Source organism: Sebastes umbrosus, chromosome 18, assembly GCF_015220745.1.
Source record: "Sebastes umbrosus isolate fSebUmb1 chromosome 18, fSebUmb1.pri, whole genome shotgun sequence".
Taxonomy (NCBI): domain Eukaryota; kingdom Metazoa; phylum Chordata; class Actinopteri; order Perciformes; family Sebastidae; genus Sebastes; species Sebastes umbrosus.
In genome coordinates, this window is record NC_051286.1 from 3393641 (window position 1) to 3526927 (window position 133287).

The 133287-nt window shown below is 44.0% G+C and overlaps 20 protein-coding genes and 1 long non-coding RNA gene across 36 annotated transcripts in view; 12 read left to right on the forward strand and 9 right to left on the reverse strand.

Annotated features, from left to right (window-relative positions):
• Positions 1–2613, forward strand: part of myh6 (myosin, heavy chain 6, cardiac muscle, alpha) — a 7268-nt gene extending 4655 nt beyond the window's left edge. Inside the window, exons 1-2 of the mRNA XM_037751614.1 lie at positions 1–1494; positions 2444–2613. The exon at positions 1–1494 is cut by the window's left edge and continues 4655 nt beyond it. Coding sequence (XP_037607542.1) covers positions 1–1467 — 1467 coding nt within the window. The 3' untranslated portion in view covers positions 1468–1494; positions 2444–2613. The remainder of the gene's footprint in view (positions 1495–2443) is intronic.
• A 4089-nt stretch (positions 2614–6702) lies between these two features.
• On the reverse strand, positions 6703–9226 carry LOC119477003 (complement C1q subcomponent subunit B-like). Its single transcript, XM_037750752.1, has 3 exons — positions 8969–9226; positions 7243–7380; positions 6703–7160 (listed from the first exon to the last, which is right to left on the reverse strand). The coding sequence occupies exons 1-3, from the start codon at positions 9159–9161 to the stop codon at positions 6889–6891; spliced, it is 603 nt and encodes a 200-aa protein (XP_037606680.1). The 5' UTR covers positions 9162–9226; the 3' UTR covers positions 6703–6888.
• Positions 9227–11074: 1848 nt separating this feature from the next.
• On the reverse strand, positions 11075–19574 carry zbtb1 (zinc finger and BTB domain containing 1). The gene is made up of 2 exons (XM_037750751.1): positions 19437–19574; positions 11075–16262 (listed from the first exon to the last, which is right to left on the reverse strand). Exon 2 carries the CDS (start codon positions 16256–16258, stop codon positions 14186–14188), a length of 2073 nt encoding a protein of 690 aa, XP_037606679.1. The 5' UTR covers positions 16259–16262; positions 19437–19574; the 3' UTR covers positions 11075–14185.
• A 2597-nt stretch (positions 19575–22171) lies between these two features.
• zbtb25 (zinc finger and BTB domain containing 25) lies at positions 22172–26112 on the forward strand. Of its 4 annotated transcripts, none has more exons than XM_037751692.1 (3): positions 22172–22301; positions 23167–23348; positions 23464–26112. In XM_037751692.1, exons 2-3 carry the CDS (start codon positions 23176–23178, stop codon positions 24644–24646), a joined length of 1356 nt encoding a protein of 451 aa, XP_037607620.1. In that variant the 5' UTR covers positions 22172–22301; positions 23167–23175; the 3' UTR covers positions 24647–26112. The 4 variants fall into 4 exon arrangements, with proteins under 4 accessions (XP_037607620.1, XP_037607621.1, XP_037607622.1 ...); XM_037751693.1 differs by having other exon boundaries at positions 22279–22412; XM_037751694.1 differs by having other exon boundaries at positions 22281–22402.
• A 5321-nt stretch (positions 26113–31433) lies between these two features.
• On the reverse strand, positions 31434–36473 carry mthfd1a (methylenetetrahydrofolate dehydrogenase (NADP+ dependent) 1a, methenyltetrahydrofolate cyclohydrolase, formyltetrahydrofolate synthetase). Of its 6 annotated transcripts, none has more exons than XM_037749857.1 (12): positions 36427–36473; positions 35798–35900; positions 35239–35323; positions 34856–34915; positions 34536–34589; positions 34292–34428; positions 33975–34075; positions 33601–33737; positions 33396–33507; positions 33091–33218; positions 32609–32683; positions 31434–32497 (listed from the first exon to the last, which is right to left on the reverse strand). In XM_037749857.1, exons 2-11 carry the CDS (start codon positions 35896–35898, stop codon positions 32630–32632), a joined length of 969 nt encoding a protein of 322 aa, XP_037605785.1. In that variant the 5' UTR covers positions 35899–35900; positions 36427–36473; the 3' UTR covers positions 31434–32497; positions 32609–32629. The 6 variants fall into 6 exon arrangements, with proteins under 6 accessions (XP_037605785.1, XP_037605784.1, XP_037605780.1 ...); XM_037749856.1 differs by having other exon boundaries at positions 32584–32683; XM_037749852.1 differs by having other exon boundaries at positions 31434–32465; positions 36427–36472.
• Positions 36474–38387: 1914 nt separating this feature from the next.
• Positions 38388–43647, reverse strand: gpr132b (G protein-coupled receptor 132b). Its single transcript, XM_037750090.1, has 2 exons — positions 43175–43647; positions 38388–39537 (listed from the first exon to the last, which is right to left on the reverse strand). Exon 2 carries the CDS (start codon positions 39502–39504, stop codon positions 38422–38424), a length of 1083 nt encoding a protein of 360 aa, XP_037606018.1. The 5' UTR covers positions 39505–39537; positions 43175–43647; the 3' UTR covers positions 38388–38421.
• A 560-nt stretch (positions 43648–44207) lies between these two features.
• vipas39 (VPS33B interacting protein, apical-basolateral polarity regulator, spe-39 homolog) lies at positions 44208–49871 on the reverse strand. The gene is made up of 19 exons (XM_037751601.1): positions 49763–49871; positions 48590–48682; positions 48397–48502; positions 48156–48293; positions 47982–48020; positions 47533–47597; positions 47366–47422; positions 47087–47179; positions 46946–46979; positions 46602–46704; positions 46467–46494; positions 46255–46328; positions 46025–46100; positions 45747–45881; positions 45254–45295; positions 44995–45171; positions 44796–44885; positions 44589–44693; positions 44208–44498 (listed from the first exon to the last, which is right to left on the reverse strand). The coding sequence occupies exons 2-19, from the start codon at positions 48680–48682 to the stop codon at positions 44478–44480; spliced, it is 1476 nt and encodes a 491-aa protein (XP_037607529.1). The 5' UTR covers positions 49763–49871; the 3' UTR covers positions 44208–44477.
• Positions 49872–50400: 529 nt separating this feature from the next.
• On the forward strand, positions 50401–54646 carry LOC119476593 (activator of 90 kDa heat shock protein ATPase homolog 1-like). Its single transcript, XM_037749982.1, has 9 exons — positions 50401–50691; positions 52466–52656; positions 52916–52998; positions 53091–53208; positions 53289–53383; positions 53468–53629; positions 53753–53854; positions 53940–53991; positions 54072–54646. Exons 1-9 carry the CDS (start codon positions 50612–50614, stop codon positions 54227–54229), a joined length of 1041 nt encoding a protein of 346 aa, XP_037605910.1. The 5' UTR covers positions 50401–50611; the 3' UTR covers positions 54230–54646.
• Positions 54647–54745: 99 nt separating this feature from the next.
• Positions 54746–77960, reverse strand: brf1b (BRF1 RNA polymerase III transcription initiation factor subunit b). The gene is made up of 19 exons (XM_037749978.1): positions 77725–77960; positions 76417–76625; positions 65625–65705; positions 65355–65528; positions 65210–65241; positions 65044–65116; positions 59088–59237; positions 58780–58873; positions 58035–58161; positions 57901–57940; positions 57457–57552; positions 57068–57379; positions 56909–56970; positions 56724–56805; positions 56587–56639; positions 56050–56339; positions 55907–55958; positions 55552–55756; positions 54746–55295 (listed from the first exon to the last, which is right to left on the reverse strand). Exons 2-19 carry the CDS (start codon positions 76598–76600, stop codon positions 55258–55260), a joined length of 2145 nt encoding a protein of 714 aa, XP_037605906.1. The 5' UTR covers positions 76601–76625; positions 77725–77960; the 3' UTR covers positions 54746–55257.
• On the forward strand, positions 59926–64359 carry btbd6b (BTB (POZ) domain containing 6b). Its single transcript, XM_037749979.1, has 5 exons — positions 59926–60103; positions 61275–61546; positions 62118–62208; positions 62309–62427; positions 63124–64359. Exons 2-5 carry the CDS (start codon positions 61356–61358, stop codon positions 64154–64156), a joined length of 1434 nt encoding a protein of 477 aa, XP_037605907.1. The 5' UTR covers positions 59926–60103; positions 61275–61355; the 3' UTR covers positions 64157–64359.
• LOC119476588 lies at positions 65977–75274 on the forward strand. 3 transcript variants are annotated; one of them, XM_037749974.1, is made up of 20 exons: positions 65977–66146; positions 66310–66368; positions 67212–67304; positions 67425–67552; positions 67645–67785; positions 67875–67952; positions 68436–68606; positions 68688–68784; positions 68879–69102; positions 69266–69431; positions 69821–70029; positions 70384–70501; positions 70576–70784; positions 70997–71114; positions 71433–71602; positions 72127–72224; positions 72375–72490; positions 72561–74222; positions 74313–74675; positions 75182–75274. In XM_037749974.1, exons 1-20 carry the CDS (start codon positions 66121–66123, stop codon positions 75196–75198), a joined length of 4263 nt encoding a protein of 1420 aa, XP_037605902.1. In that variant the 5' UTR covers positions 65977–66120; the 3' UTR covers positions 75199–75274. The 3 variants fall into 3 exon arrangements, with proteins under 3 accessions (XP_037605902.1, XP_037605903.1, XP_037605905.1); XM_037749975.1 differs by having other exon boundaries at positions 65978–66146; positions 72564–74222; XM_037749977.1 differs by having other exon boundaries at positions 66028–66174.
• On the forward strand, positions 77753–81602 carry xrcc3 (X-ray repair complementing defective repair in Chinese hamster cells 3). Its single transcript, XM_037749981.1, has 8 exons — positions 77753–77793; positions 78292–78368; positions 79601–79738; positions 79824–80036; positions 80391–80545; positions 80637–80849; positions 80940–80977; positions 81262–81602. Exons 2-8 carry the CDS (start codon positions 78314–78316, stop codon positions 81527–81529), a joined length of 1080 nt encoding a protein of 359 aa, XP_037605909.1. The 5' UTR covers positions 77753–77793; positions 78292–78313; the 3' UTR covers positions 81530–81602.
• Positions 81603–82245: 643 nt separating this feature from the next.
• Positions 82246–86876, forward strand: serpina10a (serpin peptidase inhibitor, clade A (alpha-1 antiproteinase, antitrypsin), member 10a). The gene is made up of 6 exons (XM_037749980.1): positions 82246–82399; positions 83854–84150; positions 84231–84524; positions 84880–85153; positions 85302–85449; positions 85620–86876. Exons 2-6 carry the CDS (start codon positions 83868–83870, stop codon positions 85797–85799), a joined length of 1179 nt encoding a protein of 392 aa, XP_037605908.1. The 5' UTR covers positions 82246–82399; positions 83854–83867; the 3' UTR covers positions 85800–86876.
• A 703-nt stretch (positions 86877–87579) lies between these two features.
• ppp4r4 (protein phosphatase 4, regulatory subunit 4) lies at positions 87580–100173 on the reverse strand. 3 transcript variants are annotated; one of them, XM_037751238.1, is made up of 26 exons: positions 99323–100173; positions 98936–99124; positions 96448–96521; positions 95478–95580; positions 95176–95323; positions 94768–94841; positions 94358–94464; positions 93839–93946; positions 93632–93753; positions 93415–93537; positions 92956–93095; positions 92747–92866; positions 92440–92517; positions 92101–92184; positions 91454–91627; positions 91258–91363; positions 90928–91075; positions 90690–90834; positions 90209–90247; positions 90032–90103; positions 89890–89953; positions 89695–89772; positions 89499–89589; positions 89188–89249; positions 88598–89102; positions 87580–87869 (listed from the first exon to the last, which is right to left on the reverse strand). In XM_037751238.1, exons 2-26 carry the CDS (start codon positions 99044–99046, stop codon positions 87824–87826), a joined length of 2922 nt encoding a protein of 973 aa, XP_037607166.1. In that variant the 5' UTR covers positions 99047–99124; positions 99323–100173; the 3' UTR covers positions 87580–87823. The 3 variants fall into 3 exon arrangements, with proteins under 3 accessions (XP_037607166.1, XP_037607167.1, XP_037607165.1); XM_037751239.1 differs by having other exon boundaries at positions 89890–89947; positions 98936–100173; XM_037751237.1 differs by having other exon boundaries at positions 98936–100173.
• LOC119477261 lies at positions 97111–98670 on the forward strand. The gene is made up of 3 exons (XR_005204217.1): positions 97111–97329; positions 97622–97661; positions 98436–98670. It is a non-coding gene; the product is annotated as an uncharacterized LOC119477261 (long non-coding RNA).
• A 1353-nt stretch (positions 100174–101526) lies between the features above and the next one.
• LOC119477260 (ankyrin repeat and SOCS box protein 2-like) lies at positions 101527–107349 on the forward strand. Of its 2 annotated transcripts, XM_037751241.1 has the most exons (10): positions 101527–101688; positions 102328–102442; positions 102580–102934; positions 104152–104321; positions 104417–104572; positions 104705–104950; positions 105093–105264; positions 105520–106090; positions 106168–106321; positions 107012–107349. In XM_037751241.1, exons 3-10 carry the CDS (start codon positions 102597–102599, stop codon positions 107161–107163), a joined length of 1959 nt encoding a protein of 652 aa, XP_037607169.1. In that variant the 5' UTR covers positions 101527–101688; positions 102328–102442; positions 102580–102596; the 3' UTR covers positions 107164–107349. The 2 variants fall into 2 exon arrangements, with proteins under 2 accessions (XP_037607169.1, XP_037607168.1); XM_037751240.1 differs by lacking the exon at positions 102328–102442 and having other exon boundaries at positions 101528–101688.
• A 766-nt stretch (positions 107350–108115) lies between these two features.
• On the forward strand, positions 108116–116486 carry asb2a.1 (ankyrin repeat and SOCS box containing 2a, tandem duplicate 1). 2 transcript variants are annotated; one of them, XM_037751347.1, is made up of 10 exons: positions 108116–108266; positions 108932–109192; positions 110987–111097; positions 111282–111451; positions 111545–111700; positions 111791–112036; positions 112815–112986; positions 113304–113874; positions 115250–115403; positions 115621–116486. In XM_037751347.1, the coding sequence occupies exons 2-10, from the start codon at positions 108939–108941 to the stop codon at positions 115758–115760; spliced, it is 1974 nt and encodes a 657-aa protein (XP_037607275.1). In that variant the 5' UTR covers positions 108116–108266; positions 108932–108938; the 3' UTR covers positions 115761–116486. The 2 variants fall into 2 exon arrangements, with proteins under 2 accessions (XP_037607275.1, XP_037607274.1); XM_037751346.1 differs by having other exon boundaries at positions 108141–108266; positions 108904–109192.
• A 1180-nt stretch (positions 116487–117666) lies between these two features.
• On the reverse strand, positions 117667–122185 carry LOC119477389 (E3 ubiquitin-protein ligase TRIM50-like). The gene is made up of 10 exons (XM_037751466.1): positions 122169–122185; positions 121246–121491; positions 120887–121013; positions 120589–120759; positions 119904–119999; positions 119492–119722; positions 119377–119399; positions 119121–119251; positions 118849–119030; positions 117667–118768 (listed from the first exon to the last, which is right to left on the reverse strand). Exons 1-10 carry the CDS (start codon positions 122183–122185, stop codon positions 118343–118345), a joined length of 1650 nt encoding a protein of 549 aa, XP_037607394.1. The 3' UTR covers positions 117667–118342.
• Positions 122186–122490: 305 nt separating this feature from the next.
• Positions 122491–125190, forward strand: tmem251 (transmembrane protein 251). Of its 2 annotated transcripts, XR_005204213.1 has the most exons (3): positions 122491–122648; positions 124138–124599; positions 124686–125190. XR_005204213.1 is itself a non-coding variant. In XM_037751224.1 (2 exons), the coding sequence occupies exon 2, from the start codon at positions 124146–124148 to the stop codon at positions 124530–124532; it is 387 nt and encodes a 128-aa protein (XP_037607152.1). In that variant the 5' UTR covers positions 122491–122648; positions 124138–124145; the 3' UTR covers positions 124533–125190. The 2 variants fall into 2 exon arrangements, 1 of the variants encoding a protein (XP_037607152.1); XM_037751224.1 differs by having other exon boundaries at positions 124138–125190.
• Positions 125191–125744: 554 nt separating this feature from the next.
• si:dkeyp-55f12.3 (uncharacterized protein LOC568418 homolog) lies at positions 125745–127940 on the reverse strand. The gene is made up of 2 exons (XM_037751225.1): positions 127734–127940; positions 125745–126170 (listed from the first exon to the last, which is right to left on the reverse strand). Exons 1-2 carry the CDS (start codon positions 127909–127911, stop codon positions 126064–126066), a joined length of 285 nt encoding a protein of 94 aa, XP_037607153.1. The 5' UTR covers positions 127912–127940; the 3' UTR covers positions 125745–126063.
• A 423-nt stretch (positions 127941–128363) lies between these two features.
• ubr7 (ubiquitin protein ligase E3 component n-recognin 7) overlaps positions 128364–133287 on the forward strand; it is a 5302-nt gene continuing 378 nt past the window's right edge. Inside the window, exons 1-11 of the mRNA XM_037751691.1 lie at positions 128364–128525; positions 129485–129606; positions 130247–130380; positions 130743–130803; positions 131100–131195; positions 131366–131419; positions 131576–131681; positions 131798–131877; positions 132158–132322; positions 132471–132636; positions 132916–132977. Coding sequence (XP_037607619.1) covers positions 129490–129606; positions 130247–130380; positions 130743–130803; positions 131100–131195; positions 131366–131419; positions 131576–131681; positions 131798–131877; positions 132158–132322; positions 132471–132636; positions 132916–132977 — 1041 coding nt within the window. The 5' untranslated portion in view covers positions 128364–128525; positions 129485–129489. The remainder of the gene's footprint in view (positions 128526–129484; positions 129607–130246; positions 130381–130742; positions 130804–131099; positions 131196–131365; positions 131420–131575; positions 131682–131797; positions 131878–132157; positions 132323–132470; positions 132637–132915; positions 132978–133287) is intronic.

Here is a 133287-nt window from a genome sequence, read left to right on the forward strand (position 1 = left end):
GCCTTTGACAAAATCATGGCAGAATGGAAGCAAAAGTTTGAGGAGTCGCAGTGTGAGCTGGAGGCCTCTCAGAAGGAAGCTCGGTCTCTGAGCACTGAACTCTTCAAACTGAGGAACGCCTATGAGGAGTCTCTGGATCAACTTGAGACGATGAAGAGAGAGAACAAGAACCTCCAAGAGGAGATCTCTGACCTCACCGACCAGCTGGGGGAGGGCGGCAGGAGCGCTCATGAACTGGAGAAGATCCGGAAGCAGCTCGAGCAAGAAAAGGCCGAGCTCCAGTCGGCACTTGAGGAGGCAGAAGGTTCCCTGGAGCACGAAGAGAGCAAGATCCTCCGAGCCCAGCTGGAGTTCAACCAAGTGAAGGCCGACATGGAGCGCAAGGTGGCAGAGAAAGACGAAGAAACAGAGCAGGCAAAGAGGAACTACCAGCGGATGCTTGAGTCGCTTCAGTCCTCTCTGGATTCTGAAACCAGGAGCCGCAATGAGGCCCTGAGAGTCAAGAAGAAGATGGAAGGTGACCTCAACGAGATGGAGATCCAACTCAGCCAAGCCAACAGGCAGGCAGCTGACGCCACGAAACAGCTCAAGAGCCTCCAGGCGTTCCTGAAGGACTCTCAGCTGCAGCTGGATGATGCACAGCATGGCAACGATGACCTAAAAGAGAACATCGCTCTTCTGGAACGCCGAAACAACCTGATCCAGGCCGAGCTGGAGGAACTGAGGGCTGCCCTTGAGCAGACGGAAAGAAGTCGGAAACTGGCCGAACAGGAGCTGACTGACGCTACAGAGCGCATGCAACTCCTGCACTCCCAGAACACCTGCCTGATCAACCAGAAGAAGAAGCAAGAAGCAGACCTGATGCACCTGCAGAACGAGGTGGAGGAAGCCGTACAGGAGAACCGCAATGCTGAGGAGAAGGCAAAGAAGGCAATCACAGATGCGGCCATGATGGCCGAGGAGCTGAAGAAGGAGCAGGACACCAGCGCCCATCTGGAGCGCATGAAGAAGAACATGGAGCAGACCATCAAAGACCTGCAGCACCGCCTGGACGAAGCCGAGCAGATCGCCATGAAGGGCGGCAAGAAGCAGCTCCAGAAACTAGAGGCTCACATCAAAGAGCTGGAGAACGAGCTGGAGGCGGAGCAGAGGAGGGGAACGGAGTCCATTAAGGGGGTTCGCAAGTACGAACGCCGCATCAAGGAGCTCACCTACCAGACCGAGGAAGACCGCAAGAACATGGCCCGCCTCCAGGACCTGGTGGACAAGCTGCAGCTGAAGGTGAAGTCCTACAAACACGCAGCCGAGGAGGCAGAGGAGGGAGCAAACACCAACATGGCCAAACTCCGCAAGCTACAGCACGAGCTGGAGGAGGCCGAGGAGAGGGCCGACATCGCCGAGTCACAGGTGAACAAGCTGAGGGCGAAGACCAGAGACGGATCCTCTAAGAAGGGCCTGGATGAGTGAGGAGATCCCAGAGAATCAGCAGTACAGGTGTGTGGAACCAAGTATTCACTCTGACATGAAACTTAGTACTTACTTAATGAAAAACATAATGCTTAAAGTCCCATATCGTGCTCATTTTCAGGTTCATACTTGTATTTTGTGTTTCTACTAGAACATGTTTACATGCTGTAATGTTAAAAAAAAAACTTTATTTTCCTCATACTGTCTGCCTGAATATACCTGTATTTACCCTCTGTCTGAAACGCTCCGTTTTAGTGCATTTCAACGGAATTACGTTGCTAGGCAACAGCTTGGTCCATGTTTACTTCCTGTCAACTGATGTTATTACACTGCAACAGGAAATAAACTGGGACACATTTAGAATGTTTATGTTTAAAAACGTGTCTAAATATTGTATATTTGTGACATCACAAATGGACAGAAATCCTAACGGCTTGTTTCAAAAGCGCAATTTCTGAATACAGGTTGTGAGTATTTCTCCGTATATTGGGCGTTTTGATAGTTTAACAGTATTTTTAAAGCACTTAAACCTGTTTTATAATATAAAACACATGAAAATCTCACTTTTTACAATATGGGACCTTTAAAGTCCACTTACTGGCTTTTATTGGAGCCCTCAAACGCATCTCATGGTCTTCAACGGATGCTCAGTTGGTTGTCCATTATAATCTCACCCTAACTGACCCATTAACGGAGCAAACCATGTGAGAAGAGGTTGAAAGCTCAAGTAGTAAGTAGACCTTGAGTTCAAATGTTTCTCTGAGTTATTACCCAGCAGTTATGGGTTAGATTCTTACTGTCGTTTCTCACAGTTATTACCCAGCAGCAAAAATAGAGTTGAGAATATTGAATCCAAATTGTTGTTTTGTCTACTTCACTATGAGTTTTCTTTTATTAATGCAGCTCTAAGTTATGTGTTTATGTTTCATGAGTTATGTCTCTCCTCATTGAGTTAATAGTTTGTTTTGATTGGCAGGTGTTCCTGTACCTGGGCGACTGGAGATATCGAAGTGGAACCACAAAAGAAGCTGAAGAAGAAGAAGAGATGGTTATTTTATCAGCATATACAGTAGAACAGCCCAGTCGCACAGCAGTTAGTGAAATAGTCACGAAATGTTATGTATTGATTTGTGCACATAGACACAAGTTTAACATTTTTTTCATGATGGTCAGCATGAAATAAATTCGTATGTAATCCATTGAAATTTCTTATAAAAACCTCCCTGAATCATGACATCAGCTACCAGGTTACATCTGTGTAGACAATAAGTCACAATGGTGAGATTTGTGTCTGATCAGAAGCGTCTTTTATTAGTTTTCCGATGAAGAGCAGCCGCTCCTCAAGCCTACAAAGGGCCCTATTTTAACCATTATATGCTATTTTAGCATATTATTATTAAATAATATTTATAATAAAGTAATTTTAGATACATTTTAAGGTAAATATTGGGGTAATTTGGCAGTGTCCATGTAACATCCACACCTATAAACCTAGATTTTGTAATAGCATTAACATTTTAAGTGGTAAAATTACTGAACATGGGATTTCACATTTATCCTCGAGTGTTTCCTACATTAATTTAGGTGATTTAAGCCTTTTAACAGAACATGACTGTCCCACATTAGGAAATAAAGATTTGTCTGAGACAACTCCGCACTAATATGTCTACCATTTCTTTTATTAGTGTGATATATGCATTTTCTTTTTTTGGTTTGATTAGGACACATCCTGGGGATTTCAGAGTGCTACTGGGTATGGATTTATTGTATTGGCTTCATATCGCAATATATTCTAGAAGTCTGAAATACAAAAAAATGTCCCACATTAAGCTAATTCACCCTACATCTAATATAACTGCAGTAAAATAAAACATAATTAAACATGATTAGATCTAATATTCTAATTAAATAATATAATTAAATAATATATATATATATATTAAATATATATTATATGTTATTATATATATTATATTTATATTATATATTATTATTATTATATATATCATAATTATTATTATTAAATTATATTATTTAATTGTATATAAATATATATATATATATATATAATGTATAAATCTAATTTATAGGGAGCAGTTTTAACATCGGTGTATTAAATGTATTTGACAAACAACTGTTTTCCAGCTTCCTGAGCATGTCAAAATAAAAGCAATGTTTATGATTATTATTAAGTTTGGCAACAAACAATCATCCACAAAGAATAATCATTTCAGACAAAAGTCATGTTTTTATACGGAAGTCTGAAAATGCAGCAATAAAATCATCTTATTTTACATTTCTAAACAAAATACTTTTATTGTGAAGCTTCCGGTCCGGGTTAACTCGGGGTAACTTGATGCAGCTCGGTCCGGACTATAAACCGCTGGAGGACTCCAGCTGTGAGTCCAGATTAGTGATGTGTAGGTCGCGAACGAGCCGGTTCAAAGAGCCGGCTCTTTTAAGTGAACGATAAGAGCCGAACTAATCAGGTGATGACGGACAAGGATCAGACCATCAAGTAGTGAGGGGCAGCGCGCTGACGGTCTACAGGTACAGAGCAGGAGGAAGAGGAGGAGAGAAAGAGAGAGAGGATTGCGGTTCGCGAATAGCAGACAAGATGAGTGACAGTCGGACATGAAGCAGCATGTAAAATAATGGTATTCTGGAAATGATTACTTATTATTATTATTATAGTGAAAATATGTGAAAAATATTAGATAAATATCCAAAATTATTTGTAAAATATGTGAAAAATGTCTGAAAATTATGTGATAAACGTTAGAAAAATATCCAAAAATTATCTGTAAAATATGTGAATAAACTAGTGAAAAATGTCAGAAAAATATTAGAAAAATGTCCAAAAAGTATTTGTAAAATATGTGAAAAAAAATAATGAAAAATATTTGAAAAATATCCCAAATTATTTGTAAAATATGTTGAAGAAATAATGAAAAATGTCAGAAAAATGATCTGTAAAATATGTGAAATAGCAGAATAGCAGACGAGATGAGTGACAGTCGGAAACGAAGCAGCATGTAAAATTATGATATTCTGGAAATTATAAGGTTTAGTATAATTATATTGAATAATTTAAGTGATATATGTGCACACATACTAATCATAGGTCAAAACAGCTAAAGCTAAATTTGGCTGAATTATACAAGGCAGAAGTGGTACAACGAGTTTGGGAGCCGAAAGAGCCGGCTCTTCTTGGTGAGCTGAGCCAAAAGATCTGGATCACTAAAAAGAGCCGGAATTCCCATCACTAATCCAGATGAGGATGAGGATGAGGAGGACCTGGAGGACCTGGAGGACCTGAGGACCTGGAGGACCTGGAGGACCTGGAGGACCTGAGGACCTGGAGGACCTGGAGGACCTGGAGGCTGACAGACAGACAGACTGATCACCGGCCGGAGCATCATCACCATGCGGGACCCTCGGAGCTGGACGCCCGGACTGGGCCCTGCTGAGCGGGGCAGAGCAGCCACCTACACCGGGGACAGGAAAGCCCGGCTGGTGGCCCGGGACAGCAAGAAGTGGGTCAGACTGGCCACCGTGCTGGTCTACGTCCTGTCCGTGTCCCTGGCGGCCGTCATCCTGGCGGTCTACTACAGCCTCATCTGGAGACCCACAGCTGGACCCGGAGCGACCCGGACCGACCCAGACCAACCTGGACCGACTCGGACCGACCAGGACCGACCAGGACCGACTCGGACCGACTCGGACGGGCCAGGACCGACCCGGACCAGGACTGGGATAAATGAACCTGGTAGACCTCCTAGAAGTGACGGTTCTGTTCATATTAATAACTTTGTTGATGACTTAATTAGCACAGGCAGTCATAATGATAATGGATCTGATACTCACGGTACCGGGTCACCGGGAGACTCTCATCCCGGGACCACCACCGACGGTCCAGTTCTCTCGGTCCCCTCCACTGGACCGGACCCCCCTCAGGGCTTCATGAGCACCGCTGAGCCGCCCGCTGTGACCGCAGAGGATCCGTCCAACCTGCCCACACACCGGCCCGCGGACCCCTCTGGGTCCGGGTCAGAAGACCTCAGTACCGGGTTATTACCGGAATACTGGTGACTCTTTCAACATTAAATGTGACTTTATATATAATAGTGTGGATTATATTATATATATTATATCACATGTTTGGCTTCATTGTGTTTCTGTGTTATCACTACTGTTTGATTTATTATCTGTTTATTCATTAACTCCTTATTAACTGTTGTTTGTTCAGTATTTAGTATCAGACCAGAACCAGAACTTTAGAGGTCCTGATTCCTCACCTCAATGATGAGCACGGTTATGAATCTGTATTATTAATCTGTATTATTAATATTAATTATTAATCTGTATTAATATTAATTATTAATATGTATTGTTAATATAAATTATTAATCAGTATTATTAATCTGTATTATTAATATTAATTATTAATATTATTGTTAATATTAATTATTAATCAGTATTATTAATCTGTATTATTAATATTAATTATTAATATTTATTGTTAATATTAATTATGAATATGTATTATTAATATAAATTATTAATATGAATTATTAATCTGTATTATTTATTTTTATTTATTTGACCTTTATTTAACCAGGTAAAATCAATTGAGAACCAATTCTCATTTACAATGATGACCTGGCCAAGAGGCAGCAACAAAGACACAGTCCACACAAGCGACACAAACAGCACAGATACAGTATGACAAACATACAGCATGCCAAGACAGGACATGAGAAAATGGCTAAAAACAGCATAGGTAAATAAATAGGTCAGAAATTAATAAACACTATGTACAAAAAAAGGTGGATTACTGGATGTTCTTTGTAAAATTGTAATGGAAGAGAGAGAGAGAGTGAGGGCCGGTCAGCAGGTACAGCAGTCAACTATGACTTGTTGCAGCTTTTGTTTGAACATGTTGAGAGAGGTGAGAGCTCTGAGTTTGAGCGTGTTTTTTAGTGAGTTCGTCATTTGCAGCGGCAAAATGAAAGGAATTATGACCAAAGACAGTACGGACTTTTGGAACTTTTGGAATTATAACTATGTATTATTAATCAGAAACTTCATCAGAAACACGAAAAAAAGAACTTTGTGTCGATGTACAGGAATCAAATAGATTACATTTTGTAACTATTTCACGAACTGCCGTGAGACGGCGTTGAAACATCTTAAAGTCACAATGAACAGAAAAATGACAAAGAATAAATGCGTTTTAATTTTCTTTTATTTTGACATAAAACAGTGTCAAACTGCCTCTGGGGTGCTTTTGGTTCACTTTTATATTTTCATTGAGTGTTTCAGCCGAACATCTGGATCTGGTTTTGTGGGTTCTGGACCTCGATCTGGATGCCCGTCTCAACCGGCGTGTCGGTCTCCACCGGCGTGTCGGTCTCAAACCTACATGGGGGAGACGAGGAAGCCGCTGAAGGTGCTGAGGTTACTCTGGTCGAAGATGGTGTTCTCGGCCCAGAGGGTGATGGAGAGCCGGTCCCCGACCTCCAGGACCAGCGGCATGCCGTTGGAGGCGCTGCCGTGGACGCCCCTGGTGTCGAAGACGGCGAACATGTTCTCGCTGTTCTTTATCAGCGCTGCGTTCATGGACCCCGAGCTTCCAACGCAGCCGGTGAAGCGGATGTAGTAGAGTCCCTTTACGGGGGCGGTGAAGACGCCTGCGGGCACAGAGTCAGCGTCAGCAGGGAGTGTCGGTGTGTGGTGACCTGAACCTGAACCTGGACAGGTGAGGAGTCCTACCTGTGTTTGGGTCGTAGGCGTTGCCGATGTTGGTCGTCACCTTCTCGAACAGCAGCGTGGTGTCGGTGGTAAAAGGCCCCTGATGGGTCCAGTCGGAAGTGGTGACGAGTGAGGCCGAGAACGCCACCTGAGATTCAGCTGAAGGAACACAGACGCAAGGTTTCACTAAATACAGTACGCTGAAACCCATACTATCCCGCGCTAACCTACGCTAACCCATACTATCCCGCGCTAACCTACGCTAACCCATACTATCCCGCGCTAACCTACGCTAACCCATACTATCTCACGCTACCTACGCTCTGAACGGTCTCTCACTCTATTAATACTACGTCAGCTGCTCCGACCGTCGAATAACGGCGCAGGTGGGTTTACATTGGAGTTAGTTGAAAGCCCGGTCCGTCACATACTGTTGTTAAAGGGCGCCTCCGTGCGTCGGTTTTTCCGATACCGAGGGGCGCTGACCAAACGGTGGTATCTGACGAGTTCGGTGTGAGAACCGGTCGGTGGTAACACAGTTCGCCCCGCTCAGAGGCTGTCTTTACCACAATAACACTACTTTAGGAGCAACGGTTTACACTCTGCAGCTCACGTTGCTTTCAGGTAATGTAAAAATGTAAATGGTGTTTGGTTTGTCCTTTCTGGGCTACTGTAGAAACATGGCGGACTCTGTGAAAAGGACCAGCTCCCTATGTCGATACGAAGGACTCATTCTATCCATCCATCCATCCATCCATCTTCAACCGCTTATCCGGGATCGGGTCGCGGGGGCAACAGCTCCAGCAGGGGACCCCAAACTTCCCTTTCCCGGGCCACATTAACCAGCTCTGACTGGGGGATCCCGAGGCGTTCCCAGGCCAGAGTAGAGATATAATCTCTCCACCTAGTCCTGGGTCTTCCCCGTGGTCTCCTCCCAGCTGGTCGTGCCTGGAACACCTCCCAAGGGAGGCGCCCAGGAGGCATCCGTGCTAGATGCCCGAACCACCTCAACTGGCTCCTTTCGACGCAAAGGAGCAGCGGCTCTACTCCGAGTCCCTCACGGATGACTGAGCTTCTTACCCTATCTCTGAGGGAGACGCCAGCCACCCTCCTGAGGAAACCCATTTCGGCCGCTTGCACCCGCGACCTCGTTCTTTCGGTCATGACCCAACCCTCATGACCATAGGTGAGAGTAGGAACGAAGATTGAACGGTAGATCGAGAGCTTTGCCTTCCGGCTCAGCTCTCTTTTCGTCACAACGGTGCGGTAAAGCGAATGCAATACCGCCCCTGCTGCTCCGATTCTCCGACCAATCTCACGTTCCATCGTCCCCTCACTCGCGAACAAGACCCCGAGATACTTAAACTCCTTCACTTGGGGTAAGGACTCATTCCCTACCCGGAGTAGGCAATCCATCGGTTTCCTGCTGAGAACCATGGCCTCAGATTTAGAGGTGCTGATTCATTCATTCTAAGTTAACGAAAACATGATTCTTAGTTTCAGCTGATGGTACACTAATGAAAACATAGCTATGAATATTATATTCCATTTCTGATAATAGATCCCTAAAATGTGCTTTGCATGCAGATAAAACATTACAACGAGACGTAAATCTATATGAACATCCATAACAACACGTTAAACAGCACCAGCACAACTTCAACTGGCAGAAAGTGTCTCAGTGGACAGCTGGACCCTCTGGAACAAAGACTGCTGCTGTAGTTCAGCTCTGATAAAGAGTCATCACCTCGGTTTGCTCCACACTCTGCCTCCAGTTTCTCCACTCTGGCCGTCAGCTGCTGCACCAGGACTCTCACATCTTCTGGGGTTTGTTCAGGATTTAGACCGTCTCCCTCTTCGGGAGTGGGTTGGTTAACACCAGGCTGAGCCCAGACTCCGCCGCAGACCACCACCAGGACCAGAAACCAGCTGGACAACATCTCAACTGGAGGACGGAGAGGAAACACTGTGGAGCTGAAACACAAACAGGTTATTAATGAACGCTCCCGTCTGACCCGTCCGCTATAAATACAGACGATTGTTTGATCAACAAATCTCCTTGGACTTTAAACTTGACAAACTTTATGTGTTCTCTAAAAAACACTGAATTATTAACCAGAGAAACTTTCCTCTATAAACTGTTTTCTCTGATGAAGGATTAGTGTCACCTGAAACCAACTTCTATTATTCAGTAATCCATCAGACGTTAACCTGAACGACCTCCTTCACACCAGTAAACAAACTAAATCTATAGAGCGAAGGACTCTTCTTCACATCCTCACACACTTTCAGCTTCATGTTTGATCTCCGATCAAAAGTTAATTGTTTTTAACGAATGAAGTGTCGTCAACCAGAAGCAGGTCGCTCCATCAGCTTAACGAGGTTCCCGGCTGATTGCGGCTCGGCTCGTTTTAATCCCGTCAGAGGAGGATTGGATCGTACCTCTCTGCTTTATTGATTTTTATTTTGAACCCAACAGTCCCTGTAAGAGTTCATCTGTGGTCTGTCGGCGGCGGCGATACAGAAGCATTAATCTGAACGGTTGTTGGTCTGAATCCCTTCACCGAACCAACCCATGTTACTCCTGATGAGCATCAAGCAACGAACTTCAACCGTTGCCGTGGTAATCGACTTCTAAATTAGTATTAAAATGCTTAATTCTTTTTATTATTTTTTTAAAATATAAGTATGTAGTAATAATGTATATGTCCCAAATAGTTCATGAAATAAGGAATAATCCCACAACATTATTCACATTCAACATTAATTATTATTAGTTATTATCAGACGAGTCGATAAATAAATAAATACCTGTGACTACCGAAGAGTCATTTGTCCCGGAAGTGAATGTTGGTTGTAACCGCTCACACGGACGACTAAAGACGGGCGTTAGTGGGTGAGTTTGTCCAGAGGGGAAGGAGCTATACTGATAGCTGTTAAACTGAAGTGGTCGTCATGGAGAGGAAATTAAAACCCACAGCTGCCTTGAAGGAAAACGAATTCAGGTAGAGTCCCTGTAAAACAAAGCACAAACACTCAGAACAGCAATAATAATAATAGTTGTATAATAATAACAATAATCGTACAATAACAACAATATTAATAATAGTCGTATAATAATAACAATAATAACGATAGTATAATAATAATAATCATACAATAATAGTATAATATTAATAATAGTAGTAGTAAGATAATGATAGTTGTACAATAATAATCGTACAATAACAATATTAATAATAGTTGTATAATAATAACAATAATAATAGTATAATAATAGTAGTAGTAAGATAATAATAATAATAGTTGTACAACAAAAATCATACAATAACAATATTAATAATAGTCGTATAATAATAGTATAATAATAATAGTAATGATAGTTGTACAATAATAATAATGGTACAATAACAAAAATATTAATAGTCGTATAATAATGACAATAATAATATAATAATAATAGTATTATATTAATAATGATAGTTGTACAATAATAATCGTACAATAATAATATTAATACCAATCGTATAATCATAACAATAATAATAATAGTAGTAGTATGATAATAGTTGTACAATAATAATCGTACAATAACAACTATATTAATAATAGTTGTATAATAATAATAATAGTCAAAAAATAAATAATAATTGTACAATAATAATAGCATAATAATAATAGTAGTAGTATGATAATAATGATAGTTGTACAATAATAATATTAACAATCGTATTATAATAATAATAATAATAATAATAATAGTTCAATAATAATAATAATACAATAATTATAGGATAATAATAATAATAATAATAATAATAATAATAATACTGTAAGAAAACAGCCACAGACATTTCTTCACAAACATAAATTCACTTGGTTTATTAAGAGCTTCAGAAAGGCTTCAGGTGTTCAAACTGAACATTAGTGAGAAAAGCTTCAGAGTCGGGATGCACCATGATATACTGTATATACCAGGCCTAATAAATTAACGATGATTGATGATGATGGGAAGTTTATATTATTATGTATTATTCCCATGATTAAGTTATAGCCGGTGAATTATCGGCTGATTATATGACACCCGATTGCTTTCAATGACTTAACAAGTGCAGCATCTAAACACTCTGATACAGGAGGTCTTAGTTTGTGATCCGTCAACAAACGCATAGAAGAAGAAGAAGAATACAAAATGTGAAATTATCGGTTATCGTATCAGCTGAAAAACATCCACATGGTGCATCCCTACTTCAGAGCAACTAAACCAGCTGAACACATGAAGAAGACGCTGCTTCAGAACAACATCTGAACACAAACAGCTGATGAAGTGATGACATCATTTAAGGTGACGTTGTTTTATACCTTTAAAAAGGAACATTTCATTTTCCACAAAGCTCCAGAGCCTCAAAATCTACAAGACATCTCATTAAGCTTCTGGCTCCAGAGCAGCAAAACAGACTGAAGAGGAGACAGCCGGTGATTCAGGTTAAACAGCCTGGTTTAGAAGAAGGTTTCCTTGTGCTATTAGTCCCGCCCCCTCCTCCACTGTGATTGGACGGCTGGGTAAAAAGTGAACGTGACGAGAGCAGCGTTTTACCCGAAGTTGGTTCAACTCTTGGCGACCAGAAAAAAGTCCAAACATGCACGCTGCTGGATGAAAAACAGAAAGCGTGAATACGGCGGCGGTGGCGGTTCCCGTGATATTGTAATAATGCGGATACTGTGACAGCCCGAGTTACTGCTCACCCTAAACTGGTTTGGTCCAGAACTTTTAACTGGTTCAGGCGTATTTTGAAATGGTTTTGAAATGTCTGGTTTGGTTCTACTCTTGTCTGCTGCATCCATCTAGTTAAGGGTCACTCTAAACTGGTTTGGTTCAGGTTCGGTTCTGAGCATAACGTGGTCTTGCGTGGCCCACATAATAACACAAAGACTCATAAGGCATCAGATGAGGTCGGTTTGCTGTGATCTGAATCAGTGGATGAGTTGGTCGACTTGTTGTTTGGTTTCTTTTCACACAGAAAAAGTTCAACAGGAACCAAAATGCATTCGGTCATGTGAGAACGTCCTCTCTTCTCATTGGTTAGATGTGTCTGTCAACACAGGAAGTAGGGATGCACCGATACCAGTATCGGATCCGATACTTTATTCCGCCGTCTTAAGTCCCGAGTCAGACCTTCATTCATTCACTCACCCACATCCCAGCATGCAAAGCGCACTACGGAAGCCGTTTAGCTCAAACCTGCAGAGTTCGCCTCGTAGTTTTGGGTCAGACTGAGATCGGTTCCCACAACAAACCGGACTGACACCACTTCCTCTAACGGGTCTGTGTGGTTGTTTCGGTCGACTCAAATCTGCCGAGACAAATCGTACCAAGGAGGAAAACCAACCGGGCTAAATAACGCAGGTCAACACAGTCCGGTTCCAATGAGCTGACCACATCTAGTGTTTGAATAAGGGGGGCGGCCTCACTTCCCCCAACATGCATCACTGTGAAGAAGACAGGGAGGAAAAAAGACGGACTGCCACTAGTGTGCACTACCGTTCCAGTAAAGGCACCAATCACAGAGCACATTGGACGTAAAGCCGAACTATAACTGAAGGAAAGAGGAAGGAGAGTTTGAATCAGGGTGGAGTCAAACTCACCAAACAAACGATCAGGAATCAGAGCTGTGCTCACTAACTACAACATGGAAAACTCAGAGACTTTAGTATTCTGGGAAACAAGCTAGAAAACGTTCCAACGCTCTGAAGCGCTGACAGACACGTCACTCCAAGAAGAAGCTGAACTGGGCGTCCGCCTCCAAAAGTTTCCTCCGTCAAATTTGTACTTCTTAAGATAACCGAAGACACCCTGTTAACATTTGAAATTGGGTGCTGACACTTCGTCAGTTTCTCAATCGTACTCGGGCACCTTGGCGGAGGTCTGCGCTCTCCGAGTGCCATCCTAGTTTAATGTATGTGTTCATTATAATGAAGGTGTCTGTACACTTTAATTATCAGCAGATATCAACCCACCAGTCCACAAATGGACTCTCCCAAACATTGATTGGCTCTAAGGTGGCAGACTTAATGCTCCAAACGCCTTAAGAAGTTAAAAATGGACGTGTTAACGGGGTATTTTCTGGCGTCTTAAGCAGTACAAGTTTGACATTTATTTCAGACTCTGAAGGTGTGGACATCCTCAAACAAACAGAAGCAACAGATGATTGGTTCCCTGAGGACGCACCAGTTTGGATTCTCTTGGAGTTGGCGGTCGGTCCTACCGTGCGTTCACACTGTGAGCAACACAATCATGAACCCAACAGGTTTTCTAGACCGGCCTGTTGACCCGTGGTCCGGAGATGAGTCCAAAAACAGGGAAATAAACATCACAGTCTCTTAAATCTGATCGACTTTGGTACATTCTAGTGCTAAAACCATTAACAGATTAGTTACTCACAGAACTCCTACAATGAGAGAATCTCAAGTTTTATTTCTTTGGGTTTTTGGGACAGCTTAAAGCAGCTAAAGATGTTCATCCTGTATTTAACACCCCAGCTTCTTTATAAATATTAATATTAATATACATCTAGTTAGCTATTTAGCTGGTTAGCTGAGACCGCAGCTTGATCGTTTCCCGCTTAATGTGATTGTTTCAACAACAGATTCTGACTTTTATCAGGTGACAGAAAGAAACCTCCTGATTGTAAGCTGTGAAAATGTAACACACGTGTGCTTAAAGTCTTTTTTATCAAAGTAGAAAGCTGCAGACTGCTGCACAGCCGCCGTCCGAGTCATAACAGAGCGACCGATCATCAGCCCCGCTGCTCGCAGTGTGAACGCCCGTTTAGGTTATGCATATACTTTAAAAGTGCAGATTAAAAAGGTGTCTTTTTGGTGTTCAAGTGCATACATTTGTTCTCACATTTATGGCTTTTTTTAGTAACAATAGTATAAATGCAGAGGAGGTTCTGGAGCGCTCCTATAGTCTCTTGGTGTGCTTGGAGTTATAGTGGCTCCTCATGTCTTTTCGGAGGCGAAACTTCTCGCCACAGACGCCGCAGATGTACAGGTGGACGTCCATGTGTTTCTCCAGCTGTTCTCCGCCGGGGAAGATCTGGAAACACACCTGGCAGATGGTTTCCCCGGCCGACAGGTGGGAGATCATGTGCCGGACGTGGTCGTGTTTGAGGAAGGTTCCCTGGTCGCAGACCGGGCACACGTAGCGCGCCATGCCTTTGTGCATGTCGGTGTGCAGCCTGAGCTGGCGCTCCCGCAGGAACTGCTTCCCGCAGGTCTGACAGGTGAACTGCTTCTCCTTGGTGTGGACGGTGTAGTGCTCCCGCAGGTGGCAGCGCTGATAGAAGCCTTTGCCGCAGATGCTGCAGAAGTGTTTGCGGCGGTGATCTGGTTCGCCGCCCTCCTCCAGCAGCACGGGGCGGAAAAGCTCCTGGTCGTGGCAGGACAAGGCGTGCTCCAGCGCCAAGCTCTCGTTCTGGAACAGCATGCCGCAGTGAGGGCAGGCCAGGTCGGCCGCCTCCAGCAGGCCCTCCTCCATCCCCTGCGGCTCCTCCAGCAGGGAGGCTTCGTCCTCCCCGTGGGAGTCCGAGTCGCCGCCTTGGGATTCGCCACAGCGCTCTGCGTGCTCCTGGAGCTGGCGGCCTTTAATCAGCACCTGGCCACACCTCCCACAGGCACATATATGACCCATGTGGCTGGACAGGTAGTGGGCCGACTTGTCCTCCTCCGTTAACGGAGCGCCACACAGTTCACACGGGGCACAGTCGGCGTCCTGCTTCTCGTCTTTGACCTTACGAAGCTTCGCCGGGATTCCTGAATCTTCACCGCCGGACATGTGGCCTTCAAAAGGTTCACTGCTGTTATCCATACCGGAGACGCCGGGCTCTGGTTCGCGGTCCGATCCAGTTTTCTCCCTCCGCAAGTCTTTACGTGTGGCGTCACTGAAACGTGCTCTACATTCTCTGGTGGCGTGCTCACCGACCCGGACCACCTCTATCTCGGGGAATGTGCCTTCTTCTGGTTCTGTCTTGATGGAGATGCTCCTGGTGGACCCAGGCTCACCGTCTGTCCCGGCTGCCACCGACCTGATGGTGAGGTCAGAGTCGGCCTTGGCTTCGGGCCAGTCGTCCTCGCCTTTACAGACGACCCTGTGCTCCTCTATGCTCTCAGAGGCGGAGCTCTCAGCTTTACTGGAGTCATTGTCCCCTTCGGCGCTACCTCTCGGCTGATGGAAGGCCTTCCGGTTGGTGCATGTCAGGATGTGTTCGATTAAAAGCTTCTCGCAGCTGAAGACGAAGCCGCAGTCGTCGCAGGTGTAGGTACGGCCGAACCGAGGACGGTCTTTGAGAGCCGAACTCCTGCCGCTGGGCCTCTTTCTCAAGTCACACGGCTGATCGCCTATTCCGTCCACCAGCTGCGGTGCCACTATCAGAGGAGCGGTCACCACCTCGTCTGCCACCGCCACCGCAACCGCCACCGCCGCTCTGCTGACGGTCGCTGGAACAGCTGGGCGCCCAGCGGTGCTGTTGACAGCTTTTGGTAATGGCTCTGCTTCCGTTGCAGCGGGCCTCTGCTGCTCGTACATGCGGACTCCAAACATCATTTTCCCGTTGGTGGGGCCGGTGGAGGAGCTGGACGAGGAGGAGGCGGAGGAGGACGGCGTGAGGTTGGAGCTCCTGAGGTCCCTGAGATCCTCCAACGAGTCAGGGATGTAGTACATCTGCAGGTACGCCATGGAGGCCTTGAGCTCCTCAAACTCGTAGCTCCCCACGACGATGCGTCCGAGGTACATGAGCTGCAGGATGAGGTCAAAGCACTCGGCGCTGATCTGCATGTTGCTGAGGTCCAGACGCCCCGCCCCCTGCTGGTCCCGGATGAACATCATCCTGAAGTAGGAGCTGCAGGCCGCCAGGACGGCCTTGTGCGCCCTGAAGTAGATGTCCCCGATGGCGATGAGGCAGTCGCACAGGAAGCCCCACTCCCGCTGGTTGTTGAGCTGCTGGAGGACATGATCGCTGTGGCTGGGCCTCGCCATCGCCCTGCAGACAACACAGGAAGGCAAGAGCGGAGAAATTAAACGGCTGCATTCTTCCTCTGTGGTCGCAGAGGATTTCATAACGTTTGGCTGGTTGCTCAGCGAGGCAGGACCAGCGATGACTCAACATCAGACTGGAATAATTAAGACATCTGACTCCACTCATTAAGCTCCTGTTTCAACCTTTTCTTTTCACACAATGGATTATTATCATTATTATTATTATTATCACGCTGTTATACTCTTCGTCTTTCACCCAATCAGATTAGAGCTTTTCTGAGTGGACGAGTCCAAAGACTCATCCTGCTTTTACTAACGGTTAAGATCAGTTTACATTTGTTTTTATCATTTTACTTGTTAGTTTTAACATTCACAACACAAATATTAGATTATAATCTCGGTCACTGCAAATTAAATATGAAACTATACTGTGATGAACGAGTGTAGGGGTGTAACGGTAAGTGTTTACAACGATACGATACGCATCACTTTCCATGGTTCCGATACGATTCAAGGCTGATATTTGGTTCATTTAGAGCGATACGATACAACGACTTAAAATCAATACATTATTTATGGGTATAAACAAGTAAACAAAAGGATTAATGGCAAAAACATACACCTTTTATTTGAAAATAATAAAAAGTGCAACTTTAGAAACCGCTGCTTTAGCTCTCAAGATACAAGGCAGAGCAATATCTAACAAAACATAAAATAAACCAACTTCTATTCTAGTTCAATGAACACCTGCTTTGTTTGTTCTCATTGTCAATATAGAGTATAAAGTTTATATTGCTCCAGTGGAGCAATAATATTTAACAATGGCGTCTCAGTATGTGCTGGAAAGATTGTAGTGGATGTAAAAACATTCTGCAGAGTGAGTACTTTTACTTTTCATACCATGAGTACATTTAGCAGATAATACATTCTTTCACTTTATGCAGAACTTTTACCGTAGTGTTTTTACAGTGTGTATTTCTACTTTTACTGCAGTAAATGATCTGAATACTTTTCCCACATTGAGTGTTTTACTATTATACATTAAGGGGATTAAAAACTGTTATGTGTAAAGTAACTAAAGCTATCAGATAAAAGTAATGGAGTAAAAATAACAATATTTACATCTGACATGTAGTGGAGGAGAAATAGAAAGTAGCAGAAAAGTATAAAGATAAAGTATCAGAACATTGAATACTTGAGTAAAGTACCTTGAATTTGTAAGTACAGTACTTCAGCAAATGCACTTAGTTACATTCTGAGGAGTGAGTACTTTTACTTTTCATACTATGAGTATATTTAACTGATAATACATACTTTTACTGGAGTATTTTTACAGTGTGTATTAGTACTTTTACTGCAGTAAATGATCTGAATACTTTTCCCACATTGAGTGTTTTACTATTATACATTAAGGGGATTAAAAACTGTCATGTGTAAAGTAACTAAAGCTGTCAGATAAAAGTAATGGAGTAAAAATAACAATATTTACATCTGACATGTAGTGGAGGAGAAATAGAAAGTGGCAGAACATGGAAATACTTGAGTAAAGTACCTTGAATTTGTACTTAAGTTAATGTACTTAGTTACATTCTGCAGAGTGAGTACTTTTACTTTCCATACCATGAGTACATCAAGCTGATAATACATACTTTCACTGCAGTAAAGGGTCTTCTACCTCTGATAACCAGAGATACTTAAAGATATACACATTTACAGAACACTCCTCAGTTGGATGTTTATAATGAGTGATGAGGTTCTGCCTGTAGAACCAGACTCTGTTGTATAAAGCTCTTAATCACAGACTCTTCCAGGCTCAGTGAGCTGGTTCTCTGTAGCCGAGCAGCAGCAGCTCTGAGCGGCTCTCTGATCACCGTCCGGCCCCTCAGACCCGCAGGATGCGGGGGAGACATTCACCGAGAACCAGAGACCCTGAGAGAACCGAGGAAGGACCCTGAAGAAGGAGACAGGCCGCGGTAGAAGAGAGAGAGAAGAGAGAAGGGAGAGAAGGGAGAGAAGGGAGAGAAGGGAGAGGCCGACCGCACGAGCAGCTAAAATGGAGATTACAGCGGTTAGCTCCGAGGTTAGCTACATCAAGCTAACAGCTGTTAGCAGCGACCAGACCGGAAGTAGGGCTCCAAAATAAAAGAGGATAGAACTAAACAAAGAATAAAATAGACAAAAAAAAGAGTTTTTATATGGACTCATTAGTGGGGCACAAGCTAAAATACATTTAAATGTGTTAAAATTAACCAGTAAATAAAGTCTGTCTTGTAATGTGAAGCTTTTGTAAATGGTTAAACAGCTATTGCCATTTGTTTACATTTTATTTATTACATCTACCTATTTTACAAGTGCAATTACCTGTTTACATTACATCTATTTTACCTATTTTATTCCGTTAGTGTAGTACTTCTGTTTATATTTATTTATTACATCTACCTATTTTACAAGTGCAATTACCCCTGTTTACATTACATCTATTTTTATATTTTATACTTCTAGTGTAACACTTCTGTTTATATTTATTTATTACATCTACTTTACCTGTTTTATTTGCTTTATAACTGTGTGTGTTTTACCTGTTATATGTTTTACCTGCCTTGTTTAGTCTTATCAAGTATTTGTTTTAAAGCACTGACCAGAAGTGGCAAACTGTGAATCTCGTTGTATTTAATACAATGACAATAAAGCTTTCTATTCTAGATTTACACAATTAAAACAAATCAGCACCATATTGATTTTCTATCTCTATAATTAATCAATTCTATAATTAGTTATAATAAATAATCATATTATAATATGTCATTATTATTATTATTTATTTATTTTCATTTAATGTTCTTTTTTTTTAATCTGCCGTTTTTGACAATTTTGATCTTGAAGTCTGTTCCTGAATAAAAACATAAATATACAAATGAAATCTTTATGTTCAGAGGTTTTTATGATAGTGTAAAGCTTTTGTAGATGGTTAAACAGCTATTGTTTTTAACTAGGCCTTTTATTGTGAAAGCCTAAACCGGATGTGTTTGTTGTGCGTCGTGCTAACTTGTCGGTGCTCACTGATATCTCTTCCCGCAAACAGTCCCGCCACCCCCGCACTGCCACCCCGCATTCTAGCTAGCACCAGTTTTCCCAGCCAGGCGGCTCCGCGGGCCGGGCAGAAACCCCGTCGACTCACCGTGGAGACCGGAGGCCGGCGAGGAGCTGCTGCTGCTGTCTGCGGCGGGTCGGTGTGTTTGTCCCCGGGAGGTTCCGGAGGAGGAAGGTTCCGCTCCGGAGGTCTGCTGATGTTTGTGTTGAGACGAAGAGAAGCTGCTTCTTCTTCTTCTTCTTCTTCTCCTGCAGGATGAAAGAACTTCCGCACAGACTGCCGCTCCGTCAAGCTGCGGACGCACTGAAGGCACCAGAAGACGACAAAATAAAAGACTTCCGGTCAAAATGCTGGCCTTCAAAATAAAACGTAATGCAGAACAGCCTGCTGTAAATGAATTGATCAGGTGTTAATGTGATGTAAAGACTTACAGGTCTCTATTATGACTGTTTATTTCATAACTAAAACAAATAGAATTATTATAAATAAAGATTATTTTTTCTCTTCAGCTCAGCTTTTCTCCATTTTAACAACAATTTCTTCAACTTGCGGTAATATTTTTTTCACGTTATAATATATTTTTCATGTTATAATGATATATTCTTACATGTTATAATAACAATATATATCCATGTTATATATTTTTCTGTTATAATAAAAAAATATATATTATAATAATATATTTTTCATGTTATGATAATATTTTTTAATGTTATTTTTTTTCCATATTATAATAGTATTTTTTCTTGTTATATTCTTTCATGTTAGAATAATTTATTTTTTCATTTTACGATAATATTTTATTTTCTCGTTAGTACTACATATGAAATTAATCATGACATTTAATACTACATATTAAAATTCTGGTTATAACACAATGCAGAACAGCCTCCTGTAAATTAATTGATCAGGTGTTAATGTAATGTAAAAACATACAGGTCTCTGTTATGACTGTTTATTTCATGATGATGAATAATGATGAGCACGGATGTGTATAATATAGAGACACAGAGGAGGAACCAGTGAAGCGGTCTCACTCTGAGCGGATACAGTTAACTAATATGACTATTTATTTCATAACTAAAACAAATAGAATTATTATAAAGATTTTTCTCTCCAGCTCAATTTGAACAACAAATTTTTCACGTTGTTGTAATAATATCTTTTCATGTTATAATAACATTTTTCATGTTATAATATATTTTTCATGTTATATATTTTCCATATTGTTATAGTATTTTTACTTTTATACTATATATCATATTATAATAATATATGTTTATGATATATTTGCATGTTATATATTTGTCCTTTTTCAATTTTTTCCTGTTATAATAGTAGATTTTTCATATTCTAACATTTTATTCATGTTTTAATCATTCATTCATTCATTTTTTCATGTTATCATTATATATCTTTTATATTTTAATAATATATTCTTTTGATGTTTTAATAATATTTTCTCATGGTAAAATAATATATTTTCATGTTATATATTTTTTCTGTTATAATTACATATTTTTCGTGTTATAATGATATACTTTTTTCATGTTATAATTAAATATTTGTTTGATGTTATAATCTTATAGTTTCATGTTATATATTTTTCGATGTTATATTTTTTGTCATGTTATAATAATATATTTTCATGTTATATATTTGTCCATATTATAATCATATTTTACAATAATATTTTATTTTCTCGTTACTACTACATATGAAATTAATCTTTGAACTTTTTTCTGGTTATAACAGCATATTGTTTTATCTTATGTTAAACTCTCTCGTCGTTCGTCAATAAAACAGTTTCTGTCTCGTTATTTAACAAGTTGTTTTATGTTTATTTCATAAAGTCTGTCTGTGTTCACATTATTTTGTCCAGTGCTGAATGTAACCTTCAGAGATTAATCAATCAGTGAGTGTTAATAGGTTATTAATTTAATAGGTTTCCCCTCAGCATGCACTGGGGCAGCAGGTGCATGAAAACTTGTTGATATTCAGTATAAACAAGAATAAAGCTGTTTTACTGTCTTATTTTATATTAATATTAGGTTTGTTAAGTTTCTTTGTACCGAGAATGTTATTATTGGGGACGTTTATGAATGTTTTTTTCTGTTGTTTCAAAATGAACAAAAAAACAATAAATATATTATATTGGAAAAATAAAAATAAATAAATAAAGCTGCTTGTTAAAGATTGTTATTATAATAAAACATTTCTGTATTTATTGGATTTAAATGGTTTAAAACGGGGCAATAAGTCTGTTATTGATTATTGATTACATGTTGGTGGGTGACACATGGATTTTTTCCTGTTATATATATTTTTTTCATGTAATATATTTTCCTTTTACAACATATTTTCAGGTTATAATAATGTTTTTCATTTTACAATAATATTTTATCGTTATTACTACATATGAAATTAATCTTTGAACTTTTTCTGGTTATAACAGCATATTGTTTTATCTTATGTTAAACTCGCTCGTCGTTCGTCAATAAAACAGTTTCTGTCTCGTTATTTAGTTGTTTTATGTTTATTTCATGAAGTCTGTCTGTGTTCACATTATTTTGTCCAGTGCCTTCAGAGATTAATCAATCAGTGAGTGTTTATTGGTTATTAATTTAATAGGTTTCCTCCCAGCATGCACTGGGGCAGCAGGTGCATGACAACTTGTTGATATTCAGTAATAACAAAAACAAAGCTGCTTGTTTTTTATCATTATTATAATAAAACATTTCTGTATTTATTTGATTTAAATGCTTTAAAAACGTGTCAATAAGTTATTGATTATTGATTACATGTTGCATGGATGTGTGAAGAGACAGATCACGTGACCAGCCCCTTTGACCCCCTCCTCTCGCGAGATGTGACGCGGCTTTTCGCGAGATCATCTGCAGCAACAAATCGGCTCCAGAAGCTGAAAGACTGAAGATCTGCAACGTTTCTGCGGTAAGACGCCGATTAACGGCCGGCGGGCACGGCGCGCGTGCACGACACAGACCAGACAGAGGGTGTGTGCGGGGCTGGACGGGCGTGCGCACGCGCCTGCGGTGCGTGTAGGTGAATGGTTGGACGTGCGTGTTGCTGAATGTGAATGAGAGCTGGAGGAGGAGAGGATGGAGGAGGCTGCAGACACGTGCACGCGCGACGCCACGTGCACGCGCGGAGCTGGAGCTTGTATTGTTGTTTGTCCGGTTTCCGGTTTGTTTGGATAAGCGCGCGTGCGTGTGTGCGCGCGTGCGTGTGTGCGTGTCTCAGGTGACCTTCACTGAGGTCAGAGGTCAGGTGCTCACCTGGAGACACCTGTGAGGTCACTAACATGGTGACACACCTGCTGCTACTGTAATGCAACACCTGCTTATTTATTCAGTTAATCATATTTATTGATTGTGTTTTAGTGGTTTTATTGATCAGTGGAGCTTTGAGTATGTTTTATTATGTTTTATATTGTCTGTGTCACCGTCACCATGGATACCGTGTCTTTTTCCTGCAAACCAAATCTACCTTTGGGAACAAATAAAGTAACGTCAACCTGAAAGATGCTTATAATAATAATTATTATTATTATTATTATTAAAATCTATTGTCATATTCTACCTAAATGGCCTGTGTTGAACAATAAAATATTATAAATATAATAAACGTTTTCAGTCCAAAATGGCGGCAGCGACTCTTTGATGAAACGAGAGATTGAACTGATTTTATCATCTGCAGTTTCAATTAACTCACTTTTAATTTCTGGTTCCGTTGTGGATGAATTCAGTAACCATGACGACGTGTGTGTGTGTGTGTGTGTGTGTGTGTGTGTGTGCAGCGGAGGGTCATGGAGGTGTCCTCTCACAGCCTCTTCCTGCTGCAGCAGCTCAATGTTCAGAGAGAGTTCGGCTTCCTGTGTGACTGCACTGTCGCCATCGGAAACGTCTACTTCAAAGCCCACCGCGCCGTGCTCGCCGCCTTCTCCAACTACTTCAAGATGATCTTCATCCACCAGTCCAGGTCAGGAGACGGGGGGGTGGGTGCTGCTGGTTGTAGTCTGTAGCGTCCTGTTGGCGCTGCGCCTGCTCGGGAGGAAGTTGACGGTGTTGTCCTCGCTGTCTCTGTCTGTCCTCAGTGAGTGTATAAAGATCCAGCCCACCGACATCCAGCCGGACGTCTTCAGCTACCTGCTGCACATCATGTACACCGGAATGTGTCCCAAGCAGCCGGTGGACCAGAGCCGCCTGCAGGACGGCATCAAGTTCCTTCACGCCTACCAGCTGTGCCGGAAACCCGGCGAGGGCGCCGCAGACGCCGCTGCCGACATGGTCCGCATGTCCAACCTTTACGGTATCCAGATCTCCTCCCAGCTGGCCAACAAGGACGCCGCCGGAGGCCCCAAGACCACGGCGGTGTCCCGCGGCGCCCCTGAGGACGGACGCTCCTCTGGCCGGGGCGGGCGCTCCCACTCTCAGCTGTCCCTCGCCGTCGGACTGGAGGGGATCCCGTCAGACCGCCAGGCCTCGGGGCTACGCAACGTCTGCTCCGTGGCGTCCGGAGACGACTCGGACATCTCGAATCGCATCAAGCAGGAGCGGGTAGAGGAGGAGGAGGGTGAGGACGGCGAGGGCGAGGAGGGTCTGGGGGCGGGGTCTCCGTCTCAGGGGAGCAGTCCCAGTCAGAGTCTCCTGTTCAAAGACCGAGGCCTGGTCCTGCTGTGTCCCCGCTGTGGAGAGCGCTGCTCGTCTCCGGAGGACCTGCGGGAGCACCTGTTCAGCCACGCCCTCGACCCCACCCGCCTGATGGAGGGGCTGTCGCAGGGCGGCGAGCTGGACGCCGGCGTGGAGGAGGGTCCGGCGGGGGCTCAGGAGCAGCTGGACGCAGGCTGTCTGGAGGAGGCGCTGAGACAGAGCCAGGCGCTCGCCAACCAGCTGGCCGCCGAGCTGAGGAGGAGCAGGGGGGGCGGAGGGGCGAGTAGCCCGACGCCCGCCGTCCTGCACTCTCGGAAACGTAAGATCGCCTGCGCCGTCTGCAGCCTGCGCTTCTCCCACAAGAGCCAGCTGCAGGAGCACATGTACACCCACACGGGCAAGCCGTCCCGCTACCACCGCTACAACCGCCTCTGCAGCCAGCTCTTCCAGGCCTCCGCCCACTTCTGCGAGGGCGCCGCGGAGCCCGGGGGAGTGGGCGGGGCCTCGTCCGGCGCCGCCGCGCTCTCCGAGGAGGTCAACAGGGACACTCAGGACAACGGCAGCTCCTGCTACTCCCTGGACTCTGAGATCTCCCAGGAGAGCGTGGACGGCGTACCTGTGGAGTGATGTCATCAGGTGTTCTCTCGGTGTTGTCGTCTCCGTCTCTGCTGCGGTCTGCTGGTCCCTTACCTGTGCAGGTGTGTGTGGCAATCATCATCGGACGGTTCAGTTCAATCACTTCAGAATCGATCAACGGCAAATCTATCAGCAACACATCTCTGTTCCATGTGAATATTTTCTGTTTTTCTACAATAATTAACTGAAACAACAAAACGAGACATTTGAAGTCGTCGACAAGACGATTAATCAAGAAAACAATCAGCTGATTAATCAATAGACCTCTTTTCCTGTTAGTGAACATGATGACGTAGTTTGTGGGCGGAGCGTTAAGTGGAGGCAGAATAATTCTCTGAACAACCGTAGCCAACAGTCTTTCCTTTGTTTTGCCTCCAACTAACACTGTGACCTCATCATGACCTCATCATGACCTCATCATGACCTCATCATGACGTCGACACTAAAAGGGGTCTTTAATGATTATTCTCCACCCGAACCGTTCAGATTAACATCTCGTCGTTTGTTTCTGTTGAATCCTGATCTTCCACACTCACCAGCGGACAGTGAACGCCTCGCTGACGGAGCGTGTGACTGCGAGGACGCCGCAGAGCGAGGAGAGGATGCGTCGAAATGTTCCTTCAGTGTAAAGCTAATCAGTCAGTGTGTCGGACTCTGAAGAAGTTTTATTGTGAAAAGACGCAGCAGTGCCTTCCTGTGGTGGTTTGATGGTCGTTTGTGTCGTTTCCATCAGTAAATTAAAGCTTCATGACAATCTGACGAGTAGAAAGAACTCATTAACAAAGTTTACCAGCTTTTTGTAGCCGATGTTTTCACCAACTGTTCCTTTTTCTAGAACCGTGAAGAACCCTCCAACTGTAAACTTAAAGGACCACACCACTGTTTACTTTACAATAGTTCACCTTTTAGAATACGTCTAAACAAAGGAGGGAAATCAGTGTTCTGTAGGAAACACACCTGAACAGGTAAAGCACAAGAAGGTGTTACTTTATTTTAAGGGGGTACCAACGGGAGAACAAACAGCGTTGTGGTCCTTTAACTTGAAATCCTCTGCTGGCGTCACATGACCAGCGCTCGTTGTTAGGGCATAAAGATGTGTTTTGAGTTTGGATTTAAAGACGTCCACACATTCAGACTGTCTGATGTCCGTAGGGAGGTTATTCAAGATGTTATCGATTACTGATTGGTGACGTCATCTTCATTCTGTGTTTCACTGTAAAACAAATCAAAACAGGAAGTTTGTGTTGTTTTGTAAATAGACGTCTGTTTTTTTCATTGATGCAACAATAAAGTCTTTTTTCCACCAGTCAGGTGACAGAACTGTTGATAAAGGAACTGATTTAAACTTCCTGCAAAGAAAAAGACATTTAATATAAATCTGCAATTAACAATCTTTTCACTGTTGATGGAATTATTAAAAAAGATTTCTGCTATTCTGAAGTTTTTTGTTTAATATTCAAATTATTTGAAACAAAAAATTTAAATAATTAAGGACAATAAAATTAATTCCTATAAGTTAAAAAAAAATCCTTCAGTGTCATGAAACAACAGAAAACATCTGAAAGAGAACAGTAAAGTCAAACAGACACAAATAATATGTATAAACGGGACATATATATAAAGAAAGTAAAGAAAGAAAAAAGTAGAAAAGAGAAAAAGGCAAATGAGAAAAAAGTACAAAATAATACAAAAATGTTTAATCAAAAATTTAAAATAAAATAAAAAGATAATTCCTGTCATATTTATTTCAAAGCAAACTAATAATAATAATAGTGTGATTTTGTGACCTCTGCCAGGTTCAATGGGCCTTCCTGGCAAAAAAAATAAAATAAATAGATAATATTTTTCAGACTGTAACTTTGAAACAATTCCTGGTAAAATTCATAATTGATTATTTTTCCTGATTGACTAAATATGAATATGTTAAATGAGCAGCTTTAATTCACAGTATACCTCCGGGACACACCAACAAGAAAAATAAGAAATGTCTTGATGTTTGTAAAACTCACATTACTCCTCTTCAGACATCTTTCTCTCATTGGTCTTCAAAGAAAACAGTAACAGCTGAAATGTTCCTGTTGATGATCAGGAAGTTCAGCTGCTTCCTGTTTCTGTCTGCAGCAGCAGATTCTGTCCAGCAGGCGTCAGCAGAGAGCTGAGCAGCGAGCTGCCCAGAGGCATTCTGGGAAACTGAGTATCCACACTGACAACTGACATCCTTGTCTATCTATCTATCTATCAATCTATCTATCTATCTATCTATCTATCTACCTACAAAATGTACAAAATCAACAGAAAGGAACGCGTCACATCAAATAAGTGTGGCGACTAGTTGTTACTGCTGCTGCATATACATAATAGCCTACATTATAATATACATTATATACAGTATATGCACACACACACACACACACATATATATAGAGAGAGTATATATATATATATATATATATATATACACACACACAATTTAAATTTCACACGATTTTATTCATTTATTTTGACTTCATTCTGACATGATTGTGACTTTTCTTAAAAATAAAAAATTATTTTTGTATTTTTTATTATTATTAATTTAAATAATTTTCATATAACAACTTTTTCCTTAAATTATTACGAATTATTTAAATATTTTTTTTCTCTTTGTGGTTGTTTTTTGTGTCAAAAACAACCACAAAGAGACAAAAAACTATTACAAATAGTAACAAGTTCTGTAACTAAGTACTTACGCTGTAGAGTGTAGTAGTAGTAGTAGTAGTAAAGTAATTACTTTTTCAATGTGTTATTGATTACTTGACTTTCTACAGTTTGTTCCAGATGCTTCATTTTCAGACACTTACACATTTATTCTTTATTATTTTTACAGGTCACATGTTTTATTTGTCTTGTTGGATGTGACACTTTAATAAAGTTCTGTTTCACCATCCTGTTAGTTCCTGTTGATCAGTTATCAGTTATTGATCTGCTGCGGCTGACTCTGTGCTCTCTGATGTCATCACATGTCGTCTATTTTTAAAGGTGTGAAGAAGAACCTCGGCAGCTTTTGTTTCTATAGCGATGGAGGGTAAAAATACATCGATCGGTCCCTAAGCAACTACAGATCGACCAATCAGATCACCGGACAGGTGAGAACACCAAGAAACACACAATCACCTTTGGACATGTCTGTCTTCATGTCCTTCATTGTCATACATATACACATCGTGGTTGTTTTTTCTCTTTGTAGTTGTGTTTTGTCTCTTTGTGCTTGTTTTTTATCTCTTTGTAGTTGTTTCTTGTGACTTTGTGGTTGTTTTTTGTCTGTTTGTGGTTGTATTTTGTCCCTTTGAGGTAGTTTTTTTGTGTCTTTGTGGTTGCGTTTTTTATTTCTTTGTAGTTGTTTTTTGTCTCTTTGTAGTTCTGTTTTGTCTCTATGTGTTTTTTTGTCTCTTTGTAGTTGTGTTATGTCTCTTCGTGGTTGTAATCTGTCTCTTTGTGGTTGTTTTTTGTCTCTTTGTAGTTCAGTTTTGTCTCTTTGTGGTTGTATTTTGTCTTTCTGTGGTCGTTTGATTGACTTGAAGAAATGTTATCAGTGACTTGTGTTGTGTAACTTTGGTAGTAATCTTTCCATGCAGATGTCACTACAGTAATTCTCTTGTTCTGCGTCTCTCGTGTTTTTAAGCGTTACATGTTTGAGTTCTTCCTCTAATGATCCAACAGTCTAAAGATAGAACGTGTTGCACGGATATCAAATCTTGTAGAAACTCATTATGGGAAATAAAACCAAATCTTGTTTCCTGTTCTTCTCTCCCCCGGGGACATCACCCCCCCCCCCCTCCACCCTCCCCCGCCCTCCCCCGCCACTCCCATCACCAATTTCTGTAAAACAAGACGCCAATCAGTGCGGTTGCCATGGAAACTGGGGCGGTACAGCAGCGGAGGAGAGAGCGATCAGCTCAGTGTTTCTTCTTCTCTCTCAGAGAAACACATCTGATCAGCAAACAGGAAGAAGATCCACATTCAGGTGAGATTTGATCTGTTACTCAACCTTTAACCAATCAGCTTAGAGCAGCTGTCTGATGACATCATTAATAATCAGTGTTACAGGTTTACGAAAACAGTCTTACAGCTCATTTGTTACTTTATTAAAAGATTCATTTGTGAGAATCTGAGTCTGAGTATTTCACAAATCCTGCATAACTTTCAATTTAACCTCAATAGAAATAAGTTAGACGTCTTCTAGAAATGTAACTTTGTGCTTTTTCCTGGAAACACAAATAAACGTATTTTATTATGATCATGATGTCATAGAGAGCAGAAACAGTCCAGATCTGTAAACATCAGGTTTTGTCGAGCTTGTGTGTTTAATATCGGCTCCATCTGTCATAAATCAACATCTGCTCTTTGTCCTGCAGGTTCCAGGTGTTTGATGGAAGTTTAAAAAACATTTAGCGTCACCGTGGAGACGAACCATGGCGACGCAGGACGGAAAGGACGTCCAGCGAGCGGAGAAAATCGTTTTAAAGAGGAAGCTGACGTGTCCTCCGAGGCTGCTGCTGGGAAAAAACAGGACCAGGAGTGAGGGCGAGGACCGACCCGAGGCTCGGACCAACAAGATGGAAAACTCCGGTGGAGACGAATCCTCGCCGAAACACTCGGCTGAGCTGACAGAAACTGCCAACATGGACGGAGTAAATGTTGAGAACGCCAGGGGGTGCTGTGAGGCCGCCGAGGAGGACGATGACATCACAAACAGAAGGCGAAACAGATGCAAGTGGTGGAGAAGATTCTCACCTGCTGTTGTTTGTAACAGGAAGCAGAAGAAGGACGTCGACAAAGGTTCGGCGAAGCAGCAAAGTGGCGTTCCGGTTCCACCAGAGGGGGCGCTGCAGGAAACAGACACTGAAGGGAAGAGGAGGTTTAACGTGAGGACGTGGCCGACGTTCAAAAGGTTCCTGACTTCGTCCGGCGCTCAACGAACTCACAAGCACAGGAGAGATGGCGATGGCGAGCACTCGCTGACCTTTCGGAAAAAAGTGCACTCGTTTTTCACCAAAGGACGAAAAAGCAGATCATCCGGTGTCGCTCTGGAGAACATGGAGGACGAGATGAGGAGTGAGGAGGCCCCGTGGTCATCTGAAGCTCAGGTAGACGAACCTACCGACGTCCACAGCGACGGGACTGCGGGGGGTCCTGAGGTCGTCACGGTGACGGTTGAGGAACGAGCTGCAGAGAGTCCAGATGGAACTCAAGTCAGCGTCACAGAAGAGGACGTGACGGACGCTGGCGGGTCCGAGACGATCCAGACCGACACCAACAAGGTTCCTGATCCTCCAGAGGTCTTCATCGACCAGCTCTCACAGTCCCTTCAGCCGTCCACTAACGGACCCTCCATCCGGATCGAGCTGTTTCCCCCAGACGACGATGAAGACGAGGAGGAAGAGGAGTGTTTCTCCTCAGAGAACCAGAACCACCACCCCCACCTCCTCCTCCTCGTCGGCTTCGATCACAGCGAGCGGCAGCTGGCTCAGACGGCTCGCTCTCTGGTCCGAGCCGCCATGAACGCCGCCGTGGATCAGCTGACCAGAGAACAGCTGAGCGACGCAGACTGCGTCCACAGAGAGCCGCCGGGCTGCAGAGATCACGCCTGAAGACGAGGAACGCGACGAAGAACTTCAATCAACAAGGGAAAACTAAAATAGAAGACCAGATGACGCTACTTCCTGTCACAGACTGTAAGTTACAGGCTCACCTGTTCACCTTCGAGGACGGATCCTAAACAAGACCACGACGCCTCATATGGACTCTACCAAAGAGCGCCATTTGTTGTTTGATGACATCACTATGACATCATCAGATGACATCATACTACAGTTATCAGACAGGCTTCTTCAGCAAATGGAAGTTGTTCAGTTGTCTTGACTTATAATATCCGTCTCCACGACAACAAGACAAGACTGTGTGATACGATCAAAAGCTCCAGACCAGCTGCTCAGTGGACCCTCTGTTTCTAAGTAAGAGGACCTTTAGGCTGAAGAAAACTCTCAAAAACTCTCCGGAGTCATGAAAAGAAAATAGTCCTTGAATCATTCATAAAGATATTTATTACTACTGAAATGTATTTATTAACATACTGTATTTAACAACTAATTTATATGAATTAATATTCCTGATGTAATTTGTGTAAATAGTTTGTTTTCTGTAGTTTCTTCTTATAACTATAGACGACCTTCCTGTTAGTAAACATGATGAGGTGTTTTGGGGGCGGAGCGTTAAGTGGAGGCAGATTAACTCTCTGAACTCGTTAGTTAACGCTGGCTAACAAGTACTGTTGGCTTGTTTATTTAACAATGGCTGAAGAAAATACTAGTTTCTCTCAACATGTGCCGTCACTCACTCTCCAGGATCACCAGTGTTAGTTGAGAACGTTTCTCTGATATTGTAGCTCGCTAGAGCCTCGAATCACAGTTTGTCATCTCAGATGTCTGTGATATCTGGATTCTGGCGCCCAACATCACAGCAAGATGACATTTTAGATGTGTAACTTTAGCCCACTGCTAGTGTTAGCCTCCAGTCTTTCCTTTGTTTTGCCTCCAGCTAACACCGTGACCTCATCATGACGTCGGCTCTAAAAGGGTCGATTTAATCGCACTTTAGTTGAAATGTTGTAAAATCATTGTGTACCATCTGCAGTGTTTTAATATTAATATGATTAATATGTTCCTCACCTGCCACTCAAACATGTTTTAGTTTGTTTAAAAAGAGAAAGTCGTTAAACTCAAATCAAAAGCATGAAAACTTTGAGTGTTTGCATAAAATATATTTTAATTATTATGATACAAATATATTCTGAGTGTTTAAACATCTTCATAAAACCATTTTACATCCTTCAGAATCACAAGCAGTTGATAACAGATGGAGCTGTATTGATAACACTGATTGATGAATGAAACATGAAGTTATTAAAGAAATAAATGAAACGTGACAGAGAATATTCACACTCCTCCGCCGTCTCGCAGTTATTTCAGGAATCAATTAAAACGACGGTCACACTCGTCAATCAACTTAATTAGTGACTCAAGCGCTGATGACGTCACACAGCTGTCAATCAAACGCCTGATTATCTCCCAACAGCAGAGGAAGACGACACGACGAAATGTTTTTAGTTTGACATTAACATATAATAAACTTTATTTGTAGAGCACCACGTTATAAAGAGATTTACACAATTACAACAAATCAGCACCATATAGATTTTATATCTCTATAATCAATCAATTCTATAATTAGTTATAATAATAGAGATCAATAATATGTTCACTTCAATCTACTTTTTTCTGCTGGTTGTTTTTTCAGCAGATTTTTCAGAGAATGTTTTAATACTGGTGACGGTTTTATGAGTGAAATATTACTGATTATTGGAATTATTTAATTAATTTATTATTATTATTATTATTAATAATTTATTTCTTTTCATTTAATGTTCTTTTTTTAATCTGCTGTTTTTGACCTTTTGAACTTGAAGTCTGTTCCCTGAATAAAAACATAAATATACAAATTAAATCTTTATGTTCGGATGTTTGAAGAAGCTCAAACTTTATTGATCGTCAGGACTGTAAACAGGAAACCAAATAAACTAATAAACTCTAAAAAAAATTACTATTCTTTATATCAGATTAATGATCCATTAATGATTTGAAACACTGATTGAGTCAATAATCAATACATTGATCACATTATTTGATCAGTTCCTGTTGACTCCAGCAGGAGACGTCTCTGCTGCTGTTGCCATGACGACGGCCTCAGTCAGTCCAGTTTAAAGGTCGAAGAGCTGCGAGAGCACAGTGTTACCCTGAAGTCAGACTGACAGGTGGACACATACAAATAACATCAAGACATTTACACCCGTCTAACTGTTCACACCTGTCTACCTGTCTGCCTGTTCTTACCTGTCTACCTGTTCACGCCTTTTACCTTCAGAGTTCCTGCAGAGTTTCACCTCCTCAGCTGGTTCTTCAGGAGGAACCGCTGAGCGCTCTGCACCGTGTTCTGAAACAAAAACAACATGTTGTCATTACATGCATTAAAACAAACCTACAGATGTTTATATACCAGATGTTTCATCTGTAAAGAACCAGAGAACCCTGTTGGAACACTGAGTTCTGATTGGACGAATGTCGACTAATCAGTTGTTAACCTCAGAGGGAACAGAAAGATCTGCAGGACACGATAATTAGAACTTAATGAGTCTCACATTTAATTAAAGCCTTAAGACACAGAGTGAAGAATAAATATATAAATATGTTTGTTGTGTTAAATGTAGAAATTAAAAAAGAATTAAGAATTAAATAATAATTATAAAAATAAATAGAAAAGAAAATTGAAAATTAAAAAAATCACTTAATTCAAACTAAATTAAAATAAAAATGAAGTAAAAATAAAATGAACTGAATTACCTCCATGAGCATGGCCACTGTCATCGGCCCCACCCCTCCTGGAACAGGTGTGATGAATCCCGCTCTCTGATTGGCTGAGGCGTAGTGGACGTCTCCGACGACCCGTTTACCACTCGCCTTCGTCTCATCTGACAGAGAGGATGACTCAGAGGTCAAAGGTCACACACAAATAAACCTGCTTCTACCCGTCAGGTATCACGACACGTTCGCACTCCCAACTCGCCAAATACCGCTGCTTGGTCAGCAGCACAAAGATGTAGTAGATGTACATTAGCTGTAGTATCAGATGTAGTGTCAGTGTGTACCTGGTATGTGGTTGATTCCACAGTCGATGACCACAGCTCCCTCCTTCACCCACTCTCCTCTCACCATCTCCGCTCGGCCCATCCCCACCACCAGGATATCAGCCCGGCCCACCTGCAGTCAGACAGGAAACGCATCATTAGTCAGACAGGAAACGCAGCATCAGTCAGACATAATCATCCTCAGTATCCAGGTGAGCGACGTCACCTGTTCAGGTAGGTCCGGGGTCTTTGAGTGACAGGTGGTCACAGTGGCGTGGTTCCACAGCAGCAGGTCATGCATTGGTGCTCCAACGATCTTACTGCGACCAATCACAACCGCGTGTTTCCCCATCACAGACACGCCTACAGCGGAACAGGGAGTCACAGGTGAGGCATATGTGTGTACGTGACATCATCTCAGAGCATGTGACATCATCTCAGAGAACGATTATTGTGGATGGTCATCAGATATAATGATATTCTGGGGAAGTGAATGATGTCAAGATGTGTTTCATGTATCACTGAGTGATGAAGAAGAGGAGGAGGAAGAGTTTTGAAGTTTTTTAGTGTCAATCATGTTAAAGGGTTAAATGAACTGACCTGTCTGTCTGATGAGCTCCATGCAGCCGTTGGGGGTGCAGGGGATGAAACAGTCTTTCAGATCACCTCGAGACAACTTCCCTGCATTAATACAGCTCAGACTACACACACACACACACACACACACACACACACACACACATATATATAGATAGATATATATGTATAAAGTTAGAGCAGCTGATCAGGATCAGAGAGGAAACAAATTTAAATTCACAGAAAACACAAACTAGAAACCACCGAAGGAAAACTCTCCAGGATCTGAAGAGAAAATAAGAAGACAAACGTCCTGTCGGGGACTTCCTGTGGACACTCACCCGTCCACGTCTTTCTCTGGAGAGACGGCATTGGTGATGAGTTCAGTGTCCATGGAGTTCACAGAGTCCAGAGGAAGCTGGACGATCAGACCGTGGACAGACGAGTTCTCATTGATGGACAGGATTCTCTGCAGGACCTGCAGGAACACAGGAGACAGGAAGCTGTCAGGTGGACGTTGATGGGTGGATTTTGTCGGGTGGACGTTAACAGGTGGACGTTGTGAGGTGGAGGTGTATCACTGACCTCCTCCTGTGTTGCTGTCTTCGGCAGTCTCAGGTGTTTCGCATCGATTCCAATCTGCAGATGAGAAACTGAAAATGTTATTAAAGCTATGATCAAACTTTAATAAAACTAAATTATCATTATTATTATTATTATTAATGTTATTATTATTATTATTATTATTATTAATGTTGTTATTATTATTATTATTATTATTATTAATGTTGTTGTTATTATTATTATTATTAATGTTATTATTATTATTATTATTATTATTATTATTATCAGCCTGTTTTCATTTTATGCTCACGTCTCATTGAAATGTGTGCGTTGTGTCTCACCTGGGCTGCAGCCTTCAGTTTGGTGCTGATGTACAGATTAGAGTCGTCTCTGTCTCCAACCTGAAACACACCAACACCTGAAACATCAGCATCTGTTCAACTACTGCACCAGAGTACACGTTTGAGGTACTTGTACTTTACTTGAGTACTTCCATTTTCGTACTTTGTACATTTTGTACTAACAGCAGTGCTGAACTGGGACCTGTGAGAGTACCTGGGCCTCCACAGCTGAACCTGCTTGATCCTGATTGACTCTGAGAGGAGGAGCAGCTGCAGTAAACACAGACCACTTCAGACCACTTCAGACCAGTTTCACTCTGAGTCCAGGTCCTGAGCTGCTCCTCTAACAGCAGGACTCTCTAAACTCACATTATAACACTCACCTGGAGGACCACCAGACCAGGTCTGAACCCGGAGAACCGACTCGACATCTTCTCCACCTCAATCTGCAGCCGCTCCCTCACCAACCTGCACACACAGAACCAGGATCAGTTCTCTCTCTCACACAGAACCAGGATCAGTTCTCTCACACAGAACCAGGATCAGTTCTCTCACACAGAACCAGGATCAGTTCTCTCTCACACAGAACCAGGATCAGTTCTCTCACAGAACCAGGATCAGTTCTCTCACACAGAACCAGGATCAGTTCTCTCATACAGATCCAGGATCAGTTCTCTCTCACACACAGACCCAGGATCAGTTCTCTCTCTCACACAGATCCAGGATCAGTTCTCTCATACAGAACCAGGATCAGTTCTCTCTCACACAGATCCAGGATCAGTTCTCTCTTAAAGACCCATGATCAGTTCTCTCTCACACAGATCCAGGATCAGTTCTCTCTTAAAGACCCATGATCAGTTCTCTCTCACACAGATCCAGGATCAGTTCTCTCATACAGATCCAGGATCAGTTCTCTCTTAAAGACCCAAGGTCAGTTCTCACTTGGACGTTTTGTTTCCGGAGACGACAGTTGCCATGGAGCGCCTGCCTCCTTGGCAACCGGAGACCCGGAGACGCAGCGAGAGGGCGGCCAAGGATAACATAACTGAGAGAGAGAGACAGTTAGAGAGAGCATCAGTAAACATACCGTACAGCTGGAAACTTTAACAACAGAACTGTTCCTTTAATATGTTTCGTTATTTACTTTATTATTTCCTCTGCAGAGATTTGAAGGACGAGGTGATTACAAAGCAGCGGTCAGATAAATGTAGAGGAGCAGTAAAAGTCTGTCAACATCTGTACAGACATAAAGCGCCACGTCAGCACTTTCTCCACATGAAGTATAAATAACTCAAATAAAGTTTATGCAAAGAGTCCCTGTTCACTGGGAGAAGAGACAAACGGACTTCTGACCACGTTAATGATTAAAAACACTTCAAGTGAAACTTTCAGACTGCAGCTGCACACAAAACACAAGTCGTCTCTTCACCACGGTAACAAAACAACAGCCTTGAAAGCTTCCCATGATGCATCTGTGCAGCTGCAGACACACGTGAGGACGTGTTTAATAATGTCAGATTGTATATGTAATGTGTGAGAGAGAGAGAGCTGCAGGAGTAACGGTCACTTACCTGACAGACGAGCAGAGAGTGAGTGTGTCTGTTTGTTCTGTTATTCCTGAGTGTGGGCGTCTCTCTGAGTAGTTTGACCTATGGAGGCTCAATAGTGACAAAACTACTCAGAAAACATTATTGATGACCACAGAGTTATTTATTGACAGTTAAACACAAAGATAAGATGTGCAGTAAAATACAGGGAGACGTCTGACACCCTCTCAGATCTAAAGACAATGTGTCTTCAGTCTCAGAGTTTTAAGTCACAGACTTTATTATTTTTGCAAAGACGGGAGATGGACTCTGGACCAGTCCTCCAATGAGCATCAGATCAGCAGACTCTGTCACAACTTTTAAATCCCGTCTTAAAGGGACTGTTTGTAACTTTTTAAGCGTATAAATGTGCCGGGTCGGGACAACATGCACGCTCGCGTGTGGCCGCTGTACTCTGCTCCTCTCCGTGCTCGCCTTCACACCGCACGCGTTCTTGCGTACTCGCTCCACCTCTAGACGTGAACTCGCGCTACCTCCACACTGCAGGAGAGTTAGTTTAGCTCTGAGAATATCTAGTGAATGGAAGTTTGTGCAGAAATAACTGCTGCAGCTCCTCCAGACCAACAGAGGTTTCCCGAAACGTTGTCATCTCGTTACCGACCGGGTGCCGGTGTCTTCCTTCTCACTCCGGCTGCAGGCGGAGACGATAACGTTACTCGCTGCGGAGCCCCGCTGCCTCAGCCTGCGCTGAAGCAGGAAAAGCCATCACTAGGATCAGCAGTGATTCATGGAGAGACCTTCGTCTGGTCAGCTAACATTACTGCCAAGCAGCTGAAATATAGAGTGATATTGTGGTTTTAGCTGACGTGTGTCGCCTCACTGTTTTGAGCGATGCTCGTTCATGTCTATGTAGAGCGAGCACAAGCTTGAACCCGACGCTGACTTTCGTTGACTTAACGGCCACAGGTGTCGCTGTTAACAAGCATTTCTGAAAGTTACAAACAGTCCCTTTAAAAAACACTTTTATAGAACGGCTTTTCAATCAGCTGAATTATAGTCTTCTGTATGCTTGTGTGCTGATGTGTATATGTGTGTATATGTGTGTATATGTTACTGTATGAATATGTAAATGCTTGTTTCTTTATTTTCCCATTCTATTGTTTTTTATTTAATTATTTATGTTTCAGTGTATTCTGTTGTACAGGATGTGAATTTCCTTGGAAAGCACTTTGTGCTTGAAAAGTGCTCTACAAATAAAATTATTATTATTATCTCGCCGGGTCACTATTTACAGACTACATCTAGACTCCTTTAGAGATGATGTCACTTCCTGTTCCTGGTGGAAATTTACAAGACGAAAAAATGTTGAGAAAGACGTTTCCGGTTATTATGCTAAAGCTAGTCCAGCAGGGACCAGTAGAGTCCAGCAGCAGAGACCAGTAGAGTCCAATAGAGTCCAGCAGGGTCCAGTAGAGTCCAGCAGGGACCGGTAAAGTCCAGCAGGGACCAGTAGAGTTCAGTAGAGGCCAGCAGAGGCCAGCAAAGTCCAGCAGGGTCCAGTAGAGTCCAGTAGAGTCCAGTAGAGGCCAGCAGAGGCCAGCAAAGTCCAGCAGGGTCCAGTAGAGTCCAGCAGAGACCAGCAGAGTCCAGCAGGGACCTGTACAGTCCAACAGCATAGACCAGCAGAGTCCAGCAGCATAGACCAGTAGAGTCCAGCAGAGACCAGCAGAGTCCAGCAAGGACCAGTAGAGTCCAACAGCAGAGACCAGCAGAGTCCAGCAGGGACCAGAGTCCAGCATGGACCAGTAGAGTCCAGCAGCATAGACCAGCAGAGTCCAGCAGGGACCAGTAGAGTCCAGCAGCAGAGACCAGCAGAGTCCAGCAGGGACCAGTAGAGTCCAGCAGCAGAGACCAGCAGGGACCAGCAGAGTCCAGCAGGGACCAGTAGAGTCCAGCAGCAGAGACCAGCAGGGACCAGAGTCCAGCAGGGACCAGTAGAGTCCAGCGGAGGTGGGCCTTTCAGGTCCCTGGTGGTTTTCCTCCGTGGGGTCTCTCGGTCTCGGTCACCACATTCAGCTCTGAGGAGCTCCTGATGGGCTGGATCCGGTTCTGGCTGCTGTCGGATCGTGGTCTCCGGTGCGCTCGGTCACAGACCTGCGTGAGGCCTCGGCTCAGCTCTTTGCGGATGTTGTCGCTGGACAGGACGTAGAGGATGGGGTTGACGGCGCTGTTGACGGTGGACAGACCCAGCGAGATGGTGTAGGGCGTGTACATGGTCCTCTCGAACAGACAGGTGCCGTCCTCCGGCTGGAAGTGGTAGATGACGGCCCGGACCAGCAGGATGATGTGGTACGGGGCGAAGCAGACCAGGAACAGCGCCACCACCGCCACCGCCAGCCAGCGAACGCGCTCCTTCTGTTCCCGCCACAGCCCCGTGCTGCGCTGCACGTTGGCGAGGATGCTGCGGTTCGTCACCACCAGCACCAGCAGCGGGATCAGGAAGCCCACGACAAAGCGGGCGTAGTTGAAGCCCGTCACCGTGGCGTTGCTTTGACTCGGCTCAAAGCAGCGGCGGTTGCCCTCGGCGGCGTCGCCCTCCCTCATGGTGAAGACGGGGACGTGACCCAAGGCGACCACCAGCAGGATGGCGACTGCGATGAGGGCGGCGATGCGCTGCCGGCGGAGGCCGCGGGACTCCACGCTGTAGACCACGGCAACGTATCGGTCGCAGGAGATGCAGCAGAGCAGGAAGATGCTGATGTACATGTTGTTGAAGAAGATGTAGCCCGTTACCTTGCAGGCGACCGAGCTCCACGGCCACCAGTGACCTTTGCTGACGTAGTGCGTCCACAGCGGCAGAGTGCCCAGGTAGGTGAGGTCACAAAACGACAGGCTCAACAGGTACACGCCCAGCACGTTCTTCCTGCACACCTGCAGCCAGGTGAGGTAGACGGTCAGCAGGTTAGCCGGCAGTCCGACAGCCAGCACCACGCAGTACAGCAGCACGAGCGGCAGACGACCGTCGTTGTACGGCGGCTCGCACACCATCAAACTAGTGCTGTTGGTCGGAGAAAGTGTCTCCGTCTCCGGAAGCGTGTGCATGATGTCGACCAATAAGATTCAAAATCAGCTCGTCTGCAGAAGACAAAGAAATAAAAGTCACAAAAATGAGAGAGAGACGTTATCATCTCTACGTTATCATCTCTACGTTATCGCCTTTACGTTATCATCTCTACGTTATCATCTCTACGTTATCATCTCTACGTTATCATCTCTACGTTATCGCCTTTACGTTATCATCTCTACGTTATCATCTCTACGTTATCATCTCTACGTTATCATCTCTACGTTATCGCCTTTATGTTATCATCTCTACGTTATCATCTCTACGTTATCATCTCTACGTTATCATTTCTACGTTATCATCTCTACGTTATCATCTCTACGTTATCATTTCTACGTTATCATTTCTACGTTATCATCTCTACGTTATCCCCTCTACGTTATCATCTCTACGTTATCATCTCTACGTTATCATCTCTACGTTATCATCTTTACGTTATCATTTCTACGTTATCATCTCTACGTTATCATATCTACGTCTCTATGTTATCGTCTTTACGTTATCATCTCTACGTTATCATGTCTACGTCTCTACGTTATCATCTCTACGTTATCATCTCTACATTATCATCTCTACGTTATCCCCTCTACGTTATCATCTCTACGTTATCATCTCTACGTTATCATCTCTACGTCTCTATGTTATCATCTCTACGTTATCATCTCTACGTTATCATCTCTACGTCTCTATGTTATCATCTCTACGTTATCATCTCTACGTTATCATCTCTACATTATCATCTCTACGTTATCCCCTCTACGTTATCATCTCTACGTTATCATCTCTACGTTATCATCTCTACGTCTCTATGTTATCATCTCTACGTTATCATCTCTACGTTATCATCTCTACGTCTCTATGTTATCATCTCTACGTTATCATCTCTACGTCTCTACGTTATCGCCTCTACCTTATCATCTCTACGTTATCATCTCTACGTTATCGTCTCTACGTTATCGCCTGTACGTTATCATCTCTAGGTTATCGCTTCTACGTTATCGCCTCTACGTTATCATCTCTACGTCTTTACGTCATCGCCTCTACGTTATCATCTCTACGTTATTGCTTCTACGTTATCGCCTCAACGTTATCATCTCTACGTTATCGCTTCTACGTTATCGCCTCTACGTTATCATCTCTACGTTATCGCCTCTACGTTATCATCTCTATGTTATCATGTCTATGTATCGCCTTTACGTTATCAACTCTACGTTATCGCCTCCTACACCATCGTCTTTACGTGAGGAGTCTACGCTTAAATTGTTTGCTTTTTAAAATGCTTTAAGGACGTCTCGTTGGCTTAAAACAGTTTAAATATAAATCCCCTCTGGTGATGATGATCATGTGATATGATTGAGAGCTCCAGATCAAATACCACCGGCACTTTGAGCTCAGATTGTTTTGTCCGCAGCTGTTTCTGAGAACTCCAATATGTATTGAAGTCTTTATGTTTTATATCAGCTAAAGTTTATCAAAGTTCATCCAGTAAGTAGATAAAATCTGACTTCCTGTCGCAGCCGAGAAAATAGTGACGAGTATAATGACATGAATCATCAGCAGGAAACCAAACAAACAAACCACATTGATTGTTCCATTATCAAACACGATCTTCTGCTGGAAAGGTAAAGTAAATGTAATTTTTACTTGAACTTTCAGAAAGGAAGACAATCAGCTTTTCTGTTTCCTGTCAGTCGACAGGAAATCCCTGCCACAATAACGGGTTATAGACATGAGACATGTCAAACACTCAGCATAAAACCATCGGCCGGAAGTCACGTATCTCCAGGTTCAGTCTCTCAGGCTCATAAAAATTTAAAATCTGGAGTGACATGTTTTTCACAGTTATTTTACCTTTCTATCAAACCACGTTCTTCCTCTTCTCGTAGCTCTTCCTCTAATGAAACTTTCTGACTAAACTCCCATCATGCTCTCTGATTTAAATTAAAATTTAATTATTGATTGGAAGTGAAAAACATGTGTTGTTTGATTTGATTGGTCGGACATGATGAGGTCAGAGTGCAAACAGCCAATCAGAGCGCAGCTGCTGTTTCCAGTAGAGACAAAGAACATCAGACATTAATGTTTAATGTTAAATGAATGTTTTGATGTCGTCTGCGTTTAAACACCTGTCAATCAAACTATGACTGACAGCAGCGTCCAATCAGGAGCTCTGAATGCTGGAGGTGGGCGGGGCAGAGATTTAATTATTGATCATTGACCTCTTTAGCTGAAACACACATTAATTATTATGATGAATGAAGATGATTTAAAGACAAACAGACTCCTCTGCTATTGATCACTGATCGATTCACGCATGAAGCCAATTAATTGATTAATTAATTAATATAAAAACAAAGCTGTTATTATATAAATATTATTGTTCCACTATATAAACATAATAATATTGGATCAGTGTATACATGAGTATAATACAGTGAAGAATACTGTAGTTATAGAAAGTGTTTCAAGTGAAAACATATATTATGGGATGTTGTAGTAATAACACAACAATATTGATGATTGTTAGTGATAGTACAGTATATGATGGAGTAATACATATACTGTGTATTATTTATATACCTTATGTCACAGTAACAATACATCCAAGTATTATACTATATATCGTTGTAGTAATAATATATGTATAATGTTGTGATATGATCACCATTACTGTTAGCAATATTAATATATAGTATATACAATGTGTTTGTATGTATATATATGTACTGTAGCATAACATTAATACAAGTACTATGACTGTCACAATAAATTCAACCTCATCTAAACAGTAATATTATTATGTGTATTATAGGATCATTAAAATATACAAAGTATCATGTGTATTTAATGTAATAAAGTATGTATATGATATGACAGTATACGGTTGTATAATTGTTATACTGTGAAAACATTTTAGGAATATTATTGTTGTACTTCCACATTTGATTTCTAAACAACAACACATATTATTTTAACAATTATAATAATTATAATAATAATAAATATTATTATTATATAAATATTATTATTATTATTATTAATAATAATATTTATTATTATTATTATTATTATTATTATTATATAAAGGTGATTTACACAACCTGCTAACATCAAAACTGTTCTTTTTAATGTCTGAATTATAAAGTAAATTATGTTTTAAACAGTAATAGTCATTCATTATTAGTTATTACTGGTAGTAAAATGAAAAGTATAAAGTGTATAAAGTATAAATATCAGATATATTATTATTATTAATATTATTATTATTATTATTATTATATAAAGGTGTTTAATTACAACCTGCTAACATCAAAGCTGTTCTTTTTAATGTTTGAATTATAAAGTTAATTATGTATTAAACAGTAATAATATAATAAAATAAAGTCATTCATTATTAGTTATTAGTGGTAGTAAAATAAAAAGTATAAAGTGTAAAAAGTATAAATAGATATATTCTAAGAGCACTATATGATCATCATGTGACAACTGTAACTGGAATTATTATTGATAAGTAAAACTATAAATACTACAGGTGTATTTTAGTACCATGCTACATAGTAGTATTAAAGTATCAGAATACTATGATGTACTTTGACCGTGTAAAAGTACATGGATGTATAACAGTGATTATAAAAGGTATAAACTCACCGCTGTCTCGTGTGTCCTCCGGGTGTCTCCTCCTCGTGCTGCTCTGATTCTCTGTGATGTGACGTGACGTCCCGCTGAGGTCACGTGACGACACAGACTACTACAGCATCATCATTTATTCATCTTACATATTTAATTTATCACTTCATCATCATTTATTCATCCGGTTCTTCTTCATGACACAAAAAAACAACAGGAAGCTGCTTTTACTCTGAAAACACAGAACTGATCATCAATAATCAGTCTGATTGATTGATTAGCAGGAACCTGAACGCATCACATCAAATAAGATTTAACTTTACAGAGAAAAGTTTGAAGAAACAGCTGCCATCTGGTGGCCACCAGCTGATACTGCTGCAGGACTCCTCCTACACCTGGTGGACATGTTTATATACATGTGTTTATATATACGCGTGTGTATATGTATATATACTGTATATATATAGTGTGTATAAATATATACACATGTACAGTATATACACTTCTCCTCCTTCCCCCTCTCTTCTCCTCTCTCCTCTTCCTCTCTCCTCCTCCCTCTTCTCTTCCTCTCTTCTCCTCCTCCCTCTTCTCTTCTCCTCCTCCCTCCTCTTCTCTCTTTTCCTCCTCCCTCTTCCCTTCCTCTCTCCTCCTTTCTCCTTTTTCCTCCTCTTCCTCTCTTCTCCTCCTCCTCTCTTCTCTTCCTCTCTCCTCCTCCTGTCTCCTCTCCTCCTTTTCTCTCCTCTTCCTCTCTTCTCCTCTTCTCGTCTTCCTCTCTTCTCTTCCTCTCTCCTCCTCCTCCCTCCTTTTATCCTCTCTTCTCCTCCTGTCTCCTCTCTTCTTCTTTTATCTCCTCTCTTCTTCCTCTCTCCTCCTCCTCCCTCCTTTTATCCTCTTGTCTCCTCCTCTCTTCTTCTTTTCTCTCCTCTTCCTCTTCTCCTCCTCTCTTCTCTTCTTCTCTCCTCCTCCCTCCTTTTATCCTCTCTTCTTTTCTCTCCTTTTCTCCATCCTCTTCTCCTCTCTCCTCTCTCCTCCTCTTCCAGTAGAAAATACAAAATCCATTTAAATAATATTTTAATGTTTTTTTACATTCATATTTATAAAATCAAGAGGAATGTTGAAGCGATGACTCAGCAGAAATACAAGCCCCACCCACCCCGTGTTCTGTGGGCGGAGCCAAACGAAGCGTTCCTCTCGGCGACCGATTGAGACTGAAGCTGATGTGATCTGACTGAACTCTCCTGTTGTCATGGCGACGGCTCTTCTCTTCACACAGGAAACAGCCTCTTTTGTTTCAAAGTAAAAGTCTTTAGTTGAAACGGGATCATCAGTTCTTCCACCGGATTTGCTGAAAGAGAAGAAGAAAAACCGTGAGTCAGGTCACATGATGAAGATGATGAAGATGTCACCTCCTCCTCCTCCTCTTCCTCCTCCTCACCGTGTTTTTGAGCAGCTCGTCGATCTTCCTCTCCTCCGCCGATCCTCTCTCCACCTTCCCCCGGTATCCTAGCAACTGCTGCCGGTCCTTCAGGTCCCGGTACGTCTGATTGGCCCAGAGACACACCAGTCATGACATCACAACAATTTAAATTTAAATTAAAACAATCATCCAATCAGAGAGCAGTATTAACGTAAACAGTCTCACATTGATGACGATGTCGTGACATTTATGTTTCTGAGCCAAAGAGATCCTGAGCTCCGCATCATCAACCAGCGCCACGTAGTCCTGCAGCACCTGTCAATCAAATGATACACCTGTCAATCAAATGGTACACCTGTCAATCAAAGGGTACACCTGTCAATCAAATGATACACCTGTCAATCAAAGTGGTACACTCCCTCACCTGTGTGGGGGCGGAGTTTTTCTGCAGGATGTCGACGACTCGTTGGAAGCTGAGCGGTGATTTTTTCTTGGTGAAGCCGAGCCAGTTCCTGCTGGTGAACAAAGCGTCCACGTCCAACCACGCCTTCAGCTTCGCCCGCGCCGCCAACGCCGTCACAAAGTACTGCTTTTCCGAAATCTGAGGTCAAAGGTCAACGAGGTGAGAAACCCAAAGGACACAAAGTTTACCTGTAACATGTTTAAACAACGTCTCTACACACCTTGAAGGTCTGACGGATGTTCAACGGACTGCTGTAGGTTCCCTGAGAACAGAAAGAGACAGACTCAACTGATCCGGTTCAAATGATCTGGAACAGCTAAACTAGTTTAAATGATCTGGTTCAACTAAACTGGTTCAATTAAACTGGTTCAAATGATCTGTGTCAACTAAACTGGTTCAATTAAACTGGTTCAAATGATCTGGTTCAATTAAACTGGTTCAAATGATCTGGTTCAACTAAACTGGTTCAATTAAACTGGTTCAAATGATCTGGTTCAACTAAACTGGTTCAATTAAACTGGTTCAATTAAACTGGTTCAAATGATCTGGTTCAATTAAACTGGTTCAAATGATCTGGTTCAACTAAACTGGTTCAATTAAACTAGTCTAAATTATCTGGATGAACTAAACTGGTTTAAATTAAACTGGTTTAAATTATCTGATTCAATTTAATTGGTTTAAGTACCGACTGGTTTAGTTAAACTCAGACTAACCTCAGACTCGGTGTAGTGGTAGAAGCAGCAGTAGTAGAGTGTTGTGGTCAGCGGCATGTTGAGGATCGAAGCTCGTCGGGGAAACTTCTGGAAGATATCCACCTTCCCTCCACGCTCAGCCTGTCGGTCGGTTGCCTGGAAACAACACAGACAGGAAAGGACTGGTTTAAGGCTGTCTAAACTGGTTCAAACTAAACACAACTATTACTGGTTTAAGTATGTCTAAACTGGTTTATGGCAATGTAAACTGGTTGAAACTGGTTTTGCGTCTTCCTGACCTCGATGATGACTTGTCTCTCCAGCAGAGTGTAGTGATCCTGAACATGAACAGAATCTTCTGGAGAAAATGGAAGACTGGAAACAAACAAACAAACAAACAAATCTAAAGAGACAATAAATAAACAACAAACAGCTGCAGAGAGAAACTTTCATTAAAATGTGTATTTGTATACAGGTCAGAGTAAAGTAAGTAAACTTCCTCAGTTCAGAGTATTTGTATATCACTCACCCGATGCAGCTCTTCAGGAAATCACGCCTCTTGTTTTCATCGGCGATGTTCAGGTGTTCTTTATACTGCAGCAGCTGTCACCGTGGAAACAGACAGGAAATGACATCAGCTTCCAGCCGGTCTGATGTGTACCACTGATACTTTAGATGTGTACTACTAGAACTGTGTACCGCGGGTGTGTTGGTAGTGTGTTGGTAGTGTGTTGTACGTACCGCTACGTCCTCCGTCCTGCCCAGAGCTCTGAGGAGGACCAGAAGAAGAAAACCCATCAGATAAATACTGTACATGTACGTTAAACCAGATGTGTCCAGGTGTGTTCATATACAGGTACAGGTGTGAGCAGAGACCTGAGCAGCTCCAGCAGCAGCCTCTGGTCTCTGGTTTCAGTCAGATAGTGGATCAAATGTCTCAGAGCCGTCTGTCTGGACTCCAACTCCCGAAACAAAACCTCTGAGCAGGAAAACACAAAGAGTCAATAACACCAGGTCTGACTGATCCAGGACCAAGTCTGACTGATCCAGGACCAGGTCTGACTGATACAGGACCAAGTCTGACTGATCCAGGACCAGGTCTGACTGATCCAGGACCAAGTCTGACTGATCCAGGACCAAGTCTGACTGATCCAGGACCAGGTCTGACTGATCCAGGACCAGGTCTGACTGATCCAGGAGTCTGAACCAGCAGGGCTCACCTTTACTCAGAGTCCTCTTTAAATAAATTAAAACCTGAAAGGAAAAAAACAGACAGTGTGCTGTCAGTTGTTTTTGATAAAGTTGTTAATAAAGTTTATATATTCAAAATGTTGTTGTGATGAGATTATAAATAAAGTTACGGCAGTGATGACGTTTCCGTCGTGTGCGGCGACGGCGTAATCCAGGAGCAACAGTTTGTCCTGAAGAGAACGAAACTTCTCCAGAGACACAACCTGAAACATACACGGTATAAAGACACTGATACTATACTGTGGTACTATACTGTAGTACTACACTGTAGTACTATACTGTAGTACTATACTGTAGTACTAAACTGTATTTATACACTACAATACTTTATTCATACACTACAATGTATCACAGAGTATAAACACAGCACAGACAGACAGGTGTGTTACCTTTCCTTGCTGCATTCTCTGGACCGTTTCCTCGGGTGACCAATCACTGACATAATCCTGACATCACAACATGATGACATCATCATTAGTACACCAGAAAAAAAATATGATTATCAGTCTTTAATCAGTTTATCAGTCTTTAATCAGTTTATCAGTCTTGTTGTTACCTTGTATTCAGATTTGGGTTTTCGGAGTTCTGGAGCGTAGAGCCTGACAGACGAGTCGCTGAATGCTAAAACACAAAAACATTAGTATTATTCGCTCGCTCGCTCACTCGCTCGCTCACTCACTCACTCACTCAAATACTCACTTCCTCAGTCACTCACTCACTTCCTCACTCGCTCGCTCGCTCGCTCTCTCGCTCACTCGCTCACTCACTCACTCACTCACTTCATCACTCGCTCACTCACATACTAACTTCCTCACTCACATACTCACTCACTCACTCACTCACTCACTCACTCACTCACTCATTTCCTTACTCACTTCCTCACTCACTTCCTCACTCTCTCTCTCACTCACTCATTTCCTCACTTACTCACTTCCTCAATCACTCACTCACTCACTCACTCACTCACTCACTCACTCACTCACTCAGAGGGTAGTTCAGACTCACAGTCAGTGAACGACTGGAAGTTTCCTCCTTTAGTTTTTCCTGCGGAGAAACAGATTAAATATTCAGTGTGTTTCATTCATGTTCCTGAGTCACCTGTCTCACCTGTCCACCAACTGTCTCACCTGTCCACCACCTGTCTGTCCACCTGTCTCACCTGTCCACCACCTGTCTCACCTTTGAACAGAGAGCTCAGAGAGTATCCTGAGTGACTCTTGCTGATCGTTGCTGCGTCAGTGTTGATTTTGGGGAAGGCGGGCTCTCTTTCTGTCCTCTGATTGGACGCAGCCGTCTCACTGACTGACCAGGCGATACCTGAGGAGACACACGGGAGAATGATCCCCTGCACCCTGCAGCCAATCACAGTTCAGCCTTCTCCAAAAGGTGTTTAATAACAACAAGAGTAAGGATGTCTTACTCCCGACAGGCTCTCCACTCCAGCTGACCTTCTCCACATCGTCTTCATCGTCGTCTTCCTCCACCAGGCGGCGGATGCTGTTCACCGCCTGCTTCGACTCTTTTAACTGACAAACACAAACACAACGTCACCTGAAGGTCTCACAGGTGTACCAAAACACAGGTGTACAGGTGTGTGTAGGTTTAGGTCTTACCTTGCTGAACTCGTCGTCTTCATCATCGAAGGTGAAGGCTTTAAACTTGGAGCTGTTCCAGTAGTCTTCCTCGTCTGTTTTACTCTTCATCATCTGGACACACAGCAGGTACGTTATGATCAGATACTAGTTCCCCTCACCTGTACAGTGTTCTACATCTGACGGCTGCTGACAGAGAGTGGCTCTACTATAATATATAATAATAATATATTAATAAAAGATTTTAGATTTTTAAATGCTGCATCAGGTTTGTTAAAATGTACATTTAGTATTATTTTGGTTTAATTAACACAGTATCAGTGTTAATAACAAGTCAGCTGTTGATGTCCACCTGGCTATGTGTATATGTATATTGTGTGTATTTTGTCAGTATAATGTGTATATTGTGTGTATTTTGTGTGTATATTGTGTGTATGTTGTGTGTATATTGTGTGTATTTTGTGTGTATTTTGTCAGTATAATGTGTGTATTTTGTGTATGTTGTGTGTATTTTGTCAGTATAATGTGTGTATCTTGTGTGTATTTTGTGTGTATGTTTTGTGTGTATATTGTGTGTATTTTGTGTGTATGTTGTGTGTATTTTGTCAGTATAATGTGTGTATCTTGTGTGTATGTTTTGTGTGTATATTGTGTGTATTTTGTGTGTATGTTGTGTGTATTTTGTCAGTATAATGTGTGTATCTTGTGTGTATTTTGTGTGTATGTTTTGTGTGTATATTGTGTGTATTTTGTGTGTATGTTGTGTGTATTTTGTCAGTATAATGTGTGTATCTTGTGTGTATTTTGTGTGTATGTTTTGTGTGTATATTGTGTGTATTTTGTGAGTAGTAGTAGTCTGTGTATATTGTGTGTACTTTGTGAATAGTAGTAGTAGTAGTAGTAGTAGTAGTGTGTGTACTTTGTGTGTAGTAGGTAGTGTGTGTATTTGTGTTTATCTGACAGCAGGAAGCTGGTTAGCAGGCTAACATGCTAACATGCTAACATGCTAACATGCTAACATGCTAACATGCTAACAGAGTCGTCAGTGTTTTAACCGGATGTAACTCTTTGATTTCTGATGACAAACAGCGGGAACAGTGACGTCACCACACGCGGACATATAACCGGTACATTCATCCAACAGATATCATGATTAAAACTGATAATCGATCAGAATCGATCATCTGTTTTTACCTTCAGCTGCAGCTGCTCTTCTTCTCTGATGGGAGGCGGTACTACTTCCGGCCGCGCGGAGCATGCTGGGAGTTGTAGTGAACACTGTGGTGGCTGTCATCATAGAATAGAATAGAAAGCTTTATTGTCATCGTATTAAATACAAGGAGATTCACAGTTCCACTTCTGGTCAGTGCTTTAAAACAAATATTTGACAAGACTAAACGAGGCAGATAAAACATATAACATGTAAAACACACACAGTTATAAAGCAAATACAACAGGTAAAGTAGATGTAATAAATAAATATAAACAGAAGTGTTACACTAGAGGTATAAAATATAAAAAATAGATGTAATGTAAACAGAGGTAATGCACTTGTAAAACAGGTAGGGTAGATGTAATAAATAAAATGTAAACAAAGGTAGTTGCACTTGATGTTTATTGCATCAACGATATTGCACAGACAATACCGTCAGCTGAAAGCTCTGGTTTTAATTCAAAATGTGATTATTAAAGTCAAATATTAAGAAACTTTAAAATATAAATTAAAAATTAATTTATTTTTATCTTTTGTATAGAATAATAAAAGTCCTGCATCCTGTTTGTGTTGTTTTACTTTGAAAGGCATTAGAGGAAGTAGTTAGAGTGACTGTGTGAAGTTGGTTTTAAGTTTCAGCTGAAGAGTCAGAGACTCACAGGAGACCTTTAAAGACAGTTTATCAGGGTACAAGTGCAGTAAGTACAGCAGTAAATACAGCAGTAATAGTACAGTAAGTACAGCAGTTATATACAGTAAATACAGCAGTAATAGTACAGTAAGTACAGCAGTATAATAACTTGTACTTCAGTCAGTAGTACTCAGTACTGATGGCTAAATGGGGTGAAGGAGATCCTCGATGGATCGTTGAGAAGAGAGCTGATGGAACCAACGTCAACAACTGGCACTGGTCTGTTATTATTATTATTACAATTATTATTATTATGATTATGATTATTATTATTACTGTTGTTATTGTTATTATTATTATTGTTGTTATTTTCAGGTATTTTAGGTGGCTCACAGAGAAGAAACTCAAACATCATCTGACAGATTTTTAAAAGTTTAAAACTTTTTGTTTACACTGTAAAAATGTAAAAAAAAACAATAAGTGACAATTAAACTCCAGGTACACTTTATAATCATTTTGTAGGAAACTTTACAGTCAATAACGCGTGTGTCTGAACCACAGACTGTATAATATATAGATGGATGACATGAAGGCTCCTCTAAAGTGAAGCTAAAACATCTGGATCGCCCCCTGGTGGCTGGCTGCAGTACAGCTCATAAGCCTCCATGTTAGCGGATAGGACATGAGTCAAACTAAAAAGTCAAAATACACGTCAAATAAGATGTCATTTTAGGTAGTTCTTATAACGCTGATGTATGTTCAAGTGTGTCTGATCAGTTGGGTTTTAATGAGTTATTTGATGCTATAAAAAGGGGTTGGGACATCATGATTGACAGCTGTGATTGACAGCTGCTCTGAGTGAAGTAGTCGCAGTCGGAAGCTCGTGAATTTTTACGAGAGGTGTAACTTTAACTTTAATAACCGTCATCAGTCTGTGTAATAGAACATGTGTCAGTCTGATCATAAATGTAGTTAAAATTCAAGATTCAAGAGTTTTATTTGTCACGCACTCATACAGGATGTGCAGTGAAATTGATGCAAAACAACATCAACTGTACAAATATTTAAAAAATGTAGTAAGAATTGTAGGGACAATGGCAATATTTACAGTGAGAGGGGTCTATATACAATATGGAATATAAATATAAGTGAGTGAATAGAATGATAATGAGTGTGTGTATGCTCTGCATGTGGCCCTATGTGTGTGTGTGTGTGTGTGTGTGTGTGTGTGTGTGTGTGTGAACGTGCATGGATAAGGGTGGCAGCATGTGGCGCTTGGTGAGCGCCCTGGAGAGGCCCTGACCCGCTCGTAGCTACTTAACAGACTGGCTCCAAATGACGTCAACATCTCAAGATGTCCGCTCCGTTATCAGGATATTTAGGCTTCACTTCTGTACAGACGGAGGAAGTGGAGACGCGTCGGCCATTTTTATAGTGTAACAAGATGTAACATCAACAAGAGTCCAGAAGAATCTGTCTGTCTGTTACTGTGTTAGTGTGTGTTTCTGTCTGTGTGTGTGTGTTACTGTGTGTGTGTGTGTGTGTGTGTGTGTGTGTGTGTGTTATATGATCCTCCAGCCGGTTCAGCTGTTCAGATATTTTTAGACGGTCTGATGGAATGTCAGAGAGACGGGGGGGCGGGGCTATAGTTGATGCATGTGAGGCCACATGGCGTCCAGCGTTCACCTGTTCACTAGTGTCTCAGAGTCAGACGGCCAGACGTGTCTCCACAGCGCTGATTCAGCACTAAAGAACGCTCTGACTCCTCCCACCATCACTTCTTTCTATTTCTATTTTAAACCAATCAGCAGGACAGATAGAGGCTTATACCCACAGTCTACATCTCCTCTTCCTCCTCTTCCTTCTCCTCTCCTCCTCCTCCACCTCCTCTTCATCCTCCTCCATTTCCTACTCCTCCTCTTCATCCTCCTCCTCCACTTCCTCCGCCTCCTCTTCATCTTCATCTTCCTCCTCCTCCTCTTCCTGCTCAAATTCCTACTCCACTTCCACTTCCACTTTCTCCTCCTCCTCCTCTCCTGTTTGGCCTCCTCAGGACGGAGCGTGACGTCAGCAGCTGGTCATCAGAGCGCCTCCGTCAGCTGCTGTTGGAGGTTCGGGTGGAGGGACCGGAGGGCGTCTGTAAGCTGACGGAGGTCAACAAGCTGGAGGGAGAATCCTCCATCAACAACCGCCGAGGAAAACTCTTCTTCTTCTACGAGTGGCAGCTGAGAGCCAGCTGGCTGGGTCAGTGATGATGTAACTGATGATGTCACTCTGTGGTGACATCACACGATGACATCACACTGATGACACCACAGTCCCAGATGTCCTAAGGGTTCTAGTCCCAGATGTCTTCAGGGTTCTAGTCCCAAATGTCCTAAGGATTCTACTCCAGATGTCCTAAATGTTCTAGTCCCAGATGTCCTCAGGGTTCTAGTCCCAGATCTATCTATCTATAAATCTATGCTCTTCTTCTGTGGTGCTAACTGTTTCTTGTCTGCAGGGACGTCCAGCATCGGTGTGAAGTACAGAGGAACTGTTGACGTGTCCAACCTGTCAGACGAGAACGACATGGACGACCTCGATGTGAGTCAACAACTTCCTGTTCCTGATCCTGTATTGATCACGGTATTGATCACGGTATTGATGATCAAACTGATAACCATATTCCCGTCCAGATCTCAGCGTCTCTGTGTAAAGACCAGCCTGACACGCCGCTCCTCGGCCTCATGAAGAAGAGCGGCGTTCAGGAGGTCCGGAAGGTTCTGGGCGAGTTCGTCCGCCAGCTCAAATCAGGTCTGTTACCCAGAATGTATCAGGACTAACCAATCAGTGATGGTCCCTGTAGTAACCTGAGTTGACCTCTGACCTCACAGAGTTCAGTCAGGGGATGATCCTTCCCACCGCCGACCAACCGGAGCTGCCTCAACCTCAGACCCAGAAGAACCAGACCCAGACCAGTAAACCTCCGGTAGACTTTAGTTAAACCAACATCCAGATATTCAGACGGGTCAGGTGTGGAAGTGACCTCTGACCTCTTTGTATTCTCCTGCAGAAAAGCTCCACCCCCAAGTGCTCCTCTGGCCCCGCCCCCAAGTGCTCTTCTAGCCCCGCCCCCTGCCCCACAGGTGTTCGGATCTCGACATGCACCTTTAATCTGAAGGAAACCTTTCAAACGTCTCCTGATGAGCTGTACAGGACCTTCATCAGCCAGGAGGTACCGAACCGCAGATAACCCTCTCAGTAGTTTTTTTAGGTGTTTACGCGCTCGGGCCGTGTAGTACTACAGTACTGCAGTAGTGCAGTATTGCAGTAGTACTGCAGGTAACCCTCTCTGTAGTTCGTGCAGGTGTTTACGCGCTCGGCAGCGGTGGTGGACGGTCGGCGAGGAGGGAGGTTCCAGATGTTGGATGGGAATGTTAGCGGAGAGTTCACACAGCTGGTGAGGTCACAGCTGCTCAGCCAATCAGTGGTGAGTTGTCACGTCACTATCACTATGGTAACCAGACTACTGCTCCTCCCCGCAGGTACCGGACCAGAGGATCGAGATGAGGTGGCGGTTCAGGACGTGGCCCAGCGGTACGTCTTCCTGTGACCATGTCAAGATGCGTTGAGAGACAATCTGACATCGGCGCTTTTATCTGTTGTCTCTCCATCAGAGCACTACGCCACCGTCAGCCTGGAGCTGGAGGACCGAGGAGACGAGACGGAGCTGAGGATGGAGTGTCGAGGAGTCCCAGCGGGGGAGGAGGACTCCACCAGGGAGGGCTGGACCCGGTTCTACTTCCACGCCATCAAACAGACGTTCGGATACTGAGGGGACTCTGAACACTAACTGTGTCATGACACCTGCTTAAAGGAACAGCTCACCAGTTTAATCCTTCAGTAACACGTGGCGTCCCTAAGGGGGGCGTCCTGGAGGCTCGGGGCGTGGTTAGCCTAGTTTAGCGTAAAGACTGGAAGCAGGGGAACATGTTAGCCTAGCTTAGCATAAAGACTGGAAGCAGGGGAACATGTTAGCCTAGCTTAGCATAAAGACTGGAAGCAGGGGAACATGTTAGCCTAGCTTAGCATAAAGACTGGAAGCAGGGGGAAATGTTAGCCTAGTTTAGCATAAAGACTGGAAGCAGGGGAACATGTTAGCCATCAGAACCAACTAAACAAAACAATCCTTTAAAGTGCGATGCGTTGTGTGTGAGCGAATCATTGTGTGAATAAAGTTTGGACAGTTTCAGTGTGTCTGACTTCCTGTCATCAGGACCAATCAGAGTCAAGATTACTGACAAATCAAAGCAGCAAAAATAAAAATGTGATTCACTAAAAAATATAATAATATATTTCTACTTCCAGAGTTTCTTTATTCTCTCAGCGATGTTTTCTTTTTTCAGTACATCATTATATTTGACCTCATAGTTAAAATACACAAAGTACACACGTTCATTTACAACAAAAATACACAATAAAAACACTAAAAACAGTTAAAACTGTATTAAAGCTGGTTGAAGTTGAAATGATTTCATACTTTACAGGAATGTGAACGTTCATATTTACATTCATACAGACGGATATAAAAACACACAAACATCTAAAAGCTATAACTTTAGTTTTTTACAATATGAACACGAGACGCTCGATGTTATGAAATGTATTCTAACGATCAGTGATCAATTAAAAAAATAGTTTCATCTCAGTGATGCTTTTTTTTCATCAATGATAATTTAACCGGTTTAACTGATCACTAATATTGGTTATTGATTTCTGTAACATTGATTCATCTCAGTAGAGCTGCCTCGATCTCGGACGGAGAGCTTATACGCTGGAAGTCAAAAGGTCAGCAAGACGAAGCTAGAAGACTTCCTCTTCCTCCGCCTCACAGCCGTAATCTGGAAAACACAAATCAATCAAACAATCAATCAAATATCAAATATTTTCACTAGTTTACCTCGCTGTCAGACAGCCCTTTCTGACGGGGAACTGAAGCCGTTATATCGCTGTCTTCAAACACACCAGACTCCATTCACAAAAACACTAATTTAAGCTCTCAGAACACAGGAGTTGCTGGTCTACCCAACTTAATCTCTGATCTGTGTCTATGACCTCTCCTTCCTCTGGGTTTTCAGAATAAAAGCCTGGACTTACCTCCTACGAGCTGCAGAGCGCTGACACACTCCCCCTCCCCCTCTGCCTCCATCTCCACCTCCTCTTCCTCCTCCTCCTCCTCCATCACCACCACCACAGGGGCTGGAGCAGCGGGGGTGGAGCTGGTGTCTGGTTCAGGGACAGGAGTCGCTTCAGATGCACTTTCTGTCTTTGCATCTGTTGTCATGGTGACGGTGGTTTCTGCCTGAGAGGTGAAACACATCGAGTTTAGAATAAGATATGCATGATGTATATAATGATATGTTTTATATAATATATGTATGTATATATATAATATGTACGTATAGTGAGTGGGAGCAGGTGTGACAGGTATGAGTCAGGTATGGTCGCTCACCTGGACGGCTGTTTTCTTCTTCTTTGATGTGGCGGATAGGAGGAGTCGCACCCTGAAAACATAAACAACAACATATTCTCATGATCGATTTATCTGTTGATTATTTTCTCAATCAATCGATTGATCATGTGGTCTATAAGTACCTCTTCCCCATGATGGTGGCGGTAGCGGCCAGGTCTCGGTTTGCATCGCTGGTCTTCTTGCGTCGGCGGCGGTTGAGTCGTTTCCGTGTGGCGGCGGAGGCGTCTGGCGTGTCGGAGGCCGCTCTGCTGGGACTGCTGCCCCCCCCACTTCCTGTCCCTCTGCTGTTCAGGTCTCTGAGGACGTCGTAGTTGATCTTACTGGAGATCTTCTTCTTCTCCAACATCCTCTCTATCGCCTCGCCCGCCGTCGACGCCTGGATCTGCTCCTTCTTCTTCTTGGACTTTTTCGGCTGGAGGCAGACAGAATGTAACCTTATTTATTTAACTTTATTTACTAGTAAACATTTGAACGCAGGACTTTTACTATTTATAGTTTTACTTCAGATAGTTTTACTACTATTAATAGTTTTACGACTATAAATAGTTTTACTATTAATAGTTAATAGTTTTACTATTAATGGTTAGTAATCCAGTCTTGATCTTCGATGAGCCCAGGACAGCCCCTGGACTCCAGGCTGGGAGACCCTGTTCACTCACCTTCTCTTTATACGTCCCTTGTTCTTTCTCTTTCTTGATCTTCTCTTCTTTCTCTGAAAAAACAAACACTCAAAATCACAAATCAATAACACAAATGATGATGAAGACGATGAAGATGATGAAGAGCCTCCGCTGACCTTTCTGCTCTTTCAGGTATTCTGCGTTCTGTTTCATCCACAGCTCCGTCTTCACCTCGACCTCCCGATCATTCAGGATGTACTGCAGCAGAAAATAAACAGTTAGTTTATTCAGTAATATAAATAACTAAAGAGATTCAGTAAATATCTGAACAGATCAATACAGCAGTGATTGATAAACTGACCTTATCAATCTCCAGATCATCGATATCGTTCAGGTCCAGCTCTCCACTCTCCGACTGATCGTCTGTAAAAACACCACAAACAACAGCAGACCATCAGAATAAACAGGTTTACCACCTGTCCGTGAGTCCGTGACGAGGTCATGATGATGTAATACGTACCGTCTGGTTGCTCGCCTGTTGCGGGCTCGTTGAAGGTCTGGAAGGTCTGTTGGAGGCTCAGGCTGGCGGCGCTCGGCAGCTTTCCCAGGATGACAGCCAGAGGGGCGGCCTGACGCTGAGGCCCCGCCCCGTCCTTGTCTGGCCCCGCCTCCTGCTCGTCATCTGTCTTCTTGTCAATCCCGTCCTCCTCCTGGATCACCTGACACAGGAAGTTCTGTGTCAGGTGTTGGGCGGCGGCTTGGAGCTCGGCATCTTCGATCTCTGGCACCTCGGGTTCAGAGGTCGAGGACAAAACCTCAACGTCCTCGGGGTCTGAAAACCAGGAAGTAAAGAGTTCTGAAATGTTTCGGATGTGGAGATAGACTCCGCTGACTAAGATCAGTACAGACCGATTTCTTTGGCGTAGGCGGCGTAGATTCCTCTCAGCTTAGGTCGGCTCTTTTCCAGCTCAGTCTCAATCTCGTCTTTGTAGCAGCTGATCTCTCCTGACAGGACATGACAGGACATGACAGGACATGACAGGACGAAAACATTAGTCCGTTAAAGTGTGTGTGCTTTCTGAAGTGTCCTAAATGATCCCTTTAGTGCCCTCTGAAGTGTCCTAATTAGTTCCCCTAGTGCCCTCTGAAGTGTCCTAATTGGTTCCCCTAGTGCCCTCTGAAGTGTCCTAATTAGTTCCCCGAGTGCCCTCTGAATTGTCCTAAATGATCCCTTTAGTGCCCTCAGAAGTGTCCTAATTGGTTCCCCTAGTGCCCTCTGAAGTGTCCTAATTGGGTCCTTTAGTGCCCTCTGGAGTGTCATAAATGAATCCTTGGGCAGAGTTAGGAACTGACCTTCGACCTCATCCAGCTTCCTGGCCAGCTCGTGTTCTAGCTGCAGAAGAAGAGGACAGTAAAGATGATTGGTTGGGTCATTGATCATTGGTGAACTCATCGGTCAGCAGCTAATCAGAGACAGAGGGATCTACCTGCTGCATCTTGGTTTTTTGCTGTGAGGCGGTGAAGGACGGTGGATCACATTCCTGCTCCAGATCTACCTTCATGAACTCATCGATGGTCAGATGACTGGTGGGCGTTTCCTCAAACTCTGTTAATCTGTAGGGAGGGAGAGAGGATGCTGTAATCTACTGGGATCTACTGCAATCCACTGGGATCTACTGCAATCCACTGGGATCTACTGTAGTCCATTGGGATCTACTGTAGTCCACTTGGATCTACTGCAATCTAGGATCTACTGTAGTCCACTGGGATCTACTGTGGACCACTGGGATCTACTGTAGTCCATTGGGATCTACTGTAGTCCACTTGGATCTACTGCAATCTAGGATCTACTGTAGTCCACTAGGATCTACTTCTGGAATCTACTGTAGTCCACTGGGATCTACTGTAGTCCACTGGGATCTCCTGCAATCCACTGTGATCTACTACTGGAATCTACTGTAGTCCACTGGGATCTACTGTAGTCCACTGGGATCTACTGTAGACCACTGGGATCTACTGTAGACATCTGGGATCTACTGTAGTCACTGGGATCTACTGTAGACCACTGGGATCTACTGCAATCCACTGGGATATACTGCAATCCACTGGGATATACTGTAGACCACTGGGATCTACTGCAATCCACTGGGATCTATTGCAATCCACTGGGATCTCCTACAATCCACTAGGATCTACTGTCATCTTAAGTGATCTACTGTAATTCGTTCTCACCTCTTCCTCAGAGTGGTCTGGCAGACCTTCACCACACTGATCACATCCTTCACCGTACGACGAAACTTATGCATCCGAGCTGCTACCAGAAGAGCTGAGGAGGAGGAGGAGGAGGATGAGAAGGATGAGAAGAGGAAGATGAGGAGGAAGAGGAGAGGAGGAAGACACGGTAGAAAACATTGAAATCAACTGGCATGCGTTTTTTCTCTTAAAATTACGACTTTAATCTCAGAGAATATCAGAGTTTTTTTTCTTGTACATATTTCCGACTGTTTGTTGTTGTCATGGTAACGGCGGCCATGTTGTACCTGCTCCACAGAGTCCGGACGGTCGGCGTCCCGTGTGCATCCAGTCCCTCTTCATCCTCTGAACGAGACGAAGAGCCGTCATGGAAACCTCGTGAGTCTTCACCCCGAACTCCAACATGTGAGCAAACCGAGGGATGTACAGGCAAGGGTCTGAGGAAGAGGAGGAGGAGAACAGAGGAGGAGGAGGGGGAGAGAGGAAGAAAGAGGAGGAGAAGAAGAGAGGAGAGAGAGAGAGAGGAGGAGGAGGAGAGAGAGGAGGAGGAGGAGAGAGAGGAGGAGAGATGGAGGAGGAGGAGAGAAAAGAGAGTGAGAGAGGAGGAGGAGGAGGAGAGAGAGAGGAGGAGGAGGAGGAGAGAGAGGAGGAGGAGGAGAGAGAGGAGGAGAGATGGAGGAGGAGAAGAGAAAAGAGAGTGAGAGAGGAGGAGAGAGAGGAGAGAGAGGAGGAGGAGAGAGAGAGAAAAAGAGAGAGGAGAGAGGAGAAGAGAGAGGAGGAGAGAGAGAGGAGAGGATGAAAAGAAAGAGAGGAGAGAGAGAGAGGAGGAGCAGAGAGAGGAGAGGAGGAGGAGAGAGAGGAGGAGCAGAGAGAAGGGGGAGAGGAGAGGAGGAGGAGGAGAGGAGGAGGATATTTACATAAACATATAAATAAAGGTATAAACTTCTATTGGAAGTAAATCAAGATGTGAATATTTCTGTGACCTTCTGATAATTAATGAAACCTGGTTCCAGACTCCAGGTAGACTACCACCTGGCCCCATGGTCCTCTGCTCTCCTCTGTCACCATAGTAACCGTCTCCTCCTGCTCTCCCTGTTTCCCGCGCTCTGTCTCCCTCTAGAGGAGCAGCAGCTGGGTGAAGGAGAGGATGTAGCAGCAGGAGGATCTAAGATGGCGACCGGAGAAACAAACAGCAGCTGCTGTCTGAGGATTCAACGGTAAAAACAACCGACACACCGGGACTCTGTCCGTCTGTCCGCCGGGAGGAGACGATGAGCGGGGCCGCGCTGCGACACGCTGAACGGTGAGGACACAACGACACCCGGTGATTATTGATTATTGATCACCTCTCTGTTACTGAGTCAGTCTGGACCGTTATGTTATTATACTGGAGCTGTGCGTCACCTAGAGTACTACATTAATACTCTGATAATACTCCTACTGGGACATTAGAGGGTTACGGTGGTGTGTTTGTATATTATAATGTATATATGTGATTATAGGATGCCTATAGGCTGGAATCAACCAGACAGACAGGCTGGAATACATGCAGAGCTGAGGTATATATATATATTATGATATATATATGATATATATATATATATTATATATATAATATGATATATATATATATAATATCATATTATATATTCATATTATAAATAAAAAAAGAAAATTTGAAGGTTTTCGGGTTCAAACGATGTAATTTTAGCCTATTAATCTTTTAAAGGTCCCATATCGTGCTCATTTTCAGGTTCACACTTGTATTTTGTGTTTCTACTAGAACATGTTTACATGATTTAATGTTAAAAAAACACTTTATTTTCCTCGTACTGTCTGCCTGAATATACCTGTATTTACTCTCTGTCACAAACGCTCCGTTTTAGTGCATTTCAATGGAATTGCGTTGCTAGGCAACAGCTTGGGTCCATGTTTACTTCCTGTCAGCTGATGTCATTTACATACACTACAACAGGAAATGAACTGGGACACATTTAGAATGTTTATGTTTAAAGCCGTGTAAGGGTCTAAATATTGTATATTTGTGACATCACAAATGGAGAGAAACGGCACAACTACTGAATACGGGCTGTGTATATTTCTGTCACATTCATCTCTCATTTATTATACATATATGTTACATATTATATAGTTAATGTATTGTGTATATAGCTGCAACGATTAGTCACTTCATTGATTAGCTGAGTGACAGAAAACTAATCGACTAATTGTTTCAGTCATTTTTTCAGGTTAATGTCAAAATATTTTCTGGTTCCAGCGTCTGAATTGTGCTGATTTCCTTTTCACTATTACTACTATAATGTTGAACATTTCATTGACTAAATAACGTACAGATTAATGAATGGCATGAATATAAGGGTGCTTCAGGTACGGACTGAACGATATCATGTGCTGGACTTTAATCTGTTGCATAATCGGGATTATAATCAGATTAATCTCCGACTCCCTGACAGGAAACAGTCATCATGCTGTGAGGTCGCGACCTCATTGGCTCTGTGACGAGGGAGGAGGAGGAGGAGGTGGAGGAGGAGAAGATGGCGGCTGAACTTTTCTCCACCAGCCTCCCTCACAGTAACGAGGTGGAGGTGAAGAAGAGTTTCATCCAGCCCAATGAACCGGAGCCGCCGGCTGAAAACACCAACGAAGAAGACGACGTCCAGCCCAACAACAATGACAGAGAGGACGGAGACAGCTGGCAAGAAGCACAGCCCACGCTCAGAGAGAGGTACTACTCTGCACCACACCATGCTCTGCTCTCATTGGACAGCAGAAACACAATACTCTGCTCTGATTGGACAGCAGCAACACAATACTCTGCTCTGATTGGACAGCAGCAACACAATACTCTGCTCTGATTGGACAGCAGAAACACAATACTCTGCTCTGATTGGACAGCAGCAACACAATACTCTGCTCTGATTGGACAGCAGCAACACAATACTCTGCTCTGATTGGACAGCAGGAAAACTATAATTATATATATTATATTGTAGTATTTAATCCAATATAACAGTGTGACAGAGGGAAACATTACTGATGATGGAGGAAGTAAAATATAATAAATAATCTACATATTTAGGATATAGTTTATATAGTTATAACCCATAATAACTGAAGAATGAGTGAACATTTAGCGAGTGGCTCGTTTAAAGATGTTCCTGTCCAAGTTTTCTCCTGTTAATGAGTTTTATCTGAGGAGTAAACACTTTGTTGTTGTTGTTTTCTCCTGTTAACGGGTTTTATCTAAGGAGTAAACACTTTGTAAACACTTTGTTGTTGTTGTTGTTTTCCCTCAGGAACGCTCTGATGTTCAACAACGAGCAAATGGCTGATGCTCACTTCATCGTCGGTCCTCCAGGAGAGACTCAGAAAGTTCCTGCTCATAAGGTGAGTGCTCTGGGCCTCACGTTGTCATCTGATCTCATCTTCAGTGGACCTCTGTATCTACTTCCTGTCGTGTGATTGGTTCCCTGTCTCGGTGTTTCAGTACGTCCTGGCGGTGGGCAGCTCCGTGTTTGGAGCCATGTTTTACGGAGATCTGGCTGAGGGTCAATCTGAGATCCACATCCCTGACGTGGAGCCAGCCGCTTTCCTCATACTGTTGAAGTGAGTCTGGTCTGGAGACGAGTTCACGTGTCCACAAGTTTATCTTCTGAAAGACGATGAAATTCAACTATGGTAGTTCCTCAACTAGCCCTGTGGGTAGTCACCAAGTCACCAGACCTCTTATCATCACCTATTTCCTGTGAGGACAGGCTGATCTACTTCACTGTGCCACGTTCTGGTGTGACCAGGCCTTTCCAGTGCTCCTTGGAAAGAACTCAAGGGTCCAGTAGGCAGTCCCAGAGGTCCTGGATGTTGGTTCCAGGAGTTACTAAATGAAACCGGGATCCTTGAGGTAGTTTCAGGGTACTTGATGTTCTTCCAGTTCTTAAGGAGGTTCTAGACATTACATTCTTTGGGTAGATGCTTTTGTCTAAAGAGACCTACCTACCTCAAGGACCCTTGGATGTATGAACAGGACAGGAGTAGCCAGGGATAGAACCACCAACCTTACGAATAACGGACTCACTCTACCACCTGACCTCCAGCTACCCCTCCCGTAGTCCTTTGGAAAGTGTTTGAGGAAGGGCCAGGGTTCTAGGTGGGAGTCTCAGTGGTCCCCGTAGTACCCTAAAGAGGATTCCAGTGGTCCTGGATGGGATCCAGGTGCTGAAGGGATCAATAACTTACCAGACAATGTATGTGTGACGTATGTTGTCCCTGACACATGTCCTGATCCCGCTGTGTGCTCTGTCTCAGGTACATGTACAGTGATGAGATCGAGTTGGAGGCTGACACCGTGCTCGCCACGCTCTACGCTGCTAAGAAGTATATCGTTCCTGCTCTGGCGAGGGCCTGCGTCACCTTCCTGGAGACGAGTCTGGAGGCGAAGAATGCCTGCGTGCTGCTGTCTCAGAGCCGGCTGTTTGAGGAGCCAGAGCTGACGCAGCGCTGCTGGGAGGTGATCGACGCTCAGGCCGAGCTTGCTCTGCTATCTGAAGGCTTCTGTGAGATCGACCTGCCCACGCTGGAGATCATCCTGCAGAGAGAATCCCTCAACATCAGCGAGGTCGTGATCTTCCAAGCCGTGCTGAACTGGGCGGCGGCTGAGTGCAGACGTCAGGGCCTGTCTGTAAACCCCAGGAACCAGCGGGCGGTGCTGGGTAAGGCTCTGTACCTGGTCCGGATCCCCTCCATGACGTTGCAGGAGTTTGCAGACGGGGCGGCGCAGTCGGACGTCCTGATGCTGAAAGAGACTCATGATGTTTTCCTGTGGTTCACTGCCTCAAGCAAACCCAGACTGGAGTTCCCTCTGGTGAAGCGGGCCGGACTGGCGCCGCTCAGGTGCCACCGCTTCCAGTCCTCGGCCTACCGCAGCAACCAGTGGCGCTACAGGGGGCGCTGCGACAGCATCCAGTTCGCAGTGGATCGGCGGATCTTCATGGCCGGACTCGGTCTGTACGGGTCAAGCGGCGGGAAGGCCGAGTACAGCGTGAAGATTGAACTGAAGAGGCAGGGAACCGTTCAGGCCCAGAACCTCACCAAATTCCTGTCGGATGGATCAAGCAGCACCTTCCCTGTGTGGTTTGAACACCCGGTCCAGGTGGAACCGGACACCTTCTACACGGTCAGCGCCGTCCTGGACGGAAACGAGCTGAGTTACTTTGGTCAGGAGGGGATGACCGAGGTGCAATGTGAGAAAGTGACCTTCCAGTTTCAGTGTTCATCAGACAGCACCAACGGCACCGGTGTGCAGGGGGGGCAGATCCCTGAACTGGTCTTCTACTGCTGAACCAGAACCTGACGAACTCAAGGCCTTTCATCAGTCAGAAAACATGTTGGAGTGAGACAGGAGCTCTGATTCTGACGGACAGTCCAGGTGGAACTGGAAGCTGATTGCACGGTTGAGGTGGAACTGGAAGCTGATTGGTTTGTCTGTGCTTCTTAAAGGAAATGATGAATGAACATTAAAGTTTATGTGACTGAAACTGAAAACGTGTTGCTGCTTCTTTGTGGTGAAGTCCTGCTGAAGGTGTTTGTGGAGGAAATGTTTGATGTTGTAGTTTCCCACAGCTGCCACTAGAGAGCAGGATTGAGCCTTTAAAACTGTCGACCTTGTAGTTGACAGGGGTTCATGGGATGTAGTTGAAATGTAGTTCTACATGCACTTTGAAAACCCTTTTCCTGCAGCTCCTGAGGATTTACATCTAATAATTTACATATTTTACATGATATTGTTGGTTTATATTTTCTATTTAAAATCCATTTGAACCAAAACTCTGATTCAGACAGCCCTTTCTGACGGGGAACTGGGCTGTCTTCAAAGAAACCAGACTCCATTCACAAAAACAGTAATTTAACCTCTCAGAACACGGGAGTTGCTGGTCTACCGCTGCATCCATCGTTAGTTTGTTTGTGTTATTGTGTGACTTTGGTGAATCCAAACAACCCTCACCCTGTTACTTTCTAATATTTGTGTGTGTGTGTGTGTGTGTGTGTGTGTGTGTGTACTATAAAAATGTCTGACAGTTTAAATACATAAAGTGTAGTTTTACAGTAAATAGTACTGTCTTTACTGGTGGATGTACAGGGTCTTTACTGGTGGATGTACAGGATCTTTACTGGTGGATGTACAGGGTCATTACTGGTGGATGTAAAGTGAATAAATAAAGTTCTCACCGATGGCGGGAGCGTTGATGCAGAGCTCCCGAGCCAACAGCAGAAAGGTTTTTCCCAGGATGTAAACGTTCACCTGAACACATGAAACTAAAAGTTAGAGCTGGAGTTTATATATATAAATATATAAAAAAACAATCTGTCTCTGCTGGTCTGAGGTCAGTCCTACCTGCAGCAGGTCACTCAGGTCCAGCAACATGTCTGAAACACAGTTCAGGAAAACACAACTTCTGGTGGGTCCAGACTGACACCATTAAACTCAAACCTTCAAACAAAGCGTGTCAGTGTGTGTGTATCAGTGGTTGCTAGGATACGTGGCGTCCCCTCGGTGCGACACACCAGGTAGAGGCACGCGGCGATGACGTGCTCCGTCTTGCGTCCTCGCGTCAGGTGTTTACTGACGACCATCTTGAAGAAGTTGAAGGCCGTGTCCAAACAGTGCTGGTTGAGCTGCAGCTGGCTGCCCAGCTGTTGGATCTGACGCTTACCTGGAGACACACAAAGGGTTAATCAGTGGAAACATGAAGGTTACGTCAGGACATCATGATGATGATGATGATGATGATGATGATGAAGGTACTCACCGCCCTGCAGGGTCTGGGCTCTGGACTCTTTCCCAACACTGGTGTGAAAACCAGACCCAAGAAGGGGGGCCTTAACTGGACCTGCAGACACAAAACACCAGACTCCAGTCAGCATCTGAGATCATTTAATCAGGCTCACTGCCAGAGTCCACATCTGGTTGATATGAGTTACATCACTTCAGTTTTCCCTGAATCATTTAGCCTAATAAATAATTTCTAATGTTCAAAAGACACCATAATGATATTCTGGGTTATTAAAATAATTCATTCACAATCAGAATATAAATAAATACAGATGTGAATAATATAAAGGCAGAGAGAGAAACCAGTACCGGTGAGAGCCTCCAGCTGTAATCACACTCAACCAGCATCAGCTTTGACTGGCACTGCTGTTACCATGACAACCAGGTGATTAGCTCACCTGGCTGCAGAGGGGAAGCTTTTCCTCCACAGAGACACACAGGAGAGACTGTCAGACAGTTTCTGCAGCTTCAACATGAAAACTGCTGCTTTCATCATTGGGTGAGTTCAAATAATCTCACCTGGACAGGTAACAAACCTAATCTCACCTGAACAGGTAACCAAACTAATCTCACCTGAACAGGTAACAAAACTAATCTCACTTGAACAGGTAACAAAACTAATCTTACCTGAACAGGTAATAACTCACTACTTTTTTTCCTAGACTCATCTTTATCTGCTGCAAATTCACAGAAGAAACTACAGCTGAAGGTGAACTGGAAGGTAAACTGTTTTTACTGGTTTATCTACTGGTGGGTGTACAGGGTCTTTACTGGTGGATGTACAGTGTCTACTGGTGGATGTACAGGGTCTTTACTGGTGGATGTACAGTGTCTCTACTGGTGGCTGTACAGGGTCTTTACTGGTGAATGTACAGTGTCTTTACTGGTGGATGTACAGGGTCTTTACTGGTGGATGTACAGTGTCTACTGGTGGATGTACAGGGTCTTTACTGGTGGATGTACAGTGTCTCTACTGGTGGCTGTACAGGGTCTTTACTGGTGGATGTACAGTGTCTTTACTGGTGGATGTACAGGGTCTTTACTGGTGGATGTACAGTGTCTACTGGTGGATGTACAGGGTCTTTACTGGTGGATGTACAGTGTCTCTACTGGTGGCTGTACAGGGTCTTTACTGGTGAATGTACAGGTCTTTACTGGTGGATGTACAGTGTCTACTGGTGGATGTACAGGGTCTTTACTGGTGGATGTGCAGTGTCTCTACTGGTGGGTGTACAGGGTCTTTACTGGTGAATGTACAGGTCTTTACTGGTGGATGTACAGTGTCTACTGGTGGATGTACAGGGTCTTTACTGGTGGATGTACAGTGTCTTTACTGGTGGATGTACAGGGTCTTTACTGGTGGCTGTACAGGGTCTTTACTGGTGGATGTACAGGGTCTTTACTGGTGGATGTACAGGCTCTTTACTGGTGGATTTACTGAGTTGTAATATAAGAAACCTGTATTATATATTTCTTGGGGACCTTTGATCTGCTGAATGATCTCCATGTTTTAAGACTAATTGGTCGTAGCCGTCGTAGAAGTTCAGATTTTCTGTCTTGTCAGGTTTGGTGGATACTGCTGTTCAGACGGAGTGTCGGGATCGTTACCTGTGGATCCACGTGACCTCAGCACAGACGCCTCGCTTCGAGGCTGTAGGTCAGTTCTTCATGTTGACACCTCTGTAGTCCTCATTACCAAAGTACACCTGTCCGACTACCTGTCCTGTAACGTTAGTCCTAAACTTGACGCCGGCACATGTTCACTCCATCCATGTAGATGGAAACGGCGTCCACTCCATCAGCGAGCAGCTTGCCTCGCGCTGCGGTTACACCGTCAGCACCTTCAAGATGGACGGCTTCACCACCTTCAGAGCTTCATACTACTCGTGCTTCACCCACAACCAGGTAGCTCCACCTCTCCATAATCCTGACCCACAACCAGGTAGTTCCACCTCTCCATAACCCTGATCCAGACTGACGCAGTTTCTGTTTTCCAGGATGACGAGGTGTTCACCTTCAGCTTTAACGTGATAGTGAGTGATGCTGGTGGAACGTGGACCAGTCGGCCTGTTTCTGCAGTCTGTTCTGGTCTGATCTGGACTCACAGAGAGATCATCTGTGAGGAGGACTACATGGAGGTCAGAACACCTACTACTACTACTACTGCTTAAACTGATCTGTCCTGAGACTGATTTGGTTTCAAGGCTGGTTTCATGATGTTGACCAGGTGAACGTGAACAGAGAGTCTTCATGTGGAGGTCAGCGGGGGGAGAGTGGAGAGATGTGGGAGGCTGCCTTCTCTCAGGTAAAATTACACCAGCACAAACACAAATCAACACTACTGATCTCTGAGGACAGGAGCATTTTTTTGGTACTTTCAAGTCCCATGTGACAGTTTTTACAGTAAAATATTAACTTTTATCCAAATCTAAAGTCCTTTATATGTGGCCCCTCTTCAAGTCAATTATATTTATATAGCCCAATATCACAAATTTGCCTCATGGGGCTTTACGAACTGTCTTCCTGAATGGTTCCTCCTTCCATCCAAACTTAGTCACCCATCACCCAATATTAAGGAATCTGCTTGTATCGGGTGAAAACCAGTACCCGGGATGGCACAGTCATGCTTCCTTCAGCTGAGGTCAATGGATGCAATTTGATTTCATTCATCTCAAACTTTAATTTCAAAATCTTTTGTTATGATGAACAAAACTAACAAAACAGACCCAAGTTATCCTTTGAGTACTTTGTTTTTAAGGTTTTGACATGTTTGGTTTGTGTTGTTCAGGCGCAGAGGACGGCGAGTTCTGTCTGGCAGCTGATGCTCCTGCAGAGTGATGGACAGGTTTCCTCCATGTCCATCAGTGAAGCCCAGAGGCGGGGCTACAGCCTGACCACCACCGCCCGCAGGGTGGTGCTTCGTTCTCAGTACAAACAGCCCCACGCTGAGCTGACGATGGTGGGTAACCATATAGGCAGACAAGAACCAATCAAAGGTCCAGAGCCCTAGCAGATTTATTAATGAAATGTTTATCGTCAGGTGGCTGGTGTCCCCGTGGAGGTTGTCCGGGTTTCTCTGTTCTTTAAGCAGAAGCTGGTGGTGTTGATGATCGATGTTTCCATGGCCTGCACTGTCAGTAAGTTCTCTCATACAAACACACCTGAACTGGAAGCTGGTTTCTGTCCAATGAATAAATGGTGCTGGCAGTGATTCTGTTCATCTCCCGTCAGATTCGGGTTCTTTCGACGGCGCCCGGCTGCTCTGGGACATCCCCCGGGTCATGACCCCTCTGGTTGGGGAGGGAGCAGGTTTTAAAAGTCAGAACTTCAGTCTGGGGGTGGAGGGGGTTCTGCTGGACAAACCCATCACCGCAGCAAGAGGATTCAGTCTGGTCCAACAAGGACATCTGGTCCAGATCGGGGTTCCTTTTGGGGCAGAAGGCGGCTACAGGAAGGTACAGTCGGTCCCATCCAAACTTCAGACAGGGACAAGGTTTTAACAAACACAAATTGCAAGTCCAAGTTTTCTTCTGAGCAACAAATACGTGCAAAACGAGGACTGATGTCACGCTACACAAGCAGATGACATCAGCAGATTCAGTTTCTTCTTCTCTGCAGAGTTTGGTGGTGAATAACATGTACAAGGAGACATACGTGATCTTCCTGCTGTACGAACATGTCTTCGCTGTGCTGTATGAAGACGGCAGCAGCATCGACACAAGACACCGAATGCTCCGAGTGCTCGACACACCGCTGCTCTGCCGTCCACCCTTCGACCTTGACCGTAAGTCTCCCAATTTGCAGACCACTTACAGACAACCTGCGATCCTGGTTTTCAGACCAGGCTTGGGTCCCTTCTGTGTGGAGTTTGCATGTTATGTTACATGTTAGCGTGGGTTTTCTCCGGGTTCTCCGGTTTCCTCCTAAAGTCCAAAGACATGCAGTTTAGGTTAATTGTTGACTCTAAATTGTCCGTAGATGTGAGCGTGAATGGTTGTCTGTCTCTATGTGTCAGCCCTGTGATAGTCTGGCAACCTCTCCAGGGTGTACCCCGCCTTCGCCCAATGTCAGCTGGGCTCGGCTCCAGCCCCCCCGCCACCCTGAACAGGATGGATGGATATATCAAAGTCTTGTGTCTGGACATCTTCTCTCCTGACTTGTTTCTTCCTGTAGAGACTATGAGTGACCACAGGGTTTTCAGCGTCTACCTGGGAAACATTCCTGCTGATGTCATGTTGGAGGAAGTGCGGATCAACGGGAAGCAGCTGATGATGTCAGACAGCGCTGAGCGGGGCTACAGCATCAGTCCTGTTACTCACATCAATGGCAGCCAAGCCTACAAGCTCTGGCTGCCCTTCGAGGATACCGTCGTCCACCGGATGGTGAGGGCTACATACAGAACCTGTATCCCCCCGCTTTAGGTTTAGCATTCACCAGGATTTAGCCGGTTTAGCTTGGCTGAGTTAACCTTGATCTTTGTCTGGATTTGGGCTGGCTGCGGTCTAGTTTTAGCAAGTTTTCGGGCCTGCAAATGCCTCATTTTGGAATTAATTTTTGTACCGGTTTAGCCAACATATTGGCTTTCTGAACCGTCTGCCTGAAGGCAACACCTTAAATTCTTGGTTCAGAGTGTGTGTTGGGGTGACGTGGCACACCGGACCCTTCTCACAAAAATAAAGTCAAATTTTAGAACAGTTGAAGCCGCTTTGTTGCCACCTGTCTGTTTTTTCTCACAGTACCTGGGTCAAGGTGTGATGCAGTACTCCATAGATATAAACTTCACTTTAACCATCATGCCCCAGAGAGACTCCTACTACCACCACACGTTCATCACAGCACAAGTATTAAACACATGTAAGTACATTTGTTCCTACTCTCTGCTCTAGTCTTTCACTGGTCTACAGTAACACCCGATTTCTCCTTTAAAGTCCCTCCAGAGATTACAGCTCAGTGTTCAGACGGAGGAATCACCTTCAGCGTGGGCAGACCGCCTCGAGCTGAGAGTCTCTGGGAGGTGGGTGTTGACCACGAGCCTCTGACATCACAGCTCGCAAACCAAAGAGGGTACCACCTCCACAACGACACCCAAAGGACCACCCTGGAAGTCCCTGTGTTCTCTGTCGGATACACCTATGAAGTAAGTGTCCATGATGCAGGGGGGTCCTCTATTGTTAGGTAGTGCTGAATATATATGGGAAACTCATCCTGAAGTTGTTACTATTTGGTGCCGAGTAGTATCAGGAGACTGTTTGATCCCAGATGGAGTAAACATTCATCAGAATCATCAGAAACAGTCAATACTCCATTATAAGAGAAACATATCTGATTTCAGTCATCTTTTTTTCCCAGGACATCAACCTGTCAAACTTTTATGGAACATTTGAGCTTCTTCTAAGAGACTCCAAAACTCTGGAGGTCCAGACATCAACCTCCAAACGCTGCCTCTTCAAAACAGAGGACATGATAGGTAACCTCCAACCCCTTCTTCCAGTTCAGTTTAGATGGTCAACCTGCCGTCAGCCAAGCCAGTCCAAGACCAAACTCAGTAATGTCAGGGTTCAAATGGGGTCAAGACTATTTAAAACTGGACTTAAATGAGGGGTGATGCTGAGATTCAATAGGCTCAAGACCAAGTCGAGACTATGTCATCTACACGCTCTACACCCTCCTGATTTGACCCTGATTTGTCCGGTCCCTGAGTCGACTAGACCCCTTACATCGACCCTGATTGGTTGCCTCCCAGAGTCAGATACAGTCTTAACATTGCTCCTCTGTTGTGTATCAGTCTGTTCTGCAGATGGGACCATGACGGTGGTGACGACTCCGACCTCCACCTGGCCTACAGTGCAGCCTGAAAGAACCACTCTGCTGGACCCCACCTGTGGACCCAAACAGGCCGATGGATCCAGAGTCCTGTTTGAGTTCAAGATGGACTCCTGTGGGACCAGAGCCATGGTACCACGTGAAAATACTGAAAAATGTTTTGCCAAAAAACCTCTTTGTAAGAAAGGAGAGCTTACCAGGAGCACCACACCACAGAATTAGCGGTGAAACCATTCGCCGATCATTGTTCTGACGTTGTCAATCGTTCAAATAATGAAAGGAGGTTATATGCGCTTCAACCGTTTAACAAGGAATAGTAAGCCTGTCCCATGCTCACAGAATAGGGCAATCTTGTCTTCATCAGTTTCAAGCTTTGACTCTGATGAAGATGCAGTTGGCGCCGAAACGTTAGTCTTCTAATAAAGCTGATGGCCTTAAATCTGTGTGCTCCAGTGTGCTTTGGACCTGGTCTCTGAAGTCTCTCCTGTTACAATCCTTCAAGTAATTTGGTTTTAAAACACTAAAAATTCACTAGTTCCATCTCATTTCTGAAAAGCAGGAGAGGACCAAGTAAACAAGATGACCGTGTGTTTGGAGTATTCAGATGTGTAAATTTAAAGGTGTAGTAAAGATTTGTAACTGAGGATGTTTCACAGGTTGGGGACTCATACGTGGCTTATGAAAACGAAATCTTCCATGACAGACAGCTGATTGCAGACGGACCAAACGTCATCTCCAGAGAATCTCAGTTCAAGTAACGAAAACACATGTGAACCCTTCATAACCCTGGTAGTGCCCGATTCTCCCTTAGAGGACTTGGCCTGTAATCAATACCTAAAACAAAACTTCAAACCCTCAAAAGTAAAAGACTATTGATAAAGAAATGTGTTTGATTTTTGAACAGGTTGACAGTGAGGTGCTTCTACCCACTAAGTGGAGTCAACAGACTGTCTGTGGACAGGATCTTGAGATCAGAGACTCCTGGATTGGGTTCCATCAAAGTCTTCGAGAGCCTTAAAGGTTAGGAGTTATCAACGATCCAAATCCAGTTTAGTTTGAATTACAGAATCTTAAAATCTCTATTTTCCAGCAGATTCATCAAATAAACTCCCCGCCAAAGACTGTTTGCATCAGGTATCTGGAAATGTGGTCAACATCCCGACTACCCAGGTCCACCAAACCACAGCGGCAGGGGGAGTCCTGCCTCACTCCAGCATCAGGCCTCGGCCCAAACCTGGACCCAGCCACTTCATCACAGTTCCAGGAGGACACAACAAGCTGTTCTTCACTTCCCAAAACCTCCAAAGTTTTCCAAACTTTAATCTTTCTCCTCCTCCTGAGGGTCAAACCACCAGTACCCAGCAAGTCCCTCTGCAGGTTTCATCTCCTCCTCTTCATCCCATGTCCCAGACACAGGACCAACATGTATTCGGATCTCCAACTGATGTCAATCTTCCAAACGTCCCTCCCAGATATGACCAGTTACCGGACAACAGCATCCAGCTGTCAAACCTCCACACACTGAGCTACAACTTTGTAGAAGCGAGAGGTGAAAATTCAGAACTAACTGATGAAAACCAAGCCTCTGGCTTGAGTTCATCCAGCAGGATTCCTGATTCTCCAGTTGTGGAACAGTTTGAAAGTGACTGGCGAAACTCCGTTCAGACTCCAACACTTCAGGTTCCTAATAGTTTAGGTGATAATGTTTGGCGCTCTGGCCTAACATGGGACCAGCCCCCTCTTAACCGAAATGGTATCATTAAGCCAAATGAAGACCTGCAGAATCTTAAAGTTGATCTTTCTCCTGGTACGCAAGATCTGACCCAGCAACATGAGACCAGTCTGGATTTGAGCCTTAACAGGCCCTCAGGTGGTGGGATGGAAATGGCTGAAGAGATACCTGGATACAAGTCTCAACGTCACAATGATCCTTCTCAAACCTCTCCGCTTCACCCGGTCTTTCAACCACGAGCTCAGTCCAGCCCAGACCACATTGGCAGCAGTGAACTACTCCTGCCTGGCAAGGATAAGAAATATGTCCTTGCTAATACCAAAAGCATCACATCCAAAAATACTGCATCCAACTTGTCTGGAGACACACAGGGGTCTATCAGCACTGAACTGACATCTACTGCATCCAGCCAAGTCAACCAAAACCTGGATAGACCAGGTAAAATTGAAAGGAGGAACACTGAGATGGTTCAGTCCAGGGTGCAGAACATCCGAGTCAAACCTCTGAGCAAATTTCTTTCTTCTGGGCATCAGCTCAACCAGAAACCTGTTATCCAACAAGCAAACTCACAAATCTCTAATCCCTCCCAGTATGCCACTGGTCTGACAGCTGTCAGCAGTGATGGGAACCGCAGGATGTCCCAACAGCTTCCTGAACGCAGAGGTTCAAATATAAGAGAGGAACATGTGCCGGAGAGAACAGGTTTCTCAACACTGAGGCAGGAACAAGGTATTCATGGTGTCCAAGTCAAATCAGATCAATCTGCAGTCATCCACCTCACAGATATGTTCCCAGACCAGCGAGAACACCAACAAAAGCTGGTCCATCTGTACCCAAACCAGCCAGAACACCAGCAGAAACAAGTCCATCTCTACCCAAACCAGCCAGAACACCAGCAGAAAATGGTCCATCCATCCCCAAACCAGCAAGAACAACAGCATAAACTGGTCCAATCAGTGGCTGAGACAGGAAACAGTGGACACCAGGAATCTCCTCTGAGAAATTTCCCTCAACCAACAGGTATAAAAAAAATATGCCGACTTAAAAGTAAAGATCCTGGTCACTGTGAAATAACTAAATCTTTATTTTTCCACTCGTCCCCAACATCAGGCGTATCTCACATCAGAGTCAAACTTGTTCCCAGTCTCCCAGGAAGACTCCAAACCCACGATGTACCCAAACTGCAGAACCTCCAGAACCCCACCACTCAGTTTGACACCAGAGGAGCGACGAGCAGGACGTCCTACCTCAGCGTCACCCCACAGAACATCCAAAACACTCTTGTTGACATTGGAGAATATCAACTGAACAATCCCAACAGAAACAAGGACCTGAATCCCACTGCAAGGCGAGCTGGGTTTACTGGTTCCCACACGGATCCTAATGGTTCTGGTGGTTCAGACCTGAAAATCCACACCATGTCTGACTGCGGCGGTCAGTATGGAGCCAGTGTTCACCAAGGAATCATGAGAGGTACACAAAACGGATCTTCATTCATTATTCTTTTGGCCTGATAGCTACAGGGCCTCACTGCTTCTTCAAATTAAAGCAATCAACAAATATAGGAAAGTAATGAACTGTGTGTTTTCAGTTTATATTGCATTACATTACATTTTTCAAACTTTTTTGAAATACTTTTGCAATACCATAACTTATCTAAAGACAGAATAAGAAAAATAAGTACATTTAGTTGACCTTAGTTCATCTGAACGATGCATTATGAAACTGAATTAATCCAGTTCTGATGGCTGTCTTTAAACTGATCAGATGATAGAAGTCTTTAATTATTCTGGTGGCACAGATTCCTCACAGGTGATGATCATGATGATGATTTCACTGAATGTAAATAATCAATAATATTGAACTGTTATCTGTCTGGATCTTTATTAGTTTGAACTGGTTTGTATCAGAGGTTGCATCAGTTTAGTGCTACTGTTGTTGTTTCTGAGGGTGTCAACATGTTTTTGTCCTCCTCTCAGGTAAACAGATCAGCTGATGAAGAACAGAAACAAACTGTTGTGATCAAACGCTGTCTGCAGAATCTGATTGAATAAAGATTCAGTTTGTTCACATTCAGTTGTTTGAGTTTGATGCTCTGTTGCTGCCAGCGATCAACCTCTGGGTCTGAGAAGTGAGGCCAATCCTTAAGTATCTTAAACCTGCATTCTCTCTAACAGCCAGCAGGGGGCGACTCCTCTGGTTGCAAAAATAAGTCTGATTGTATAGAAGTCTATGAGAAAATGAGCCTACTTCTCACTTGATTTATTACCTCAGTAAACATGAGTTTATGATCTCAATCGCTAGTTTCAAGTCTTCTTCAATAAAGCATGATGTTCATATAGTAAATTATGGTCCCATTTAGAGTCAAATAGACCATAAAGCAGGACATGGCTATCTTGTGATTGACAGGTCACTATCATGGCGTTGTCTGGTCTGGGGGTTGTCCATGTTTTCGTCGTACAACTTTAACCCTTTCAAAGTGTGTTTTCAGTTCATCAAAGTTAATTATAACCTTTTTGGTTGCCTGAAAAGGTCTGATTCAGCGTTCGGTTGTACTGAGCTCCACCCACTTGTGTCACTTCTGGTTGCAAAAAACCAAGATGGCAACGGCCAAAATGCCAAACTCAAGGCTTCAAATGGGTAGTCCACAAACCAATGGGTGACGTCACGGCAACTACATCCACTTCTTATATACAGTCTATGTTTGCTGCTCAAAACAGGTTCCTGTTAAACCATCATGTGGTCTCCTAAACATCTCTGATATTTAAAGTGTAATCACCTAACTTTTATTTTCATCGCACACAAGTTTAGAGCCTGCCGTGCTGTTATATGTACAGCACAAATACAAGCCTATTGTTAAAAATAGCAATTATTTTCTATAAATTAATCATATTGGTGAGAAAGTAGTTGTTCAGCTCTGTGCTGGACTGCAGTCTAACTGAGAAATTTCATATCTTTCAGACTTTCCTCTTATTTTTGCTTTGTTCCTGTGAATAAGGACACAAAATTAAAATGGCGCAATTTTGTATGGAGTTTGGTTGGAGCTGCTTTTGTATCTCGTTCTAAAAGCTAAACTGTCAACTGTAGTGACTTCATAGAACCCAAAATATTCCTTTAAACTATTGGTAGTCCTGTACAGAGAGCGTGCTGTGCTAAATTCCATTCAGAAATATGACGGTTTAGTGTTTCAGTGCTTAAAATGTTTGTGTCTCACCATCAGCAGAGACAAACTGTCCCACAGCAGACGAAACTCCTCCACTTCCCTCCACAAACTGAACCTCCGAGACGATGATGTTGTCCTCGAGAACCGAACCACAGCTGGTGCACACCGCACTGCCCCGGGCCTGATCCACATCTATGTCTGACCCCCCACAGGTCTTGCACACCCTGGAGCTCATGGTGGAGGTCAGAGGTCAACACAGCCTGGAGGTCAGAGAGGAGGAGGTCAGCTGTTAGCAGAGTGTGGCTCTAATGTTTACCATTTTCAAACCGTTCATCCAGATAAATTAGTTATGATTTACAGTGTTCATGTACTTCTAAACGGCTATACTATTACTAGGATACTATTACTATTTGCACATTTTTATAAAAAAAAAGGTCATGCAGAGAAAAAAGTAAATATAAATAAAATATATGTGCAGGTATGGTAGAAACCCACTACAAGCTTATCTAAAAAAGACTTGTCTAAAAGAAAATAAATAGATAAATAAATAAATAATAGATAATAATAATAATAATAATACTAAATAATAATACAATAATAATAATATTAATAGATAAAAGACACAGTAACTTTATATAATAAATTGATTAATCAATTTATTATATAAAGTTAATGTGTCTTCAGTACTTCATCAACTGTATACACTAGTTTATATGTGGAGGAAGTTTATGCAAAATATTACAATATTTTATCTATTATTATTATTGTATTATTTATTATTATTATTATTATTATTATTATCTATTATTTATTATTATCTATTATTTATTTATTTTTTCTTTTAGATGAGTTTTTTTTGATAAGCCTGTAGTGGGTTTCTACCATACCTGCACATGTAATTTATTTACATTTACTTTAAGGTAAATAAACAGGCTTTCCAACCATGTAAAATACAATACCAATTAGCATTGTAACAACAGAGAAATAATCCACCAAACATAAGTTTCCAAACTTTTTTTCCCAGTTTAATCAATTTATTATGTAAAGTTAATGTGTCTTCAGTACTTCATCAACTGTATACACTAGTTTAGATGTGGAGGAAGTTTATGCAAAATATTACAATATTTTATCTATTATTATTATTATTATTATTATTATTATTGTATTATTTATTATCTATTATTTATTATTATCTATTATTTACTCTTTTAGATGAGTTTTTTTTATAAGCCTGTAGTGGGTTTCTACCATACCTGCACATGTATGTTATTTATATTTACTTTTTCTCTGTTTATGAACTAAAGAAAATAACCGTTAAATACAGTTTCAGTTTAATAAACGAGTTATAACTGAACTCACCAACAATAGAGTCCAGTTAGTAGGATTCAGTTTGGCGGTTAGAAACACCCTGGAGCCGTTACTTCACCGGTAAAATCCATTTTTATTCTCCCGTTTGACCAAACTAAAGACACATATTTAGCTGTTCATTTAAACAGCTAGCTAATCATTTAAATAACTGATTATTGATCAGTAAAACTGATCAGTATTTGGAGCAGGATGGTTTGTTTTCTTCCTGTGACGCAGTTCATTAACGTCACTGTATCCGGAGTTTACGCGGGGGAGTTTTTTTTCATTAAACTGTTGGTACTGGAAATTAAATGTTATTGTTTTGTATTATAGTTATAAAATACAGAATATATTGACATTATTGTTGCATAATATGATAAAACAGACTTGATTTTATTTTATAACCGGGACCGGTCACCCCCACACACCCGGCTAAATAGTTCCACCCGGCGTCTTGTGATGACGTCTCGTATTCGAGCGGGTATCTCGTGTGTAAAAGTTGTTCAGGCAGAAAATAAACAGATTTATTTATAAATAAAAGCAGTTTTCTGACTTTGAGACTTTCTCTGTGACTGAAAGCTGCGATGTCCTCAGCGGGGAGATGGACTGGGACCAGCTGGAGCTCAACCCGAGGATCATAACAGCCGTGAGGAGAGGTAACAGAGCCGCTGCACCAGACTTCATTCAGAAATATCACACTTTAATATTGAATCCCTGAGTATCAAATGTAGAGACATCATAGAATATAAATTAACATGTTGCCCTGAGCTACATATATTAGTAGTGCAATCGGCCAACACTGTATATACATAAGTCCTAAAGCGTCGTTGGTAGACAGACTTAAAACTGTATGATTTATGAGGAGTTCTGTCTTGTTCTGAATGTTGAACTGTAGTGACGTAATGAACAGGTGGCTGTGTATAAACAGAGCTCCATTCAGATAAAGCACTATTTAATGTTGTATCGTTTATCGTCAAATGTAATACCTTATAGAACATAACTTAACACATTGTCCTGAACTAGATGTTTTACTAGTACTATCGGCGTATACTTTATTAGCTTAAATGTCTATTTGTAGAGATTATATTCACAATTTTTAATTTAAAGTGTCAACCTTTCAGATTTCAGGCCTGGTTGATTTACAATTTCTATTTAAGTGAAAACAGTGGAATTGAGCGTATTCCTATTCCTATTCCTTGGTATTCCTATTATTATTCCTGGGTATTCCTATTTCTGGGTATTCATATTCCTACTCCTGGGTATTCCTATTGCTGGGTATTCCTATTCCTATTCCTTGGTATTCCTATTATTATTCCTGGGTATTCCTATTTCTGGGTATTCATATTCCTACTCCTGGGTATTCCTATTCCTGGGTATTCCTATTCCTGGGTATTCCTATTGCTGGGTATTCCTATTCCTATTCCTGGGTATTCCTATTGCTGGGTATTCCTATTATTATTACTGGGTATTCCTACTCCTGGGTATTCCTATTGCTGGGTATTCCTATTGCTGGGTATTCCTATTATTATTCCTGGGTATTCCTATTGCTGGGTATTCCTATTGCTGGGTATTCCTATTCCTTGCTATTCCTATTATTATTCCTGGCTATTCCTATTCCTATTGCTGGGTATTCCTATTCCTATTCCTGGGTATTCCTATTCCTATTGCTGGGTATTCCTATTCCTATTCCTGGGTATTTCTATTCCTATTGCTGGGTATTCCTATATGTTGGCCACGTTAAAACGGTCAGATTTTGTACGGAGTTTGGTTGGAGCTTCCCCTGTAGTTTGTCCTCTGTGGCGTTTGACTTAAATCATTTTGCTTGTTTTTTGTTATTGATTATTATTCTTGTTGTTACCATGGTTACCTTGTTGTTTTCTCCCTTCAGCTAAACTGAAGTCCGTCAGGGACGTGTTGTGTCTTTCTGGTCCGGACCTGCAGAGACTCACCGGTCTGTCCCGCTCTGATGTCCAGCAGCTGCTCACCGCCGCCGCCACCATCTGCAGACGACACCCTCCAATCCCAGGTCAGATCAGTAATGATGCATTCTGATTGGACGTCACAGAGTGATGTCACAGCGTGCATTAACCTGTGTGTTTCTGTGTTTGCAGCCCTCCAGCTCCATCGTGAAGAGTGTCGCAGGTTCGAGTCCGGCCCCAGACTCAGCGTTGGATGTCCCATACTGGATGAGCTGCTGAGGGGGGGTCTACCCGTGGGGGGCATCACCGAGCTGTCAGGAGAGAGCGGAGCGGGAAAGACTCAGCTGGCTCTGCAGCTCTGCCTGTCTGTACAGTACCCAACACAGTACAGAGGACTGAACTCAGGTCAGTGAACACACCACCATCAGTACCCAACACAGTACAGAGGACTGAACTCAGGTCAGTGAGCACACCACCATCAGTACCCAATACAGTACAGAGGACTGAACTCAGGTCAGTGAACACACCATCATTACCCAACACAGTACAGAGGACTGAACTCGTTTTTTCAGTTGTTCGTCTCACGCGTGTCTGACAGAACAGATAGCTTCTGTTTCACATGCTGAGTCAGGATGACCTACACTCAGTGCTGTACCTGAAGGCATCCTGTGTAGACACTGAAGCTGCTGTGCTAACATGCTGCGTTAACTGACAGCCTGTGTAGATGCGTGTTCTGTAACGTGGCGTCTCTCTCTGCAGGAGCGGTGTACATCTGCACCGAGGACTCGTTTCCCATCAAACGACTGCAGCAGCTGATCAGAGATCAGTCCTGTCTGCGCTCTGACGTCCCTCCATCACTGATCAGCAGCCTACAGTTCAGTGACCACATCTACATCGAACACGCCGCTGACCTGGTGAGTCTGACCTCTGACCTCTGATCACTAACTGTTGATAAACTGACAGGAGAGTCTGACCTCTGACTTCTGGTGTTGTGTTTACCTGCAGGACTCCCTGCAAGCGTGTCTGTCTCGCCGCGTCCCCCTGCTGCTCGCTCGGGGTCTGGTCCGGCTCCTGGTGGTGGACTCGGTGGCAGCTCTGTTCAGGTGTGAGTTCCAGGCTTCTGATTGGCTGGAGAGGACCAAACAGCTGCTCAGCTTCTCCTCCAAACTGCACCAGCTGAGCCTGGAGTTCACCACACCTGTCCTCTGTATCAACCAGGTAACACACACCTGTCCTCTGTATCAACCAGGTAACACACACCTGTCCAGTAGGGCTGCTGTCCATTAAATATTTGTGTTTGTGTTTCAGGTGACGGATGTTTTCAGCAGCTCAGATGACACTTTGGGGTAAAATTAATTTAATTAATCTTTCTGAAAAGTGATTAAAAAGACAAATGTGTAGGAAATTTGATTAAACTGGCCTGAAGTAGAAGAAGAAGGAAGAAGTTTGATCCTTCTTCAGGTTTTATTTATTTCACCAACATGTCAGTAAGATTCCTCTTTGAGTTTGTGGATCAAAATTAAATCAGTTTTCAAACCAGAATCTGTTTACAAAGTATTCTGACAGCTGTGGTAGATTTATTTAGATAACTGAGAAATAATTAATATATTAATTTCTTTATTTCTCTCAGCCCACTGTCCTCCAACGTGTCGCCGGCTCTCGGGTTAGCCTGGGCCAATCAGGTGATGGTCCGGCTGATGATGCGGCGTCTCCAGGGAACTGTTGCCCATGGCGACCAGAGCAGCGCCCTCCGCAGGCTGGAAGTGGTGTTCGCTCCTCACCTGGCCCGAAACGGGCGAGACGTCGCCATCTGGAGGGAGGGAGTCCGAGGAGTGACGAGCTCTGACGGAGAAACAAAACACACAGATGTATATAATGAAGTGTGTGAGAGACATTAAAGTATGTAAACTGTATACATAATACAACTCTCCCATTTAAATGTATATAAAACACACAGATGTATATAATGAAGTGTGTGAGAGCTGAGAAGGAGACATTAATGTTTATACATAATACGACTCTCCCATTAAAAAAAATAAATATATATATATATATATATATATATATATATATATATATATATACACATAAATATATATATATACACATATATATATATATACATATACAGTATATATTTTTCTCAAAGCAAAACATTTTTTTTTTTTTATGAATATATGTTTTGTCTTAAAGTAAGGTCGATATCTCACTTAAAAAATACAATAAAAAAATATATATTTTTTTTATATATATAGTTTTATATATATATATTTTTTATATATATATATGTATTTTTTATACATATATGTATAAAAAATATATATATATAAAAATATATGTCAGGTTAATAACACCATGACGTCAGGCTGCTGTCATTGCGCCTGCGCAGTAAATTTGGCCCAAACAGAGAACATTACCGGAAGTCTGAAGAAGCTGCTTTCAAAATAAGAGCGTGTAACTAAACCTGAGCACAGCGCGCTGATGGAGACCGCAGAGTGAAACGGAACAAACTAACTGATTATATTTTTATTGTATTTCAATTTAAATTATTGAAATAAAATAAATGAATCACCTTTAACTACATCCGGGACTCCGTAGTTACTGTTTCTGAACCCAGCCTGGAGACGAGACCTGTATTTTGAAAAGCAGTGACCGGAAGTGATTCTGACGTTGATCGAGAGGCGAGCTTGATGTGATGCGCAGCTCGAGAAGAGAAGAAGAAGAAAGACGTTCTGATCAATAACATCAACAGATCGAAGATCAACAAGGTGAGGATGTCTGTTTGTTTGTTTGTTTGTTGTTTACAGACTGAGAGGCTTCAGATCAGCTGTTTATCATCAATACATCATCAATACATCATCAATAGGCTCCCTGATCGATACAGGGCGATCAGATCAGACTGATGGGAGGATGATATTGTACAGACAGCAGCAGATAGATAATATCTGCTATCGATCCGGATCCAGACTGATCAGTGATGCTCTGCACGACAAAACAGGAATAAACAATCCTTTCAAAGTAAAAGCCTGGTTTAAACACAATAACGGTAAATAACGGCTGAGGGCGTGGCCCTGCAGACCGGAAGTCTGTCCACTGCTCTATACTGATCGATAATTTTATCGATCAGTTATATTAATAAAACACCAATTAGACATTAAAAATATTTTATATTTTATATATTCTAAACATATTTTCTATATTTTCTATATTACAGATATATATTATATACATGTAGGCCTATATATTATACATTTATAATATTAATAAGACTATATTTCTCACAGTGAGCAGGTTAATGATGATATTAGAAATGAAAATATAAATAAATAAAATAGACCTTTTAAAGGGACTGTTTGTAACTTCTTACATGTATAAATCGTTGTAAGTGGCTACGCTGTTCAGACTCAGACTCCAACACAAACTACACGGAAGCACCAAAACCTCTTGGTTGTATCTAGTGAAGCCCGTCTGTTAAACAGTGTTGGCCGCGGTCGGAGGACGCGAGGGAGACCGTAGCTTTGGTCTCCAGGACCGGAGTCTCTGCTGTACTCTGCTCCTCTGCTCCTCTGCCTGCCTTCACTCACACACCGTGAGCATTCTCGCTCTCTCACTCCACTCTCACGTGCATGCTGCTCACTCCACACTGCAGAAGAGTTAGTTTAGCTCTGAGAATATCTAGTGAATGTACAGTGGACGTTTGTGCAGAAATAACTGCTGCAGCTCCTCCAGACCAACAGAGGTTTCCCGTGTCTTGTGAAGAGAGAAACGTTATCGTCTCCGACCAAAAGTCCGGTGTCTCCCCTGTTCCCTCCGGCCGCGGTCGGGAGGCTGAGGCAGGAAAAGCCAACACTAGGATCAGCAGTGATTCATGGAGAGACCTTCGTCTGGTCAGCTAACATTACTGCCTAGCAGCTGAAATATAGAGTGATATTGTGCTTTTAGATGACGTGTGTCTCCTCACTGTTTTGAGCGATGCTCGTTCATGTCTATTTAGAGCGAGCACAAGCACAAGCCCGACGCTGACTTTAGTTGACTTAACGGCCACAGGTGTCGCTGTTAACAAGACATTTCTGATTCTTACAAACAGTCCCTTTAATTTGTCATTTTAGGGTTATTGTTGCTCCTCACTTATAGAACCTACAAATATTTAAATTAAAATAAAACAATATATAGCTGTTCAGTCAGTAAACTGTTCCGTTTCTGTTCCCGTCTCTTCCACCAGAGGGCGCTGTGACCATGACTCCCTTCGTCCCCGTTTCATTGATCGGCCTCGTCCTCCTGAGTCTGTCCTCCGCTCAGACCTTCACCCCCGCGGAGGAGGATCTGACCAATAGGAACGGAGACTTCGCCGCCAGGCTGTTCCGAGCCGTCTCCAGCCGGACCGACGATAACGTCTTCCTGTCTACGTTCACGCTGTCCAACGGGCTGTTGGCGCTGCTGAGCGCCACCGGCGGGTCGACCCGGGACCAGCTGCTGCAGGGACTCAGTCTGACTGGACTGGACCCCGAGACCCTCCCAGGTAGGCCAGTGGAAGACTTGAGACTGTCAGTATTTTTAGCTATAAGCTGTGAAACTACAGTCAGTCTCTGCTGTTCTCAGATCTGTTTCAGAGTCTGAGGACCGTCGTCCAAGAAGGGAGCCCAGCTATGACCCTGAGGCAGGGAGTGGCCGTCTTCCCCCCCCAGGACTTTCAGATGTTGACGCCCTACATGGACCTGGTTCAGACGAAGTTCGGGGGGTACGCTCAGAGTCTGCCCTACACGACGCCACAGGAAGCAACCGACAACATCAACCGCTGGGCCCGGGAGCAGACCGGAGACCAGGTCCAGGATCTGGTGACCAACCTGGACCCCAACACCAAGATGCTGCTCGCCACCACCGCCTTCTACCAGGGTACGTATCACCTGGCACATGTTTGAGGGCAGGGCTGTCTGCCTGTTGGCGAGGTTATCTATCGGAGGGCAGGGCCGTCTGCCTGATGGCGGCGTTATCTATCGGAGGGCGGGGCCGTCTGCCTGATGGCGGGGTTATCTATCGGAGGGCGGGGCCGTCTGCCTGATGGCGGGGTTATCTATCGGAGGGCGGCGCTGTCTGCCTGATGGCGCCGTTATCTATCGGAGGGCAGGGCCGTCTGCCTGATGGCGCCGTTATCTGTTTCTCTCTGTTTCAGTCCATCCTTTAACTCGTCTGTCTGTATAAATAAAGTTTTGTCTGTCTGTATAAATAAAGTTTTGTCTGTGTGTTGCAGCCCGGTTCGCTCCGTTCTTTAACGCGTCCTTGACTCAGGAAGAGCGTTTCTTCGTGGACAAATATCATGTCGTCATGGTTCCCATGATGTTCAGGGCCGATAAGTACTTCCTGGCGTACGACCGCTTGCTGAAGGCCGGCGTGTTGAAGCTGCCGATGGCGGGCGGGGCAGCCATGTTGGTAGTGCTGCCTGATGAAGACGTGGACATAGCCGCGGTTGAAGATGAAGTGACCGGAGAGAAGATCCAGGCCTGGATCAGACAGCTCAAGAGGACGTAAGACATCTTGCTTCCTTTCCTGCCTCCTTATGTCCTAGCTCCTTTTCATCCTTGCTTCCTTGTTTATTTATCTTATTGTTTATTTAACAGAAACATGAATAATACATAACAAAACAACAATTCTGATGTTTTATTTTGTAAACAGGAAGTTGGAGGTGCAGCTTCCTCGTTTCCTGTTGGAGCGTTCCTACTCTCTGCGTGACGTCCTGAAGACTCTCGACATCACTCAGGTGTTTCAAGACGACGCAGACTTCAGCAACATGGGTGCATCTGAGGGACTCAAACTCACACAGGTGAGTTACTAAGCACGAGAGAAGGCCGTTACACACCGCGGCCGCGGCGAATAAACGACACGGAAATGCAAAATACCTGGGAATACTTCCCTCATCAGAGATCTGACGGGGCTGTGGGTTGTCTTTGTTTTGTCTGAATCACACTTGACCTCCTCATTTGCTTTTTTTAGGTTTATCATAAATCTGCCGTGACCGTCGACGAGAGCAGCGATAACATCACTCCAGGCAGCGTCTTCACCACTCTTCCTCCTCGACTGACCATCAACAGACCCTTCATCTTCATCATCTACCAGCAGACGAGCGGCGGCGTGCTGTCGATGGGCCGAGTCATCGACCCCTCCAAGAAGTAAACACTCAGTTAACCAGTCAGTAACTCTAGTGCAGTATTCCCCAACCTGAGGCTTGAGACCCCCCCGAGGGATCAGTAGATAAATCTGAGGGGTCCTGAGACAATTTAATATTTAATAACCGTCATCACCTCGGTGATCCTCTGACTTTTCATCTAGCGCCACAATCAGGTCAACATGTTGATGTGTCCAATACAGACACTGGTTGAACATTTTAAAACTTACAGACACTCGTTGAACTGATCTATAACTTACAGACACTGGTTGAACTGGTCCATAACTTACAGACACTGGTTGAACTGATCTATAACTTACAGACACTGGTTGAACTGGTCCATAACTTACAGACACTGGTTGAACTGATCTATAACTTACAGACACTGGTTGAACTGGTCCATAACTTACAGACACTGGTTGAACTGGTCCATAACTTACAGACACTGGTTGAACTGGTCTATAATTTACAGACACTGGTTGAACTGGTCCATAACTTACAGACACTGGTTGAACTGGTCTATAATTTACAGACACTGTTTGAACTGATCTATAACTTACAGACACTGGTTGAACCGTACTATAACTTACAGACACTGGTTGAACTGGTGTATAACTTACAGACACTTGTTGAACTGGTCTATAACTTACAAACACTGGTTGGACTGGTCCATAACTTATAGACACTGTTTGAACTGGTCTATAACTTACATACGCTGGTTGAACTGGTCTATAACTTACAGACACTGGTTGAACTGATCTATAACTTACAGACACTGGTTGGACTGGTCCATAACTTATAGACACTGTTTGAACTGGTCTATAACTTACATACGCTGGTTGAACTGGTCTATAACTTACAGACACTGATTGAACTGGTCTTAACTTACAGACTTAAAGACTAATAACTAATGATAAACTGACATCAGCCTCAGCTTGACTTTATGTTTTGAGCTCATTATTGAATGTAAGCATGACAACCACTAGCATAGCATATGTACTGTATGTATGTCTGAAAACACTTCCTGTACTTATTTAAATAAACGTATACCACCTGCAGTATACCTCCACTGTAAAACATTAAAACGAACTCCTGTGTCTTATCTCACTGACACAACACATGATGTCATCACACATCACAGTGACATCACATATTCCAAAACAGTTGTATCAGAGTTATGGTTTTCGTGTCCACAAGGGCGTTTTTTATCGAGAGGGGACGCGATGCTTTCCAACATTGGACGCTTGGTGTGCTGTCCCTAGAAACAAGGCACTCGGCTCCTGATTGGACGAACGCTTTCCCGCCGTTGGCTGCTGCTCCCAGCTTTCAAACCGGAACCAGTATGGAGGGTCGTTTGGAAACTTTCTTCTCTTTTTTCACGTAAATAGTTCACTCAAATGTGTTTCTGAAAACATTTGAGGCGTGAAATAATCCATGCAGTTGATGAATCTGTCTTTAACTTGAATCAACAACGTTTATTTTAAAAGATCCCCGGGAGTTTCGAGAGGCGGCGAGTCGCGTCGGACGCCCGTGATTTACATAGAGTAGACGAGCCGTCAACTTTATGCAAATAAGGAGCGGGCGTCGTGACGCCTAGTCTCTCGAATCGCGACGCCACGCTACCAGAATGCATTGCGCGGCTGCTTACATAGACAATGAATGGGGAGCGTGGAAAGCACGGAGGCTGTGGACACGTACCATTATCGTCACAGAGATGGAGAACATTAATCCAAACAATCACACGTCAGCAGCTGAACCAATAACCAATAAGAACACACCAACAGTTTGTATGTGTGGAGTTTACTGAACCAATCAGGTGACAGGATGAGATCATTAGAATACACAGTGCTCAGAAAATAGAAGCAGCTCAGTAGATACAAATAGAAGTCAGGCTCTACTCTCTCTGTTTGGAAGAGATGATGTCCTGTTGCATTCTGGGTAATGTTCTGAAGCCTTTATTCGTCCTTTAACTTGTGAACCCTGACTGCTGATTGGCTGATGGCCTTTTGGAGGTATAATGACGTCATCATCTTCAGTCTCGTCCTGACTGGACGCTGAAAGAGTTTGACTTTCTGTTTCTGTAGAATTAAAAAAACAACAACAAGTAAATCATTTGAACCATTTGGGTGAAGTCTGTGTTAAACCACGACGAGGTTAAACCACAACGAGATCAAATGTGACCTTGTGGTGCTAATCTAGCACTAAAACAGGGTAAACATAGGGCTAAACTAAGGCAAAGCTGGGCCTAAAACAGGCCTAAACCAGGTTTCAACCAAAATATAATGGGGCAAAAGCAGGACTAATTAAGGCTAATCTATGCTGAAATTGAAAGGTAAGGCTAAACTATATTATAGAAAAACCTGGGACAAAACCTGAATAAAGACTGAATTGAACAATACCAGGGCTAAATTGGGGTAATCCAGAGTTTCGATAGGGTTTAACGATGATCTCTATAAAATGGGCTAAATTGGGGATAAACCAGGTAAAAACAGGGATATAGCTGGACAGGATTAATATATGTTCTGACAGCGGAACCACAAAAGACCCAAACATCAGGTCCACGTCGACTCTTAAACGTATTAAATGAATCCAGAGGTTTTGTCGATCGGGGTGGTCTCCAATACCAACCGCACAAACGCTGATTCATGACGGCCCCCGTGGTTGGTTCAATGAGCTAGGAGAGAACCTTGTATGAGGGCCACTCCTGGACCTGGTCTGAGGGGTCTTTGGGTTACGAACTGTAAAAACGATGTGGGATCATTAACTCGTAGGATTGCACCACCAGAACATTTTAGCAAGAACTCACATTGACAGCTTTCTGGACTGGCTGTCTTTCACCCCGCACCCCCGGTCCATCGTTTTACTGCGCTGGTCCAAGGTACTGGTCCTATGATCTCTCTGGTCCAGGGTACTGGTCCTATGATCTCTCTGGTCTAGAGTACTGGTCCTATGATCTCTCTGGTCCAGGGTACTGGTCCTATGGTCTCTCTGGTCCATAGTACTGCTTCTGTGGTCTCTCTGGTCAATGGTAGTGGTTCTATGGTCCAAAGTACTGGTTCTGTGGTCCATTGTACCTGTTCTCTGCTCCAACATATTGTTCCTGTGGTCCATGTTACTGGTTCTGTGGTCCAGTGTACTGGTTCTATGATCTCTCTGATCTATGGTGCTGGTCCTGTGGTCCATACTACTACTTCTGTGGTCTAGTGTACTGGCCCTCTCCAGGAGGCTAGTGGTGTTGCTGCGGATCAGGACCGGCATGGAGGAGGTGGACTGGGTCGCCATGGAGAAGTGGGCAGTCCTCAAGGAGTCGTCTGGAAAACAAAAGTGATGTGTGAATAAAAACCATCACATGGACTGTTCTGGTCCTGCAGTGTTAAATATTTAAGGAGGCGGTACCTTTGCTCGATGACATGGAGGACTTCCCGGATCCAGACATACTGCTCAACTCCCTCACTTTCCTGAAACACAGAGCCAGAAAACAGAACATTAACAAGACCAGGACCACAGTTGAGGACTGGAACAGAGATCCACTGGTGAATCAGGAGCTCCATCTTCCGGACCATTTCCCTCTGAACCACCATGGTCCAGTACAGGGTCTGTGGTACCAGTCCGCCTAGAGTTCTCATATAATTTTACCCTTGCTACTGAACAAGACCCTGAGATACTGAAGCTGGTGTCTAAAGTGCATGAAGGCGTGCGGTTCTTACAGAGGTCTGTCTGAGTTGGCAGCTTTGGACGTCGTCGGCTGACTGCTGAGAGATCGACTCCGTGACAGTTTAGCCTTCCTCATCTCTTTACCTGTAAGAAGAAGAATCATCATCATCATATATAGTTTTAGCAAAATATCAATTATAGCCTGAAGGTATGTTGAAAGGCCTCCAATCGTTTATATTTTCATCTTACCGGAGGAGGCCAAGGTGGCTCCAGACGAGGACACAGACATGGATTTGATTGCAGCTAGACTGGTTTTACTGTCTCTTCCTGTCAAAGAAAGATCGTTTACAGACTGGACAACAAACCCTTATACTCCGGATTGAAAATATCACAGCAAAAACTCCTCTGTGAATCATTTTATGCGAAAATAAAGGTTTTGCTCACGTTTTCTCTCCGTATGTTTCTCAGAGTTCAGTTTTCCGTCACTCTGCTGGCGCTCCAGCTGTTCCTGACGACAGAGGAGACGTCATTAAAACAAAACAGGAAGCGATTCAGACTCAAGAAGACGGATCAGCTTCAGACTCACCATCTCCAACAGCAGAGTTTCCTCCTTTTCCTTCTTCTGGTCCAGTAAATCCCTCTCCTGCCTCTTGTGAAACTGCCAAGACACAACATACCAGATGGAGGCCCATAGAGGTTATACTGGAACCAAACACTCAGCTGAGATTTACAGTTTCGTCCTTTATGAAAACAAGGTGCTTACAGGCTCTGCCAGGTCCAGTTTGTCCAGTTCCAACACTGTCTGAAAAACATTATGAACACAGTTAATCCATCATAGGTTATTATTCTCATGGAGTCTTCTGAGAGAGTCTTCTAAAAGTGGGTCTGGTATGGTCTCTGTAGACCAGAGTAGGGTCTAGATTAGTCTCTGTAGACTCTGTAGAACAGAGTAGGGTCTGGACTGGTCTCAGTAGACCAGAGTAGGGTCTGGACTGGCCTTTGTAGACCAGAGTAGGGTCTGGACTAGCCTTTGTAGACCAGAGTAGGGTCTGGACTGGTCTCTGTAGACTCTGTGGACCAGAGTAGGGTCTGGACTGGTCTCTGCAGACCAGGGTAGGGTCTGGACTGGTCTCAGTAGATCAGAGTAGGGTCTGGACTGGTCTCTGCAGACCAGAGTAGGGTCTGGAATGGTCTCAGTAGACCAGAGTAGGGTCTTGACTGGTCTCAGTCAGTGAGGATGTTACCTTGCGGATGGTGGCCACCACGTCCTTGTCTTTTTCTCTGCAGAGGAGTTTCTGGACACAGAAGTCGAGCTGCTGCAGCAGTTGTTTGTCAGCCGGCAGGCGGAGCGACGAACGCAATCTGGGCAACAACTGGCACAGCTTGTACCTGATAGACAGACAGGTGAACAGACAGGCAGGTGAACAGCAGTGTCACATCTGATGTCAGAGAGACAGATGGACAGAATGCTGACAGAGCTACCTGACGTTGGCGACGGGGTCGTGGACCAGCTCCAGCGCCGGGATCAGGAAGTGTTTGTTAAAGTATTTTCTGGAGAAAATCTCGCCGGCCGTTTCACAAACATCGAGGAACCTCAGACGGTTCCAGTAGCTCCGCCCCTGAGCCAGATCTGAAATACAAGACGAAGCCTCAACGTTTTGATTGACAGCCATTAAAATTTCCTGCTGTGGTCACACCGCGTACACACTGACTGCGGCAGTCCCTTAGCTTAGACAGGAAGTTCAGGAGTTTGTGATGGATTTAAAAAAACCTTCATCACAGTGAGGTAACTGAAGTCACCAGTATTCTGACCTTGAATCAGTCGCTCCATCATCTCTTGGCGCTGCTCCTGTTTGCGGTTGTAACGCAGGAATGTGCAGAACGTCCGAGCCGCCTCCTTCTGAACCGGCAACACCTTCTGCAACACAAACAACCGGAGGGGAAGTTACCTTTGTGTTTACCTGGTTTACCTGTGGTATTGAGTCATGTCGTGTCGTGTCGTGCTGACGTTGGTGGTGAGGATGGTGAAGATGCGAGGGGAGAAGCTCTGGTGCAGCAGTTCTCCGGGCAGCAGTCGAGCCAGACAGCTGTAACGCTGCAGGAGCTTCTCATGCAGCCGCCAACGGAGAGAGCCTCCAACCTTCTGCTCCGCTATCAGCAGAGCCGACAGCAGCTCGGGGAACTGATGAGGAATCGCAGGAGAACGCAGAGGAAACAGAGGACACAAGAGAACCAAGATGAGAGTGGCAACAGGAAACAGAAAGACAAAGTATCAGAGAGGTTCTTTAAGGCCCTGACACACCAAGCCGACAGTCCGCCAGTCGGACAGTTCGGCCATTGGTGAGCGTCCTTCGGGCAAGTTTCTTTTGGTGTGTCCCACACCGTCGGTTCTTGTCTGCCCAAGTTGGAAGTTTTTTTTCTCACGCAGGCGCAGAACGTACGTGGTAGTTGGCCGTTGGCTGTCATCTTTGCGGTGTGTTCGAGTGCAACTTTTTGCCCAAGACCAAGTCGACGTGAGGCGACTCAATGGGTGGCCTTCGTCGCCGCTAGTTCTTTGATGTCGGCTTGGTGTGTCCCCAGCTTTAAAGCAAAGACCTCAGAAGAACTGAAGGAGGCGTAATGAAACCAGGTTAAACCCTGAACTAGTGTTCTCACCTTGTTGTCCAGCGCCAGGTTCTCTCCTCTGGAAAGAACCGCCTCTAGAGTTTCTTCCAGGTGATTCATCAGAGCGTCCAAAACCTTGACAACAACAATAAAAGCTTTGGTATGTAAAACTAACATCCGAAGTAAAAAAGCTTCATGTTCTGAAGTATGATAATAAGTCAAATAATATCAGTAAGTGCTCTAATAAAAAAAAGGCTAAACAAATACAGAACTAATAAATAAAAAAGACAGATAGAAAGACAACTTATCTACAAATTCTCCAAATAACTCCAAAAACAAAAACTAGACCCAGAAAACACATAGAAACAACATTCACACTATATCCATCACCTCCAGAGCGTCGTCCTGCAGCAGAGCCAGGAGCTCTTTGTGGACCAGCTGGACGTTTGAACCGAGCAGCTTCACCACCTGACAGGAAGGGGCGGGGCCAATCGTGTGACATCAGAGAAGAGCAACATTACGAGGCTAGATCTATGAAGAACTTGGTTCTCTAGTAAACAATTTTATTGCAATATAGGGGCTTTTGCGGGGATACAGTGATTCACAAAAAGAAAGTGCGACAGGGCCGTAAAGTGGGGGAGCCAATGGTCCCTTGGCCCCCCACTTTATGGCGTCCATGCTGTAGCCGTTATCTGACCTGGTGGAAACTGGCTGCAGCACTTCGTCGAACGCTGACCTCTGGATCACAGCACAGACTGGAGAAAGACGGGTAGAGCTCTGACATGAAGTGAGCCGAGTCAGCAAACACCACCATGGCCTGGAGAGAGAGAGCGAGAGAGAGAGGAAGACTGAATATTGAACTGAGCCCTGAAGCTCTGCTCAGTGTGAGTGTGTCTCTGGTTGTACCGGCAGGTTGTAGCAGCAGTTGCAGCGGACCAGCGTCGACTCATTACCCTCAGTCTGGTTTCCTTCAGTCTGCAGACCGGCGACAGACAGCACCTTAAACCTCTGCAGCAACCGGCCCTTCTGCTCATCTGACAGAGAGCCTGAAACACAACCACCACCAATCAGAGTCACTCCTGAGGTCACCGTACTCGCTCTCATCACAACATACTCTGTCAGGACCCCTCGCCGTCACTTTACAGTGAAAAACATCATGGTTAAGCTTAAAACTACTAGGTTTGTACATTGAAAATGAAACTGAACGTTGTAAACACGGGACACGAACAATCAGCTGTTTGTAACATGAAAATGAAACTTAATGCCCGGGCAGGGCCCGCCGCCCTGATGTGACCTTGCTCTGCTTTAGTTTCAGTAGAATTTGACGCTACTGTTTCTATGTGTGACATCAGTGCTGAGTCTCACCTGCCAGTCCGCTGCAGACCTTCCCGAACTGGAATGACAATGACGCAACGACAGCTTCGTCCGCCTGCGATGACACCTCGCACACTGACATCACCAGAGGGACCACGACATGGAGTCTGTCATCTGAGAGAGGAGGAGGAGGGGGCAGTGGTTCAGGTCTGCACAAGTCCATGATCTAGGCCTGAGGACACCTTAAACCCTCTGCCTGATGACTCACCGCTGTCGATCATCTCCATCAGGTTGATGATGGTGTCGAAGGCGGCGAGGCGGACGCTGCACTCCTGGTCTCTGGCGAGCTCCACCAGTTCAGGAAGCAGCTCCGTCCTGGTGTCGTCGACCCTGAAGGACAGGAAGCACTCACTGTCTCACCACAGCAGCAGGTTTGGTTTGTGTTTGGTTTCATGCAGTGTTTGGTGAAGTTTACCCGCTCGCTCTGGCAATGCTCTCCAGCTGACGACACATAACGGCCCGAACCTCCAACTCCACGTCCTGACACAGAGACCGGGCCAACGGCAGCAGCTCCTTCTTCACTCTGAGATACCGGAAACACATCGGTTAGTACCAGACCAGGTACCAGGCCAGGTATCAGACCAGGTACCAGACCACGTACCAGACATGGTAACAAACCAGGTACCAGACCAAGTACCAGACCAGGTACCAGACCAGGTACCAGACCAAGTACCAGACCAGGTACCAGACCAGGTACCAGACCAGGTATCAGACCAGGTAAGATAATATTACACAAAGACGAAGAAGATAAAGTCCATAATCCAGACTATAGTAGTAGTAGTATAAGGTGTGTAGTACTACAGTATACGGTGTGTAGTACCACAGTATACGATGTGTAGTACTACAGTATACGGTGTGTAGTACTACAGTATACGGTGTGTAGTACTACAGTATACGGTGTGTAGTACTACAGTATACGATGTGTAGTACTCACATGTGAGAGTCGAACTTGCAGGCGACTTTCCCTAAAATGCGACAGCTGGCCAGACGAGCCTGAAGAGAGTGAGACAGCTGAGACTGGTAGAGGAGAGGGTTCAGCACCTGCAGAGACACAGACAGGTAGACATGAACAGAGAGAGACAGCGAGTTAGAGAGGCTTCCACACCTGGAGAGACAGACAGGTACAGAAAGAGAAGACAGACAAGTAGACATGAACAGAATGTGGAAGATTCAGGATGTGGAAAAGAATGCAGGTAGACAGGTTAATAGGAAAAAGTAGAGAGACAGGTAAAGAAAGACAGGTGGAGAGAAGGAGAGATGTTCCAATGTCGTACTTTAACCTTTTCTATTACTGATCAATAATCAGTGATTAAAGGTATTAATCAATAAGTCTGATCACTGTACCTCCTGTTTGATGGTCTCCTTTGGTAGAGCGTTGATGGCCGACAGCAGAGTCTCCAACCAGGCATTGCTCACCACTGTCAAATAAATACAGCAACATCAACATCAATATTAACGTCAACATCAACGTCAACATTAAGGTTGTGTTACCTGTGTGTCTTTGGCTCAGGTGGTGTTACCTGTGTGTCTGTGGTTCAGGTGGTGTTACCTGTGTGTCCGTGGCTCAGTTGGTGTTACCTGTGTGTCTGTGTTTCAGGTGGTGTTACCTGTGTGTCTGTGTTTCAGGTGGTGTTACCTGTGTGTCCGTGGCTCAGTTGGTGTTACCTGTGTGTCTGTGTTTCAGGTGGTGTTACCTGTGTGTCTGTGTTTCAGGTGGTGTTACCTGTGTGTCTGTGTTTCAGGTGGTGTTACCTGTGTCTCGGTGGTTGAGATGCAGCAGGACAGTCTTCAGGATGGAGAAGGTGTGGGTGTGGATCAGGATGATGTCGTCCTGCAGGATGGTTAAGAACGACGCTGCTGCTGCCAGCTGGATTTCTGCTCCGGCTCCATTCAGGACCTCCTGAGTCAGACAGACAGGACAGGTTACCTGAATGACACACCTGTACAACACACCTGTCATTTCCCAGAGTGACTGTCTACATACTGCTCACATCTGAACCGCCTTCACACAGTGTAGCACTGACATAGTCTGACTGATGTGATTGTGTACATACCCGGACCTTCGGTACGACCCGACGAAATGTCTCAGCTGGATTCTGGCGGACGAGGCTCGGCAGGTTACTGATGACACTCGCTCTCTGGACCTCCTGACCCACACTGACAACACAAGGAAGAACATAGAGAGCAGATGCAGAGAAAATATATATTTCAGGTGACTATTTGTAGAAAAAAAAATACGAGGACCTAAAATTGAACCCTGAGGGACTCCAAAACTGACCCCAGGGGCCAGAATTGTGGCATCAAATTGATCCAGATTTTCCGTCTTAAATTTTGAAATACCCAAATGTAGCATTTTGTGCAGATTAAAAGTTGGATTGGATCACCAAATCTGGATCCAAAATCTTCCGGCTCAGAAATCTTTGGATGTGCTTTGAAATACCTGGTTTTTGGATCAGAAGAAAATTTAATCCAATTGAACCACTATAATCCTGTAAAATCATTCTGAAAGTCCGGCCCCTGAAGATAAATTCAGCTGAATTTGGATCTAAACCGATAAAGGGCAGACCCACAAACAGTCTGCACCCGGGTCCAGATACCTCCTGAATCTCCAGGATGTCCGGTGTCTCCAGTAAGGCGCTGAATGAGTTCAGTGAACTAGTTTAGAGCCTTTGGGATCAGACTGCAGGATGATTATCTTCAATGTTTAATGAGCTTCAGAGTTTACTGGGTCAGAGAGAAGGAGGGCAGAGCTGCTTCTCCACCTGAGAACCAGCAGAACTCTTTCTACCAATATAGGGTTATTTATTCTGGATTCTCCGGTTTGTCTTTGTGACTCTAATCGTGACGGCGACTGTTTCACGACCAGAACGTTTCAACACGAGCTGATGTCAAAAAGAAAACACAAGAACACTAAAAACAGTACGCCTCTTACCTGAGCAGGTATACGACTCTTACATGAGCAGGTATACGACTCTTACCTGAGCAGGTATACGACTCTTACTAGAGCAGGTATATGGCTCTTACCTGAGCAGGTAGACGGCTCTCTCAATGTCATTCAGGTCTTCATCCACAGTCAGCTGATCGATCTCTTCCGCTGTCTGAAACAACAAACACATTCAGATGTTTAAAGTTTCTGTTTGAACGTATTTTATTCGGAAGGCTACAGATAAATATTTAACGCTTTATTGTGAAAATTTAATTATGATAATTAAAGCCACAGGTCGTAACCGTTTCTAAAATCATAATTATCATCGTACCTCTATTTATAGTCGACGTATCACCTGTGTGACATCACCCCAAAGCTCACAGGTGAGGACCCTTACTAACATGATGCACTCACTGTAACCATCACATGTACACACAGCTGAATATGATTCTAGTAGTTTTATAATATTATTTATTATATAATATTTATAATACATGATTTGGATCTCACAAAGATAGACAAGAGCACACAGAATGGTTTCCATCACATGAATTACCTGGAGACGAGCTTTAACTCTAAAATTATGTAACGTGTTTAAATAATACACTGAAGATTTTATTATATTTTTATTTATATGTATATTTATTTTATTATTTATTATTTTATTATCTCATTATTTGTTATATATTATATTATTTTTATTTATAAAAAACTGTTTAGTTATAATGTGTCCCAGACTAAATGCATCTCTATCTCAGTGTGTGTGTGTAGGAGGAAACGGGGGTGTGTGACTGCGTCGTCATGACGTCAGGGTTTCTCCCATAAGAAGACCCCAGGCCCCGCCCCCTAAACGTCATCATCGTCATCATGAAGCCACGCCCCTCCACCCACACAGTTTAGAGGAGGAGGAAGAGGAGGAGGAGAAGAGAAAGAAGAGGAGTAGGAGGAGGAGGAGAGAGAGGAGAAAGCAGCTCCAGCAGGTCAGCACACCTGTATTTCATAAGTATTTAGTCAGAATTATGACTAATAATAACTCTGACCTAATTATTATTTATTATTTATTATTTATTATTTATTATTTATTATTTATTATTATCATTATGAAACCCAACTGATCTCAATCTTTGAGAATCAAACAAATAAAATAATGATAATAAATGTGATTTTCTGCTTTAAGCTTCACACAATATTTCTCAGTAAACTTTATTAGAATCATTATATACATACAGGTACATAGATGACCTTTGACCTCTGCATTTAACCCATCATTAGGAGCAGTGGGTTGCAGGGAGCAACTTGGGCTACTTGATACGTAAGTTATAAACCGTAAATAACAATAACTCAGGTTTGTATTTATCAGATAGGCTAATCAGTATATTAAGATGTAATAACACACTAAGTGTTTATTGACATCTATAACTAATTATATTATATTGTATTGTTTTATTGTATTGTATTATATTATACTATATCATATCATGTCATTTTATACTATATTATATTATATTATATCCTATTATAATATATTATATTGTATTATATTATTTATATTATGTTATTTTACATTATATTGTATTATGTTATGTATATTATATTATATTATAAAATATTATTTTATATTATATTATATCATATTATGCTATATTATATTATATTGTATTATATTATATTATATTATTTTATATTATATTATATCATAATATGCTTTATTATATTATATAAGATTATTTTATACTATATTATATAATATTATGCTATATTATATTATAAAGATGTCGATAGACAGATTTAGATGATGTTAAAATTGCTGTTAAAACTCAAAGATATTCAGTTTACTGAGACAACTTTCAACATCTTTAACAACTTCCATTTATTGATTATCGGAATAGTTTCCAGTTGATTGATTGAGTTATGAACAGTTAGTAGAGTCATTAGATGTAATAAACTGGTCACAAAGTGCAGATATAGATTTACTGCATATGTTCTCGAGACACTGAAACACACAGACGAAGAAGAAGAAGAAGAAGAGGAGGAGGAGATCCTCTTAGCTGCTGTAGCAGCCTACTACTAACTGTCTATCTGACAGGCAGACAGACAGACAGACAGACAGAAACTGCGTCATGCTGCGCAGATAGCGGGTTTCCCCTCTGCTTCCTGCATGGAGGCTGCTGATCTTCCTCCCACTGACTCATACAACATGTCACATTATCACCTTCACCATCATCTCCATCACCACCATCAGCATCAGCACCATCAGCATCAGCACCACCATCAGCAACAGCACCATCAGCATCAGCATCAGCACCTCAGCATCAGCACCATCAGCATCATCAGCATCAGCACCATCAGCACCATCAGCATCAGCACCTCAGCATCAGCACCATCAGCACCACAATCAGCATCAGCACCATCAGCATCATCACCATCAGCATCAGCATCAGCACCATCAGCATCATCACCATCAGCATCAGCATCAGCACCATCAGCATCATCAGCACCATCTCCATCAGCATCACCATCAGCATCAGCACCACCACCATCCTCATCATCATCCTCACATGAATATGAATGAAATGCTGTGAATACCTTGAGGCTCCGGCGGATCGGCCTCTCGATGAAGGCGAGCTCCTGCAGCTCCTCCAGCTGTCCGTACAGCAGGCTGGACTGGTTCAGAGCCATTCTGCTGCTGGAGAACATCTGCTCTACTGGAAGTGGCCCAGTATCAAACTGGTGGCTAGTGGGAGAGCTGGTGGTGGATGTCAGTACCAACCATCCCTGATGATGATGAGAGGAGGAGAGAGAGAGAGAGAGAGAGAGAGGAGGGGGACTGTCACTACCCCGTTTCCACGGAGATCCCTTTGCTTTAAGGGGAAACGTCACGCCAGACTCCGTTCAAAATTCTAATGATTTAACAGAAATCCTCTCTCATCTGCTTATAAATCAATCTGTCAGAATAAAAAATGAATACTTAACAAATCAACAGAGTCCATTCTTCTATTCGGCGAACATTTAGTCCCATAAACTGCGATGGTTTCAGTAAAAATCTCCACTTTTTCTGAGGAACATCTGTTGAACAGAACAGCCCGGTACCAGATCCCGTTTTAAAAATAGCGTTTTAACGCGTATATCCTCTCTAATTAACCCAGGGATGTGTTAAAGCTTAAAAAACGAACATGATTTAACATCAAATAGATTGATTTTCAATTCGGCTGATATTCAAGTCCACCAAAAAACCTATAAAATAACCATCTAGATCTTCAACAGTCGCTCCTCCTGTTGGGTCCAGTGCGGATGGAACGTCACGCCAGACTCCGTTCAAAAACTCGCATTTTAGAATTTCGTAACTATTTTAAGAAGAGAAATAATTTAAAAATCCTCAAACATGAGACATCTATGAAATCGTGACGATCTCTTCTGTAGTTCGGCGCACACCCAGCACACCGACAAACACTCAGTCGAACAGAATCCCGTCCTACTGTTCGGTCCAGTCCGGTAGGAACGTCACGCCGGACTGCATTAATCTTTCTGCGCTATTAATGCGTCTGTGAAGCTTGAGATGCGTAAAACTAAAAAAAACCGAGATCTTTCATAAACCGGTTCGACCAGCTCATCTTCGGGTCTGAGCTGAATGAACCAACAAGCAGGTGTTATTATAAAGATGTCTATCTGTGTGAACTCAGTCCGTCTGGTCTCCCACACAGAGGGCGGTACCGAGCAGAACCAAACAGACAAGTTCAGAGTTCTGCTGGTCCAGATTGGACTGCTATAGATCCTCCACAAGGGTTCTCACGGTAGACTGATGAGGAGGAGCTAATGATGGATGGATGTTGGTTCATTCAGACCTCAATAGTTTAGATAACATGTTTATTCTAGGGGCTGTCAATCAATTAAAAATATTTAATCACAATTAATATAAAATGAATCACACATTTTTTTTTATCTGTTCAAAATGAACCTTAAAGGGAGATTTGTCAAGTATTTAATACTCTTATCAACATGGGAGTGGACAAATATGCTGCTTTATGCAAATTTATGTATATATTTATTATTATTGGAAATGAATTAACAACACAAAACAATGACAAATATTTTTCCAGAAACCCTCACAGGTACTAAATTATTGCATAAAAGATATTGCATAACTGCAGCCCAACAGGCAACAACAGCTGTCAGTGTGTCAGTGTGCTGACTTGACTATGACTTGCCCCAAACTGCATGTGATGATCATAAAGTGGGCATGTTTGTAAAGGGGAGACTCGTGGGTACCCATAGAACCCATTTACATTCAGACATCTGGAGGTCAGAGGTCAAGGGACCCCTTTGAAAATGTCCATGACAGTTTTTCCTCGCCAAAATTTAGCATAAGTTTAGAGCGTTATTTAAAGGTCCCATATTATAAAAAAAGTGAGATTTTCATGTTTTTTTTTATTATAAAGCAGGCTTAAGTCGTATATAAATACTGTGAAAGTATCGAAACGCTCAATCCACAGGGAAATACACACAGCCCGTATTCAGAAACTCTGCATTTGAAACAAGCTGTCAGGATTTCTCGCTATTTGTGATGTCACAAATATACAATATTTAGACCCTTTACACAGATTTAAACGTAAACATTCTAAATGCGTCCCAGTTTATTTCCTGGTTGCAGTGTATGTGAATAACATCAGCTGACAGGAAGTAAACATGGACCTAAACTGTTGCCTAGCAACGCAATTCTTTTGCAATTCCGTCGAAATGCACTAAAACGGATCGTTTCAGACAGAGGGTGAATACAGGTATATTCAGGCCGACAGTATGAGGAAAATAAAGGTTTTTTGAACATTTCAGCATGTAAACATGTTCTTGTAGAAACACTAAATACAAGTATGATCCTGAAAATGAGCACGATATGGGACCTTTAACCTCTTTCCTGACAAGCTAGTATGACGTGGTTGGTACCGATGGATTCATCAGGTTTTTAGTTTCATATGATGTCAGTATCTTCACTCAAAAAATTAATTAGTGGTGTTAAAATGAATTTGCGTTAACGCATTATTATCACTTTGACAGTCTTAGTTTATTATAATTATAATACGGGAAAAGTTGTCTTTGTGGAGTCGATTTTTATGTGTTTCAATGAAACAGGTCAACATTCAGATTCATTTTATCTGACTTCACGGAGCCTTCAAGCCTCTTTTGACCGTCAGCCAGCAGAGTTTCAGTATCAGAGGTTTGATGACTCTCTGCTGGCAGCATGAAGACATGAAACCAAAACACTCTGAAGTCCAAACCCAGATCTCAGATCTGCTGCTGCAGAACACAACAGAGACGGACCTGCTGAACCCAGAACCGTTTCACAGGTAAGAACCGAGTCTGTGTTTGATCCTGATACAGGCTCACTCACCTGTCCACTAAAAGACATTATGAATAGTCCAGTTATTGCTTGATCATTCAGTCTGTGTGGACATTTAATACACTAGACACAGCTGTTATTCTGTTGTTGAATGTTTTGTTTATGTTTTTTTAATTGGATTTCATATTTTATGATGTAATGTCATTGTGCTGTCTTTGTTGTTTTTAAAGTTATCATTTTATGTTGTTGTTGTTGTTGTTGTTGTTGTTGTTGTTGTTATACATTTGTGTTTTTTGTTCTATTATGTTATGTAGTGTAATGAAGTTAGTTTTTGTGCATTATTCTTATTATTGTTATTCTTATTACTACACCAGTTGCCAAGGCTACTTATCTCTACTTTCTTATGTAAAATTAAAAAATATGTAATTTCTTCATTTATGTTGATTTATAATTATATATTATAAATGATACTGAGATTTGGAAATGGTTCATTTCAACCAATTACTCTTTTTTTTTAAAATATTTTGATCTCCCTCTTGCCTCTCAGAAATAGAGGAGGAGTAACCATGTTGCATGTTGGAGTAACCTCCTCCTCTATTTCTGTGGACCAGCCTCTACTGGTCACATTGTAAATGTTTCTGTGCAGGTCGCCAGCTCTCAGCCAGATTGAATATTTGGCTGGAGGACAGAGAAAAGAAACACCGCTGACCTCCATAACTTCATTCACTGATCTCACATTCAGCAGCAGCTTCAGCCAGAATGTAAAGAGTCTCAGATGATCAGCTGATGTGTTATTTCTCCCAGTAACTATAATGATTTAATGGGAATTGCTGCTGCTGCATATCAGAGAGAGTTCAGTCGGTTTTGAAGAGAACTGATTGGAGCTTTTTCTCAACAGTTGTTTGTCGATCCAACATGGCAGCCATGTCTGAGGTGAACCTGGACGACTACAGCGTTTACAGCTCGCTGTCTGACGAGGAGCTGCTGCAGATTGCTGTCGAGAGAAGCCTCTCTGACAAACACTGGCCTTCAGACTGTGATCAGATATCATCATCATCATCATCATCTTCATCCTCAGCCCGTGCTCTGCCCACTCGAACAAGCCCAAACCCCAGGCGGAGACATCCCGACCCCCCCAGACACCTGAACCATGGTCCTCCATCCCGTCCTCCACCTCCAGCCCACCCATGTGTCTCTAACTGTGCAAATCCCCCAACAGGGCTGTTCCCCTCCATCTACAGACCCGTCCGGAGGTGAGTCAGTCAAAACACGCCAAACAGATAGAGCCAGAGCAACGCAACCTCCTCTCCACGCCAAAACATATAGAGCCAGAGCAACACAACCTCCTCTACATGCCAAATAGATAGAGCCAGAGCAACACAACCTCCTCTCAACGCCAAACAGATAGAGCCAGAGCAACACAACCTCCTCTCAACGCCAAACAGATAGAGCCAGAGCAACACGACCTCCTCTCCACGCCAAAACAGATAGAGCCAGAGCAACACAACCTCCTCTCCACGCAAAAACAGATAGAGCCAGAGCAACGCAACCTCCTCTCCACGCCAAAACATATGGAGCCAGAGCAACACAACCTCCTCTACATGCCAAATAGATAGAGCCAGAGCAACACAACCTCCTCTCAACGCCAAACAGATAGAGCCAGAGCAACACGACCTCCTCTCCACGCCAAAACAGATAGAGCCAGAGCAACACAACCTCCTCTCCACGCAAAAACAGATAGAGCCAGAGCAACACAACCTCCTCTCCATGCCAAAACAGATAGAGCCAGAACAACATGACCTCCTCTCCATGCCAAACAAGTAGAGCTAGAGCAACACAACCTCCTCTACATGCCAAATAGATAGAGCCAGAGCAACACAACCTCCTCACCACGCCAAAACAGATAGAGCCAGAGCAACACGACCTCCTCTCCACGCCAAAACAGATAGAACTAGAGTTACACAACCTCCTCTCCACGCCAAATAGATAGAGCCAGAGCAACACAACCTCCTCTCCATGCCAAATAGGTAGAGCCAGAGCAACACGACCTCCTCTCCACACCATATAGATAAAGCCAGAGCAACACAATCTCCTCTCCATGCCAAAACAGATAGAGCTAGAGCAACACGACCTCCTCTCAATGCCAGATAGACAGAGCCAGAGCAACACAACCTCCTCTCCACGCCATATAGATAGAGCCAGAGCAACACAACCTCCTCTCCATGCCAGATAGATAGAGCCAGAGCAACACAACTTCTTCTCCACCATGGAACCTAGAGAGAGGACCAGATTTCAGTCAGTCCAGACACAACTGTCCAGAACAAGTGGACTCTTGTATGCATCTGTTGTTTGCCCACTGACCCTTCAACACATGTTGGATGTTTGCTGGTAAACAGTTTTTAGATGTTAATTAGCTGCGTATAGTTCCTTATTGTCTTCACAGTGAGAGTTTCTTCTGCGTTTGTCACAGAGAGTTCACTCCGCTGCAGTCTATGATTATAAATGGAGATTCAGAGGCTCTGCTGGAGTTGGTTGAACGGGGGTCCGGCAGCGAGATGGAGCCCAGCGACGAAGGCTGGATTGCTCTTCATGAAGCTGCTTATTACGGACAACTGGAGTGTGTCACGATCCTCATTGGAGGTGAGCAGCTGCAGTTTCTGGTGCTCCCTTGCACTGCCTCCACACCATAGAGTCAAACACAGAGAGTTTGACCTTTGACCTCTGTCTGTCCTCAGCTCATCCCGACTCGGTGAACAGATGCACGTTGAAGAATAAGACCGCTCTGGTCCTGGCTGCCGGTCGGGGAAACGTTTCCTGTGTCGATTTTCTCCTGAAGAACGGAGCCGACCTAGAGGTCGCCGACAAGAACCGAGAAACGCCGCTGTTCGCAGGTGAGCTGACATCAAAGAGCCTGCTGGAAGACGCAGTGATGTCACATGAGTCCCTGCGTGACATCACAAATATGTAACAAACCCCCTCTGGTCTGAAGAATAAGTAGATGGTTTTATTGTTGTTGTTTTCAGCCTGTGAGGAACCGAACGAAGCCATCGTGGATCTGCTGCTGAGGTCAGGAGCTCGGGTGAATCGCTGCAACATTCAGGGAGTGACTGCTCTTCATGAAGCCTGCAGACACGGACAACTGAAGCTCTGCAGGAAGTTACTGGAGTCCGGAGCCGATCATCACGCCAAAAACATCTATGGCATCCGACCGATGTTCACCGCTGCACAGCTCGGACATGTCAACATCATCCAGCTGCTCGCCAAGAAAGGTCAGCCCTTCATACCTGTCCATCAGTTATCTTTTGTGTCTGTCGACAGCTGATCTTAAGGTGTTTCTAAAGGTGTTTTTGTCCCTCAGGTGCAGATATAAATGATGTTAAGGTGTTATTTAAAGGTGTTTTTGTCTCTCAGGTGCAGATATAAATGGACAGGCAGGAGACGGAGCGTCGCCGCTGTTTGAAGCCTGTAAGAACGGTCATGTTTGTGCTGCTGATGAGCTGCTGTCTCTGAAAGCGGACGCTAACCGCTCCACCACGTCGGGCCTGCTGCCTCTTCACGTGGCCGTTCAGAACAATCACTCACGGTCTGAGAAACTTCCTGTCTGTCACGGTTTCACTTTTATCAGCTGTTCTGTGTTTCTCTGATTCTTTTAAATCCACTGGTACTCTGTGATTGAGTGTATATTTACTGTCCGGGCTTTCAGAACAAGCACCAAACTCTCTAAAGTAAAAGCATGTTTGGTTGTCTGGTGCCGGAGGGTTCTGGGTAGACTAACCCACCATCAGCCCGACTCCGCTGGTTACCTCCGGGTGTGACAGGTATCTTTTGTATTTTCCAGAGTTGTGTCACTGCTGATCCCGGCGACCAGCAGGGTCAAAGTCCAGAACAGCGGCATCAGTCCTCTGCACATCGCCGCAGAGAACAACTGGGATGACATCATGGAGCTGCTGATTGAGTCTGGCTTCGACGTCAACGCCAAGTTGTCGGAGGACCACTCCGAGATGTACGAGGACCGGCGGAGCACGGCGATTTACTCCTCCGTCTACAACGGGAACATAGAGGCCGTCGAGATGCTGCTGGAGGCCGGAGCTGACCCCAACCTCGACGTCTTCAACCCGCTGCTCATCGCCGTCCGGCTTGGTCGGATGGACATTGCGACACTGCTGCTGAAGTACGGCGCCGACGCCAACGCTAAGATCCCCACCCAGCCGTCCTCCTTCCCGGTGGCCATCCTGCTCAGAATGGAGACGCTGCCGATGCTCAAACTGCTGCTGGATAACGGCTGTGACGCTAGGCCTTGCTTCGACTGTCCCTACGGCCAAAAACCACATCCGCCCGTCATGCCATCACGCTCTCGCATTGACGAAATGCGGATCAGCACAGTTGCACCGCCGCAGCGCTGCGTTCAGGTGAGTCAAAAATATCCAGCACAAATTACAGCTTGTGTAAATCTGTTAGATAAAGAGTCTCCTCTATCTTGTTTCAGTTCTGTGAGGCCGTCTCCAGCTTGTTGTCTCGCCGTGCAGCCGGTCCGATCATCTCGATGCTGCTGGACTACGTGAGTCATGTCCGTCTCTGCTCCCGTCTGCTGGAGGTCCTGGAGAGTCACAGCGACTGGCCGTCCATCAAACTGAAAGCTCGTAAGAAACAAAAACAACACTGACAGTTGACAGGAAATGGTCATAGCAACAGTAACTATGGGTGGTTTGAGATCCGACAAACATTCCTGAGTAAAAAGAGGTGAATTGTTAGAGCATTTTCCATGTACCAAAAAACGTTTCTGGCGTCCTAGATAAGGTCCCTGCAAAAGGGACACTGACGGCACATTTTATCTAAACTAATTCGCCGTTCCTCCTCCATGTTGCAGGGCGTCCAACAAACGTTCAGCTCAAAACGCCAGTTAGGAAACTCCAATAGAAAACAATGTAATCAAGGTGACACATCCAGTTAGGACACAGTGTAAAAAGGTGTCAGAGCTCCGTAAAGGATTTTTGAACTCCTAAAAGGTTTCTGAGCTCCTAAAAGGTTTTCTATGATCCTAAAAAGATGTCAGAGCTCCGTAAAAGATGTTTGAACTCCTAAAAAGGTTTCTGAGCTCCTAAAAGGTTTTTTGTGCCCTGAAAAGGTACTTTTTAAAAAGCCTTATAAAGTTCTAGAAACATTTCTGAGTCCTAGATTAGGTTCCTATAAAAGTTCCTGAGTTTTATAAAGGTTTACTGAGTAGTGCCGTCTGTCAGTCTGTTGGCTGGCGGGGCTGGGGGGGTTTAAGTAGGAGGATCAGGTCTCAGACTCTCTAACCTCTCCTCTAAATCGGTGTGTTTTCCGTTCAGGTCCTCCTCATCCTCTGATGCAGCTCTGCAGGTTGGAGATCAGACGTCCGGTCGGAGTCCAAAGACTCAAACTGCTCCACACGCTGCCACTTCCTGTCAGACTGATCCGCTTCCTGCTCTATGACGTCGCTGTTCACGCACCTGAAGTCTAAAGTCACTAGCTGAGTCAACGTTAGCTCGGCTAAGTTTGTGTAGGCTGTACTTCTTCCTATTCCTTTTCAGGCATGTAATAGCTATTAATGTTGATTATCTGTTTATTGAAAGTTTGCTGGATGTTTACTGTTCATTCTATTTGTTATTTTTTACTCATTTGTTACATGTTCGAAATAAATAAATAATTAAAAATAAGGGTGTTTATCACTATCCACTGATATTTATTAACATGAATCCCAATTAGTATATGAAAAATGAACGGTGCGGTGCTTTAAATGTTGCGGTCGCAAGGAATTGTGGGACGGCATTTACTCCTTTCTTTTGGTAAAGGATGCTCCAGTGTGTCCTATGCTAAAGGAGATAAGAAAGGAAGCATTGAAGCACCTTTCCTCAGCATTTAGAGGATTCAAACAGCTCTTATTACAGCTGCTACTCAGATACTTCCGGGTGATTTCACTCCGTTAGGAACCTTCCTAACAGAAAAAGACTACTCACCACTATGCATATATGTATGCGATGTGTTTTTAAATATAGAAACATGTGACCAGGGATGTTAAAGGTCACAAAGAAACATGGCTGCATATTAGCAGACAGACGAATCACTCTGAGGCTTTTTATTCCCAGTTTGTTTAGTGAACTGGTCGGTGCTGGTTTGTTGGTTTTAGCAGATGTGTGAGTGTCAAGTTGAGCTTTAGTTCAGTGAGTTTTGTTTTAACAGTGAAGCTTCACGTTCAGCTCAGCTCTGATACAGCTGGTATTAATCCAGTGTATTTATTTTTGGTTAAATATAATGTTTATTTTCTGTTTTATTGACGCTGCTGCAGATTGAGAAACGTCTGTAACATTAGACGTGTAATATTAACACATTAACTCTGGAGGTCAGCTGGTGAACGAGCTCAGACTGCAGGTCCTTAAAATAAACCTGAAGTGTCTCCCCCCATACACACACACTTACACACACACACACACACACACACACACACACGCACACACACACACACACACACAGTCTCCATTACAGACAAACAGACTCTTACAACACATGGACCTATGTGAACTCAGAGGTAGCGTTGGATTTATAGAGAAGAACTTTTAAAAAGAGGTGAGAACTTTTCTTGTTCAGTCACATTCTGGTTTTACTGCTGATTGTCTTATCTCAACAGACTTGTCAGTGCTGCAGTCTGTTGTCTTATCTCTACAGACTTGTATAAAGTCAGTGCTGCGGTCTGTTGTTTTATCTCAACAGACTTGTATAAAGTCAGTGCTGCGGTCTGTTGTCTTATCTCTACAGACTTGTATAAAGTCAGTGCTGCAGTCTGTTGTCTTATCTCAACAGACTTGCATAAAGTCAGTGCTGCAGTCTGTTGTCTTATCTCTACAGACTTGTATAAAGTCAGTGCTGCAGTCTGTTGTTTTATCCCAACAGACCTGTATAAAGTCAGTGCTGCGGTCTGTTGTTTTATCTCAACAGACTTGCATAAATTCAGTGCTGCAGTCTGTTGTCTTATCTCAACAGACTTGTATAAAGTCAGTGCTGCAGTCTGTTGTTTTATCTCAACAGACCTGTATAAAGTCAGTGCTGCAGTCTGTTGTTTTATCTCAACAGACTTGCATAAAGTCAGTGCTGCAGTCTGTTGTCTTATCTCAACAGACTTGTCAGTGCTGCAGTCTGTTGTTTTATCTCAACAGACTTGTCAGTGCTGCGGTCTGTTGTTTTGAACACGTGTGTTTTCTTGCAGACAACTCTTTCATCTTCTAACCTCGCAGCTCCATCATGGCGGCAGCCAGAACCTCCCGCTCTGAAGCATTTGAGGATTATTCCGTCTACAGCACCCTGAGTGATGACGAGCTGATGCAGCTCGCCATTGAGCGCAGTCTGACCGACACACCCTGCAACAACGCCAACACCATCACTGCTGTTACTGCCACCACTCCAAACACTAACCAACTGAAACCGAGCCCCAGCTCCCACAATCCCACTGCACACTACAGCTCCCACAATCCACCGAGTGAAGAGCCTCCTGATCCGTACGTAACGTCACAGTTTTTATTTTCCTACTCCATATTGTGAGTACTAACAACAGTATCTTGTACTCAAGTATTTTACTGGTTGAAGTGATCGAAGAGAATGGATTCATATAAAAGACTCTTCGTTGGTGATTATTGTACAACACTATTATTCAGGCAGATTAAGTTTGTGGTCTGAAAAGGTAAAAACAAACACATGTACTCTATAACGTGGTGGAGGTGTTTGTGTGACCCTGGGAGCTGTGTTGTCAGGGGCAACAGCTCCTGGTAGAGTCTCCCAAGGCTAAGTGGTCCCAGGGTTGGGGTCAGACCAACAGTGTGGGGCCCGCCACTCGCAGGGATAGGCGTTGGGGTCGGGTACATTGTGAGCCGGCAGCAGGTAAAGGCGGGGATCTAAGCATGCCGACCCCCGGCATTGCAGACTGGCTTTAGGGCCTTGGAACGTCACTTCTCTTTTGGGGAAGGAACCGGTGCTGGTGTGGGAAGTGGAGCGATATCAACTAGATAAAGTTGGGCTTACCTCCACATATAGCACTGGTTCTGGAACCAAACTCCTGGATAGGAGCTGGACTCTCACTTTTTCCAGAGTTGCCCAGGCTGAGAGGCGCCGGACGGGTGTGGGGATACTCATGAGCACCCGGTTGTGAGGCCCCTGTACGCAAGGTTTTCGAGGCCGTCAAGCTGAAGATGGAGGCCTTTCGGGCTTGGTTGGCACAGGAGTCTATGGAAACAGCAGACAGGTACTGGTTGGCCAGAAGGGCGACAGCTGCAGCGGTCATCAAAATAAAAACTTGGCTGTGGGAGGAGTTCAGGGAGACTATGGAGAAGGACTTTTGGTTGGTCTCAAGGTCCGGTTTGGGGCCTTCAGAATGGCGTCTCTGCTGTTTGCAGATGATGTAGTTGTGTTGGCTCCATCAGACTGTGACCTTTAGCACTGGTTTGCAGCCAAGTGGGAAGCGGTCGGGATGAGAGTCAGTACCTCCAAGTCTGAGGCCATGGTTCTCTGCCGGAAAACGGTGGACTGCGCCCTCCAGGCTGGGGAGTGAGTCACTGCCCGAAGCGAGGGAGTTTAAGTATCTCAGGGTCTTGTTCATGAGTGAGGGCAAAATGGAGCGGGAGATGAACAGGCGGTTCGGTGCGGTATCAGCAGTTATGTGGGCATTGTACCGCACCGCTGTGGTGAAGAGGGAGCTTAGCTGGAAGGCAAAGCTCTCGGTTTACCAGTCCATCTACGTTCCAACCCTCACCTATGGTCATGAGCTTTGGGTAGTGACCAAAAGAATGAGATCGCGGTTACAAGCAGCTGAAATTAGTTTCCTCCGTAGGGTGGCTGGGCTCAGACGTAGAGATCGGGTGAGGAGCTCAGACATCCGGAGGGAGCTCGGAGTAGAGCCGCTGCTCCTTCGTGTCGAAAAGGGCCAGCTGATGTGGTTAGGGCATCTGATCAGGATGCTCTCTGGACGCCTTCCTTTGGAGGTTTTCCGGGCACGTCCAACCGGTAAGAGGCCCTGGGGTAGACCCAGAACACGCTGGAGAGATTATATATCTGGTCTGGCCTGAGAACGCCTCGGGGTCCCCCAGGAAGGGCTGGAAAACATTGCTGAGGAGAGGGAAGTCTGGAATTCCCTGCTTAGCCCCCTGCCCCACGACCCGGCCCCGGATCAGAGGAAGATAATGCATTAATGGACATGTGCACTACTGTTGAAAAGTTTGAAATGACTTGTGATGTTGATGTTCTGGCTGTTGTTGTGTCAGTCTCTGTGCTCTGATTGGCTGTTGTCTTGGCGTTGGCAGGAAGACGTTTGATGGGACAATCAGTCGCTACATCACAGGTTCTGGGAAGAGAATGGTGGCGTATCGCAGACATGACGGCACTTTGGTCCACACCGCTCCAGAACCTGAAGAGTGAGTTAAGTTCTGTTCACTCTGTACGTGGAACCACCTCTATCACCTGTTTCATCTCTGTCTCTCAGGTGAGACAGGTGAGGCAGTTGAGACAGGTGAGGCAGGTGAGACATGTGAGGCAGGTGAGACAGGTGAAAGAGGTGAGGCAGGTGAGACAGGTGGATGATGGGTATTTTACCTGCAGGGAGGAGGAGCCTCTGTTCAAAGCGATCCGTGTTGGTGATGTGAGCAGAGTGAAAGCGTTTGCGATGCGTCTGGGAACAAACCTGATGCTGCCGAGTAAACCGGGCTGGCTCGCGATCCACCAGGCGGCGTGGTACGGTCAGGACACCTGTATGAGAGTACTGCTGTCAGGTAGATATGTACACACACACACACACACACACACACACAGATACACACCACAACAACATCCAAAGAAGTCCTTTTCCGTGCTTCTGTGCTCAGCTCAGCCGGGGATGATCAACAAGCGAACGGACCGTGGCGAGACGGCGCTGCTGGTCGCTGTCAAGAAAACCCAGCTGCGATGCGTTGAGGTGCTGCTGGAAAACCGAGCGGACCCCGACACCCCGAACTACAACAAAGAGACGCCGCTTTACAAAGGTGAATCAGATAACGTTGAACACAGCACAGTTCACCTGAAGTCATGTTTACTATAGGAGCTTAACTTTTATAACTCTTCTTCCTCTGCAGCCTGTGAGAAGGGCAGCGCTGCAATAGTGGCGGCGTTGTTGAACCATGGCGTGGCGGTGAACACTCCCTGTATCTGGGGTTGCACCGCCCTGCACGAAGCTGCGTCTTCAAACAACGTGGAGATCGGTGAGATGCTGCTGAAGGCCGGAGCCAAACACAACCTCCCCAACACCTACGGCATCTCGCCGCTGTTCAGCGCAGCTCAGGGCGGGCAGCTCGCCGCCCTGCGCCTCCTCATCAAACACGGTACGTTTATCTTATCGTTGTGCTGCTAACTGTAACTGTAGTGGTGCGTAGAACAAAGAGCAGCACATCATCACAGACCAGCTCTAACCAGGATGCTACAGACTAGATCTGAATGTACCAGCTACGACTGCTGCTGCTGCTGCTAACTGGTTCCGGTGGTTCAGCCTCTGGACCATCACAACCTGCAGCAGCAGGTTTTAAAGGTGAAACCTGAACCCGGAACCCCGATGCCTAAATCCTGAACGCTGAACCCTGAACCCTGAATCCTGAACCCTGAACCCTGAACCCTGAACCCTGAACCAGAAACCTGACCCCTGAACCCCTTGCCTCTGGCCCCTGAATGCTGAACCCTAAATCCTGAACCCTGAACCGTGAAACCTGACCCCTGAACCCTAAATCCTGACCCCTGACCCCTGAATCCTGAACCCTCAACCTTAAACCCTAAACAGTTCTCCCTGAACCCTGAATCCTGAACCCTGACCCCTGAACCCTGAATCATGAACCCTGAATCGTGAAACCTGACTCCTGAACACTAAATCCTGAACCCTGACCCCTGTATCCTGAACTCTGAACCCTCAACCCTAAACCCTAAACCCCTGATCCCTGACTCCTGACCCCTGAACCCGGACCCTTGAATCCTGAATCCTGAATCCTGAATCCTGAATTCTGAACCCTGGCCCCTGAACCTTGACCCCTAACCCCTGAATTCTGACCCTTGATTCCTGAACCCTGAACCCTGAACCCTGAACCCTGAACCCTGACCCCTGTCTCCCTGCAGGTGCAGACATTAATAGTCAGGCTGCTGATGGAGCCACCGCTCTGTATGAAGCTGCTAAAAATGGACACCAAGAAATTGTGGAGCTCCTCCTCTCTCAGAAGGCCGACGCCAACAAACCTGGAAGGACCGGGTTGTTACCGCTTCACATCGCCGCTCAGAGAGGAAGTTACACGTAGGCACACTGACTATTAACAACCTGCCTTATTTTAATAACAACAGAGCAGATCTCAAATACTGTCTTTGAAGGTTCAGGGGAAATCAACGGGGAGTAAAGAGGCTCATCCAAACCAACAGCTGTTTAGAGCTGGGTGTGCTTGAGTCATACTAAAGAACAGATTGTGTGTTCCCTTGTAAACAGGAAGTATTAAAGCAGTGATGATGATTAGTCTCTCACAGTAGCACCAGAACACTGTGGGTTTTTACTGTTACTGATAGCTCAGGGTTGGGAGTCGGTCTGGTCTAATTCCTGTGATGTTTTCCTGTTTCCAGCATCGTCTCCATGTTGATCCCGGTCACCAGCAAGACCAGAGTCCAACGGACTGGCATCAGCCCGCTCCACCTGGCCGCTGAGCGTAACCGCGACGACGTCCTTGAGGCTCTGATCGAGGCGGGCTTCGACGTCAACGCTCAGCTGTCCGAAGAGCGATCGAAGCTGTACCAGGACCGCCGCAGCACGGCGCTCTACTTCTCCGTCTTCAACAACAACATCGAAGCGTTGCGCATGCTGCTTGAGGCCGGCGGCGACCCGAACCTGGACATGTTTAGGCCGCTGAATGTGGCGGCGAGGCAGGGCTGCATCCGGACCGTCACCCTGCTGGTGGAGCACGGGGCCGACATCAACGCCTCCATCCCCACGCACCCCACCACCTTCCCCGCCGTTTACATGTTCTCCATGAAGTACCTGCCCATGTTCAAGTACCTGCTGGACCACGGAGGCCACGCCCTGTCCTGCTTCAACTGTGTCTACGGTAACCGACCACATCCGCCAATCAAAACAACGCGATCAGAGAGGGACTTCTCCCACGCTGACAGTGTCCCCCAGCTGAGGGGCGGCGTTCAGGTGACCCGAGTCTGTTTAACGTGTTTAAATATAGAAAAACACAACGAAGTGACAGAAAGAAAGATCCAAGAAGGGTTTTACTACAGAGACACACTGTGTAAAAGATATGATTATTATTATTGATTGAAGGTTCTGTGATTGAATGACAGTTCTGTGACTGATCGACAGTTCTGTGATTGATTGACAGTTCTGTGATTGATTGACAGTTCTGTGATTGAATGACAGTTTTGTGACTGATCGACAGCTCTGTGATTGATTGACAGTTCTGTGATTGATTGACAATTCCGTGACTGATTGACAGTTCTGTGATTGATTGAAGGTTCTGTGATTGATGGAAGGTTCTGTGACTGATTCACGGTTCTGTGATTGATTGACGGTTCTGTGATTGATTGACAGTCCTGTGACTGATCGACAGTCCTGTGACTGATCGACAGCTCTGTGATTGATTGACAGTCCTGTGATTGATTGACAGTTCTGTGACTGTTTGACAATTCTGTGACTGATTGACAGTCCTGTAACTGATTGATGGTTCGGTGATTGATTGACAGTTCTGTGACTGATTGACAGTCCTGTGATTGATTGACAGTTCTGTGATTGATGGAAGGTTCTGTGATTGATTGACAGTTCTGTGACTGATTGACGGTTCTGTGATTGATTGACGGTTCTGTGATTGATTGGCAGTCCTGTGACTGATCGACAGCTCTGTGATTGATTGACGGTCCTGTGATTGATTGACAGTTCTGTGACTGATGGACGGTTCTGTGATTGATTGACGGTTCTGTGATTGATTGAAGTTTCTGTGATTGATTGACAGTCCTGTGACTGATCGACAGCTCTGTGATTGATTGACAGTTCTGTGATTGATTGACAGTTCTGTGATTGATAGAACATTATGTGACTGATTGACAGTTCTGTGATTGATTGATTGATTGACTGATTGATTGATTGATTGATAGATAGTTCTGTGATTGATTGACAGTTATGTGATTGATTGATTGACTGATTGATTGATTGATTGATTGATTGATAGTTCTATGATTGATTGACAGTTCCGTGATTGATTGACAGTTCTGTGATTGATTGACAGTTACGTGATTGATTGACGGTTCTGTGATTGATTGAAGGTTCTGTGATTGATTGAAGGTTCTGTGATTGATTGAAGGTTCTGTGATTAGTTGACAGTTCTGTGATTGATTGATTGATTGATTGATTGATAGTTCTGTGATTGATTGACAGCTCTGTGATTGATTGAAGGTACTGTGATTGATTGACAGTTCTGTGACTGATTGACAGTCCTGTGATTGATTGATTGATTGATTGATTGATTGATTGATTGATTGATTGATTGATAGATAGTTCTGTGATTGATTGACAGTTCTGTGAGGTGATCTCGGCCCCTAATATCTGTCGGTGGGCGGGGCCAATCATTGACGTCCTGTTGGACTACGTTGGTCATGTGACTCTCTGCTCCAGACTGATGGAACACCTGGACAGTTACTCTGACTGGAGCGTCATCAAGGACAAAGCAGGTGAGTCAATAACTGATAATCAGTTGACTATTGATCATGTGGTCCCCCAGTAAACATGTCAGGAAAGAAGTGTTAATGGTGTTGTTGGTTTAGCGCTTAGTTTCCAGTGATGTTACTGGTTTGTCCTGTAGTTTCCGGTGATGTTACTAGTTTGTCCTGTAGTTTCCAGTGATGTTACTGGTTTACTGGTTTAGTGGTTTGTCTTGTGGTCTTCCAGCACCCCCCCGCTCGCTGCAGCAGCTCTGCAGGCTCCAGATTGTTCAGCTGGTTGGATGTCGCCGTGTGAAGAGGTTGCCGCTGCCTGGAGGTCTGATCCGCTTCCTGCAGCACCAGGAGAGATGTGACGACGACGACTGAGAGAAAACACTTCATCCGGTTTAATGAAAGGAGGCTATTGATTAGTATTGATTACTATTGCTCAGTAGTGATTAGTATTGATTACTTGGGCCCAGTAGACCTGGTCACTGATTCGACCATGTGTCTGCAGCGTCCTGGTTCTCATGTTTCTCAAAACTAAACGCTGATTGTTGAAATCACTTTTAGATGGCTGAATGTACCAGGTGTTTCCAGGTAGTTTCCAGGTGTTTCCAGATGTTTTCCAGGTGTTTGTATAATGGACGGAACTTGAAACATATTAGTTTTTATTGTAACTTGGCACGAGCACAAAGTATATCTTACGTCTGCATTTCTTAGTGAAATAAGCTGATAAAATGAATTGATTAATGTGATGTTGGTCGACACTCAGCTTTTACTATGTTTGAACAATAATGTGTATTGTTATTATCTCGTAGTTGATTATTGTAATGTTTCTGTTCTGTCACAATGGTGATCAATCAGTTTAATGATCGGACACAGTTTGGCCTTCAGCCGCAGTGAGGTAACATTCAAAGTGAAACACCTGTAGAAGCACATTTAGTTTATGAACGTAGGTTACATACATACAGTACATGTTACATACATACATGTTACATATATGTTACATATTTACATGTTACAGTTGAGTCTGGATTCATGATGAAGATACGGTTTATTAATGTTTAAATTAAAAATGTACATTTTAATAAACATGTTTTCTCCTTCCAATGAAACAAACGTTTCTTTGTTCAAACAATCACAAACTCCTTTTGGAGTTATTCCCACCTAGCCTCTAGCTGAACTCCGGACTCTGGACTCTAATCTCTAAACTCTGGACTCTAAACTCTGAACTCTGAACTCTGAACTCTGAACTCTGGACTCTAAACTCTGGACTCTGAACTCTGGACTCCGAACTCTGGACTCTAAACTCCGGACTCTGGACTCTAATCTCTAAACTCTGGACTCTGAACTCTGAACTCTGGACACTGAACTCTGAACTCTGAACTCTGAACTCTGGACTCTGGACTCCGAACTCCGGACTCTAAACTCTGGACTCTGAACTCTGAACTCTGGACACTGAACTCTGAACTCTGGACTCTGCACTCCGAACTCCGGACTTTGGACTTTGGACTCTAAACTCTCAACTCTGGACTCTAAACTCTGAACTCTGAACTCTGGACTCTAAACTCTGGACTCTGAACTCTAAACTCTGGACTCTGAACTCTGAACTCTGGACTCTGGACTCTGGACTCTGAACTCTGGACTCTGAACTCTGAACTCTGGACTCTGAACTCTGGACTCTAAACTCTGGACTCTGAACTCTAAACTCTGAACTCTGAACTCTAAACTCTGGACTCTGAACTCTGAACTCTGGACTCTGGACTCTGGACTCTGAACTCTGAACTCTGGACTCTGAACTCTGAACTCTGAACTCTGGACTCTAAACTCTGGACTCTGAACTCTAAACTCTAAACTCTGAACTCTGAACTCTGAACTCTGGACTCTGAACTCTGGACTCTGAACTCTGAACTCTGGACTCTAAACTCTGGACTCTGAACTCTGAACTATGGACTCTGGACTCCGAACTCCGGACTCGAAACTCTAAACTCTAAACTCTGAACTCTGAACTCTGAACTCTGGACTCTGCACTCCGAACTCCGGACTTTGGACTTTGGACTCTAAACTCTCAACTCTGGACTCTAAACTCTGAACTCTGGACTCTGGACTCTGGACTCTAAACTCTGGACTCTGAACTCTAAACTCTGGACTCTGAACTCTGAACTCTGGACTCTGGACTCTGGACTCTGGACTCTGAACTCTGGACTCTGAACTCTGAACTCTGAACTCTGAACTCTGGACTCTAAACTCTGGACTCTGAACTCTAAACTCTGAACTCTGAACTCTGAACTCTGGATTCTGAACTCTGAACTCTGGACTCTGGACTCTGGACTCTGGACTCTGAACTCTGAACTCTGGACTCTGAACTCTGAACTCTGGACTCTGAACTCTGGACTCTAAACTCTGGACTCTGAACTCTAAACTCTAAACTCTGAACTCTGAACTCTGAACTCTGAACTCTAAACTCTGAACTCTGAACTCTGGACTCTGGACTCTGAACTCTGGACTCTGAACTCTGAACTCTGGACTCTAAACTCTGGACTCTGAACTCTGAACTACGGACTCTGGACTCCGAACTCCGGACTCGAAACTCTAAACTCTAAACTCTGGACTCTGAACTCTGAACTCTGAACTCTGGACTCTGGACTCCGAACTCTGGACTTTAGACTCTATACTCTTAACTTTGGACTTTGGACTCTGGACTTTAAACTCTGAACTCTGGACTTTGGACTCTGGACCTCGAACTCCGAACTCCGAACTCCGGACTCTGGACTGGTACTCAGGTCTTATGTGGGTTCAGGTCTGATGTGGATTCAGGTCTGATGTGGATTCAGGTCTGATGTGGATTCAGGTCTGATGTGGTGCAGTCTTAGGGGAGTATTTTCAGGGATGATGCAGTTTTTTCCTGGCGGTGCTCTTCAGTTTCCTGACCTCAGTGTGTCTTACCGCGGCTGTCTTTAAGCCTGTTACGTCTCTGAGCCGCTACACTTGTGGTCCTGTTTCTGGGGCTGTGGGAGGAGGTGCTCCGGGTGAGGCTGGGGGAGGACCAGGGGGTGTTTGTTGTGTCCTCGGTCGTGCCAGCACACGTCCAGCAGGGGGTAAACCTTCCCCTGGACCTCCAGCCTGAAGCTGTAGATAGAGCCCAGCTCGTCGGGACTGTCGCTGTTATAGAAGGTCAAACATCTGCCCTCATAGTCCAGGAAGATTCCCACCCGGCGGGGGGGCGGCGACACCGGCAGCACCACCCTGGGTGAAGTGAAGGCTTCATACACTCCGTCTTTCAGGCCAATCAACCACACTCCACTCTCCGGATTCTTCCCCAGCTTGGCCTTACGATTGGTCGTTCCTTTGATCAAACCTAGACGCCATTTAGGTTTGTGGGCGACCTCCACCTGGACGGCGAGAAGAAGCTTTAGAAACAGCCGTATGAATGAGTCGTGATGATGTGACCCTGCATGCAGTCAGTGTTTACCTCCCAGTAGTGTTTCCCAGAGGAGAAGCCTCGGTTGGCCAGGACGCAGTAACTGTAACTGAACCTCTCTGGATTATCAGGAAGCCTCCGCAGCAGAACCCCACAGCCCACCATCGTGTCCCTGTGATGGAGCTCCAACATCGGGTGAGCAGTCAGAGGATCCAGCCTCAACAGCTCTGGAGCTGGAGGAGGAGTCAGACAGTCAGACAGACGGACGGACAGACAGACAGACAGACAGACAGACAGGTAGGTAGGTAGGTAGACAGGTGTACCTGGCAGGATTTTTCTCTGCAGTCTCTTCCACACGGTGAGTTTAATGTCGTTGTGGTTGAAACCAGTTTTAAAATTCACAGAGCTGAAGATCCTCTCCTCCTTCTGCTGGAGCTTCTGAATCTCTCTGAACCTGAAGACAAGGAGGAGGAAGAGGAGGAGGAAGAGGAGGAGGAGGAGGAGACAGAGAGAGAGAGTTTAATATTTATCTCTCAACGTTTAATCACTGAACGAGTTAATTGACAACATGTTTGTTACCTCGGAGCGATGGATCCGTACTTCTGTAAACAGAAATGGAGAAAGACGTTATTTCAGATCTCGATCAATAATCTCTCAGGGCTGTTGATCAGAGACCGTAACAGGCCGACAGTACCATGATGAAGTCCAGGTGTCCCTCATTGCTCAGGTCCTGCAGGGTGTTCTGGGCCCCCTGCAGCCGGTTCAGGTTCAGGTTTAACTGGTCCGTCTGGTTCTGGAGGGACGAGATGAGGGCGGCGGCTGACGTCTCCACCTGCTGCATGAACCCGGCCTCCTCCACCTCCAGGCAGCGCCGCAGCTCGCCGAACTCCTTCCTCACCACCCACTTCAGCACGTCGGACTCATTCTGATTGGACAGAGAGCTGAACTGAGATCAGTAATGAATGAAATAGACACTCTGACATCACACTCAGTGATTGGTCGGCTGTGTGGAGGTCAGAACAGCTGAGGTCAATATTATGAGCGTCTTCCAGCATCAAAATGTTTGTACATTAAACAGATATATACAGTATAATGACATCACTCACCGTGATTCTGGATTTGTTGTACGCCATTTTACAGATCTGATCTTCCAGTTTACGTTTCTGATTCTGGAACTCTGTCATCAGACAGGAAATGTCCTCCTGAGAGACAGACAGACAGACAGACAGACGGAAGAACAACACAACAAAAAATCCATTAGTATTGAAGAATCAGAGGACAGGCGTTGGTGAAGGTCATGAACATTAACGACGTGTGACCTTATTGTTGTAGTAAGTGGAAACACAAAGGTGATATCTGGTTTATGTTAATCTCACTGTTTGATGATATGAGGAGAGTTAATGGCTGCTTATCAGCTCTGAGTCAATGATGCCAGACTATGTTTATATTTGTACCTTCGTACGGCTGTAGACGGAGCTCACAGGTGTGACTGTGTTTTACCTTCATACGGCTGTAGACGAGGCTCACAGGTGTGACTGTGTTTAGGTTCCTACCTTCATACGGCTGTAGACGAGGCTCACAGGTGTGACTGTGTTTTACCTTCATACGGCTGTAGACGAGGCTCACAGGTGTGACTGTGTTTTACCTTCATACGGCTGTAGACGAGGCTCACAGGTGTGACTGTGTTTTACCTTCATACGGCTGTAGACGGAGCTCACAGGTGTGACTGTGTTCCTACCTTCGTATGGTTGTAGACGGAGCTCACAGGTGTGACTGTGTTTACGTTCCTACCTTCATACGGCTGTAGACGGAGCTCACAGGTGTTATCTTGTGTCCGCGATGAGCGCCGATGCTTCCACAAAGGCCACAGATCACCGTCCGTTCGTCCTCGCAGTAAAGGCTGAGCGGGTTGTGGTGCTGAGGACATGACTCTGGCTGAGCTCCACCTGAAACACTCACTTCCTGTCAGGACGAACAAAACTCTGTGTCAATAAAAAACTGACTGAAAATATGATTTAGTTCAGATACTGAGTCAAGATGTTTGACCTTGAAGGTGTTGGTCAGGTAAAGTGATCACAGGTGTGTTTACCTGCAGAGCATCAATGATTCGAGCCAAACTGACGTTGGGAGGAGGACTGTCTCCGTCTACAGCACAGCGACACACGGGACACTGCAGCTGACCAAGCAGGTCCATCGTCATGGAGCGCACACAACACCTGGACAGGTGAGGACAGGTCAGGTGAGGACAGAGAGGGAAAGGTCAGAACAAGTGGGGGCAGAATAGGCGAGTTGAAGAAAGGTGAGGACAGGGGAAGACAGGGCGGGTGGGGACAGAACAGGTGAGGTCAGGTGGGGACAGAGTAGGACAGGTGAGGTCAAGGTAGGTCAGGTGGGGACAGAGAAGGACAGGTGAGGTCAAGGTAGGTCAGGAGGACAGGTAGAACATACCTGCAGTAGGAGTGTCCACACTGTAACATCAGTGGTTCAGAGAAGACGTCCAGACAGACGGGACACCTGAGCTGATCCTCCAGACTCTGACGACGCTCCATGTCCTCACTGATTCCCAGCACCAGGACCAGAACCACCAGCAACACCAGGACCAGAACCACCAGCAACACCAGGACCAGAACCACTAGCAACACCAGGACCAAAACCCCCAAGACAAGAACCACAGAGACCAGCACCACAGAAGGACTTCACAGTTGTTTGTGTGTGTCTGTGCAGCAGAGCTGACTTTCTTTATAGATGGAGCCTTTTTTCCTCTGTTCTGTGATGTGATTGGATAGATGGACCGAGTGGGCGGAGCCACAAGTTGACTCCTTTATGTATGAAACGTTGTATGAAATTATTATGAACGTCAGCAAAATATTTGACTTCAACTTAAACATATACAGCATCTATGTACTTATTTTTATTATTATTTCATTTTTATTATTTTTTTAATGGTAGAAATGTAATTAATTATGTTGTTGTTATTATTATTATTATATTATTATTATTAATAATAATAATAATAATAATAATATAATATATTATATAATATATAAAATAATATTATTGGTAGTAATATAATAATAATAGTTATTTTTATTATTATTATTATTATTATTAATAATAATAATAATAATAATATATATATAATATATAATATAATATTAATGGTAGTAGTAATATAATAATAACAATAATAATAATAATAATAATTATTATTATTATGATGATGATCATTATTATTATTATTATAATTATTAAAGGTAGTAATGTAATGAATTTTGTTTGACTCGGCCCGTTTGAACAGCAGTGTTTGTTTAGTGTTTCTGAAAGTTTCTGATAATCGTTTTTTATCTGATAGACCGACACCTGAAAGGCACCTTAAACACGTCTCCATGGTAACAGAGATGCACACAGGTAAATGCTCTCTCTCTCTCTCTCTCTCTCTCTCTCTCTCTCTCTGTATATATAAATATATATATATTTATATATATATTTATTTATTTATTTATTTTGAATGCAGGACTTGTAACAGAGTATTTGTACACTGTGGTTATTAGTACTTTTACTTTAGTAAAATGTGTGAGTAGCCCACATCATGTCTGCTGTTGATGTTTGTGTGTTGACTGATTGACTCAACATGTTTCATGATGGATCAATGAATGATAAGAGATGAAACTGATCAGTGGAGTGATGCTGCCTGGACAGCAGGGGGTGCTGGAGAATGACGTCATTCCCATGAATGTCAGGTGACAAAACAGGAAGTGAGAGTCGAGACTTCCCGGATTTCTCGGGACCAACAGAGCATCAAACAGCAGCTAACAACAACATTTAATGTGAGAGGATCAGCGAGAAGGAAGGTAGGAACTGATATAAACACACCAGCTAACAGGTTAACAGACTATCAGCATGTTAGCAGGCTAATAGCAGACTAACCGGTTAACAGACTGCTGACATGCTAACATGCTAACATGCTAACATGCTAACATGCTAACAGGCTAACATGCTAACAGGCTAACATGCTAACAGGCTAACATGCTAACAGGCTAACATGCTAACAGGCTAACATGCTAACAGACTGCTGACATGCTAACAGGCTAACATGCTAACATGCTGTGTAGCTGAAATAAACAGAGAGCAAGATGGAGGTCGACAGGAGACATTCATCTGACTGAGAATTAAACTGGCTGAAACATGAATGAACTCAGTACAGTGAACCCAGGTCAGGTCAGATTCAGTGTGGTAAAGGTTTAAAGCAGGTGAGAGAGCTGCAGATTAAAGGGACTGTTGGTAAGAATCAGAAATGCTTGTTAACAGCGACACCTGTGGCCGTTAAGTCAACGAGAGTCAGTGTTGGGTTTGTGTTTGTGCTCGCTCTACATAGACATGAACGAGCATCGCTATAAACAGTGAGGCGACACACATCAGCTAAAACCACAATATCACTCTATAGTTCAGCTGCTTGGCAGTAATGTTAGCTGACCAGACGAAGGTCTCTCCATGAATCAATGCTGATCCTAGTGTTGGCTTTTCCTGCCTCAGCCTCCCGACCGCAGCCGGAGGGAACAGGGGAGACGCCGGAGTTTTGGTCGGAGACGATAACGTTTCTCTCTGCGGAGCCCCGTCACTTCACAAGACACGGGAAACCTCTGTTGGTCTGGAGGAGCTGCAGCAGTTATTTCTGCACAAACGTCCACTCTACATTCACTAGATATTCTCAGAGCTAAACTAACTCTTCTGCAGTGGGTAGTGAGCGTGCATGCACGTGAGAGTGGAGCGAAAGAGCGAGAACGAGCGCGGTGTGTGAGTGAAGGCAGGCAGAGGAGCAGAGACTCCGGTCCTGGAGACCAAAGCTACGGTCTCCCCCGCGTCCTCCGACCGCAACCAACACTGTTTACCAGACGGGCTTCACTAGATATAGTGTAAGAAGTTACAAACAGTCCCTTTAACAGAGTTAAAATTGGCTAAAATGAATGGAGTTTGGCAGGAAGAGACAGGAACTGGCTTGAGTCTGGCACAGACAGACCAATGAAGGGTGTACTGATTGATTATTGATTTCTTTATTTTCAGTATTGACAATGTATTGATCAGGTATTCCCTATTGTTTTTTTCCCCTGACTGTATGGGGGATGTATTGACCATTGAGCATAGTGATTACTGATTGATTTTTCCTTTCACTATGGATGAGGTATTGATCACATACTGATTATTGATTGATCCTTAATCGGTTATTTCTTTTCAGTATTGAGTATGATGAATTTATGTCAGTAGATGGGATGACTTATTAATTTTTTTCAGTATTGATGATATATTGAACATATTGATTGATTGATTGTTTTTCCCTCACAGTATGGAGGATGATGAACTTCCGTCAGCGGATGGGATGGGTGGGCGTGGCTCTCTACTTGCTGCTCAGCGTCTTGGCGGTGTACTACGTCTTTGAGGTTCACAGCTTCAGTTTGGAGCACGTGCAGAGAGGCAGGGCCGGTCCGTCGGCTCCACCCCTCGCCCTCAGCTGGTCTCAGAGCATTAGCGCCCGCCTGGCGCCACTTCCTGTCTGGATATGGGCGTCGGTCTTCCTGCTGCCGTACCTGCAGCTCTTCCTCTTCCTGTTCTCCTGCACAAGAGCCGACCCTCGAGCGGTCGGTTACTGCGTCCTTCCTGTCTGCCTCGCCCTGCTCTGCAGCCGACACGCCACCCGCAAACCGGCCAATCAGAGAGGCCCGCCGCTCATTGACACGTAGAGGAGGATGACCAATCAGAGAGGTCCGTTCATCATTGACACGTAGAGGAGGACGACCAATCAGAAAGGCCCGTCGCTCATCGACACGTAGAGGACGACCAATCGGAGATGCCCGTCGCTCATCGACACGTAGAGAGGACGACCAATCAGAGAGGCACGTCCATCATCGACACGTAGAGGAGGGCGACCAATCGGAGAGGAGGGCGGCCAATCGGAGAGGAGGATGGCCAATCGGAGAGGAGGATGGCCAATCGGAGAGGAGGTCAGCCAATCGGAGAGGAGGACAGCCAATCAGAGGCCCGCCGCTCAGACAACAAACTGAACTGTTTGTGATGTCACTCCCTGTGTGCCTTTGAACCCTCCACTCTGTCTGACTCCAAGACTGCCCTGAATTTTGTCTTTCAGAACAAACACTACTGCCCTGAGCGTTGACTGTCAGGATCAGTCTGCAGCTGTCAATCATTGTCCTATTAAAGAATACCTGTGCTGTGATTGGCTGGGGGATGTTTAGTGTGTGTGTGGTCAGTTTGGCAGTTACCTGTTTAATATTTAGACCCGACAGCTGCCGGCCAATCACAGTACTTTGTTGCATTTAACCCGGTAACCATGACAACTTTATTACGACATCAATAAAATAAATAAAAACAAATCAACAACGATGTGAAGTTTTTATAAAGACTTGTTGGCAGTTTTAGGAGACAGAACTCAGGGCTGCCAGCTCTCAACGCCACCACTGAAGCAGTGACGTCATCTGGTCTCGCAAGCCTGCTCTGCAAGTTGTCGCGACGTCAGTGTAAAAAAAGTAAAAGTCCTCATTCCGCAGAATAATCTATATTATATTATTGATGCATTAAAGTGTTCATCAATTTAATGTTGCAGCTGGTAAAGGTGGAGCTCATTTTAATGACTTTATATACTGCTGGCTAGTTTAATCTATAATAATACATCAGCATTTATTAGTTCATTAGATTTAGTTTTAATCATCTGAATCTACAAAGTAACTACTAACAGAAACTATCAAATAAATGTTAGGGATGCACCGATAGACTTTTTCAGTGTGGATAGTGATACCTGGGCCTTGGGTATTGGTTCATAGCATACCGATCCGATACCAGTGTTTAATAAACCAGCTGTGTGCCTCACTGTGTGGAAGTGAGCCAGATCACCCAACTCTGTAAAACTAAATGTAACAAATAAATACAGAAAAAAGACATACATTTACTAAGTTGTTATTTATTATTAAAATAAATTATTCACCTGCAACTTGGTAAAAAAAAAAAAAAAAAAAAAAAAAAAGGACCAGTTCAGGTGTAAACCTTTTTAGGAACAACTTGGTCAAAACTTCAACAGGAATTAAAATCCCAGTCTAAATGTGTATAGTGTATAAACAGAATAGAATTGAGTAGATCTGCCCCATTGTCATTGATATCCGATCCCGCTGGGGTTTCAGCTGTTTTGTCCTCGGGTGTTTAAAGTGTCCTCTGATGTTTCAGGTGTTTTGTCCTCAGGTGTTTAAAGTGTCCTCTGGTGTTTCAGGTTTTTTGTCCTCTGGTGTTTCCCGTTTTGGATCTTTTAACTGGAGGTTGCAGTTGAAGGTCTTGAGGCTCATCGTCTCCTTCATCGCCGTCCTCATCCTCACCTGCAACAGGTAAAACACAGGTGAATCAGAAAAAAAACTCTGACAGGTAACAGTCTGTCTACCTCTGACAGGTGTCTGTCTGTTTACCTCTGACAGGTGTCTGTGTTTACCTCTGACAGGTAACGGTCTGTTTACCTCTGACCGGTAACTGTCTGTCTGTTTACCTCTGACCGGTAACTGTCTGTTTACCTCTGACAGGTGTCTGTCTGTCTGTTTACCTCTGACAGGTAACTGTCTGTCTGTTTACCTCTGACAGGTAACTGTCTGTTTACCTCTGACAGGTAACTGTCTTTTTAACTCTGACAGGTAACTGTCTATCTGTTTACCTCTGACAGGTAACTGTCTGTTTACCTCTGACAGGTAATGGTCTGTCTATTTACCTCTCACAGGTAACTGTCTGTTTACCTCTGATAGGTAACAGTCTGTTTACCTCTGACAGGTAACAGTCTGTCTGTTTACCTCTCACAGGTAACTGTCTGTTTACCTCTGACAGGTAACAGTCTGTCTGTTTACCTCTGACAGGTAACTGTCTGTTTACCTCTGACAGGTGACTGTCTGTTTACCTCTCACAGGTAACTGTCTGTTTACCTCTGACAGGTAATGGTCTGTCTGTTTACCTCTGACAGGTAACTGTCTGTTTACCTCTCACAGGTGACTGTCTGTTTACCTCTCACAGGTAACTGTCTGTTTACCTCTCACAGGTGTCTGTCTGTTTACCTCTGACAGGTGACTGTCTGTCTGTTTACCTCTGACAGGTGACTGTCTGTCTGTTTACCTCTGACAGGTAATGGTCTGTCTGTTTACCTCTGACAGGTGACTGTCTGTCTGTTTACCTCTGACAGGTAACTGTCTGTTTACCTCTGACAGGTAACTGTCTGTTTACCTCTGACAGGTAACTGTCTGTTTACCTCTGACAGGTAACTGTCTGTTTACCTCTGACAGGTAACTGTCTGTTTACCTCTGACAGGTAACTGTCTGTTTACCTCTGACAGGTAACTGTCTGTTTACCTCTCACAGGTAACTGTCTGTTTACCTCTGACAGGTAACTGTCTGTTTACCTCTGACAGGTAACTGTCTGTTTACCTCTGACAGGTAACTGTCTGTTTACCTCTGACAGGTAACTGTCTGTTTACCTCTGACAGGTAACTGTCTGTTTACCTCTGACAGGTAACTGTCTGTTTACCTCTGACAGGTAACTGTCTGTTTACCTCTGACAGGTAACTGTCTGTTTACCTCTCACAGGTAACTGTCTGTTTACCTCTGACAGGTAACTGTCTGTTTACCTCTGACAGGTAACTGTCTGTTTACCTCTGACAGGTAACTGTCTGTTTACCTCTGACAGGTAACTGTCTGTTTACCTCTCACAGGTAACTGTCTGTTTACCTCTGACAGGTAACTGTCTGTTTACCTCTGACAGGTAACTGTCTGTTTACCTCTCACAGGTAACTGTCTGTTTACCTCTGACAGGTAACTGTCTGTTTACCTCTGACAGGTAACTGTCTGTTTACCTCTCACACCTGCAGGCTGTTCTGTATTGTTAGCAGTTAGCAGCAGTTAGCTCACCTTCCTCGCAGTCTCCGCGGGTTTTTTCCTGCTCCACCAGCTCGCTGAGGAGTCGCGACACGTTCCCGTTCAGCTCCTGAACTCCGCTGATCAGAGAACTCAGGTTGTTTTCCACTTTAACGCTGATCTTCTCTTTCTGTCCGTCTCTGAGCCTCAGCTCTGCTAACACAGCCGCCATCCTTACTACAGCCCTCTACCGACGTCATCACGTACTCTCTGCTGCCTTCAAGCGCCCTCCGTAAATGGATTACTCCAGAGAAGTCTTTTTCGTAGTAGTAGTAGTAGTAGTAGTAGTAGATGCTCTGTCTTTTATAAGCACAATGAAAATGATTGTTGTGTTTGTTGTTTAACAAACAGGAAATAAAACAGAACCAACCTGTGCGGCGACAACATACATCCATGAAGGAGAAGAGGTAAACGGTAAAAACCTGGGATTTCTGGGGGACACGTGAACGTACCACCACAGCACGCTATGACGTCATTATTGTTTATTTTTCACCATTACGTAATTAACGTTTATTATTTTTTTAATATATTTTTTAACACATTCAAACTCAGTTTTACTGTTTAATTAATTATTTTGTTATTATTAATTTCCGTTTTTAAACTCGGTGACCTCTGAACCCTGAATGCCGCCAAATACGATCTCCGGAAGTGAAGCGGAAGTTGTCATTAGCAGCTAGCAGCAGCAGCGGTTCGATCAGGCCGAGCTGATTATTGATTATAAACTGTTATCGATCACGTTATTGGCTGGTTTATAGCCGGATCAGACGGTGTGAACAGTTTGATTCGGTGAGTTTGTGTTTTATTCACTCAGCTAACGCAGTTTAGCATCACAGCTAACAGACAATCAGCAGCTGATCAGACTGATCGATCAGTGGAGCTGCTGATTGATGATGATGCACAGAGAGACAGAGTCTTTGGTTTCATTAAAACAACAATAGAAACAGCTCACCACGTTTCCTTCAGTCAACTAACTGGAATCAGAATAAACAATAGAGACTGATGTTGTTGTTGTTGTTGTTGTTGTTGTTGTTGTTGTTGTTGTTGTTGTTGTTGTTGATAACATTATTATTTAAAGGTCCCATATTATAAAAAAGTGAGATTTTCATGTTTTTTATTCATAAAGCAGGATTAAGTTCTATATAAATACTGTGAAAGTATTGAAACACTCAATCAACAGGGAAACACACACAGCCCGTATTCAGAAACTCTGCGTTTGAAACAAGCTGTCAGGATTTCTGTCCATTTGTGATGTCACAAATATACAATATTTAGACCCTTGACATAATCTTAAACGTAAACATTCTAAATGTGTCCGAGTTTATTCCTGGTTGCAGTGTATGTGAATGTCATCAGCTGACATGAAGTACCCAAGCTGTTGCCTAGCAACGCAATTCTGTTGCAATTCTATTGCAATTCTGTCAAAATGCACTAAAACGGAGCGTTTCAGACAGAGGGTAAATACAGGTATATTCAAGCAGACAGTATGAGGAAAATAAAGGGTTTTTTGAACATTACAGCATGTAAACATGTTCTAGTAGAAACACAAAATACAAGTATGAACCTGAAAATGAGCTGTTATGGGACCTTTAAAGGTTCAATGCTCAGCATTCCTCCTCTACTACTACTGGGTCCATACTGTCTACATTTACAGTCAGCAGTTATTGTTCTACAGTTATCAATTACTAACTAACAGCAGGATCAGTTATTATGAATTTAATTTTTGTTGTTGGTCTCCATGGTAACAGAGAGGATGGCGGAGGAGCAGACAGTGTCTCTAGTTGATGTTCTGGAGGAAGATCAAGAGTTGGAGGAAGAAGCTTCAGCCGTGTTGGCAGGAAGTGACTCTGATCACTGTTCATACCCTCAGGTCACTGCATATATCTACAGTCTATCTATCTATCTATCTATCTATCTGTCTATCATTCTATCTATCAATATATACAGTATCTGTATTATATATATATATACATATTATATATGTATATATATATATACACGGTATACAGTATATATTCTGTATCTACTGTACATTTACGCTCACTTTTTTAGGTCCACCTGTAAAATCTAATACAACAGCTCTGCTATAAATAACTTATACTGTTACTAAGAAACTAATATAATAAATATATGTATATGTTATTATTAGTATTATTAGTATTATCATTATTGTTTTAATTATGTATTATAATTTTTTGATAATTATTTGTTATTATTGTTTTTATTCAAATTATTTGTTATTATTGTTTTTATGATAATTATTATTTATTATTATATTTTTTTTATTATTATTGTTTATTGTTCTGATTATTATCATTATATCATTATTCTTATTCTTATTATTGTTTTTATTATTACAGTCTGTATATAACACACTGTCTACGTGAAGCGTCAGGCGGTGTACCTGTGTGTATTGTGTATATATACGTGTATTAATAGTTGTGTACCTGTGTGTATTGTGTATATACAGTATGTGTGTATTAATATGTGTATGTCTGTGTGTATAACAGGGCTATGTGAAGCGCCAGGCTGTGTACGCCTGCAGCAGCTGCACACCGAAGGGAGGAGAGCCAGCAGGAGTCTGTCTGGCCTGCTCATACAAATGTCATGAAGGTCACGACCTCTTCGAACTCTACACCAAGAGGTCAACACTCACCTCTCATTACTCACCTGATTCTCTACCTGAACTAGGGCGCTTCCACATCGAGTCATGTTGTGTTCTCACTTACGTTTAGAGCGGAAGTGTCATTATTTAGATAAGTTAGTAAGTTTTAATGTTTTTTTCAGGTGAGACAGCAACCATTTAGATTTACAATATGTGATCAGTGATCAATATCTGCTAGTTTGTTTTGTTACAGAAATAAAATCGTCCCAGCGTCTTCCTGCGTCTGGCTGCAACATAATTAAATATAACGTTACTGCTTTTCACTTCACACACATCTTCACAGCTGGGAGGCATACCTTTCACTGTAAACAAACAAACAAACTCTTCTCTGTTTCCTGTAGGAACTTCCGCTGTGACTGTGGAAACAGCAAGTTCTCGGAGCTGCAGTGTAAACTCCACCCTGTGAGTTCACACCACATTTAATTACATTTCATTGAATGGTTCTGACGACTGACGGTCCCCATAAATACAGGAACTCTGATGGTGTGTATAGATTGTCCTCGTTGATCTGAGGCTCATGCTAATGCTAAAAGCTGCTCGATACATGAGCTGTGTAAAGCTGGGCATACATCTCATTGTACCGTTGACCCCGTATTAACCTGCACATGACAAATATAACTGAAACTTGATTATCACACCAACAGTGACCCAGTGTGTGTGTGTGTGTGTGTGTGTGTGTGTGTGTGTGTGTGTTTCAGGAGAAGGAGGAGGTCAACAGTCAGAACAAATACAGTCAGAACTTCTTTGGAGTTTATTGTACCTGCAGCCGGCCTTACCCAGACCCAGACGACCCGGTGAGACACACACACCTGCCCCAGGGCCGGGCGATAAACCAATCTCCAAATGTTTCACACTGAAATCTTCCATGATAACCATGAGCCGACGGAGAGCGCTGTTTCTCTGTCATTGCTACTCTGGCTCCTTTATTAAATGTGTGTGTGTGATTGGCTGGTTCTGTCTCCAGGTGGAGGACGAGATGATTCAGTGTGTGGTGTGTGAGGACTGGCTGCATGGCAGGGTGAGTACCTGAGTCTCAGGTTGTTCTCCAGCTATAAGCTCCAGGTGTCCTGAGGACTGCCTGTATTTTGTATTGACTCAAACATTCATTTTAATGATGTGACTCACCTGTGTGTGTGTGTGTGTGTGTGTGTGTGTGTGTGTGTGTGTTTAACAGCACCTGGGCCGTGTGGTTCCAGACTCTGTGGAGCTGCAGGAGATGATCTGTGAATCCTGTATGAACAAAAACCCTTTCCTCTGGACCTACGCTGCTCACCTGTCAGGTAAACAGACCTGTTCATCTTTTTCGTCCTGTTTGAGGGATGTACTTCCTGTTTATGTGATGTACTTCCTGTTTATGTGATGTACTTCCTGTTTGTGTGATGTACTTCCTGTTCAGTTCCAGGTGCAGCAGTTCAGGTGAAGGAGGAAACGGAAGCAGACAAGTCAAACACAAACGTCCCCAAAAAAGAAGAAAAGGTGAGCGGATTAAACTCGTGGGTACCCATAGAACCCATTTACATTCACATATCTGGAGGTCAGAGGTCAAGGGGCCTTTTTCCTCGCCAAAATTTAGTGTAAGTTTGGAGCGTTATTTAACCTCCTTCACGTCAAGCTAGTATGACATGGTTGGTACCGATGGATTCATTAAGTTTTTTAGTTTCATATGATACCAGTATCTTCACTCTAGCTTTATCTAGCTATATATTTGAATTCATAACTGATCAATGTGATTGATTAATAATCAATAATGTGTCAGGTTGATGAGGTCATCGAGCCCAGCTGTAAGCGGACCCGTGAGGAGGCGGAGCCGAGCTGCAGACTGAAAGCGCTGCAGGCGATTGATGAGAAAAGAGTCCAGTCAGGAGCTGTGTTCTGGCCGTCGACGTGGCGCTCTAAACTCTGCTCCTGCAACACCTGCAAGGTAAAACTCAACTGTCTTGAGTTTCTATTGGCTGACGTAATGATGATGTCACTGTAAGGTCATCTGATGAGTCTTTTAGGTTTTATCTTCACTCTAACTCTAAAACTGAGCCCGTTACGACCTTCATTATGAGCGTGTGTGTCCTCAGGAGAGACTGTCTGCAGCCGGTCTGTCGTTCCTGTTGGACGAATCGGACACCGTCCTCGCCTACGAGAACAAAGGAAAGACCAACGAGCAGAGACAGCCAGGACACGACCCTCTGATGTCAGCGCTGGACAACCTGAACCACGTGCAGCAGCTTGAGATCATCCACGGTACACAAAACTACCAGTACTACACAGAGAACTACCAGTACTACACACAGAACTACCAGTACTACACACAGAACTACCAGTACTACACACAGAACTACCAGTACTACATGTGAAACTACCAGTACTACATAAAAAGCTACCAGTACTACACACAGAACTACCAGTACTACATGTGAAACTACCAGTACTACATAAAAAGCTACCAGTACTACACACAGAACTACAAGTGACACAGATAAAACTACAAGTCCCACAGTTCCAGCTGTTTATGTCTTTCAGGGTACAACGACATGAAAAGTGAACTGAAGGACTTCCTGCAGGGATTCGCAGCAGAAGGAAAGGTGAGTTTGGGACTGAAGACGACCTTTGACCTTCGTCTGACCTTTGACTTGCTGCTGACCAAATATGTTCTCCTGATGATGCCATGTGACTGTTCTCCTGATGATGTCATGTGACTGTTCTCCTGATGATGTCATGTGACTGTTCTCCTGATGATGCCATGTGACTGTTCTCCTGATGATGTCATGTGACTGTTCTCCTGATGATGTCATGTGACTGTTCTCCTGATGATGCCATGTGACTGTTCTCCTGATGATGTCATGTGACTGTTCTCCTGATGATGCCATGTGACTGTTCTCCTGATGATGTCAT

What these genes read in the sequence shown, in the direction of transcription:
- asb2a.1 (XM_037751347.1), top strand. Translation starts at nt 108,939, where the DNA reads ATGGCGGCAGCCAGAACCTCCCGCTCTGAAGCATTTGAGGATTATTCC. An exon ending in ACCGCTCCAGAACCTGAAGA is followed by an intron (nt 111,098 to 111,281) that starts GTGAGTTAAGTT and finishes TTTTACCTGCAG; the next exon opens with GGAGGAGGAGCCTCTGTTCA. An exon ending in CGTCATCAAGGACAAAGCAG is followed by an intron (nt 115,404 to 115,620) that starts GTGAGTCAATAA and finishes GTGGTCTTCCAG; the next exon opens with CACCCCCCCGCTCGCTGCAG.
- serpina10a (XM_037749980.1), top strand. Translation starts at nt 83,868, where the DNA reads ATGACTCCCTTCGTCCCCGTTTCATTGATCGGCCTCGTCCTCCTGAGT. An exon ending in CACCACCGCCTTCTACCAGG is followed by an intron (nt 84,525 to 84,879) that starts GTACGTATCACC and finishes TGTGTGTTGCAG; the next exon opens with CCCGGTTCGCTCCGTTCTTT. An exon ending in ATCAGACAGCTCAAGAGGAC is followed by an intron (nt 85,154 to 85,301) that starts GTAAGACATCTT and finishes TTTTGTAAACAG; the next exon opens with GAAGTTGGAGGTGCAGCTTC.
- LOC119477389 (XM_037751466.1), bottom strand. An exon ending in GAATCATTGATGCTCTGCAG is followed by an intron (nt 120,760 to 120,886) that starts GTAAACACACCT and finishes TCGTCCTGACAG; the next exon opens with GAAGTGAGTGTTTCAGGTGG. An exon ending in CTGGGAAACACTACTGGGAG is followed by an intron (nt 118,769 to 118,848) that starts GTAAACACTGAC and finishes CTCGCCGTCCAG; the next exon opens with GTGGAGGTCGCCCACAAACC.
- LOC119477003 (XM_037750752.1), bottom strand. Translation starts at nt 9,161, where the DNA reads ATGTTGTCCAGCTGGTTTCTGGTCCTGGTGGTGGTCTGCGGCGGAGTC. An exon ending in AGAGTGTGGAGCAAACCGAG is followed by an intron (nt 7,381 to 8,968) that starts GTGATGACTCTT and finishes GTGTTCCTTCAG; the next exon opens with CTGAATCTCAGGTGGCGTTC. An exon ending in CGCCTACGACCCAAACACAG is followed by an intron (nt 7,161 to 7,242) that starts GTAGGACTCCTC and finishes CTGTGCCCGCAG; the next exon opens with GCGTCTTCACCGCCCCCGTA.
- gpr132b (XM_037750090.1), bottom strand. Translation starts at nt 39,504, where the DNA reads ATGCACACGCTTCCGGAGACGGAGACACTTTCTCCGACCAACAGCACT.
- btbd6b (XM_037749979.1), top strand. Translation starts at nt 61,356, where the DNA reads ATGGCGGCTGAACTTTTCTCCACCAGCCTCCCTCACAGTAACGAGGTG. An exon ending in CAGCCCACGCTCAGAGAGAG is followed by an intron (nt 61,547 to 62,117) that starts GTACTACTCTGC and finishes GTTTTCCCTCAG; the next exon opens with GAACGCTCTGATGTTCAACA. An exon ending in AGAAAGTTCCTGCTCATAAG is followed by an intron (nt 62,209 to 62,308) that starts GTGAGTGCTCTG and finishes TCGGTGTTTCAG; the next exon opens with TACGTCCTGGCGGTGGGCAG.
- zbtb25 (XM_037751692.1), top strand. Translation starts at nt 23,176, where the DNA reads ATGGAGGTGTCCTCTCACAGCCTCTTCCTGCTGCAGCAGCTCAATGTT. An exon ending in ATCTTCATCCACCAGTCCAG is followed by an intron (nt 23,349 to 23,463) that starts GTCAGGAGACGG and finishes GTCTGTCCTCAG; the next exon opens with TGAGTGTATAAAGATCCAGC.
- LOC119477260 (XM_037751241.1), top strand. Translation starts at nt 102,597, where the DNA reads ATGGCAGCCATGTCTGAGGTGAACCTGGACGACTACAGCGTTTACAGC. An exon ending in AGAAACGCCGCTGTTCGCAG is followed by an intron (nt 104,573 to 104,704) that starts GTGAGCTGACAT and finishes TGTTGTTTTCAG; the next exon opens with CCTGTGAGGAACCGAACGAA. An exon ending in CCAGCTGCTCGCCAAGAAAG is followed by an intron (nt 104,951 to 105,092) that starts GTCAGCCCTTCA and finishes TTTGTCTCTCAG; the next exon opens with GTGCAGATATAAATGGACAG.
- LOC119476588 (XM_037749974.1), top strand. Translation starts at nt 66,121, where the DNA reads ATGAAAACTGCTGCTTTCATCATTGG. An exon ending in ACTGCTGCTTTCATCATTGG is followed by an intron (nt 66,147 to 66,309) that starts GTGAGTTCAAAT and finishes TTTTTTTCCTAG; the next exon opens with ACTCATCTTTATCTGCTGCA. An exon ending in CAAAACAGAGGACATGATAG is followed by an intron (nt 71,115 to 71,432) that starts GTAACCTCCAAC and finishes GTTGTGTATCAG; the next exon opens with TCTGTTCTGCAGATGGGACC.
- xrcc3 (XM_037749981.1), top strand. Translation starts at nt 78,314, where the DNA reads ATGGACTGGGACCAGCTGGAGCTCAACCCGAGGATCATAACAGCCGTG. An exon ending in TCGAACACGCCGCTGACCTG is followed by an intron (nt 80,546 to 80,636) that starts GTGAGTCTGACC and finishes GTTTACCTGCAG; the next exon opens with GACTCCCTGCAAGCGTGTCT. An exon ending in CTGTCCTCTGTATCAACCAG is followed by an intron (nt 80,850 to 80,939) that starts GTAACACACACC and finishes TTTGTGTTTCAG; the next exon opens with GTGACGGATGTTTTCAGCAG.
- mthfd1a (XM_037749857.1), bottom strand. Translation starts at nt 35,898, where the DNA reads ATGTTATCCTTGGCCGCCCTCTCGCTGCGTCTCCGGGTCTCCGGTTGC. An exon ending in CTGGTCTGGTGGTCCTCCAG is followed by an intron (nt 34,916 to 35,238) that starts GTGAGTGTTATA and finishes GGTGTGTTTCAG; the next exon opens with GTTGGAGACAGAGACGACTC. An exon ending in CCCCGGACCTACCTGAACAG is followed by an intron (nt 33,508 to 33,600) that starts GTGACGTCGCTC and finishes GTCTGACTGCAG; the next exon opens with GTGGGCCGGGCTGATATCCT.
- tmem251 (XM_037751224.1), top strand. Translation starts at nt 124,146, where the DNA reads ATGATGAACTTCCGTCAGCGGATGGGATGGGTGGGCGTGGCTCTCTAC.
- brf1b (XM_037749978.1), bottom strand. Translation starts at nt 76,600, where the DNA reads ATGAGCTCCAGGGTGTGCAAGACCTGTGGGGGGTCAGACATAGATGTG. An exon ending in ACCTGAGTGACCTGCTGCAG is followed by an intron (nt 65,117 to 65,209) that starts GTAGGACTGACC and finishes TCATGTGTTCAG; the next exon opens with GTGAACGTTTACATCCTGGG. An exon ending in AAAAAACCAAGATGCAGCAG is followed by an intron (nt 57,941 to 58,034) that starts GTAGATCCCTCT and finishes CTTCTTCTGCAG; the next exon opens with CTAGAACACGAGCTGGCCAG.
- ppp4r4 (XM_037751238.1), bottom strand. Translation starts at nt 99,046, where the DNA reads ATGTTCTCCAGCAGCAGAATGGCTCTGAACCAGTCCAGCCTGCTGTAC. An exon ending in TGCAAGTTCGACTCTCACAT is followed by an intron (nt 93,947 to 94,357) that starts GTGAGTACTACA and finishes CCGGTATCTCAG; the next exon opens with AGTGAAGAAGGAGCTGCTGC. An exon ending in GACCCCGTCGCCAACGTCAG is followed by an intron (nt 90,835 to 90,927) that starts GTAGCTCTGTCA and finishes TCTGTCTATCAG; the next exon opens with GTACAAGCTGTGCCAGTTGT.
- si:dkeyp-55f12.3 (XM_037751225.1), bottom strand. Translation starts at nt 127,911, where the DNA reads ATGGCGGCTGTGTTAGCAGAGCTGAGGCTCAGAGACGGACAGAAAGAG. An exon ending in CCGCGGAGACTGCGAGGAAG is followed by an intron (nt 126,171 to 127,733) that starts GTGAGCTAACTG and finishes TACCTGTTGCAG; the next exon opens with GTGAGGATGAGGACGGCGAT.
- zbtb1 (XM_037750751.1), bottom strand. Translation starts at nt 16,258, where the DNA reads ATGGCGAGGCCCAGCCACAGCGATCATGTCCTCCAGCAGCTCAACAAC.
- LOC119476593 (XM_037749982.1), top strand. Translation starts at nt 50,612, where the DNA reads ATGGCTAAATGGGGTGAAGGAGATCCTCGATGGATCGTTGAGAAGAGA. An exon ending in AACGTCAACAACTGGCACTG is followed by an intron (nt 50,692 to 52,465) that starts GTCTGTTATTAT and finishes TGGCCTCCTCAG; the next exon opens with GACGGAGCGTGACGTCAGCA. An exon ending in GTTCAGGACGTGGCCCAGCG is followed by an intron (nt 53,992 to 54,071) that starts GTACGTCTTCCT and finishes TCTCTCCATCAG; the next exon opens with AGCACTACGCCACCGTCAGC.
- vipas39 (XM_037751601.1), bottom strand. Translation starts at nt 48,682, where the DNA reads ATGATGAAGAGTAAAACAGACGAGGAAGACTACTGGAACAGCTCCAAG. An exon ending in TTCCTGAAGAGCTGCATCGG is followed by an intron (nt 46,101 to 46,254) that starts GTGAGTGATATA and finishes GTTTGTTTCCAG; the next exon opens with TCTTCCATTTTCTCCAGAAG. An exon ending in GTCACGACATCGTCATCAAT is followed by an intron (nt 44,694 to 44,795) that starts GTGAGACTGTTT and finishes TGGGCCAATCAG; the next exon opens with ACGTACCGGGACCTGAAGGA.